Source organism: Myxocyprinus asiaticus, chromosome 18 (assembly GCF_019703515.2).
Source record: "Myxocyprinus asiaticus isolate MX2 ecotype Aquarium Trade chromosome 18, UBuf_Myxa_2, whole genome shotgun sequence".
Lineage (NCBI taxonomy): Eukaryota > Metazoa > Chordata > Actinopteri > Cypriniformes > Catostomidae > Myxocyprinus > Myxocyprinus asiaticus.
Window position 1 is genome coordinate 5,957,937 of NC_059361.1, and position 144,179 is coordinate 6,102,115.

General features: G+C 38.6%; 1 pseudogene; it reads left to right on the forward strand.

Annotated features, from left to right (window-relative positions):
* Positions 1-22,496: 22,496 nt before the first annotated feature.
* Positions 22,497-88,832, forward strand: LOC127455872 (zinc finger B-box domain-containing protein 1-like; annotated as a pseudogene).
* The last annotated feature ends 55,347 nt before the right edge of the window (positions 88,833-144,179 follow it).

The following is a 144,179-nucleotide window of genomic DNA, read 5'->3' on the forward strand; positions in this document are numbered from 1 at the left end:
TGGACAGATCTTCATGAAAACACTGTGTATTTGCAAGAAAGAGACTGAAACAGTGAAGATTTGCATAAAAAAGCAATTTATTGAGACAATGTATTTTTTTGACATTTGTTCTAATGTGAACATTTTGGGAAAATAGATATAACCCAGCAAGACCAGAGCTGATCACACGCACATTGTTGCCCTGTGTTTATTCCACCATTCCACAGATTGCTGGGAACGCTTAACTGTCAGCTGATATTGAGATCCTGTACCTGCTACAAATGGTAGAAAAAGACTCTCTCTGTTTTATATATCTAGCCAAAAGCTTCCCTGCTTTGTCCCCCGACTCAAAGTATGACTGTCTTGCCCTGAATAGCCAAAACTCCACTTTCCGTGATAAAATAGTATTATATCTGTATTTCAATCGGGTCAGTTCTCTGAGGCCATCAGATGACATTCTGCCCTTCAGCTCTGCCTCTGCACTTTTAATATTCCCTTCCAGCTCCACGAGTTCTCGTGATTTGGATTTTTTGGTGAATGAGGCATACTGTATGATCCGACCCCTAAGGAATGCCATGCCCACAGAGGATACGGATGACCAGTTGGTCTCCATATAAACATTTATTTCAGTCTTTTAACATTAGTTGGAAATCAGGATTTTGCAAAAGGGATACATTAAAGCGCCAACTAAATGATTTTTTTTTCTCAATACGTGGCAAGACCTCTAAACTCACCAGGGTGTGATCTGAGACTAAAATGTTTACAATTGAGCAATCAACAACAGATGAAATGAGGGACTTAGATATAAAAAAAATAAATAAAATAAAAATCTATTCTAGACTAAATCTTATGGACTGATGAAAACAATGTATAGTCCCTACCAGATGGGTTCAAAAGTCGCCAAATATCTGCAAGACCAAGAATTTTACACATCCTGTGAAGCGTTAATGTTGCTCTAGGGGGCTTACACACTTTTGCTTCACTATGATCAAGGACTGAGTCCATCAAAAAATTAAAGTCTCCTCCCAATATTATATCATGAGGGGTGCCAGCGGCTTGCAACATCCCTTCAAGATCTATAAAAAAGCCCTGATCATCAGCATTAGGTGCGTAAATATTAGCCAAAATCAAACTTTGCCCATGAATTTCTCCTGAAACAATAATGACTCTTCCTAATTTAACTTTAATCTGTTTGAGAAATTTGAATTGTAGATGTTTATTTATCACTATAATGACTCCCCTGCTCTTACTTGAGCCAGCACTAAAGAAAATATGTCCACCCCATATCTTCCCAAATTGTTCCGCTTCCTGCGAGGAGAGATGCGTTTCTTGAAGAAACAGTATATCATATTTCTTACGTTAAAGATAAGAAATAACCTTCCTTCTTTTTATGGTGTGCCCCAACCCATTCACATTCCATGTGGAGAGAGATAAACTACTCATAATTACATTTGACATTTTGATATAATAGAAAAAATAAACTGTGTGCCAAAAATAAGATTAAACAGACCACATTCCCCATTAGTGCAACAATAAAAACCTGAACAAAACAAACAGAAAAAAGAAAAATGTGCACATTAACCCCGCGCACGACAGCGCCAACCGGCATCAATCACTCTAAACTCAAAAGGTCCATGTACGCCTACAAGAACCCCCTTGACAACTTTGCCATCGTATTTCTCATGTCCAGTGCTTCTGCACAAATGTTGTGAGGCAAAATTACATAACAGAAGATACTTTGTAAAACAGACCCCAGCCAACAGGCAGAATAAACACAAAGAACACGTAGATTCATTCACAGAACTGTCTCAAAGGTGTGGTCCTCCACAAAACCACTTCCAGCTGGTATAAAGCCATTCAGTTTCCTCGGACAAACAAACAAGTGTTCAGTGAGCTGGCTTTTATGATTGCAGCAGATGACGTAATCATTCTAATGTCCCTTAAAAATATTCCACAAAAACAAGCTCCAGCCAACAGGAGGCGCAAGCACAAAGACAGATTCATCCACAACTGTCCCGAAGCAGTGTTATTCCACAAAACAAACTCCAGCCGCTAGGCAGAACCAGCACAAAAAGAAACAAAATAGGTTCCTCGGATGATCAAGAGTCAAATTCACTCGGAGGCCACGTAGAAAAAAAAACACCATGACTTACTCAGTCCGTCAACTTTATACAGGACATCCTTTATGTGAGCATGTAGATATTTTGCGGTCATCCATAGTGACCATTCTCAAAAGTTTCTTGAAGGAGTCATGCCATAAAACAAACTCCAGCCGCTAGGCGGAGCCAACGCAAAAAGAAACAAAAATGGCACCCAACTTCCTTAGATAGTCGAGTCACTGAACAGCGAGTCAGTCCACTCACATAAGAAACGCCCAATGGTTTTACTCGCCCATAGTTTCTATGTAGGCCAGTGCCTTTTTGAGGCATAAAAATACTTTGCTGCCGTCCTTGGTGTCTATTCTCAGTTTGGCCAGAAACTTCAGTGCAAAAGCAATCTTCCGTTGATGTAAGAGTTTCTTACATTCCTTGAACCGATCGCATTTCTCTCGTCGAATTCGCAAAGTCCGGGAACAAGAAAATATTGTGATTCTTCCAAGAAAGATTTCCTTTGCTCATCGCCTGGCGCAACACGAGATCTTTGTCAGATGATCTCAGAAATTTGGCCAGAATTGATCGGGGCTTGTCTCCCTCAGCAGATCTCCGAGCTGGGACTCTATGAGCTTGCTCGATTTCCAGCTTATGGCCTGTTATGTCAAGCAGACTCGGGAAGAGCTCATCTATGAATTTCCCCATATCTCTGCCTTTTTCATGCTCAGGAATTCCAACAATACGTATGTTATTCCTTCGGCTCATATTTTTGAGATATTCCAGTTTTTCCAAAATGTGTTGCAGGTGTATTTTGGATGCAGGCGGATTATTGGATAATTCCCTTTCCGATGATTCCAAATAATCGATCTGTTTTCAACATCTGCCACTCTTGTAACCAACTCAGAGAATTTTGTTTCCATCGCCATAATCGATCGACGTATTACAGCAAGATCCTCCAAATCAGCAACAACCATCGTCAGCATCTCTGAGATGTTGGACAGTTGACGCTGAATTTCATCTCCCGATGTGCTTTCCAAATCGAGTCCCTGGCTCGCAGGCCCATCAGAGGTTTCAGCTAGAGCACGTAAGTGTCTTTTGATGTCTCCAGAGTCTGAGTATTTTGACTTCTTTGCCATGTTTACCTCAAAGAGCAAATATGTAACTGGGTGTATCGAATCTCACCGGATTATAACATGAAAATAATTACAAAACTAGCAAAGTGCGCACAGCTTTGTCACTCACACGTCTGCCTCTCGCATGGCGTCACATGACCTCCCTGACATTTCGCTTTCTTAAAATAAAGTAGTGATCCTAACTGACCTAAGACAGGGAATGTTTTCTACGATTAAATGTCAGGAATTGTGAAAATTTTAGTTTAATGTATTTGGCTAAAGTGTCTATAAACTTCTGACTTGAAATGTAAATCAAATAAATCTATAAAAATATAAAGTATTTTTTGAGGGTAGGTTATGCTTATTTAAATAAAATAATTGGTAACACTTTACAATAAAGTTCTATATGATACCATTAGTAAATGCATTAGGCATCATCATGAACTAAACATTGAACAATATTTTTACAGCATTTATTGATTGTCACAATTAAGTAGCACACAGAAGATTGTTGAACCCAAATGCAGGGATATTTATTAACCGAAGCTCAAAAAATATCAGGAACAGAAGAAAACAATGGTAAATAGCACTGACAAAACTAGCACACATTAAACAAAAGTCTCTCGCAAAGGCTGGTGAGATCTTGAGCTTGCCAATGATGAGACTAGACAATGAAGTGAGGAGGAGAGGAGTATATATATTTAGCATCCTGGTGATGAGATGATTGAGAACAGGTGTAACTGAGTGATAAGGTTCAGAAGACCGGGGAGTTAGATCGTGTGACAGCAGAGGAAGGAGAGGCTGATGGGGGCGTGACAGAACCCCCCCCCCCCTCCACAGACCGTTCTAGAGGTCCGGAACCCTCAATTCTGAGGTCAACCCCATCCACGAGGAGCAGGATGATCTGGGTGGTCCCGATGGAAGTCTGTGAGAAGTCTTGGTGGAGGATGTCATCTCGAGGGACCCACGATTGTTCCTCCAGGCTGTACCCCTCCCAGTCAACGATGTACTCCAGCTTTCCCCGTCAAAGTCAGGAGTCCACAATAGTCTGAACCGTGTAGGCTCTAGGAGCAGTGGTGGAAGCGGAGCACGATCCTCATCAGTCTCTGGGGAAGAAAGAGAGAGCAAATAAGGCTTGAGTAAGGAAACATGAAATGTAGGTGTAATGCGGTACTGTGGGAGAAGTTGGAGGCGGTAGGTGACTGAGTTAATTTGTTGTGTCATGGTGAAGGGCCCAATGTATCATGGACTTAGCTTTTTTTAAGGGAGTCATAGCCAAATGTCCCTGGTGAAGAGCCACACCTTCTGGTGAGGTTGGTAAGCAGGTGGATCAGAACGTCGAATGTCAGCCTGCTCCTTTTGACAATGAACTGCTCAATGAAGATGCATTCCACCTCTGCTGGCTAGTTCTGAACCAATGGTTGACTCCGGAGACCTCTGAGGGCTCTCCGGACAAGGGGAACAAAAGGGGTTGAGAACCAAAAATACACTGAAAGGAGATGAGTCCAGTGGAAGGATGGCATAAGTAATTACATGCATATTCTGCCCAGGGGAGAAAGCGACTCCACTTCTGCTGATTCTTACTACAGTAGGTCCTGTGGATCCGACCTATCTCCTGGATCTTATGTTCAGTCAGCCCTATTGTCTGGGTGTGGTAACCTGAGGAGAGGCTGATGAAGATGCCCAGGAGGTTGAAGAAAGCCATCCATACTCGTGATGTACTGGGGACCTCTGTCAGACACTATGTCCTCCGGGAGACCATAGTTATGACATGTTGGTAAAGTGTCTCTGTGGTTTCTAGTGTGGTGGGGAGCCCTTTAAGAGGAACCAGGTGACAGGCCTTGGAGAATCGATCCACCACCACTAGAATGCAAGTATGGTCCCTGGAAGGGGGAAGGTCAGTGATAAAATCCACCCCATGGTCTTTGGGGCTGAAGTTTACCGGCTGGGAGAATTTAGACCTTGCTCAGTCTGGGCAAGCATGCACGTAGGTGTTGACATCACAAATGAGATGGGGCCACCAATAGTGGTTACAGACTACAGCGATTGTCTGTGATGGGCCTGGGTGCCCTGATGCAGAAGTGGAGTGAAGCCAGTCAAGCAGTTTGTGGCATAGGGAAGAGGGATAATAGATCTGTCATGGTAGGCAGGCGGCAGGAGCAGGTTCAGTGAAGGTAGCTTGGGCAATTTGCTTGTCCAGATCCCACTGTATGGGACTCACCAGAATTGAGGGAGGGAGGATGGGTTCAGGTGATGAGGAGGAGTTGTGATCTGGTGCATTGAGTCAGGAAAGGGCATTGGCTTTAAGGTTTTTGGTGCCAGGTCAATAGGTGACATGAACTGGAAATGGGTGAAGAACAGGGACCAACGTGCTTGACTTGGGTTCAGACGATTAGCTGAGTGTAGATATTCCAAGTTTCGATGGTCGATAATAACCTGGAATGGGTATCTGGCTCCCTCTAGCCAGTGCCACCATTCTTCTAATGCCATCTTGTTCGCCAGCAGTTCCCTATTCCCTATATCATAAGTTTGCTCGGCTGGAAACAGTTTCTTTGAAAGGAACAAGGGTGGAGCTTGGGAGGACTGCCTTGTCTCTGGGACAGCACGGCCCCGATGCCGGTGGTGGAAGCATCTACTTCCACTATAAAGGAAGTTCAGGATCAGGGTGCTTCAGGTTGGGGGCACTGGTGAAAGCTGTCTTGAGTTACTGGAAGGCCTTCATGGCTTCAGAAGACCAGGGAAGAGTTTTGGGCTTGTCTTTGAGGAGGCTAGTAAGGGGAGTGACCACCATGCTAAAATTCCTAATGAACATCCAATAGAAGGTAGCGAAGCCCAGGAAGTGTTGTAACTCCATGATGTTAGTAGGTTGTGGCCAGGATGTGATGGCCTGTACCTTGGGATTATCCATCTGCATGCCAAGGGAACTGATGACATACCCTATATAGGTAATGGAGGTCTGATGGAAAAGACACTTTTCTGCCTTAAGGTACAGATGTTGTTCATGTAGATGCTGTAGTACTAGTCTTACATGATGGATGTAATCTTGAAGAAAAGAGGAATAAATGACAATATCATCAATATATACAATGACAAAACGGTGCAAGTACTCAAGCAGAAATGTAAGACTGGAAGATGGAGGGGGCGTTGAACAGACCATACGGCATAACACAGTACTCATAGTGGCCACTGGAGGTGATAAAGGCTGTCTTCCATTCATCACCCTCACGAATGCAAATGAGTTTGTACATCCAGTTTCGAGAAGATGGTGGCGCCTCTCAGGAGTTTGAGTGTGGATGGTACAAGGGCTAGAGGATATTTGAATTTCACAGTAATGTCATTCAAAGCCCAGTAGTCAATACATGGTCGAAGTCCCCCTTCCTTCTTGGCTACAAAGAAGAAGCTGGAGGCCACTGGGGAAGTGGATGGACGAATGTAACCCTGATTCAGGGCCTTTCTGATTTAATCCTCCATAGCTTGTTGTTCAGGAAGTGATAGAGGATACACTCGTCTGTGAGGAAGTGGAGCACCAGGCAGCAAATCGATATCACAGTCCCAGGACATATGTGGAGGTAATTGGGATGCCCTCTGGGGACCGAAAATGTTTATAAAATCCTGATATTTGGGCAATATGGAGATGGACTGAGCAATGGTAGGGCTCTCAATGGAGGTGGTATTACATGAAAGTAACAACTCACTGACAGCAGGTTTATCGAGGGGAGATAGTACAGTGAGGAATGGTGAGACAGTCAGTAAAGCATAAATCGCTCCAGGCACATAGCTCTCCGCTGGACCAAGAGATGATGGGGTTGTGATGCAAAAGCCAGGGTAATCCCAGGACAAATGTCCACAGTGGAGTCATCAAGGATGAGTAGAGTAATTGATTCAGAGTGAAGGGCACCGTCATGAAGAGTAATGGGTTCAGTCTGCTGGGTGATGAATCCAGAGCCGATGGGTCTTCCCACTACGGAGTGGATCAGTAGAGGTGCGAAGCATGGTTTTCCCTGAGTTGGAGTTTGGGGAAGAACAAACAAGTGATGAAGTTCTTGGCTGATCCAGAATTCAGTAGGGCATTGACAGAAATTGAATGGTGAGTATTGGAGATTATAATTTTCAGCAGGAGAGATTTATTGTTTACAGTCATACAGTGGACTGAGCTTACTGCTAAACGAGGTGGGCGGACTGGGCAGGAGGATAGAAGGTGTTCAGCTGCTCCACAATACAGACAAAGGTGTTGTTTCTGTTTCCACTTCTGTTCCGCCAGTGACAGCCAAGTGGAGCTGAGCTGCATGGGTTCCTCGTTAGTCAGAGAGGATGGGGAAATAAATGAGCTGGAGGATGGCAACATTCCTCGAGAGTCTGCACATGCACGGGAGAATTGTTCCGTGAGGCACGAGTGAAATATTAATAATAATAATACTAAAAATAATAAAATGATATATATATATATATATATATATATATATATATATATATATATATATATATATATATACACACTACCAGTCAAAAGTTTTGAAACACTTACTCATTCTTTATTATAATTTTTTTCACATTTTAGAATAATAGTAAAGTCATCAAAACTATGGAATAATGTAAATGGAACTATGGGAATTATGTTGTGACTAAACAAAATCCAAAATAAATCAAAATTGTGTTATATTTTAGCATCTTCAAAGTAGTCACCCTTTGCCTAGAATTTTCTCAACCAACTTCTTGAGGTATCACCCTGGGATGCTTTTTAAACAGTATTGAATGAGTTCCCATCTATGTTGGGCACTTATTGGCTGCTTTTCTTTTATATTTGGTCCAAGTCATCAATTTCAAAAACTTTTTTTTTTTAATTACATTTTAGTTTTATAATGAAATAAATTAATATGGTGGCAAAATTATATTTTTATCTACAAACCTAATTTCAAACATTTAAGCATAGCCTTCAGATCAAAACATTTTTAAGATCATGAGAAACATTTCAGTCAAGTGTTTCAAAACTTTTGACCGGTAGTGTGTATATATATATATATATATATATATATATACAGCGCATACTACTAGTGTATACTACCGGAAAGTATTCACAGCGCTTCACTTTTTCCACATTTTGTTATGTTACAGCCTTATTCCAAAATGGATTAAATCCATTATTTTCCTCAAAATTCTACAAACAATTCCCCATAATTACAACTTGAAAAGAAGTTTGTTTGAAATCTTTGCAAATTTATTAAAAATAAAAAACGAAAAAAATCACATGTACATAAGAATTCACAGCCTTTGCCGTGACACTCAAAATTGAGCTCAGGTGCATCCTGTTTCCACTGATCATCCTTGAGATGTTTCTACAACTTGATTGGAGTCCACCTGTGGTAAATTCAGTCAATTGGACATGATTTGGAAAAGCACACACCTGTCTATATAAGGTCCCACAGTTAACAGTGCATGTCAGAGCACAAACCAAGCCATGAAGTCCAAGGAATTGTCTGTAGACCTCCGAGACAGGATTGTATCGAGGCACAGATCTGGGGAAGGGTACAGAAAACTTTATGCAGCATTGAAGGTCCCAATGAGCACAGTGGCCTCCATCATCTGTAAATGGAAGAAGTTTGGAACCACCAGGTCTCTTCCTAGAGCTGGCCGCCCGGCCAAACTGAGCGATTGGGGGAGAAGGGCCTTAGTCAGGGAGGTGACCAAGAACCCGATGGTCACTCTGACAGAGCTCCAGCATTTCTCTGTGGAGAGAGGAGAACCTTCCAGAAGAACAACCATCTCTGCAGCACTCCACCAATCAGGACTGTATGGTAGAGTGGCCAGACGGAAGCCACTCCTCAGAAAATGGCACATGACAGCCCGCCTGGAGTTTGCCAAAAGGAACCTGAAGGACTCTCAGACCATGAGAAACAAAGATTGAACTCTTTGGCCAGAATGGCAAGCGTCATGTCTGGAGGAAACCAGGCACTGCTCATCACCTGGCCAATACCATCCCTACAGTGAAGCATGGTGGTGGCAGCATCATGCTGTGGGGATGTTTTTCAATGGCAGGAACTGGGAGACTAGTCAGGATCGAGGGAAAGATGAATGCAGCAATGTATAGAGACATCCTTGATGAAAACCTGTTCCAGAGCGCTCTGGACCTCAGACTGGGGTGAAGATTCATCTTCCAACAGGACAACGACCCTAAGCGCACAGCCAAGATAACAAAGGAGTGGCTCTGGGACAACTCTGTGAATGTCATTGAGTGGCCCAGCCAGAGCCCAGTCTTGAACCCGATTGAACATCTCTGTAGAGATCTGAAAATGGCTGTGCACCGACACTCCCCATCCAACCTGATGGATTTTGAGAGGTCCTGCAAAGAAGAATGGGAGAAACAGCCCAAAAATAGGTGTGCCAAGCTTGTAGCATCATACTCAAAAAGACTTGAGGCTGTAATTGGCCTAAGGTGCTTCAACAAAGTATTGAGCAAAGACTGAATACTTATGTACAAGTGATTTTTTTTTTTTTTTTCGTTTTTTATTTTAATTTAATTTTATTTTGCAAAGATTTCAAACAAACTTCTTTCACGTTGTCATTATGGGGTATTGTTTGTAGAATTTTGAGGAAAATAATGATATTAATCCATTTTGGAATAAGGCTGTAACATAACAAAATGTGGAAAAGTGAGGCGCTGTGAATACTTTCCGTATGCACTGTATATATATATATATATATTGTATAAATAATTGTCATGAAAACAATGGCAATATATATATATATACACCGATCAGCCACAACATTAAAATCACCTGCCTAATATTGTGTAGGTCCCCCTTGTGCCACCAAAACAGCGCCAACCTGCACCTCAGAATAGCCTTCTGAGATGATATTCTTCTCACCACAGTTGTACAGAGCGGTTATCTGAGTTACTGTAGACTTTGTCAGTTTGAACCAGTCTGGCCAATCACTGTTGACCTCTCTCATCAACAAGGTGTTTCCGTCTGCAGAACTGCCGCTCACTGGATGTTTTTTGTTTTTGGCACCATTCTGAGTAAATTCTAGAGACTGTTGTTTGTGAAAATCCCAGGAGATCAGCAGTTACAGAAATACTCAAACCATCCTGTCTAACACCAACAATCTCAACAAAGTCTAAGGTAACTCAGTGTGGCATACAAGCCTCTCATTCGTCCGTAAAGGAGGAAGCAGGAACCGAACTGACACTGAACAAGACTTTAATTACAGCTTAAAACACTGAACTGGAACATAATAATATGACTACACACACACACAGCTCTGTGTGTCTCTCTCTCTCTCTCCAGCACTCTTGACTCCTCTTATCTCTCTCCCACTGATTGGGCCACTCATCACCAGGTGCACACACTCGCAGCCCGGCCACGCCCTTCTCCTCATCACATACCCCCACTGCCCAATTGAGGCTGGGGAAAGCTCCGGACTGACTTACTCCCCCTCCCCTCCCTTCCATCCTGGAGGGGAGGAGTTGCCCCTTCGGCCATGTCGCCGGCATGGGACGAGGGGAGCAGAGAGGAAAAGGGGGCGGGAGAGACAGAGAGAGAGAGGGAGGAAAAAAAACTCTAGTTCCCAACCATGCCACCATTTAGTCTTCGGCCAGCTGGGTAGCGTCCTCTGTGATGCCGGGCGATGGCACTGGACCTCACCTCCTGGCGGACGGCAGCTAGCTCCTCTACCTCCCGGCAGCTAGCTCCTCTACCTCCCAGCAGATGTCAGCGGTTGCTCCACCTCCTGGCAGATGGAGGCGAGCTCCCCCACCTCCTGGTGGACAATAGTGGCTCCTCTGCCCTCTAGCGACCGGCAGCAGCTCCTCTGCTTCCTGGCAAATGGCAGAGAGCTCCCCTGGCGAATGACAGCGGCTCCTTCGTCTCCTGGTGGACGGCAGCGGGCTCCTCCGTCTTTGGGCGAACCGCTCCAGTACCTCTGTCATGGCGAGGGCCCTCTGATGGCGCGTCTTCCTCCAGTCCCGGGTTTCGACACCAGTGTGGCAGACAAGCGTCTTGTTTGTCGGTAAAGGAGGAAGCAGGAACCGGATTGACACTCAATAAGACTTTAATTACAACTTAAAATACTGAACTGGAACAAAATAACATGACGACACACACAGCTCCATGCATGTCTCCTCTCTCTCACCAGTACTCCCGACTCCTCCTCTTATCTCTCTACCGCTGATTGGACCACTCAGCACCAGGCGCGCACACTCACAGCCTGGCCACGCCTTCCTCCTCGTCACACTCAGATAACCACTCTGTACAATTGTGGTGAAAAGAATAGCATCTCAGATTGTTATACTGAGATGCGAGTTGGCGCTGTTTTGGCGGCACGAGGGGGACCTACACAATATTAGGCAGGTGTTTTTAATGTTGTGGCTGATTGGTGTATATATATATATATATATATATATATATATATATATATATATATATATATATATATATATATACTGTATGTACACTATATGGCCAAAAGTTTGTGGACACCATATGTGCTTGATGAACATTTGATTTCAAAACCTTAGGCATCAATTTCCCCCTTTGCTGTAATAACGGCTTCCACTCTTTTGGGAAGGCTTTCCACTATACTGTATGTAATAACATGCAGGGATTTGCACTCATTCAGACACAAGGCTATCAGTGAGGTCAGGAACTGATGTTGGTCGATGGGGCCTGACTTACAGTTGCTGTTCCAGTTCACCCCAAAAGTGATCAGTGGGGTTCAGGTCTGGGCTTTGTACAGGCCAGTCAATTTCTTCCATGCCAGACACAGTAAACCATTTCTTTATAGACCTCACTTTGTTCACAGGGGCATTGTCATGCTGGAACAGAGAAGGGCTATCCCCAAACAGTTGCCACAAATTTGGAAGCACACAAAGCCCAAGCCATTAAATAAATAAACATTAAGATTTTTCTTTACTGGATTTAATGGAGTAACCAAATTCGTTAGTTAGAAGGGGGTGTCCACAAACTTTTGGCCATATAGTGTATATATACAGTATATACAGTATATATATATATATATATATATATATATATCAGTCATATATATATATATATGCACACACACTTACTCAGTCAAAAGTTTATGATACACTTACTCACTTTTTTTTTTTTTTTTTTTCACATTTTAGAATAATACTAAAGTCATTAAAACTATGGAATAACATAAATGGAACTATGGGAATTATGTTGTGACTAAAAATCCAAAATAAATCAAAACTGTGTTATATTTTAGCATCTTCAAAGTAGTCACCCTTTGCCTAGAATTTACAGACATGTACTCTTGACATTTTCTCAACCAACTTCTTGAGGTATCACCCTGGGATGCTTTTTAAACAGTATTGAAGGAGTTCTCATCTATGTTGGGCACTTATTGGCTGCTTTTCTTTATTATTTGGTCCAAGTCATCAATTTCAAAAACTTTTTTTTATTTTTTATTACATATTAGTTTTATAATGAAATAAATGAATATGGTGGCACAATTATATTTGTATCTACAAATCTAATTTCAAACATTTAAGCATACGCCTTCAGCTTTAAGATCATGAGAAACATTTCAGTCAAGTGTTTCAAAACTTTTGACCGGTAGTGTACATATATTACAGTAATGAACATGATTACTATTTAGAGTGCATAATTGTCATAAACAATGCCAAAATGCCTAAAATCTGAATGGTCTTAAAGCTGGCTTAATTGTCTTTCTGGAAATATAATTTATCTTTTTTTCCCCTTTTTTCATGATTTTGTGGTGAAATTTGACCTGGGCATGATCTGGACATAAAATGTGACCTTAAAATGATTCATTTCAATTTATTTGTATAACACTTTTCACAATACATCTTGTTCCAAAGCAGTTTAACAAGTGCCTTATAGGGTTGTCACAATACCAGATTTCAGTAGCTGACACCAATAGATCGATACCAATGAAAACAAATACTTACTACTAAAATAAACATTGTCTTCAGTTCTCAAGCAATTATCTGAGACAAATTAAGTTCACAAATTAAGACTTTATTTTTTTAAACAGAAGAAGATAAATTGTCACGAATAGGATGGGATTCATTCATGGGTCTCAATCTCTTTGGTCCTCATGCGGGGTCAGTCTCATGCAGGAAGGTGAGGGTCAGATAAGGGAAAGCAAAATCTATAAGCAGCCTTCATCTGTGTTGCCAGGAGAAAGGGAGGGAAAAGCTTGCCCTGCCTCTGCTTTCGTCTCTGTTCAGAGAGAGGCAGGGAAACGGGAGGGGAAGAGGAACAGAGGGGCAAGACCAGATCTGGAAGAGTACCTTTGCAATAGCAGATCTGAAAGTTTGTACTCCGACTGAATATAAATGAGGACTGGCTGTGTTGTAATGATTGAAATTCTCTCAACTGAGGGACACATCCACACACACGGCAAGATACTGCAAAAGCAAGACACACAATCAGGGCTTGAAGAGTGTGTTGGGGTGACCAAACATCTTTATAAAATTTTAATTATTTTTAATAAACTTTCAAAGATGACTAATGTATCTTTATGTGGCTTTTCTGGCAACCATTTAATTTTATATAATTAAAGGGTTTGTTCACCCCTAATGTAAATTCTTCCATCATTTTATTTATTCACACTCATAAATACCATAGTGTAAATACCATAGCACATGAATATGGGAGCCATTCAGGTAGAGTATATGCCATGAATGGTAGCCTATATATCACAGTACCAAGGTATTACCATCTGGTATTTCCATTTATCGAATTTAATTGAATATACTGTATGAATATTCAAAGATATAAGAGGTATCATACAAACAAAGAAAAGTTAATGTATGACACTGAAATGGCTGACACAGGCAGAACTAATTTTTGTAGACTAATTTTGACATAAGGTGCTGATGCATTAATGACGGTTCTTATGACTGCAATCAAAACATCCGCATGAAATTTGATTTTAGTGCTGAAATGATTTTAATTAGGGAAATCAAGCTGTCCATAATTACAGGAGCCACTGAGGTCTCGCTCCTCTCTGTCAAGAAACCACAAGATGCTTGATTTACGTCAGGACTTTATTAGTATGAAGAAAACAGTAAAATTCTGCAGTTCCCCTCACACAATTTAAGCGCACACCTTAGGCAAAAAAAAAAAAAGAAAGAAAAAAAAAGTCCTGTGCTTTTGCTTTAAGTCAGTCCTTGTGCTATGTGAAACAGATATTTATGGTTTTGTGGTTTATGGGGAAGGCAAGTATTTATGGATATAAAAGGAGAATAAAAAACACATACGTTTGTCAAATTGTATTTAGTTTTATTACCATTTTGAATAAATTTGATATATTTTTATAACAGTTTATATTATTTCATTTATATATAAACAACATGCTTATATAATATTTATATAACATGCAATATAAATAATAATGATAACATTTCACAGTAATGTTGTATTTGTTAACATTGGCAAACACATTAGGTATTATAAACTAACAAACAAAACATTATCTTGGTTAATGTTGAATTTTACATATACTAATGTATTTTTTCATTAAAAGTTGAAAACGTTAATATAAGTTAATCAATATGAACTAACTAACTAATGCAAAAATCATTGTTCATTCATTGTTAGTTCATGATACCTAATGAATGAATGTTACCAGTAATAATAATAGTTATAATAATTATATAATTATTAAAATATAAACATGATCTTTTATGTTTATATTTATATTATATTGTGTTAATAAAATATAAATATATTATTTTTTTCTGTGATTTAATTCATTAAGTCAAAGGTGCACTCATTAACTTTTGTCTGTGTCATCCTGGACTTCCACAACCTATGTTTTCATCCAAGGATTTTTTGCAAAAAAGTTTTAGCGCATCAAAATAAAGCTGATGGAATGCAAATTATCACAAAAAGTTTTACAAAATATTTTTCCGTTTAACTCTAGCGCATAAACTCTATGTCGATACTTCAAATGTTGCGAAAAACTGTTTTGGAAACACTTTTTGTCGAGAAAATTGGCATTAACCTAAACAGGTAGTGTCACATGACAGAATTTACCCCAATTGTTAGCCTGTGTTAATCATGATGATGGTATAAATCCTTGAAAGCCAATTTATTGTACGTGATTATGGATTGATCTTAACGGCATATAGATGCGATGCTGCAAACATGACATTTCCAGGAGTGCCAACACAAATATCTTGTATCATGCACATCGCCAAGTGCACGGAGAACAAATTAATGGCCACTGTTTGCGATTAATTTAATCGTGGTAGCCATCCGTTTATTTATTAAAGTTGCTTTTCCACACCATTCAAAATAATACACAGCAGTCATGGAATTAGCCCATAATGCAAAAAAACATATAATTTTTGTGCACAAAGATGTTTTAAATAAATATATTAAATTAAATATATTAAAAAAAGAAACACACAATACTGTTAGAAAAGCTTCAGTGTGCTTTTTTGGAACACTACCATATTGCCCAATTCTATAAAATTATTGTTTAGCTTACTTTTGAAAAAATGCCGTCAAAATTCCCTGTATTAAATAAAATAAATTACTAAACAAAACAAAAAAAGCATTAAATTAAAAAAAGAAATTACCAAACGAAAAAATAATAATATGGTTAGGCCTATACAGTATACTTGCCTTTTCTTTACACAAACTCAAATTAGCCTTACCCTGTTCTGTAGATGAAAAAAGTCGGCTGAATGACATTCTCAGAATGTTCTACACTTTTTTTTCAAGTCTATAAACTATCAGAACTATTTGTCCAATGCTGAGTTCACTTTCAGAAAACTAGCTTTTGAACATTTTAAAACTTTTAAATAGTTTAAATCTAACCCTGTTTACCTCGGATCACATTTGCTGAGCATCTTCAGAAAATGTCAGTTGCATTATGACACTAAAGTTAATTTTAGATGACAATCAAGTTCAGCTGGTCGTTAAAAGCTGCTGGACAATTTTGCGGGACATAATGCAGTTGAGATGGCAATACTTTAGTTGATTGTTCAAAATAGCCTATTGAAAATCAGGAATGTATCATATGGAAACCCTGATATTACACCGCATCAATTTTCTTTAATAGCTGTGCACACCGCATATACACATTGATGGATGGTCTATATGCTAATACTGCAAGTTTCCCCCACTACTTGGTGCAGGTTGCCAGCTTGAACAGGGCCATGACGATTCGCTTTCGGGTTGGAACAGGTGCCAACCTGTGATAGGTGCAACATCAGGACCAATAAAACAGTCCTATCAGAAGGGCAACTGTTCCCTTTTGATTGCAATTCTGTCTTCTGATTGCATTTATATGTGAAATTAAAATGACAGTAAACTGGCTAATTTCAATAAATTGTCTCAATACTCTCCCCATTTTACCAAAACTTCCGAGGAAAAAAAAAAAATAGGGACATCTGGGAGGCGAAAGGTACACAGTTAGCGATAAACACACATTTCTGTATGGAAATGGCTTAAGGGCAGATTTCTTTTGCGATAAAAAGTGGGTTTTTTTTAGGCATGATGTCATCATGCACACCATTTATATTGATAAAAGTCAATTTGAATGGAAACCGGCAGAAGACGGCAAATTTCCCAAACTTTTTTTTACGCATTTTCACTTTGTCGATAACAAAATAGCGCGAAAAGTGGATGGAAACTAGGCTACAGACACCTAGCCGCTTGGATGCAGAATAATTTAAAATCAATAATTTTCAGTTTCAGATCCCATTATAAAATTTTAGTATTCACAGTCAGCCATGATTACTTTAATTCCTACCTGCCAACATCGGATCTTGAAAAATAGGGAGATTTTTAATTTTTTATTTATGGGTACGTGGTTCATATGTGTGAGGAACGGCAGCAGGTGCAGTTTCTGGTGCCCTCCTAGGGTAAGATGGTGCCCTCGTAGGGAATAGGTGCATGTGCAATACGAAGACTTCGTAATATACGTATAGGGAGCGGCATTAACGGTCAGTAATACCACATTGAAGATGAATAATACCAAGAAATGTATTCAGAAAGTCCCTTACCACATCCTTGACAGTTTTAGCAATAAATGCTTTTTTAATTATTAATAATAAAAAGTGTATATCCTTTCTTATATGCTGAGAACTTTCCTCACCCATGACTTATAAAAATAAAATTATTTTTATTTCTTTAATTATTTGTCTTCTTTATCTTATTTATGTATACATCTGTGTTGGTTTATATTTTTTATTTATTTTAATTATTATAATTTTTCCTTCACCTGTACTTCTTGTCTTTATGAGTGATTGTATTCATACATTGTTGGATCTGTGTAATTTTGTACATCTTATTGAACATTTAACCTTCTGTCTTTTATAAAAATATCCACCATTTTAGCACAATGTGTGGATTTTTCTGACAGTCCATTACCCACCACATGAAAAATTTCCAATTTACTGTATATCAGTATTAAATTAACAATCTAGAACAATTTCGCCTTGACGCCATCTGACCAGCTTTACGGAACAAACCGTGTCCCTAATTGATTTGATACAGGACGCATCATATCAAATTTAAATATGGAGGTCTAATACATTCTCATGAGCAAAGTGTGGATGTGGAAAATCGTGAGTTTATCGGGAGTGTTGGCAGGTAAGCTTTAATCAATGAGTGAAAGTGTCAAATAACAGGACAGTTACTGAGATTAAGCGAGTAGTATTCGGCTGGTCATGTGAATCTAATATGGCAGCCCCAATTTGCGGACCCTCTCCATGTAGAATAAAACAGCTTTTATAAGGTTACTGATATGACTGGAATCTTCATTTTAATGTGAGTGATCATGATTTCCTACATATATTGCAAAATTACATTCATGTCTTTAGGAGTTAAACTTTTTTAATGAGGAAAAAAAAAAATACTGAGTGCACCTTTAATTCAGTTCATTTCATGATTTAATCTAATTTCTTATAAACCATTTCAAGAATGTAAACAAAAACAAAGGAATTAGAACGGTCCAAACGCACTTCCAGATCCTTTCAACAAAGTCTCTTTTTCAAGGTAAGTCAGTACACTCGGCGGCTGTCTTTGGAACGCTCTTGGGCAGTTTGGGCAGCTATTTTTCTATATAAACCAGTGTCATTAAAGTGCAGCTCCTGTCTACTTGAATGGGGAAAGACCGAAATCTTAAAAACGGTTGGTCAAGATTATGATAAAAGAACATATTTCAAATAAGAAGTAAAGTCTCACAACACTGTGTGGATGGGTGAGCAAGAGATGGACACAGTGGGTGTGGAAAAAACATTTTCCACTCTAGATCCCCCGCCCCCATTAATCACCTGTTCTTTTACAATCCAGCCCAATAGCTACTTAGGGTGTGGATTCACCCGAGTGGTCCGGCTTCCCTGGGCCTCGGCACTTGAGGGGAATAGCGGGCCGGCATCCTGGCTCTTCAGCCGTGATGCGTGCTCCAATCCGCTTCCGGGGTGCGGGTCCGGTGATGCATCTAATTCGCACCGGACACTCCCTGCTCCATTCCTGGACCTGTGAAGATGCCAGCAGGTAGAGACCTGTCTCCTGAGGAGAGGTGCGCTCGATGTTTAAAGGCAACGATGATTATGCTCTTCAGTGGGTTCAGGTGAGCCCCAGCACTTGGCGCCAAATGGGAAAAGTCACCGCGGGCAACAATAGGCTCATTTGAGATGCTAAACACCTCGCCTTGAAAGTAGACAAGAGTAGGCAGCTGCAGTCAGAGAAGAAGTGAAATAAGTGCTGTCAAGTTGGACAGTTCTCACTTCTCACTCACTAGTGGATCATACGCTACGAGATAAAAGGTAGATATCACGGGATTCATGTTCATGTGCTTTGTTGTTAATAAGGGTGGATGCAATTTAAATTCTGTTGCTATTAAATTAAAATAAGTATGATGAACAAGACCCTCAATGTACCTGTTATTTCATTCCCCCCATAAGATGTGTCTTTCCATTAATTGTTAGTTTAATAAAGACACATATTTGAGATATTTCAGAAATATGATACCAATCACATATCCCATACAGAGATCGCACTGTCAGAGTGTTGGGAATATTCACATATAATTTACATTAAACATGATATTAGAGATAAATAATCAAACATTTTAGAAGAGAATGAAACATGCTTTAGTTGCTTTAGTCAGTGAACATCAAGCTGTGTCATCAGCAAGTCACTGTCATTGTGACTGCAGTTCGCGCAGCTTGGAAAAACCAACTGCGTAGCTTGCCAGCTACAACTGTGGCCTCCTCACACTCGCGGGACAATTTTTGACTTACAGTACGTCGTCATGACATCACAGCAAGTCGGACAGATTTATAACCGGCATGCACCCACCGGTGGTCGGTTCTGTGCAGAACTTGCTCATGTTAAATAAGCCTGATGATCCAGGGGAGGGGTGTGTCGTTCGAGTCACAACTGGTATAATAAATTCTGTCTTTAACTTAGATTACACTAAAAATGCATTTTTACCATCTTGTATAGCTAATGAGCATGCACGTTCTCACGCTGATTGACAGGCAATTTCTGTATCTAAAATGTGATTGGCTATTTTACCTCTAAGGTGGGACTTCCTTTCTACATCCGTTGACCGTTGGCTGCCGTTGGGCATTCCAATTTCTCACATTCATTTTAATAGAAGTGGCCTGTCTCTGCTAAATAGTCTCTGTTTTGACAAGCAGGAAATGTCCATGAAACAATAACGTCACCAACGAACAGTCATTAGTAACAAACCCTTGTGTCTCAATCAGCTCCCTAGATCCCTATGTCATGAATCAGTATATCGTGAACACGAATTCGGGCACTGGTAAGGGTACTGATCAACTGAACATTGGGACACTTATGACTCTATCACCTGCAACACGTTAACGAGCTCGTGCATTCAAACGCAGGTGTTATTAATCAGCACCATCGCTGTATAAATGACACTATCGTTTATTTTCCTTGAAGATATTCAAACGTACAGTGTTATTATAACAGATAAATGGCATAAATAAAGAAATGGAAATATATAGGAGTCTATTTTAAACCTTTTAACTACTCAAATATTTAAAAGATTGTTTCACTTTCATGGTAATTATGAATGAAAGACATTACAAACAACATCTCTTTTAAAGAGAAAATAAGGCTTGGACTTTAGTAGTAGTAGTAGTAGTTTTATACTTGTGGTCATTATCTAACAACTTGAGAGACTTCAGAAGACATGACGGCGTATCCGGTAATGGAACATCGTGAGCAACGATGTTCCCTGGTTTTTATGGTGCATTGTGAGCTTTTTAGGGAGCGAACGTTTCAGTGCACTGGAATGATTTTGCGATTGAGACAGCCATAAAAATGGCTGACTTCCTGATCAGTGCCCTGACTACTGAAATAGGGAGCTGATTGAGACGCACCCAAAGTCTTTCTAGAAAATCAGTCCACTGTCGGCAGGGTTGGGGAGTAAAATATAGTATCTGTATTCCACTATAGTTACAATTTAAATCATTGGTAATTAGAATACAGTTACATTCAAAAAGTATTTTGATTACTGAAGAGATTACTTTGCATTTTATTGTCATTTGTTTCATTTAATATTTAGTCCTTTCAGATGAAAAACATTTATACATATAAATGATGCGATCCAAAGTGCATTTGAACAGCGGTGAAACACTTTCTTATGATGTGTTACATTCATACGAGCAGACAGAGAAGTATGTTTGAAGTAAGTTTGGAGCAGAAGAAATAGAAATAAACCTTGTGTAAATTGTCAGCTTTACGCTAAGCTAAAATGCTATTTCTAGCCATTTTACATGCACGTTACCAAGCACGATCATATTTTTTTTATCAAGAAAATTCACGTTAGATCATAGTTTCTTTTTTCTAGTAAGACCTTTGATATTAGGGCAAAAAATGTATTCTTGATAATAATGCTTGTATTATTTTCCTGTACAAATATCTAAAAATCCTTAAAACAAGATCAATTTGATTTAACTTGTTTTAGAAGGGTTGCCACGTGTCCAGTAAAATACGGGATCATCCCGTATTTAAAGATATGCCTATGGTGGGTAAGGGACCGTCTGAAAAGTTCACAAATGGTGTTAAAACTGTGGAGTTTTTTCTATATAAATGTTCAATAAGATCAAACGTATGAATACAGGTGAAGGATAAAAATAAACAAATAAAATAAATAAAAATTATTAAAAAAAATAAAAAATATGTATCAATCATCCAAAATGTATACATAAATTAGATAAAGAAGAAAAATAATTAAAATAAATATATTTTTTACATATAAATGAAGTCATGGGTCAGGAAAGTTCTCATTTTAGCATATAAGAAAGGATATACAAATTTTATTAATAACGCATATTAACTCAACGCATTTATTTCTAAAATTGTGGTGGATGTGGTTAGGGGCCGTGATTACCCCATCAAATTTGATAATATTGGAACCAAAAAATGTTCCCAAATTTCCCAGCTAATGCACATGCGCGTTGGTGATTTGATTGACAGGCGATGTCTGTATCTAAAAAGTGATCGTCTCTTTTACCAGTAAGGCATGACTTCCTTTCTACACCCGTTGACCGTTCCAATTTCTCCCATTCATTTAAATACAAGTGGCCCGTCTCTGCTAAATAGTCTCTGTTGGTAAATTGGCCAGTTGGCCAGTTGGCAGATGTAATCAAGAGTCATGCTCGTGCCCACGCTGAATGCGAATACAACCGCTCTATCGCGAGAACAAACGTTTTCATAGCAACAGACGTACACAGTTTCCACAAGCGGCTATAAAACATTTGACATTTTAATAAAGCAGTGTTGGTAAATTATGTTTTAGCTCAGACATTTTGACACATTTGCTGTTTCAAAACAGCCCATTTTAACAGCTATCAACGTTTGTTTTGAATAATTCTGATCCCCAAATGAGCAAACAGCAAAACAGAGAATTAATGTTCCAGCTTTATTTGTTTTATCAGGTCTCTCTCTTATGGTATATAGTTAACTAACAAAAAAGTACCATGGTAGTACTATGTTATTGCTGTGTTACCTTGGTTATACCATGTTTTATGGACATGTAACATGGTATTTCATGAATAAACCAACTAAGTACCATGGTACATGTATATAGTAATCATCCAGTACCATGTTATATATCAAAGAACCATGGTATAACCATCTGATGCCATGGGACCACCACAGTAATTTTGCTTCATTTCACATGTACTATTGAAATGTTATGAAGATAGACTCTTTCTAGCTGAATTCAATTACATTGTGTGTAGTGTTTTTGTCTCTCATAACTCTATTTTCTCAAGTATCTACAGTGGAACTTACATCCTGTGAAGCTTACAGTCCGATCAGAGAGTGCCATGAATTTAAACAACTTTGTGGTTCTTCCCTGCAAGCCCAAGTCAATGAAGTAAAATGTCAGGTTTGCACAGAACCTTGCCTTCAGTTTTGTTTTTTTCACTCCTCAGATTTGTCAAATTACTAGCATACTAGATATTGCCTTTGCAAATGGATGAGCTCGAAATGTGTATTTTGTGAAATACAGTATGTGAATTTCTTTTCAGAACTCTAATTCTGTATTTTATTTATTTTATATTTTTTATTTTTGGAATAGTTGGCCCAGATAAATATAAGATTTTTTGGTCTCTACATAATTTACATACTTCTATTTGTGTTATTTAATAGTTTTGATGACTTTACCATTATTTTGAAAAATAGTAATAATCAAGAATGAGTAGTTGTGTCCAAACCTTTAGTGTATTGTAGTGTATCTAGGTATCATGAATGATTGGTATCATGGTTTAAGAACCTGGTTCTTATATGTGACATTTGTGTATATTTTCAAAGGAATGTCCGGGAACTGCGCATGGAAATGGTGCAGCTGGATCAGTAGACCAAGGACATGGAGAACCGACTGGATGAGCTCAGAGAGCACATGAGCCAGGAGAAAGAGGAGCGAGAGTGAGTGAGACAGCTTGTTGAATTAATGAATGAGTGAGTAGATGAATGAGTTAGTGAGCCAAACAATGACTGATACAGAGCGGGATGAGATAAAACAGGAAATGTAAACAATGAAACGGTGATTAATTGAATGAAAAACAATGAAACACAGGAAGAGATAGCAAATGAAAGAGAGAAGAGACATTAGGTGTGGAGGCAGAGATAGAGGAGTAGAAGCTCAAACAAGAGCTTCCTTAAAGGAATATTCTGGGCTAAGTACAACTTAAAGAAATAGATCACCCAAAAATGTAATCACACAGCTCATAAAAGGACTATAAAAGTTGTCCATACGATTTGTGTACTATATTCCAAGTCTTTCAAAGCTTTATGATGTCTTTGTGTGAGGAACAGACCAAAATTTGTGGTTATTCACAAAAAATACCACCGTAACTTTCAAATCAAATCAGTTGAATCAAACCCATGAACTTTCCTGAGCAACCACTGGGAGGCACCATGATGATTCTAACTGCCTGTTTTCTATTTCTGGTTTCAAGACGCAATGTAAAACTAACTGAAACGAGCAATACAGATGGAGAACAACAACCATTTAGGGGTTATTTGGAGTAAAAATGAATTTCACACTCAACTTGTGCAGTTGTTGGCTGTCATAACAACTCAAAGTAGTTCATGATATCAATGTAACTAACCTCTGACCATCGCTTCATGTCATATACTCAGATGAGGCACTGTGTAAAAAAAAAAAAAAAAACGGAATCTTGATTCTGTGAAGTATCGGAGCTATAGAGTCACATGTTTTTTGACGACTTCTACAAATGTAATACTTCACCTGCTAAGATTAAACGCTGAAGCTGTTGAAAACACTGGAGACCGGAAATTGAAAACAGGCAAACCGTGGAACACTTTCGCATTCAGGAAAAAGGTGGAGATGAAAAATAGCTGCATGAAAATTCTTCCACGGACAAAATAACAACATACACCTTTTGGACTAAATGAAAATGGGAGTCGTTCTGGTTTCTTCTGGTTATATGCAGCGTTGGGGAGGCTGTTTTGAAAGCTGTTTGAGGAAGACTCTCTAAAATTAGATACCCCCATTACCTTAGATGAGCTTAAGGAGGCTGCTTCTGATATGTGTAGCAGTAAATCCCCTGGAATGGATGGAATTCCCTCAGAATTTTATACAGCCTTCTGGGACAGTCTGGGCCCTCTACTTTTTGATATGATTCAAGCCGCTGTTGAAAGAGGGTCCTTCTCTAGAGATGTGAATATTGCAGTTATTTCGCTTTTGCTCAAAAAGGACAAGGACCCTAATGATTGTTCAAGTTATAGGCTTTTGTCCCTTCTAAATGCTGAGCTGAAAATCTACGCTAAATTGCTTGCGCGAAGGCTTCAGCCAGTCATGAATAAGCTTGTCAACTGTGACCAGACAGGCTTCATTAGAACTAGGTTAGCATCTGATAATGTTAGAAGATTACTCCATATAATACACAGCACATCTTCGTTGACTCTTCCTACCACTGTCCTTTCCCTAGATGCTATGAAAGCCTTTGATCGTCTGGAATGGCCATATCTGTGGACTGTGTTGAAGGTCATGGCTCAGGGGTCCTCTTACATTTGTATGATCAAGGTGTTGTATGCAAACCCCACAGCCATGGTGCTGACAGGTAGAACTTGTTCTTCATTGTTTGACATAGCCAGAGGTTCTCGACAGGGCTGCCCACTAAGCCCGTTTCTTTTTGCACTTTCGCTTGAGCCACTGGCACAGACAATACGCATAGATAAAGATATCACCCCAGTCACAATATGTGGAACCAGTCATCATATTTCGTTGTATGCAGACGATGTCCTTCTTTATTTAGGTAATCCGTTGCAGTCCATACCTAACATCTTAACTATCTTTGGCAGCTTCAGTGAGATTTCCGAATATAGAATAAACTGGACAAAGTCAGTACTTCTTCCACTGAACGACGCAATGAGAAACACAGCACTACCCTCAGGTATACCAGTGATTAAACAATTTAAGTATTTGGGTATTATGATTGGTGCTACATTGCAGTATATAATTAAGACCAACTATGAGGGTATCCTGTCTAAAATTTCATGTAACCTGGATAAATGGTCATCACTCCCAAATTCTCTTAGATCACGTGTATCGATTATCAAAATGAATGCACTCCCTCAAATTAACTTTGTGAGTTCTATGCTGCCCTTGCCTCCCAGTTCTTGTTTTTGGGACAGGTTACAGAGCATAATTACCAAATTTGTCTGGAATGGCAAACAGCCATGTCTTAAACTTTCCACGATGCAACGAGATAGATTCGCTGGTGGACTTTCACTTCCCAGTTTTAAGTTATATCACTGGGCTTTTACACTACGTCCCCTGTTAACTGGTATGATGATAACATTTATGTTTCTTGGCGTACCCTGGAGGAAAATCTGGTTCTTCCTCTGAATGAAGTTTTATTTGCTAATATCCCTTTAAATAAGTGTAAACTCTGTTTCGGTCCTTTAGTGTCACACATTCTGTCGGTCTGGAGAGCAGCAGAAAAAGTTTGTGATATCCGCTCTAATTGGAATCCCTACTCTCCTATCTTTAATAATGATGGTTTGCTCATTGGTAAGCACCCTATTAAGTTTGGCCAGTGTCGACAGTGGTACGACAAAGGGATTCACTCCTTGGGTGATTTAATGGGTGACAAGGGCCTTACACCTTTGAAGAACTTTCTATTCAATTCAACCTGCAGAGCTCCACCTTTTTTTTTTACTTACAGTTGAGAGCAGCCATGAAGGCCTATGAGGTCCCTTGGATGGCTCCTCTTAAAGACCACCCTTTACTGAAAGTATTACGTGAGACCCAGGGAATTTAGTTTCTAAATGATGTGTTTTTTTTTCTGGAAAAAATGTATCCTCCTCTGACAATAGACTCTTCCTGGTGGACAGATATTCCGGACCTTTCCCCCAGTTTTGATTGGGATGGTGTCTGGGTTATGGTAATGCATGCTTCTAGGAATCCGGATCATCAACAAATCCATTTTAATTTTATTAATAGGACTTATATGACTTCACGTAAACTCTATAATATGAAGCTTAAACCTGATCCTAATTGTACCCTCTGCCATACAGGGGAAATTGGTACTTTTTATCACATGATTTGGGAATGCCATGGGGTTGCTAACTTTTGGAATATGGTTAAAGAAAACTTGTCCACTATATTAAATGTTTCGGTCCCTTTGTCCCCATCTGTTTTTATTTTAAATGATCTCTCTGATATCCAACTTAACAAAATTCAGAAACGAGTGTTTTTAGCTGGCTTGACAGCTGCCAAGAAATTAGTAGCAACGAGATGGAAACCTCCACATTCTCTTAATAAGCAATATTGGGTTCTCACATTTATAGATGTGGTGTATCTTGAATTGTCCACTGCACGCATTCACTGTGCAAGAGAGGACACCATTACACTCTGGGCCCAAACTTTGGAGAAGCTCAAAGGTCTACTGATTTGAATTAAGGAGATCCCCCCCCCCCCCCACACACACACACACTCTCTCTGGTCTTATGGCTTGGTTTTTTTTTTTTCTCTTTGGTTCTTTTCTTTATATTTCATTATTATTTTTATACACTTACAGTTGTATTTACAGTTCCCTGTTTTGGTTATAATTGTCTCTTCTCTAACTGTCGTAGACTTCTTTCAGCGCTGTTCCATGGGTTTGAATGTCAAGATTTTTGTATGGATATATTTTTTTTACATAATCTGTAGTACATGTATAGTCTTGTGTATATTTTGAAGCATATTATGTCTCAAATATTTGTTTTCTGTATCTCTGTCATTTACTCTTCAGTGTAACTGACCAGTTTTAATTATTTTTATTATAATTTTTTATATATATTTTATTTTATTATTATATCTATATATTTTTATTTATTTATTTATTTTTTATTTAATATTTTTTCACTGTTATTTTGATTTTTACTTACTGTTGTAATGGCTGATTGTTTGTCTTTGTCATTTTGTATGTTAAAACAATATCAAAACAACAATTATAAAGGAAAAAAAAATTATTAAAAAAAATAAAATAAAGTGTGAGCGACAGGGTAAATTAAAGGGGGTCGCACACCGGACATGTCTGGCATACGACACAGAGCGTTCTAAAATTAGAAACAATTATTTATTTTCTACAAGATTTACACTTACACTATAACACTCAGCGTCAACATTCTGAAGTGCCATGGAGTGCAACTCGCATAGTTTTCCATTAAATTCAACCCAAATCATTATCAAAGGTTATTTACTCTAGCCATCAATGGATGATCTATTGTGAACATGTATCTTTCATATAGCCTACACAATGTATTTTCAGTTACAAGTGTGTCGTTTTGTGGTTATACAGCTTGAATGAAAGACTTATTCAAGGTTAAATACAGAGAAATTGCATAATAAACATAGCCATTTCTAATCGTTCAGTTTGTGCTGTTATAACCCAGTCAGCAAATTTCCTTTGGCACAGCCTTAGCCCAAATAAACAGCTGAAATGTGGCCCAGCTCAGAAAGTGAATGATGGCCCAAATCTGGTACAGATATTTTTTTTGCCAGAACTGAACCAAAACAGTCCCATAACTCAACCAGTAAAGCTTATGTGGCCCATACATGGGCTTTATATGTAATTCTTGTTTGGCTGAGCTCTGTTAAGGCCTGACGGCCCTTATGTGGTCCATATGTGGCTGATAGACTAAATGCCAGTATTCTCCCAGAATTTAACCAGAAGAACACCAAACCTACCAAATACTTTAATTTACTGCACAATGAATCAAACATTAACCACAAAATTAAATCACAATCTTTTTGTATTTGAAGTAAAAATAACATATTAAACATTACAGAAGTGTGTTGATGTTGGTAGTAACATTGAAAGTAGTTAGAATTGTCTAATGCATGATGTGAGCATACTTACAATCATTTTTATTTTTCATTTAAGATAATGTTAAACATAACACATGAAAAGTGTATTAAAGTTGGTAGTCATAGTAGAATAATCTCACCCATAGGCAATATCTTTTTCATTCACAACTTGTTAGTAAAAAATAGAATTAGATAGAATTAGTCACATATAAGAAACTTTTTAGAACTTGAAAAACACTACTTACATCATCTACACCTTACACTTTTGGTCCTAAGCTAAAAAAAAAATTAAAAAAAATAAAAATAGATAATTATTATTATTTATTTATTTTTTTTACATTTTCTGAATATATCAGTAATAGGATTTTAAAATGCCAAAACTTCACTTACTTAAAGCTACTTAAGAGTGTGTCAGGATACGGCAGTTGTGAGGAGAGAAAAGAGTGGAAAAATGGCCACTGTCCAGTATTTAAGTTCCTGCTGCAGTGACAGTTTCACTCCTCCACCAATAGGAATTGAAAGAAGATGCTACAACAACGAGACCAACCAATGGCATTGTTGAACGGGCTGAGGTGTGGACTCCCACACCTGCCTACATGTGTTTTCCCAAGTATAAACCAAATGTTAACCACAAGTTAACATTTTCCATGGCCTGCCATAACCAAGCCACACATGGCTCTCAGCTATGTGTTGTCATCTGGGCCATATACCTCAGTGCCAGTTGTGACCCAAGAGAAAATTCCCTTCAATTTTAAAGCTTAGGCAAAACATAAATGGTGAAAGTTTGGCCTACATGTGTTTAGCGATGCTAGATCTAGGCCAGATGTGACAGCTAACTTCCACATTTGGCCCAAAGGTTCTTGGTATCTGGGAACAGTTTCACTAACCTGCATCAACGTCACTTTGTTCATTCTTGAAGAGCACCAAAACTTTTGTAACTTCCGAGACTACCATCTCCTGTGCCACTTCAGCTTGTCCTGTGTTTGTGTGTGTGCTTCGGTAAATGTTATATTGCACTCTTTTGGTCTCCCAACACTATTATGCCAGACTGTTAAACAGAGGCCAACTGAGTGTATTGGAAGGCACGCAAATTGGGCTTCTAATTTAAATGTCGGCTAATTTTTATATATCGATGCCTCAGAAATATATCGATAAAATAATGTGCCGATAAGTATTGAATATATCAATATTTTATGACATCCCTAATAGTTACCCCAGTGGCGAATTCTCAGGGCCAGCAAAGTAAATTTTTTTCATCCTTTCATTCTCATTCACCTTTTTGCCTAGGTATTTTTAATCACTTTCCACTCCTAATTAATCTACAAACAAAAAGGGAAAAACTAAAAGTTTATCCAGTCAGAATTTATTCCTTGATGCTTACAAACGAAGCATGACGGATTTTCACAAATTGCACGCCGAAGCAGCGCGTGAGTCTGAGCTCCTCCCCGTCAGGCCTTCTCTGACAAGTCGGCTGTCATCACTGCCGCTATCACCATTGAGAAAGAGATCCTCATGTATTTAAAAACACGAGATGTTCTGCATGACCACGTGATTGGTTAATTTATTAAACAGGAAAGGAGGGCTGACCAATTTCACTTCAAGTAAACTGGTAAGTTCTTTTTGCATTGTTATAGAAACATCAGGAGTTTTCTAAGTAAATTAGACTTGCTTAAAAAATGTAAATTGGAATTATTAGTTGGCTGAGACATAATATATGATGTCCATAGGCATATGTTGTCTTATTCATTGTGAAACGGTGTTTTCTTAATGGCATGAATCACACTGAAGCCTAGACTTAAAATGTACAGGCTGCCATTGATAACGCCACACCCCTTTCATGTTTACCAAGCAAAAGTTACTGGATTTACTTTTTAGCTGGTCATGACATGAGCTTAAGTTGTATGTAACACAAAATTTAATATAAAAGTGATCTTAAAGACACTTAGTATATGAGGGGAATGTAAATGGAATGCATGCATGCATGTAAATGTAACAAAAGCACTTGTGTGTCACATGGAGTACGTGGCTCCTGATCTGCTCTGGAGGTAATCTGGGGTGATGGTGTGACTTCAGAGCAATCTTCTGTGATGGAATCAGCATAGTCATAGAGACAAAGGAAATTGAGTCATCTCAGCTTCAGCGGCTCCACTCTCCCCACACGGCCATGCTTGTCTTCCCATTTCTCCCAAACAAATTAAGATTAAGTGAGACCCTATGCCAAAATGAGGAAGGCAGAAAATTAGTTTTCTGTCAAAATAAAAGAATAGGGAAAAAATAACATCAGTAGTTATTAATGTGACGACTCTCTACTCTCAGCCAAGCTCCTTTCCTCTAGAACTTCATTAATAATGCTAAAATGTGACCTGTGTAGGTCCACCTCATGAATTTATAGTGGCGACCATTTATGGGGAATGTATCAGGGTTTGCAAGCTCATAACTCAACAAGAAAGGGAAACACCCAGATAATGGGGTGCAGCGAATATATTATATTCCCAAACACTTCCAATCAAATGCAAACACACACGTAATCGGGCATAATTATGTTGAGCAGAATTAACTTTACTCGCTCATGTGTTTGCGTGCAGCAGTGTTGGAATAACTAACTAAAAGTAGCTACTCTACTAATTTAATGACATTTTTCAGTAGCATGACAGTAGTTCAGCTGTTCAACTTTTTCCAACAATTATCGTTGAAGTTTTACAACCAAGCAATCTGAGGCAATAATCTAACATGCACTCGTAAACGATGTTCTTTCTTGGAATGTTAAACTTCACACAGTTTTTTTTTTTTTTTTGTCATAAATTTTGTCTTTTGATGAAAATGTGGCTTTCATACATCTTATTCGTTCATTTTTTCCAAAAAAATGTCATGGTTACTTGCGTAACCACCGTTCCCTGATGGAGGGAACGAGACGTTGTGTCGATGTAGTGACAGTAGGGGTCACTCTTGGGAGACCGAGACACCTCTGGTCTTTGATAAAAGGCCATTGAAAATTGGCGAGTGGAATTTGCATGCCACTCCTCCGAACATACGGGTATAAAAGGAGCTGGCATGCAACCACTCATTCAGGTTTTATGCTGAAGAGCCGAGACAAGGTCCGGCCATTTCAGGGGGTAGTTCAGCGTTGTGGCAGGAGGGACAAAATGTCTCATTCCCTCCATCAAGGAACGGAGGTTATGCAAGTAACCATGAGGTTCCCTATCTGTCACTTACTCGACATTGTGTCGATGTAGTGACACTAGGGGTCCCTATACAAAACGCCGCAACTGGCTGAACTGTGTTACGTGAACTGGCAGTGTGTGACGGGCATACAACTGTGTGCCTCGTAGCCAGCGCACCAGGCCAACACGTAACCTCCCCCAACATAGTTATGAGTGTTGAACGGCCCTTTGGGGACAAGTCGACTACCCAAAAGATAGAGACAGGCTAGCCCAGACGTGGCCTCTTTTCCCCTTCTTTTTTTTCACTCCCTAAAAAAAAAGGGGATTATACGACTGGGCCGACCAGGTCTAGTCAGGGGGTGTCCCTCCCAAGGGGAGGACACAGCGGAGACCACACCTCGCCCAAAGAGAGGGGGGATATTTAAGTGGAAAATACATCACATGGTCTTGCCGACCATGTGGAGAGTCTCATGGTAGATCCTACCCAACGGGGGAGGAGTTACTACAAACATGGAGACTGTGGCAGAGGGGGCTCTGCCCAAGGAAGATGCAGTTTTCCAACAGGGAAACAAATTAGCAGAAGATATACATCGCATGGGGTTACCTTACAGGGAACCGCCACATGCGGAGCACATACCCCAGAACAGGGCTCTTAGTTAGCACATGTACTGGGCCGGCAGCGAGTCTCTCCGAAAACTCGACTGCCTCAGGGCTCGGATGAAGTCAACCAGGGAACAAAGTTTGTGAACACTACTGGGAATTAATAGCGCACGTCTTCAGCTCAGAGGAGGTGAAAGGTGCTATGTGCAAGCGATACACCCGACCGGCTATCCCGGGCTTATCCGCTTGTATTGCGTGCCACTACCCGGGACGAAACCGGTTCTACCCGGAGGTTGTAGAACCTCACAAAGGTGTTGGGTGTTGCCCAGCCCGCTGCTCTGCAAATGTCTATTAGAGAGGCACCCCTGGCCAGGGCCCAGGAGGCCGCTACACCCCTGGTAGAATGGGTTCGTAGCCCTACCGGGGGCGGCACATCCTGGGCGTGTTAAGCCATAGCTATGGCGTCAATGAGCCAGTGGGCGATCCTCTGCTTGGCAACAGCGCTTCCTTTCCGCTGTGCACCAAAGCAGACAAAGAGCTGCTCAGAGATCCTAAAGCACTGTGTGCGATCCAAATAGATGCGTAAAACGCGCACCGGACACAGCAACGACAGGGCTAGGTCTGCCTCCTCCTGGGGCAGCACTCGCAGGTTCACCACCTGGTCCCTAAAAGGGGTCGTGGGAACCTTGGGCACATAGCCCAGTCAGGGTCTCAAGATCACATGAGAGTAGCCCAGACCGAACCCGAGCGTGAGGTCCAAGAACCACATCTGGATGGGCCAGTAGGGTGCTACCAGGACGACGTGCTCCTCGTCCTCCCTGACCAGGCTCACTGGGGGAAACGCATACTTGCGCAGGCCAGGGGGCCAGCTGTGTGCCAGCGTGTCTATGCTGAGAGGTGCCTCGGTCAGGGCGTACCAGAGCGGGCAGTGGGAGGATTCTTGGGAAGCGAACAGGTCTACCTGTGCCTGTCCAAATCGACTCCAGATAAGCTGGACCACCTGCAGTGTTGAGGTTGCCCAGGATGTAAGTGGCTTGCAGCGACTTGAGGTGCTGCTGACTCCAGAGTAGGAGATGGCGGGCGAGTTGTGACATACAACGAGAGTGCAGACCGCCTTGACGGTTGTCATATGCTAACTTTGCCATGTTGTATGTCCGAACTAACACGTGCTTGCCCTGGATCAACAGCCAGAACCTCCGTGAGCAGAATTGCCAGCAACTCGAGGCAGTTGATGTGCCAACACAGCCGCTGGCCCGTCCATAAGCCGGCGGCTGCATGCCCGTTGCAAACAGTGCCCCAGCCCGTTTTGGAGGCATTTGTCGTGACCACGATGCGCCTGGAGACCTGCTCTAGGGGAACACCTGCCCGTAGAAACGTGAGGTCGCTCCAAGGGCTGAAGAGATGGTGACAGACCGGCGTGATGACCACGCGATGTGTCCCGTGGCGCCATGCCCATCTCAGGACTCGAGTCTGAAGCCAGTGCTGAAGCGGTCTCATATGCATCAACCCGAGTGGAGTGGCCACTGCTGAGGATGCCATATGCCCCAGGAGCCTCTGAAAGAGTTTCAGTGGAACCGCTGTTTTCTGTTTGAATGCCTTCAAACAGATCAGCACTGACTGTGTGCGCTCGTTCGTGAGGCGCGCTGTCTAACTCCAAACCGAGAAAAGAGATGCTCTGAACCGGGAGGAGCTTGCTCTTTTCCCAGTTGACCCGAAGCCCTAATCGGCTGAGGTGCGAGAGCACCAAGTCCCTGTGTGCACATAACATTTCCCGAGAGTGAGCTAGGATTAGCCAATCGTCGAGATAGTTGAGAATGCGAATGCCCACCTCCCTTAACAAGGCAAGAGCTGCCTCTGCGACCTTCGTGAAGATGCGAGGGGACAAGGACAGACCAAAAGGGAGGACCTTGTACCGATACGCCTGACCCTCGAATGCAAACCGGAGGAATGGTCTGTGTCAAGGTAGAATCGAGACTTGAAAGTACGTGTACTTCAGAACCAATCTTGATGCCGGACGCTTGCTAGAGTGCATCTTTGAGTCAGCATCTTGGATGGGAGTCTGTGTAAAGCCTGGTTCAGTACTAGCAGGTCCAAGATTGGCCGCAACCCACTGCCTTTTTCGGTACAGTGAAGTAGGGGCTGTAAAACCCCTTCTTCATCTTGGCCGCAGGGACAATCTCGTCAGACATACCGGCGGGTGGGGCCTCGCGGCGGGGTGGAGCCTGAGGTACCACACCATGTCATGGCCGTGCTGAGTTCAGGGACATCGAAGTACTTACCTGGCTCCTTGTGACCACCCCTGGGACAGCCTGGGACGGGGGAGGAAAAGGCCTGTCATCATGACCCGTGGAGACTGTCACATCGGGGGCGGATTTGTGCCACAGCTGGACGCTCAGGGGCGGGGAGACCGCCGCTGGAGCGCCAAACCTGCCAAATAGAGTGGTGGACAGTGGTCGTGATGATGGCCGTGCACACCAGATATGTGATGCAGGGAACAAGGAAACCGCTCTTGCTGAACTCTTGGTTACTGCAGCCACTTGGGCATGCAGTGCAATTAAATGTAAAGGTAACAAAAGATTCTCCTCCTGGCCCTCGACCGGGGGATGGAGTGGTCTGCTTACCAGCTCTAGAGCAGCGGGTTTCGTCATCCCTGGCTCGCCGTCTCAGGGGCGCTTTGAAGCCTTTCGCGAGACGGTTGGCGTCTACTTCCTGTGGTGGGCTCCACGCCGGGGCCGGGCCTCAGAGGCGGGCTGCGGCAGAGCCGGTGCAGTCACCGCAGACGGGGTGTGGGATCTTGAGCTGCACCGGGGCAGGATGTGCCAGATAACCTCCGTCTGCTGCTTCACCGCTGAGAACTGCTGGGCAAAGTCCTCGGTGTCGCCGGACTGGCCAACATGGGAAATGGGGGCAGCAAGGAACCGTGCCTTGTTGGCCTCTCCCATCTCGACCAGGTTGAGCCAAAGGTGGCGCTCCTGGACCACCAAGGAGGACATCGCCCACCCAAGATACCGCGCTGTGACCTTCGTCACCCAGAGAGCGAGGTCGGTCACCGAGCGCAGCTCCTGCATCAATCCCGGGGTGGAACTACCCTCGTGCAGTTTCTTTAGCGCCTTGGCGGACTTGCAGGAGAGCCATGGCACGCAGGGCAGAGGTGGCTTGTCCAGTGGCATCGTAGGCCTTGGCCGTCAGAGATGACGTAAACCTACAGGCCTTGGAAGGGAGCTTTGGGTGTCCGCGCCAGGTGGCGGTGCTCTGCAGGCATAGGTGCACTGCGAGCGCCTTTATCCACCAGGGGGATTGCCGAATAGCCCTTGGCCGTCCCACCATCGAGGATAGTGAGGGCAGGGAAGCTGAAAGATCAGGACAGGGCAGTAAAAAGCGCCTCCCACGACCTTGTCAGCTCTTCATGCACTTCCGGGAAGAAAGGAACAGGGGCGGGGCGTGGCTTTGAGCGGCGCCGCGAGCCCAGGAACCAATCATCGAGGAACCAATCATCGAGCCGCGAGGGTTCAGGGGAGAGCGGAGGGTTCCACTCTAGCCCGACGCTCGCAGCTGCCCGGGAAAGCATGTCGTCATCTCCGCGTCAGCCTGTGACTGGGCGACCACACCCGAAGGGAGGAGCCCAGCTGAGGCTTCCACTTCCGACTGGATGCTCTCCGATGCTGTGCTTGAGAGCTCATCACTTTCACGGGCTCTGAATAAGAGGTCAAACTCGCCGTGAGATGAGCCGGTGGACTCATCCGGAAGCCCAATCGGGGCAGATGAGTGTGCTGGAGGGATACCCAGCGGAGGTGGTCCCATTGGGGTCCCCAAATCGCCCCCAGTGCTAGCCGCGCTGGCCTCATACCCGTGGGTAGAAGGGCCAAGGCGGGGAGCCTCTGGGGTGGCTTGCTTTCTTACGAAGGTAAGCTGCGACCGCATTGTTGCCATGGACATGTTCTCACAATGAGCACATGACCCATCCACAAAAGCTGTCTCCGCGTGAGCAGTGCCCAGACACGAAAGAGAGTGATCATGACTGTCAGAAGGCAAGAGGTAACGAGCGCAACCAGGAATAACACACAAAGGAAAGGCATCCTTAAAAAGACACATCTTTAAAAAGATGTTCCGTGTGTGCCGCTCTTTTAGAGATATATACTCTTTTAGAGAAATATACTCTTTTATTTCTGCCGAAGCGCCCAGGGGCATTCTCTGCAGTGCACCAGTGCAGAGGAGGGAGAAGCCGCTGAAATGCGCCGTCAGATCCAGCAGAGGTGAATGAACAGTCGTGGGAATTCAGCTCAGTGAGCATGACCGTTCGGCTCTGAAGAGAAAATCTGAACGAGTGGTTGCATACCAGCTCCTTTTATACCCGTATGTTCGGGGGAGTGGCATGCAAATACCAGAGGTGTCTTGGGCTCCCAAGAGTGACCTGTGATCATGCTTCACTGATTCACGAGTCACTGCGCAGCATTTTAGGTCCTCTTTTTATAGCATTATACTTAATGTTATTTTATTGCAATGTTTTCAATTTAGTTATATAAATTAAGAACTATCAGTTTGTGCGACTAATGGAAGACGGGGTAGTGTTCAGGAAACCACTTTGAAAAATTAGGTCACAATTCTATTTGGTGAGCAGTTTAGCTTCGATGTAGTTAGCTGCAGTACTTGTTAGTAGCTTGTAGCTGTCTACTCTTTCAAAAGAGTAGTTTGATTGTAGCTTAACACATTTTTTACGTTTAAAATTATGAGTAGCTTTTAGTTTGGCAAAGCTACATTTTAGCATTAAGCTACAAGTATCTTCACCAAGACTGGTGTGCATAAACATCAGTGAGGCAGAAAGCAAACAGGAGACAATAAGAATAAAGCTTTTCCTCTGAGTTCATTACAGGGATGGAAATGTCAATTAAACCCTTATATATCAATAACACATGGCAGCACTTCGTGATATTTAGATAAATACAGCGGAACGCAGCTGTTTGTGTTGTCTAGAGATCTGAGACCTAATTTCTTTTATTGTGTACCGAAACTGTCATATTAAGGGATGTTAGTGGTACCATATCTAAATTATGGTTGCCTCCATACAGAAGTTTTTAAATAAAACTGTTTTAGATTAGCTCTTATCGGCGGTCATTAATCAAAGCAGAAGTTATGTTGCGGGCGCTGTGCTGGGAATGGTTGATGTAATCCTCCTCTGCTCTTTGTTTATCGCAGCGCAGGCAGAGCACTAAAGGGCCACAGGTGAATTTATACGAGCAGATGAGAGCTGACAGAATCTGTCCTTTTGCTCAGTTGAATGTCTGAGCTGTGTTCGCAAAGTGGACTTGTAAACTTGCAGTGTTGTTTCTTTTCATATTTTGTTGTTGTATTTTCCTGCTGAAAAGACAAGCAATTGTTAGTTCTGATCCAAAACCTGAGCTGCCTTGCTGCGAACGTAGGCGTCTAATTTTTAACAGTTTGTTATTTTTAATTTGACACATTGTCTAAAAATATGTGCCACTCCTGCGCGAGATGCTGAAATAAACAGCAAGACATGTGCTTTGGTGTGAACAGACCTTTACTCACTAAGCTCATTTAGACTTTGCCTTTCAAAAATTTTATGTAACACAAGGTTAAGTGTGCAGTAATGTAACTTCTCGGCTGTCCCATTGCTGCCACACATTGGGTACGAGAACTCTCTGTGAGCTTGACAGAAGATAAGTGTTTGCCTTGTTGGTTGGCAATCAGTGTGTGTGCGTGATGCTAATCCGCCAGTTGTTAGCACAACTGCCACGTTGCTTGTTCATTTTTGCATAGTGCTGACAGGCAGGCAGGCTTGAGCGTGGTTAATCCCCATCCCAAACGCCCATCTCCATCACACTGATAAAGGCCAGCACATAAACAGCCCATAATGAGAGTAGACAACATGCAGAGCAAGTGTCCTCTCTTCATGTTGGGCCCTCCCAAATTCTGCCTGTAGGTGGCTGATATAAAATGTATGTGCATTTTCCAATATTTTGCATGCATGTGTATTTGTTTGCATGATTGTTCCTAATTAATTCATTCTGAACATGTACAGTGGCCCCCAAAAGTATTTGAACTCTGTGACGTTATGCAATTGTATTTATGTTTTTTATTTTTATTTTCAGATTTATTGTTGTTCAAAAATCCATTAAAAATGCAATACAAAAAACAAAACAAAACAAAAAAATGTTTTATATATATATATATTACCTTGAAAAACTTTTTGAATTTTTTGACTTGACATTTTAGAAATCATTAAATAATGTTTTTATTTATTTATTTTATTTTATTTATTTTTTTTAAATGCTCTAAAGGTTTTTAAAAAATGATTAAAGCCCAAGTGGACACAAATATTTGACACAAACTTGATGTGTTTTAAACTAGATTTTTAAAGGATTTCCAATGTTTTTATCACCTCGGACAAGCTTATTTGTCAATGACCCAGATACAGTATGTGATGCTACATGTACAGAGTTATTAGTTAATGTTTTTTAATTTAGTTTTTATTTCTATTTTATATTCAATTTGTCATTCCAGTTTAGTTTTTGTTAGTTTTCACACTTTGTCTGTTAGTTTTAATTCAGTTTTTTTTTTTTTTTTTTTTTAATTCTCAGTGTATTCTAGTTTCAGTTTAGTACATTTTTATTTTAGTTTTAGCATTTAATGTCTGCCATAGCTAAGGCATTTACTGGTGTCATTTAATGATATGCAATGATGAGCAATGATGAATTGCTCAGGGCAGTCTTGTGTTACCTACAGTATATCTAGTGACATTTTCATCTTTAATGAAGGTGTATTGTAAATGTTTCAAATGCTATAAAATGCTGTGTATCAAAAACTAAAATTATTTCAAGGTCATTTTTATTATATTTTAGTTAGTTTTGGAGTAACCAAATTTAGTTTCAGTTTCATTTTTTTTTTTTTTTTTTTACAGTTATGTTAGTTTTTATTTGTATTTCTGTAAACAAAAATGTTTTAATTTAGTTTTTGTTAGGGATAATAACACTTGTGTGAACAGGTTAAAGCGGCCACTGTATAAACTAGAGTTGAGGGTGGTGTAGCCTAGTACATCTGGGTCGGTAACTGAAAGGTTAAAAGTTCCACGAATCATCACCATTGTGCCCTTGATGAAGGCACTTCAGAAGACATTCTTATAATTAGTGCACTATAACTTTAACTGTAACTTTGGATAAAAGCATCACTGAATGACAAATAAGTAATTAGGAGAGAGCTCACATGAGTGCCTAACCTGCCATAATGGTGCTGAATGTCACATGATCTGTCTCCAAGTACAGTACAGACCTCTGGGATTTGACTATGAAAATAGTGTCACCTCGGATCTGAATTTTTGAAACTGCTGCCCCACAAAAACTGTTTCATGACCCTGGAGTGGCACCAATTTAAGTGGAAGAGACATTTCAAGAGCAGTTACCATCTCTTGCAAAATTATAGTCTACATTTAGCAGACACAAATTACATACATTTCCATCCTTTGAACATACTTGGGCTCACGGCTGTATGCCAACATGTCAGCCCACCCTAAACAAACGGCCTTGAATTATTTAGACTGTTGATTTGATGTGGCAACCAAAACAACAAATCAGAAAACAGATGGAGTCTACCTTATCTGTTTATGTGTATTAATTATGTAGGGCAAATGCTTTAATGTGCTGTTTGTGTTTGTCTTCCTCTGCGTGATATATTCTTAATTAAACGTTATCAATCAGCACTTTCCCCTTTTGAGTTTATTATCAGTAGTGTTCTGATGTTAATGCTTGTTGCTGTGTGGTTGCTAGGGTATTCTGGCTGGTTGCTAAAGGGTTATGGCTGGTTGCTAGGCGGTTACTTACTGGCAAAATCAAACAAACCCACCCTCAAGTCTCTATGATATTCTTGCTCCTAGATATGGCTTGGAATCTGAGGTAGTCTGATGTGGTATCTAGCAGTTCAAATGTGGTCTGAAGTGGTTTCTTTGAGGTCTGATGAGGTTTAAGTAAGTCTGATGTGATCTAAAGGGATCTGAAGTGGTCTGATGAGGTCTCTATGGGTTCTAATGTTGTCTAATGTGGTCTGCAGTGTTTTTTTTTTTTTTTTAGGTTTGATGAGGTTGAATGGGGTCTGATGCGATCTAATGGGGTCAGAAGTCGTCTGATGTGTTTTTTTTTTTTGGAGGTCTGATGAGGTCTAAGGGGGCCTGATGTGGTTTCTGGAAGGTCTGACGAGTCTAATGGGTTTTGTTTGTTGATTTATGTAATTAAAGTTATGTTGACAGTTTTGCCGGTTCCCGCCTTCTCCTTGCCCATCCGAGAACCCTGTTTGGAGCAGTGGTGGCTCAGTGGTTGAGGCTCTGGGTTAGTGACCAGAAGGTCAGGTGTTCAAGCCCCAGCACCACCAAAATGCCGCTGTTGGGCCCTTGAGCAAGGCCCTTGACCATATGAGCTCTGGGGGTACTGTATCATGGTTGATGGCAGAGGCAACAGGTTGAGTAGCAGGAGGGGGGTTGCAGGAGGTGTTTGTGTTTGTGTGAAGTGAAGGTCAGAGTGGGTGTGGGGTGTGAGATTGGGCCTTTCAAATCTACAGTAAAACACATTCAGGTCGTCAGCCAGTTGTTGGTCCACCACAGGGTTGGGGGCAGGAGTCCTGTAATTTGTAAGTTGTTTCATGCCACTCCACACTGATGCAGGGTCATTAGCTGAAAACTTGTTTTTCAGCTTCTCAGAATATCTTCTTTTAGCCACTCTGATTCCCTTATTCAGTGTGTTCCTGGCCTGATTGTACAAGACTTTATCCCAAACTCTGTAAGCATCCTCTTTGGCCTGACAAAGCTGCCTGAGTTCCGCTGTAAACCATGGTTTGTCGTTGTTAAGTGTTAAATAAGTCCTAGTAGGAATGCACATATCCTCACAAAAACTGTTATGTGATGTAACAGTATCTGTGAGCTCGTCCAGATTGGTGCCTGAAGCCTCAAAAACACTCCAATCAGTGCAGTCAAAGCAGGCTTGTAGTTCCAGCTCTGCTTCGTTGGTCCATCTCTTTACAGTCCTTAATACAGGCTTAGCAGATTTTAATTTCTGTCTGTAGGTTGGAAGAAGATGAACCAGACAGTGATCAGATAGTCCCAAAGCTGCTCTAGGGACAGAGAGATATGCATCCTTTATTGTTGTGTAACAGTGATCCAGTATTTTTCTGTCTCTGGTTGGGCATGTAATGTGCTGTTTGTATTTGGTCAGTTCACGTGTGAGTTTGCTTTGTTAAAATTCCCAAGAATAATAATAACTGAGTCCAGGTATTGTTGTTCCATGTCTGTGATTTGATCAGTCAGCTGTTGCAGCGTGGCATTCAAACACGCGTTTGGCGCGATATACACACTCACCAGAATAAACGAGGAAAACTCCCGTGGCGAGTAGAAAGGCTTACAGCTAATAAAGAGCGCTTCCAAATTAGGACAGCACATCTTCTTTAATGTTGTTACATCTGTACACCAACTTTCATTGATATAAAAGCATGTTCCACTGCCTCTCGTTTTCCCCGTTAACTCCGTGATGCGATCCGCTCTGTACAGCTGAAAGCCCGGCAGATGTTACGCGCTGTCCGGAATGGTTTCACTCAGCCAGGTTTCTGTGAAGCACAAGGCAGCAGAGTTTGAAAAGTCCTTGTTTGTGCGGGTGAGGAGATGTAGTTCGTCCGTTTTGTTGGGGAGAGAGCGGAGATTCGCTAGATGAATGCTCGGCAGCGTTGTTCGAAAGCCCCATCAACGGAGTTTGACCAGCGTGCCTGCTCGTCTCCCTCGCCTGCGTCTCATAGCGCGTTTAAACAACACAGCTGCACCTCCGACTAAAATGTCAAACAAAATGTCCGAATATTCAAAATCCGGGAAAAGATTGACTGGTGTATGCTGTTGAATGTTCAGCAGTTCGTCTCTGGTAAAACTGACTGAAAAAAGATTACTAAACACAGGACAAACAAACAAAAATAACAAAACAATAGAAGCCCTCCACACCAAGGCGGCCATCCGCGGCGCCATCATGATGTTTCTAATGTGGTCTTTTGGGATTTTGAAAGGGTCTGATGTGGTTTGTTGGGGGTCTGATGAGGTCTAATGGGGTCTGATGTGGTCTTATGAAGTCAGATGTGGTCTAATGAAGTCTGATGAGGTCTGGTGTGGTTTCTTATGTGTGTAATGTAGTTTAACAAGGTCTAGTGTGGTTTTATAGGGTCTGTTGTTGTCTAATGGGGTCTGATATGGTCTAATGTTGTCTTTCTGAGTTTTTATCGGTCTGTCCAACATTCTTATCTGACTGGAAGGCTTGTAAAACCTTAAAAATTCAAGCTTTTAAAACTTTAAACTTTCAGACAAGGCTTTGCCAAGCCAACGTCAAAGTTTATCTCTACAGTTTGTTTTATCTTCTGTACGTCTGATCGCTTAGAAAAGTAATAGCACACCTCTACTCAGTAAAATGCACAATTTGAAGTATCATTCATGTCTGTAGCACAAACAGTGCCAAACGAGTTACATGCTAAAGTTTAATACTTATTCATAAGGGCTTTGTTTAAATTCCTAACCCTTAGTGTGAACAATAGTAAAAGTAATTCTAGCTATACTAAACATGACTTTTACAGCCTGTTCCAGTTCTGTCCTTAACAGCATCTTTCTCTGATGTTTCCACACAGGAAGTCGGGTGCCTCTCATTGGCATTCTGCACAGTCTGGGGGTCTTGCCCCTGGATTTTTGAGTGCCAAGACGATCAAGGAGAATGCACCTTGCAAAGTGAGTCACTCTAATACTTCATCAGACATCATCTTTTCTTGCCGGCAAAGTAATAAAGTCTGTCTCACTTCCTGTCTATCTGTCTAAGATATCAGGCTGACTACTTCCAAAACCTTGAAAACGGCATCTAAAATAAAGTGCAAAAATTATTCCCCAGTGGTTTGGTAATAATGTGGTGTTTGAAATATGTTGTTTGGGGCAGCACTCTCCAGGCAAGATGAAGATTAGAGTGTTGAAGGATAAGCTGATACCAGGTGGGTGGACTGGAATCTCAGATGTGTTTTGCTTGGCTCTTGTTGAAGCCATTTTTTCCCCCTCAAATGTATTAATTGAAAACTATAGTAGAGTGCCCTACAAAACCAAAATGCAGTTACTGTCACCAGTGAAACTGAAAAAATGCTTAAGTTTTTTGGTTGTCCAGCCGAATATGGACTATAAAAGAGTCACATTGGTTATTTCTGAATTTGAGCATAGTTAAAACAAACCTGTCCGTCACAGGACAGTTCATAATCTTAGAGACCCAGTTTCGGTTATAATGCAATTTTGACAAAATAGTTACTGCATTTTGCCTTGCTGGCAGTCTTAAGTAGCAGTCCAAAATCTAGTAAGCCTCCTACCTAGACAGCATTTTAAGGCATCACAGGTAATGATAGGCTGTAGGGGCTGTTCACACCGAACCGTTTTCGTCCATCTGTGCTGATTTTCAATTGTTTTTAAATCTAAACTTGTGCTAGGTAAACATTTTTGACTGAATTCTCGAGACGTTCCTGCATTCTTTTAGCACAAGAAAGTGTTCGTTCTGAATGGACCCTTTTTCTGCCAAATTCTAACGTAGTATGTATCCTTCACAGATAAGGCCATACCATTTGCATTTTACATGATGCACATAACTGACCGTTGAGAGAGTTGGTGCCTATGTAGATTATAGATGAAAAGGCAGCTCACTAAGTTTTGGAACAGAATGTATGTGTAGTACTCTGAATTGTGTGTTTATTTGTGTATAAATGCAGTTGTAGAGAAGCCAGTGGTTGTGGAACCAGCCAACAAGGCACAGAGTGCTAACAGGAAACTCTGACTGAGGGGTAAAATGTGCGGACAGTGTTAAGTTCAACTGGCCGGACTGGTGAGTCCTCATCCATTTCATCCTATGAAGCATCCTTGATAACCCCAGACAATCCATTCATCTGATTGGCTAACTTGACGGAATTTAATGTGGTTATTGTGCAGAAGTTTTTCTAAGTATGGCAAAAAAACAAAGTTGTTACAAAGCTGCTACAATGAGCTCTTCTGAGGAAGAACAAATCACTGCTTAAGTTTTCCAGGTTCATGATATTTAATCTTTTAAAGATATTCAGAGTTTTGTTTGAGGCACTTTATATTTATATTCTGCTTTGTTTTCAGAGCTATATCCATGAAATAATTGATACTTAATCTGGATATATTGAAATACTGCTTCATTATTTGAATGGGCCACCTGTTTACCCTCTAATAGGGTGCAAGAGGCTGGTTCCAGAAGGAAAAATTCCATTAATTTTCTCCATTGGCGAATTGTTGATTTTTTTTTTTCTCCCAATTTGGAATGTCCAATTCCCAATGCACACACTAAGTCCTTGTGATGGCGTAGTGACTCACCTCAGTCCGGGTGGCAGAGGATGGATCCCACTGCGTGTGGAGGCTTTATGCCATACACCACTATGGCGAGTGGATAGTGCCATGATTACCTACCGAAGGAGAGAGTCGTGTACTTTTACATGAGAGAAGGATACGTCGCCTCAATAGACGTGTGACTCCAACTTCGTGGATAAGTACGTCGCCTCAATAGACATGTGACTCCAACGTCTTGTAAAAGTACGTCGCCTCAATAGACGTGTGACTCCAACGTCGTGGTTAAGTACGTCGCCGCTATAGAAAGTCGTTGATAGGTACATCAACCTAATGCAAAGCTAGTGTCAGAGCTTTCTACCAAAGGGTTTAGGTGAGGTTGTAAAAAGAGTGACAAAACTCAGAAAGTGTAAATTTATTGACAGCTGAATGGGTCATGGACTTTTATTTCATTCAGGAGGCTGGAGTTCCTGTCTTATTTGTAGCCAGGACTTATTGACATTTTATTTTCAGTTTTCAGTCACAATTTGGTTAGTTTTAGATACTAGACCCTTTCACAATTTCAACCACGTGTTAGAAAGTCTTTCTGCTAGAAAGTCCTAAAGGCAAACTGATGTGCTATTGTCACATCTGGTAAATACATAGTCACAGGTGACATTGCGAATTATACATCTTCAGCAGAGCTGTAATTTTACTAAGTAATATACAGCTATTAAAATGAGCCCACCATTACTAGCAACAACTCTAAAGATGAACACATAAATTCAATAATTATAATCCAATAATATATAATATTCTGGAATGTGCCATTCTGAACTTTTACTCTTGATGTTTTAAGTATATGATGCTAATACTTTTGTACTTTTACTTAAAAGGATAGTTCACACAAACAAGAAGATTCTGTCATCATTTACTCCTCTTCATGTCGTTCCAAACCTGTGTGACTTTCTTTCTTCTGTGGAACATATATTTTAAGACTTATTATACAAGATTTTCCATGTTTCTCAAAGATATCATTTTTGGCTTCCTTATGATAAACACAATGGCTAATTTCATTGATTTTTAGGAAACTATCAAAACCATTAATATTTATAATACATAATCATATATTTAACAATTTTCAACCTCTACCATGTCAAATTTATTTGTTCATCTATTTTATTGTGTATTTTTTCCCCCAATTCTAATTTATTCTTGTTGACTCAGTATTTTGCTGTTTTTAAATGTCATCACTTTAAGGCACTGTTTGTACACTTCTTGCTCAATTTCAGGAATAAAGTTAAGAATTAAAATAATGAATGATTCTTTTTGCTATTTTAACTGTAAAAAGTGGTATATAAACTGCTGCTGCTGTACTTCCACATTCCTTTGATGAGGGTTTATTCAATGAATAATGCATTCAGTGAACATGTATGAGTAGGTTTAGCATGCATTTAGGGAAAATAGTTTTACAAAATCTTTACTCTTGTAAAAGACTACCTTCAGATTTCAAAATCCAAAAGTAATTCTCCTTATTACAAGAAAAAAAAAAAAAAAAAGCATCTTGCCTTTAAGTGAAATGATTTTAAAATACTCATTTAGGCTTTCTCTAAGTGCAACTTGAAATACATGTTGGCTGTGTTACAGTATATTTGTTTCAAGTATGACCATGTTACCATGTCCTTTAAATACTGGTCTTTTTTTGAACAGCTGATGCATTGTTAGCTGCTTTTTTCCAATTTAAAGGAGGCAGATTGCAAAAGAAAGGGACTGCTGATTTTCTTTCTTCAATTATTTCAAGTTGCACTAAGAGAAAGCCAGAAGTCAATGAGAATACACTTCAAAAGTCCACAAAGAGACCATATAGATTCCAAGGGTGGTCTTGCGCTTAGAGGTTAGGGCTTCATCATGGGAAACATCCTAAAAAAAAAAGGTCAAATACAAAAAGAAAATTAACAACAGACCAGGGGTGAAAGGGGGAGTTTGTTTTAGGGAAACATACAATTTTAATTTAAATAACGTACCATGTACTCCTTCACGAGTTTTGAGGAGTCTTCAATCAGGTAAGCAGCATGTGTTCTCTAGATGCATTCACATTTTCTTTTTGATGGTGGCATTATGGAAATGTGACAAATGAGCAGTGTTCAGCAGAATTAATACACAAGTTAGCATTTTGATTTTCAGAATTGTTCCTGTACCTCTAACACTTTCTTTAAATTGCATCACACAGAATATCCCACTGCGTTATTTCTACAAGAGTCAAGTTTGTCAGTCTATTTATTGGCTGAAATTAATTCTACATCAGCATCTGTGAGGGCCCCAAAATACCAGGAACCAGTACAAGAAAACAAACAAATCATCTTAAACCAGAAGCTTTGCTACAGGAAAGCTACAAAATAATCTTGGATGTCACAGTTGTGCCTACTGCATAAATGACAACTCTGATGCTTCTGAGAAATGCGGTAAAGTTACGAACAAGCCCTGAAATTAAAATGGAACGAATCATGTGAATATTAACATTCCAGAGCATATAAACCAAGGTTTAAAGGGATAGTTCACCCAAAAATGAAAAGTTCAGTCATTATTTACTCAACCTCATGTTGTTCAAACCCCTTATGTTTATTTTCTTTCTGAACTCAAAAGGTTAATTTTGGCCAGTTTGTCCTGCTGGTTTCTGTCCATACAATGACATTCAGTGGTGCCCGTATCTTCTGAAGCTTCAAAAGCATCATCAAATAATTCCATGTGACTCCTCTATAATCTGACATATGATTAGGTTTGGTGAGAAACAAACAGAACACTCTTCTGTGCCCCTGTTCCTCCTTTGTTTTTGGAAATTCTGAGGAACTGGGTTGAGAAATGATCAAGCTGATCCATATATTTGGACACCAAAGGGATTGTTGTAATTGTACTGAATTCCACAGATACCAAGTAACATTTTAAAATGACAAATCAATTTGGTTGCTGACAAATTTGTTACAATATTATCATATACCGCAGAATCTTTCTTTACCCAACACATGGATGAAATACAAAATTGTTACAGATGAGCAAACCTGAATTACATCCAAAGGACTTCAATTCAGAATTTGGATTTACATACAACAACCAGTAAAGGTTACAGGTTACATACATCTTGCTCAGTAAAGAGTGCTGGTCATCTGTTCTTAAATTCCACGAGGAAAGGCAGACCTCATGCCTCCTGTGTGCAAATGCAGACTAGTACAATTATGAATGATCTAACCTACAAGTTAAGTAAGCAAGATGCCATCTTATTCAAGAGTCCAATGTATTTATTGTGATATGTGTATTTAGAGATGCCAAAGTTGGAGAGTTAACATTTGATATTAAATAAAATGCTCAATGCCATTATTAGTATGCACTATTGCCACTTGTTGGGAAATAACTAAATAAAAGCTATAGCCTATAACAAATACATCTACTAATGCAAACTTCACACACACAAAACACACTGACGTAGCTACCTAGAGACAACTTTTTTTTTTTTTTTTTTTTTTTTTACCTGGAGAGGACGTGTGTGTCAGACGTGTTTTAAGGCGACGTACCTGAGACGACATGTGTGTGTCAGATGTGTTTTAAGGCGACGTACTTAGTACACGTATAATTTTTTTATACATTTCTGATAAATGCCGCCGGTAGATGTTCCTTACGTGCAGTTGCCGTGACGTCGCCTCTGCTCTTATGTCACCAGTCCCAATCAATCCCATTCAAAACTTGACATGGCCTGATGGTGATGGAAGGGTAGACTGCTCCTTCTCCTTCCCCCAGGAAGCCTTTAAGGTGGCACTATCCACTTGCCATACACCACAACAACCACGCCCAACTCACCATGCACCCCAACAAGAGAAAACCACCTTATAGTGATCATGAGGAGGTTACCCTCTTTAAATCTACCCTCCCTAGCAACCAGACCAATTTGGTTGCTTAGGAGACCTGGCTGGAGTCACTCAGCATGCCCTGGGATTTGAACCAGCAAACTCCAGGGGTGGTTGCCAATGTCTTTACCACTGAGCTACCCAGGTCCGCTGGTGAATTGATTTTTAACAATAACTTATAAACCTTTAAAGACAGACCTACGGTGAGCTCTGAGGTTGTTAATCGTTGGTATATGCTTCTGGTGAAACCATCAGTTCATGTTATTTCAGCATTTTAGAATTTCTGGTTGAGGCCTACACTACCAGCGATTATCAGAGAATTAAGAATTGAGTCACTCACAAACTGCTTGGATATATGTATATTAGGGCTAGGTGATAAACAATATTTATTTTTATCGAAAAAAATAATCATTTTCGATATCGATGATAAACTTTTGAGTAATTTTTTATATTTAGCCTATGTTCTACATCTAGACGATCAGATAAGGCACGTGTTGCTAAAAACATGAGCGGTTTGGCAAAGTTATACATACAACTAGCTAATTGAATCACAGTCATGAAATTAGTCTGTTAGAAACAGGCAACCCTGCTGTCATGGAAACCGCCAATGAGGCTCGGTAGCCACTAGCTAGCAGCTAGCTATCTGGCTAAAATTATATCATTGTGTACCAAACAGGACAGCACTGACAATGCAATACAGCTATCGACTGAACATAGCAACAACTCTGTCATTACCACCATTGCTGTTTATTTATGTACTATTTAGTTAAACGTTTTTTCATGATCCATAGCGCTGTCACGGGCAAGAAAGTATTTCTTCTTCTTGTGATGGTTATTGCCAATTGGCAATCCAGCCTTTGGTGCATTACCGCCACCTACTGGGCTGTAGTGTAGCGTGTCACACGAAAGTCTTTCAGTGGAGTCAAACCTCAGCTGAATTAGCAAAATGCTATCTAAAAGAGTTCACACACATTATGTAGGATTAAATCCTAAATTAAGTACACTTTAAATGTATCTCACCCTCTGGAGTTTATTTGTAAACAAACAAGTTATGTTTAATCCATTCTTGAGGTCCAGCAAACATGTGGAATACAGTTCCACCCCTATTAATTGTATGAAAAAATATTGTGAAAATTATTTTGCCACCCATAATGTATATGCCTGAATATTTTGCAATAAACTTAAAATATACTGATTCTATCTTTAAAACAACCACTTTAAATCAATAGTTTTATATTTTTCCATAGTTTTTATTTTGATTTCATCATTCACAGTGCTTCATGAGATTGTAGTTCATTTCCTCATTAAAGGCATTAAGGACACAGTCTTTTGTCTGTTTTTAAAATACGTTTTGCTTCAAATCAAAGTTTGTAATATTGTGATTCACCTCAGAGCTGGTTGATTTGGTTCATGGCTTAGAACTCTTATGAATTATTGTATGAAATCCCAATGTCAAAAATGAATGGGAAAAGACCGAAATCTCCAAAACAATTGATCAAGATTACGAGAACATATTTCAAATCACCAGTTAAATCTGACAACAATAGTATCATCAGGGCTTGACATTAACTTTTTGGCTCACCAGCCACTCAGCATCATCACTAACTAAAATCCCCCATCCCTCAAAAAGTGACAACTGGAGACTGTAACTGCATGCATTTGTTTGGACATTTTATTTGAATGAGAACAATATAAAGTTCAGCAGGACACAAGCCTAATGATTTAAGTCATCTCTTAGAATATCTGAAGGCAAACATGGCCAGAAAGAACAGGAATAGGATAGAAAAGAGGAAAACTTTGTCAATAATTTGTCCATGGAAGTCCATATTTGAACCCCTTTAACTTTTCTAACTTGTACTTGCCTTGATGAAAGTTTACCATTGTTCTTCCATTTTTTTACAGTGGCATTTGTAATAATAAATAATAATAAGTATATTTATTTATCACACATTATACATATACAGTGAAATTCTTTTTTTCACATATCCCAGCTAAGCTGGGGTCAGAGTGCAGGGTCAGCCATGATACAGTGCCCCTGGAGCAGATAGGGTCAAGGGCCTTGCTCAAGGGCCCAACAGTGGCATCTTGGCAGTGCTGGGGCTTGAACCCCTGACCTTCTGATCAGTAACCCAGAGCCTTAACCGCTGAGCCACCACTGCCCACATAACCACAGGTCAGACCATGAATGGCTCCACAATACTGTGGTTATAGATATGCTAATGTAGATAGTCTTTCTAAAAAATAAACTATAGGCTAGTTTTTGATATGAAAAACAAGAAAGTCCTATGGGTTTGGATCAAAATAAAGATAAAAATGAATGAATGATAACAGAATAATTATTAATAATAAAAATTAAGTCTTATAGACTTGCCCTTATCAAGTTAATATGCATCTACCAGATACCAGTTAGTGTTGCTGCAGTAAACACTTAAGTTTGGATGTCGATGTTGATGCATTTCACACTGTTGTCTCTTTAACTTGTCTGTGCTGTTAATATTAGGGCTGTTTAGCAATTTGAGAGGTTCAAATTCCTCCATAGAGCTTTATACTAGAACGTTCTCTTCAGAATTTAAATGGGTCACATACGTTTTATGGTCTCCTCTGGCCGCCGCGATAGCGAGTGAAGCCCGACTGAATCACACAAGTTTTGCTCTGCACTGTCCCAGAGCTCTTGTTCTATCTCTGGTGCATGCTGATGTGCACTGTGGTGGTTCGCGCGAAAGCACGCTTCATTCACCCCGCACAGATGCACGTGTCAGTTATGAGAAGAATATTTACTGCTTATAAAGTGTTGAACACGAGATGAATACAGTTAAATTTACTTCGGCTACGGCCACCCACCAAATTGGCTAGTAAGAGTGACGGAGTTACCTGCCACTGCCGATTTCTACCTGCAATTGGTGGGTGGATGGGTGTTAATGTCAAGCCCTGAGTATCATAAATTGTGCTTCTTTATCTCAGATGACTCTAAAAACAAGTTTTTTTCCAGAATGGTCTAGCTAATGCGTATGCACGTTCTCTAGTTGACTGACAGGCAATGTCTTTATCTAAAAGGCGACTGACTCTTTAAGGCGAGACTTCCTTTTCTACATCCACCATATTGGGTGTTCCAGTTTCTCTCATGCGTGTTAACAAATGCTCCATCTCTGGATAAATAATGTAGTTTCTGATGTAAATCCAGTAGCACACGTTTACCTGTGCATCAGCAGTATTTCTCAGCATCGGTGGTGTGAACTGCAGGTTCTGTAGCCTGGAAGCCCTCTCTCAGATCTCTCGGTCTCAGAAGCGGAGGCAACTGAGACTTGTCCTCTGCCACCCGGATTGAGGTGAGTAACCACGCCACCACAAGGACCTACTAAGTAGTGGGAATTGGGCATTCTAAATTGAGTGAAAAGGGGATAAAAAAAAAAAAAACAGTGGCGGGTTGAAATGAGACCTTTTTTATGTGGCCATTAAAGGAGCCTGTGATGGGCACAGCTGTAGATCTACAGAGCAGCATTGTATTTACCCTTCTCTTTATTCAATGTACGTGTGTTTGTGTGGCCGTATTAAGGGAGATCCTGTCACCCATGGGGGATTTGGGGTTTTCATGCACTTCTTTAGTGTTTGTAGGAAGGGATAACTCCTGGGTGTTTTGAGACAGACAGTCTTGAGCAGAAATGTACCTTTGGAATTTTCATGGTGGCATTTGGCTGTTAAGGACAGTGTGTGTTAAAGTTAATCTTTGTGTGTGTGTGTATGTGTGTGTGTGTGTGTGTTTCATTGTATTTATGGATAGGTAGAGCCAAGGGCTCTTAACCCTTTAAGCTCGAATTGGCTGCTGGCGGGCCTGCCGAGAAAAAGATAATTATCAAAATATTAATAACTACAGTCTTGACCAACACAAAATAGGTATTGTTTTAAAGCATAGAAGCTGTACTTACATGTCGGCATTATGACAAAAACTGAAAAAATGCTTTGATATTTGCAGACAAATCAGACGTGTTTCATTTTGATAGTTTATTAATAATTTTGCACTGCACATATTGTAAACAGTGAAACCATCAGACTGATCAAATACCCATATGCTCTCAAAGAGTAGAATACAACCAGCCTATTTGTTTTACTCACAGACAAGCTAAGTATATATCTTTGACATACATGTTATATGTAAACATGTGTTGCTTATAAGCCGCATTTTCGCTTATAACTTCAAGAAAAATAAACAGAACATATAAAAACACATACCATTACTTAGAAGAGTGGATTCCCATTAAAATAAGCCCACACAACATAATCAGATGAATACAGTGCCTATAAAAAGTAATCACCCCCTTGGATGTTTTTAGGTTATATTGTTTTTAAATATTGAATCATAACTTAATTTGGCTTTTTCTTTCTTTTTTTTTTTTTTACACTAATTAACAGAAAAGGACTCTTTCATATCAAAGTCAAAACACATTTATACCAATTAGTCTAAATTTATAGCAATTGTTAAACACAAAATAACACATAAATCATCGCTGTGCAACCACCTGGTTTTTGAATTCTCTCAATTAATTAAATGGAGATCACCTGTGCACAATCATGGTGTTTCTTCATCAGTCACATCTTTCTGAGAGTTTGAAAAAAAAAAAAAAAAAAAAAAAAAGAACTATATGAAATATTGGCTAGAGTTTGCCAGAAGGCATGCCAGAAGGCATGCAAGTTCTATGGTCTGATGAGACCAAAATTGAGCTTTTTGGCCATCAAACCAGACGCTATGTTTGGCGTGAACCAAACACAGCACATAATCAAATATACACCATCCCCACCTGTGGATGGACTTGAAAAAGGCTGTGCACTCAAGATCCCCACGCAACCTGACAGAGCTTGAGCAGTTTTGCAAATAAGAATGGGGAAAAAATTGCAATGTCTGGATGTGCAAAGTTGATAGAGACCTATCCACATAGGCTCAAGGCTGTAATTGTTGCCAAAGGTGCATCTACTAAATACTGACTTGAAGGGGTGAATACTTATGCAGCCAAGTATTTTGTGTTTAATATTTGTTATAAATTTAAATTAATTGGTAGAAATGTGTTTTGACTTTGATATGAAAGAGACTTTTTCTGTTGATCAGTGTAAAAAAAAAAAAAAGCCAAATTAATTACACTACGATTTAATATTTAAAAACAATAAAATATAAAAAAACATCCAAGGGGGGTGAATACATTTTATAGGCACTGTAGATCTGTAGCTTCGCTTTGTCGCCATGTGATTCGGCGGGAACGTTCGCTCCAGGTGAGAATGGCTCATTAGCTGGATTAGGAGGGTTACTTTTGAAATGGATTCCACTACAGATTACAGAATACATGCTGTAAAATGTAATTTGTAACATATTGCATAGATTACTCAAGGTCAGTAACGTATTCTAAATACTTTGGATTACTTCTAGATTTTTTTACTTGTTTTGACTATAAAAACTCTGCCAGTACAGTAAGACAAAATACACGTTAAAAATACATTCTCTTTAAAACCTAAATCTCTTATGCAGTGTTGTTTCTAAAACAAGATAAATCAAACTGATTTTGTTTTAAGGATTTTTAGATATTTTTACAGTAAAACAATAAAAACATTATCATCAAGAATACGATTTTTGCCCTAATACCAAAGGTTTTACTAGAAAAAAAGAAATTATGATCCAACGTGAATTTTCTTTATAAAAAAATATGATTGTGTCTGGTATCATGTGCATGTAAAATGGCTAGAAACAGCAATTTATCTTAGCGTAAAGCTGAAAATTTACACAAGGTTTATTTCTATTTCTTCTGCTACAAACTTACTGCAAACTTACTTCTCTGTCTGCTCGTATGACTGTAACACATCATAAGAAAATGTTTCACTGCTGTTCAAATGCACTTTGTATCGCATCATTTGTATGTATAAATGTTTTCCATCTGAAAGGACTAAATATTAAATTAAACAAATGACAATAAAATGCAAAGTAATCTCTTCAGTAATCAAATTACTTTTTGAATGTAACTGTATTCTAATTACCAATGATTTCAATTGTAACTGTAGTGGAATACAGTTACTTATATTTTGTATTTTAAATACGTATTCCCATTACATGTATTCCATTACTCCTCAACACTGCTCATTAGGAATCCATTGTTTTGGTTCAAAATGTTGATCATGGTGAGAAATTGTGCCAAACATTTGCGTTTGGTGTGCAAAGACCTTACAAGAACTTCCTACAGGAACTTATCTTGTACTGAAAGCTCTGGCTATGTTCAGAATGGAATACTAGTGTACTACTTATTGCATACTGTGCAGTATACACTGAATACTAAATACTCTTTTTTTAAATAGTATGTAAAAATTATGCATTATGCAACAATACAGCGCAAGACTGCCTGCCCACGTATTCCAGTTATCTTGGTTTTTGATCCTTAAAACAAGATACATTTTGAAATTTTGGCATTGAAATACAATTATTATTAACCAAAAACAAAAAAAACAATTATACATTTTTTGTTTTTCAGAAAATTCATCTTAAAATGTTACATTTGATGTATTATGCAAAAATAAATATTTAAACATTAGTATACAGAATTTTTGTTACATGACCATATTACTGTAAGTTTATCAATTGGCATTTTTAATTTTGCAAGTGGCATCCAGGTATTTTGTGTAAAAACGTCAGTCTGATCAAATGCTTAAATCCCACCTAATATTGCTTCTGGTTCATTTGGTCCTGAGAAACTCAAACTCTTCCAAGTACCATACCAATCTCTTACACCATTCATTTCTTAAGTCAAGGTGATGTATCATCACACACAGAGAGAGGGTATGTCGACGTTCAGCCTGGCTTAGTCCATCAAGTCCTATAGTTCAGACTGAATTAAATAAAACAGCATTGAAGGGTGGATTAATTAACAAGTGGCTCTTTGGTTCTGTTTGATCATCATGACCTTTCTTTAAATTCCTGCGCTGTTATGCCGTCTGTCTTTCTACCTGTCTGCCCATCAAACGGGCTCTCCTATCACCCTTCGAGCTCATTAACAATTGGTAACAAAATAATGAGCTCCCTAAAGATAGCGGCAACTCCTCTCTCTCCATTTTAATATGTATCGTGTTGAGTTTAAGTTTAAAGGATGTAAAATGTGCAAGTTATTTAAATATATATGGCTGATATTAAAGTTTTTGTAAATATACCTGTTGCTGTAAGTATTCAGAGTTCATGTAATTGTTTTTAAAGGAATATCCCGGGTTCAATACAAGTTGAGCTCAATCAACAGCTTTTGTGGCATAATCTTGGTTACAGGAAGGCACTTACAATGGAATAAGCGCTTAAATACACATTGTTTCAAAAGTAGAGCCACAAGATGTAAACATTTTACATGTTAACTTGATTTTAGTTTGATAAAATCGCTTACTAACCTTATCTGTCTAAAGTTATATCCAAAACTGGTTTTGTTGTAATGTAATATTGGATACATTTATACAGATATAAATTGTATCACACTAACATCATGTTAACATGCATATTGTTTGCATCTTGTGGCTATAATTTTCTGTGTATTTTAGCATTTATGGTCTGGCCCCATTCACTTCCATTGTAAGTGCCTCTCTGTAACCATGATTTTTGCTTTTTGGAGGGACTAGCTAAAAAAATTATACATATTTTTTTTTTTTAAATCAACATCATGCCATAAATGGTGTAGATTGAACTTAACTTGTATTGAACAGGAATATTCCTTAGACAGTGGTGTCCAAATGTTTGAGGCCACATTGCTGGGAAACAAAGTCTAATTTAAAGCTGGAAATAAATAAAAAAATACAGAAAATAAATAAAAAACATTACAATGTAATGCCAGTAATCATATAAGTACATCTGTGTCATTTTTGGAGATCATGTCAGCTCAAGTGCATGTTATCATTAAAGCAAAAGGGTGGAACACCAAGCTACATTGTTAATTTTTTCGATTCAACTTTTCACTAAACTTGTTCTGCAGATAGTAGAATTTGTAATGACACAAAAACAGTATTAAATTAGAAAAATGCAAATTAGAAGCATTTCACTCAGACTTTTTGAACCTCACTATTTGCTTCAGATGTGTTCAGAATGTTGAGAGGACTACTGTGTCGGCTGCTTCATCAGATTCCACCAGAAGGGGGCACTAAAGCACCGTAGATCACTGTACAGGTGAGGAGGTGTTCTGACATCCCCCGTCCATCCCACGCAAACATACACACACCTACGCACCCTGCAGCAGCAACAGAGAGGAACCGTCGCCACACGCCACCAAACAGATTCCGACTCCCTCTTCAAATCATTTTCTCGGAACACAGAGTGGCTGGTCACCATTAGTAGGCAATCTGCTCACTTTAAACCAACTCTGATTACACACACCTGTCCTAGGTTAGAGATCAGCCACACAAACACACACTCACACATGCCAGGAGGACAACAGATGTGTGTTCAAACCCACACGCTCGCCCCCATCATCTGGAGTTTGTTTTGGAGACTCAAGCAGCCCGTGGTGAGGTGTTTGAAGCCGGTCAATACATCCATCATTTTGCCTGATCAGACCATCAGTGATTGAGACAGGGGGGCTGTAGGGAGCTTAATAGTCCTTTGAACAAACAGACGCATACTGCACAGTTTTTATATCATCTTGTGCTGATAAAACCAACTTAGACAAGCATGAATTTTATTACAATGAAAGTGTTCCATGAAAGAAAGAAAGTCATACTAGTTTGGAACGAAATAAAGATGAGTAAATGGCAGAATTTTCATTTTGGGTTTACCATCCCTTGGTTATAATAAGCTTACGATCATTACTAAGGGTTTTCTTAAAGGTGAAGTGTGTAATTTCTGTGCCACTTGCATTAACAAAAGGATTTGCAAAAATAATCCACCATCTGCCATTGTTCAAATAAACAGATAGTCCTGTCCCAAACTCATGCCATGAGCCAAAATTGCTATATTGAGACCAAAGTATGAGCAATAGTAATAGAGATACTTGCCTTAGCAAGTACCACAAATAAGCATATTTTTTTCCTTTACATTTCTCTGTTTACACAGCTGAACACAATTCTCATTAAATCACTTTTACATGCATGTGATTTTCATTTTATAGTATTGTTTAGTTCATTCTGAACAAAAGGCACATACTTAAAGTTTAAAGCTAATTTTGTGAACACTGCTCAACTACGTACAACCGAAATGGCCTGCTTGATCTCATGGAAATTCTGTGACTATGGTGCCATTTTTGCAAAGTGCTATTACATGTTTCCTAACATGTATCGTGGCAGTTCCGAGGTGAAATGTAAACTGTGTGGCGCTAAAAGCAAGTTACATTTTCTCCCAAACAGATGAGGTTTTTAAGGTTAATGCTCAATCGAGTTTTAAATCAATTAAACCTACCTCCCTACCCTTAACCTTAAACCTAAACCTAACCGAAAGTGTCAGAAAAAGCAAATGTAGAATGAAAAACGCAATTGCTGAAGCATCTATGTCCTTTTGTGTCATTTACACTTTCAGCTCACGTGTTGACTTGCGTGCTTTTCAGGAGTCATACGCTGGTCCTTTGCATCGCATCAAGTGCAGTGATCTATCAGTTGAACTTATCCACAATTTGATCACACATGAACAAGCTTTTAAATGTAGTTGATTATGTAATGCAAATGTTAAAATGTATCACCTGACAAGTCATGCGCAATAGTAAAAGTGTTTAGATGTCATAAGATAGCATTGTGGGAGGAACAGAGCAAAAAGTATGTTTTTAAGAACTGATAATCTGCTGTTTTACTCGTGATTTTTGCGAAAGTGAATAAGTCGTTGTTGTAGCACCTCTAGTGTTTTCACCAGGAAACTCCAGTGATACGTTCAATCCACCACGTAAAAATAATTTTGCAAAAATGTATGTGTGTATGTATGTAACATGTTTCTATGAGACCAGGTTGGAAATAGCATGAATCCTATAGCTGTAATTGGTTTATTTCCCCAAAGAAAAGATCACCCCAACAGTCTAATTAGCATTAGTGCATAGGTCTCTTTTGCATAGCTGTGCATGTCCGTGCTAACTTCAACCTTAGGGTCAGTCAGACTGTGTTGAAACCACTGAGAGATATCGGCTATGACCTTCATTGCAAGCTCAGCACCAACCCCTGGGCATACAGAAAACATACACCTCGCCATGACCCTATGGTCAATACCACTCCACATATGTGTAGAAATGTGTTTGTATATTAGTGTGTGTGTGTGTGTGTGTGTGTGTGTGTGTCGTTAATGTGGACCAGAGTGTGTAAGCTCACTCCAATAGTTGCACACTACAAGTATCCTGGCATGGTGTGGAGATTGCCTCATCCTGAGAGAAGATGACCTTGTGGGAGACCTACATAAGCCCCTCACATCCGTCCTCATGTTTATATCCAGTTACGTGGCATTAGGCAGCACATGTGCACCCCGGAGCTTCGTTCTCAGCCCTGCGTGATGCTCAGCACTGCTGAATGCTGGAAGACGTTAAAGTAGTTACTCAGACTCAAGCAAACAAGCACAGATGGAGGAGAAATAATAAAAAAAAAAAAACAAGGATCTGTTAGCTCTGTTCTAAAACCTAGTGAGCTGCCTCTCTGCCTAGTGCCTACAGGCAGCTGCCATCCAAGGGGCCATTCACACCGAATGTGTCTCACAGAACAGACACTGTCATCGCACATGAGGTGCGGCACAACAGCCAAAGATATCCGTCAATGTTTAAATAAAAATCTTTTTTAAAACAGCGCAGACAGGCACTGACATGAGTTCAGTGTGAATGCCCCCCTACTCTTGCTTTGTCTTTTTCTTCTCCCCATCTGCTTTGATTCACTCTCTTTTGTCTCTCTTTTAAAAATGCACAACTTCATCTACTTTAATAATTTCCTATTGTTTTCTATTTGATTTGAAATGCCCTACATAGGCAGAAACTTTGTACATCACACAAATAGTGCTACTAATGCGAAATGCACAGGACACTCACAATTGATTCCAATCAAATTTGTATTTCTTCTTTTGAACTGGCTTTTTTAATGATTTGGTTGATTCGTAAAGGGTTTTTATATCACTTGACTGAATTGGATGACTTTGTTTAGGAGTAAAACTGTGCGATGGGTACAATATTGGTAATACTTAATATTATTACACAGCTCTCTGAAATACTCTATTCTGACTGTTCAATCGTGCCATCCAGTGGTCTAATTTTTCTGAATAATGACGCACATCCGGGGATAAAATTATATTTCACCGGTCATTCAGGAATTGTGAGTGTCACTCTGCGATTACTACAAGTAAGCGAATAAATCATTTCAATCTGAATCAGTATTTCCATTTATTTATTTATTTGGCAAGTAGTTGTGTAATAAGCACAATAATGAGCAGTCATACGGTCATTTTCACAATATAAACACCAACAGCCGTTTCTGGAGACTCTGCGATCTCTTTGTCACATAATAACAAAATTTCAACTCAAATCATTATTTAATGTTCATTATATTTTCTATTAAATGTCAGCCGGTCATTACTGCAAAACTAAACCTCTTTAGGGTGATAACAAACCCCTCTGCTCCACGTCTGTACATTATCCCTTACTTATTAATAATAATTATGATTAATGTTGGGAACACTAAAGTTAATGATGTTTTTAACCCTTTAAACTCTCCAAAGGGTTAAAGGGGGGCACTATATCACGAAAATTGAGAAGTGGGGGAAAGATTTTATGAAAGAATTGTCCGTTAGCTTTGTGTTGCCTGTTACCTGTTGTACGGCCAAGAATAAATTTCAGAAAAGTATAACGACTGCACTCGTTCATTAACAGTGATTGTTACAGTAATATAGTAGCCTATGTTATATTACAAGGTGACATTATGCATGTAATAAAAAAGAAAAAAAAAGAAAAAACGTTTGCTGAAACCTGCTCAAACTCGATTTTCAGAACACCCACACTGTGTATTAAGTAAAGTCTATTTGTCTGTGCCAATGCTATGTGCAGCCCTTAAAAACTCATGTACATAGGGTGACTAGACGTCCCGATAAAATCGCCTTTTGTCCCAATAATCAGTCTTAGCCAAAAATTTTATGAAAATGATTATTGCTGTGCTTTGTGCTTTTTCTTTATTGAAAAACTTGTAAGGAATAATGAGTGAATTGTTCATTCCAGAAGTCTCAGTATCAGCGGTGAATTTTTTCTGCTGTGCTGAACTTTCCCCATTAATTATCACCCCCTCCCACCTCTGATGTTGTCTTTCAGCCCATAAGAAAAGTTTACTCGTGCTTGAAGCCAAAAACCGGGGAGGGAGAGATGATAATAGCACAGGTCAAGGTAATCAAATAGCTAAAAATAAAAAAAAAAATAAAAAAAATGCGTCCCCATCCTAATATACATCCTCTGACATGCCATCAGTAAAATCGCAACCCTGTATCAATGAGCCTTGTGATGTCATAAACCACTATATGGACAGGATTCGTTTTATGTGGAGCTGATTATGATTGCCAGAGCTTCTCATTGATTTTAATCCCATTCAAAATGAGCATATCAGTATTTTTTCTGGACTTTTTCTAGGAATGCGCACAACAATAAAGATTACAGTGTTTTTATCTTCTATAAAATGCCCTAAAATAACCCAGGTAAAGGTGGCCCACTGCAAATTGACATGCTGGTAAAAAGCCAGTGAATATGTGCTGTCTGTGAGCACTTTTGTTTCTGAAGTTCTCTGTGTCTAAAGTCATTGATCAAAGAAACCAGAAAATGAAAAGACGTGCTTCACATCCTCAAATAAACGCTTAAGAAAAACATGCATCAACCCATGTATGCAACAGCCAGCTTTAACTATTTAAAGAGAAAGAAAGGATCATATTTTATTTTGGTTAGGAAAAGTGTAGCCCCACATTTTGGGATATATTCCAGAAGTAGGCTAAAATAAAATTACATAACTTGATTGTATTGTTCCGATTTTTTGTCTTGGTCATCTGGTCACTTTACATGTATATGCAAAAATGCACCACCCACTACAGCACTCCCAACATAAATCATCTTCCCATGGCCCTGCCTTAGGGAGTTTTCTAAAAAATGAGCCATTTTTTTTACATGTCTGTGAGCTTCCTTGGCTGAATAATCCAGTGTTATAGCTTAGATGTCCAGAACAAAATATGCCATCCAGAAGGAGAAGCATGCAAAACAAATCATAACAAAGGGGAGGATCTCAGCTTTCTAATGACACCTAGATTGAGCTTCTAATCCATTCAGAGGCTAAAATATTCAATGAAACAACAAGGGTGATGCATGAACTGAAAATTAGACTGAATGTCTATGGACGAGAACATCTGTGAGGGCTAAAATGTGTTAGAGCGCCACCTACATTTCAGATCTGTATATTGTGATGGAATGTGATAGAAAATAATGTTTTTCTAGTGCTTGCTACCATCTAGTGCAGGGGTATTTGGTTATAGTTCCAAGAGTTCTGGTCTTGACATTTCCTTTCCAGCAAAGGTCCGGACTATAATAACTTACACGGTGTCAGTAGTCAGTACGGCTAAGATATAATACAAGAAATGCAATTGTTTTTTTTGTTTTTTATAGTTATAATACATTTCCAAGTTGGCAGCAATAGTACTGTGTAAAGGTAGAAGTAGAGAAAAATCATAAACAGTCAAAATAGTCTCTTCATAACTGGGCAAGGACAGGGTCCGAAATTAACTTTTTAGCCCACCAGTCAGAGTGACTGGTAAATGAAAAAAATTAAGTACACACAACACAGTAGCAATTCTTGGTTTACTTGGAGTGAGTCAATTAATTCACTCAGCTCCAAAGGATTCATAAAACTTTTTGATTCACTAAAAAGAGCCGGCTCAAAATAGTAATTTCTTTGGGATTCAGTCTGCTGGTAGTGCTTTATGTCTCGTCTCGTCTCACGCTGTAGATTCAGTAGCAGTGTTGCTGTGGCACTTAATAGTAATACAGGAAAGACTGAGTATTTTAGTCCGGTTTTCTGTTCGCATCACCGAACTGTTAACAAAACCGAATATCATGAAAATAATTTGTTTTTTATTATAATGCAATCATTACTGGATAATTTGTATGTGTGGTAGTGGGTAATTAAAACTTACTTGCACATCCACTGTAAATCCAAGAGTGGTCTTCCCTTCATCCCGAATCCAGGTGGCATGAACGCTCCTGTTCATACTTTCATCTTGCTTCGAGATGTACTGCTAACGGTACTTGCCCTCTGGTGTGGAAGAAATCCGCTCAACCCCACTCACTGCACCAGAGAACTGCATCTTTAGGATGAGTTTGTAATACACAAAGCCAGTGTGTACTTTCTACTATTAGCTTTCAGTACACGAGCAATGATGTCATCTTAAACATGCACGATTACAGTTGGAAAAATGGCAATATCATTTTCAAATGCCCAAAGTATACAAACAGTGTTGATTTTTAAACGTTTATTTACCCAGCCACAGAACTGCCACAAAAAATGCATGCAATCATCATTTGAAGTCTGGATTAAAAGCACTGAATCCACCTTCGCTCACCTCGCGCCAGCAGACACATAGCGTTTGAGATTGTTGATAAGCAGCGGGACTATGTGCTAATAAGAGCCGTTCTATGTATACACCTGTGATACTGACTGTTCTATAGGCCTACAGAGCCCCCTTGAGGACAAAACAAGAACATGTGAAACTATTTTACAAGCTGCCATAAACTGATAGAATGCAAAAACCACCCGCCAGAATGTCCTGTTATGTTGCGAAATTCACCGGCCAAAATTTACCCGCATTTGGCCCTTGGTGGGTGTTAATTTCGGACCCTGGGCAAGGATGAGGACATTGGGGTCCCAGAGACTGCCAAAGTAGTGGGGTATGGGGGATATTCTTCCAAAAAATACAATAGGTCAGGGTTCATCAATCGAGTGCCCTTTGATATAATTATTAGGAGATAAGATAAACTGTTCGTTTTGAAGCTGAGTGATAGCAGTCCAGTATTTGTGTTTGAATATTTTTATATTCAGAATATATATATATATATATCTTTATTGTAAAGGGTTTAAACAATGTTTTCCATGCCTGTTCAATGAACCATAAACAATTAATGAACATGCACCTGTGGAACGGTCGTTAAGACACTAACAGTTTACAGAGGGTAGACAATTAAGGTCACAGTTATAAAAACTTAGGACACTAAAGAGACCTTTCTACTGACTCTGAAATCTGTGTGAATGTGCCTTAGGCATGCTGCATGGAGGCATGAGGACTGCAGATGTGGTCAGGGCAATAAATTGCAATGTCCGTTCTGTGAGACACCTAAGACAGCGCAACAGGGAGACAGGAAGGACAGCTGATTGTCCTCGCAGTGGCAGACCACGTGTAACAACACCTGCACAGGATCGGTACATCCGAATATCACACCTGCGGGACAGGTAAAGGATGACAACAACAACTGCCTGAGTTACACCAGGAACACACAATCCCTCCATCAATGCTCAGACTGTATGCTATAGGCTGAGAGAGGCTGGACTGAGGGCTTGTAGGCCTGCTCACATGCCCATTGTAGGCACTTTTGGTGGTGGACAGGGGTCAGCATGGGCACTCTGACTGGTCTGCGGCTACGCAGCCCCATACACAGCAAGCACTGTGTGTTCTGATGCCTTTCTATCATGGCCAGCATTACGTTTTTCAGCAATTTGTGCTACAGTAGCTCTTCTGTGGGATTGGACCAGACGGGCTAGCCTTCGCTCCTCATGCGCATCAGTGAGCTTTGTGCACCCATGACCCTGTCACCGGTTCACCGGTTGTCCTTCCTTGGACAACTTTTGGTAGTTACTAACCACTGCATACCGGGAACACCTCACAAGACCTGCCGTTTTGGAGATGCTCTGACTCAGTCGTCTAACCATCACAATGTGGCCCATGTCAAAGTTGCTCAGATCCTTACGCTTGCCCATTTTTCCTGCTTCAAACACATGAAATTCAAGAACTGACTGTTCACTTGCTGCCTAATATATCCCACCCCTTGACAGGTGCTATTGTAATGAGGTAATAAATGTTATTCACTTCACCTGACAGTGTTTTTTATGTTGTGGCTGATCAGTGTATATACAGTATATATAAAATTTTCCTCAAAGTGAGAACCAACAACAAACAAACAATGCACTTCACAACAGTGAAGATTAAAAATTCTAACTGCTGTAGTTAAGAATGGGCTGACTATCAAATAATGTAAACATTCTCATCATAAGCAGAGAACTTGTAATTTCAAAGTTTTGGTTGTCTTTCCTTGCCATCCATGCCAGAGAAGGTGAAATATCTTATTAATTTTCACAAAATTAAAACAAAAATATTATTATGAAAGGCTCGTAACATGTTTATTATTCAAGCTAATTTTAGATGGGGGAAAAAAAAACATTTTAGTCTAAAGGCACTCTGAAACCACATTAAATGAATGTCATGTCACAAACCTGGCTTAGCTGAACTGTCGGAGTCATAGACACATGAAGATGAATTCTCATTCTTTTCTGCGTATTTTAGCAAAAGATGCCAGTATCCATCAATATTGCTGCTTTCTATATGTCTCCGCCACGGTCTACTGTCATTAAAATAACCGCGTCTGCAGATCTACTTTGCGGCGCCTCATGTCTACTCACATTAATGCAGGGCAGAGTGGCAACGTGCGCTGAGCGGGAAGGGGTATAAATACTGCTTATCTTTTTGCTTGTTCATATGATTTTGTTGCAGACATTTAACACACTAGTTTAAAGGGCCATTCACACCAAGGCTTTATACACGTATGCTTACATAATCACTTAGCCCGGTGTCAGATAACTAGCACAGAGATCTTGATCTCGGTCCAGATTGAGTTGTCCTTCAGTCCGAATGCGGACCAGAGTCCGCCTATTGAGTACCCCTGATCTAGTGGAATAAAATGAAACTCAAAGTGAGGTAGAGTGAACAGAACCAGAATTACATGTTTACAAAATTAGGACAACAATTTTTTTTTTTACTTTGTTTATGAGAATGTTAGGAGTTTGTGCAGGGAAGAGGTGAGAGCATGAGGATCCAATTGCAGTATTTTGATAATGAACAAAAGAAGCACATACAATGAAGGTGGTGAACATACGAAGAAGGTAACTTAAACTCCACAGCAGTATGCTGCTAGTAACACTACGTGCAGACATACGAACAAGAACCCAAGAACCAAGGAAGACTAAGGCTGTGTCTCGTTTGGAAGGCTGCATCCTCCGGATGTCGCATTTGTCAGCCGCATTTGTCATCAAGGCTGTCTCATTTCAGAAAAGCGAGTAGGACACTTCAAATGCAGCCTTCGAATGCGACCCTCTTTCACGGGAATTTGGAGGATGCATGAGATGTATCCTTCGTGGGCACTCACAACCCACAATTCTTTGCTTCAATAGAAATGTATAAAATAATGTGAATTTGCCGTAAATATGATGTTCAAACGCAAGTAATGTTAATTCCCAAGTTGAAGTACCTCAGTAGATGGGTGCAGAGTATATAATATGTATAAGTATATTAATATATAATTAAAATAAAGTATTAGACTAAAACTACACCTGTAAAATGTATTTTCTTTTCTCTTTACATCATTATAGCTCTCCTAAAATGTACCTCATACATTCCCTTCCAAAGGGACTTTGTTCCCTTCTCACTCAAAGCACTCACGCTTGTTAAAGAGTGGCGTGCTCTCATAGCAACCATGTTACGTTACGTTTCCTATGAAGGCCGTCTTGTTTAAACGAGACTTGTTTAAAAAACCCTCTGGGGTCTGAGGGTGTTTTGAGCCCTGGAGAAGTTTTGACATGCCTTGACATTTGTGCTTTTTTCAGTTGCTTAAAAACATATTAATGGCTAAAGATAACATTGTATTCAGCACAAACTGGGCTACAATAATATGTGAACAACATGTATGTACATGTTTGTATTTTTGAGAAAATAAGTTTATGCATGGTTTTTGAGAAAACAAAAATTGTAAGTCACTGAAATAAGGCCATATAACACATACTAAATATTTGTTCACAAGACTTTTGAGAACTGGATCATGTAGCCTAGATTTTTTGCTACAAAATGATGTGAAAACCATCCTGATCACTCATTCATACAAAACAATATAGTAATTTAACTTTTGTAAGACACTTTTAGTGTTAGAAAGGCCATATGCGAGGAGGTGTGGATGATCAAGAATATTGATGTGATTCACACCTGAGGAGACAAAGACCCCTCCCCTGAGAGAGAATGAATGTGAGGAGACTTAATGATTGAATGTATTATCTGACAATACATTTTCTTTACATAAAGACTTTACTTAAAAACTTTAGACCTACACTACCGTTTAAAAGTTTATTGATCTGTAAGATTTGTTAATGTTTTTAAAAGAAGTCTCTTCTGCTCACCAAGGCTGCATTTATTTGATCCAAAATACAGCAAAAACAGTGATTTTGTCAAATATTTTTACAATTTAAAATAACTGTTTTCTATTTGAATATACTGTCAAATGCATTTATTCCTGTGATCAAAGCTGAATTTTCAGCATCATTACTGCAGTCTTCAGTGTCACATGATCTTCAGAAATCATTCTAATATGCTGATTTTCTAATATGGGCATATTTACAGCACATTTTACACATTTACACCCGAACAGATATTTGCAAGCACAAGCTTCGTTGATGATAATGAGACAGCATAAACACTAGTTAACATATAATCTAAATATGCATATTATTTTTATATTATATTACATGTCATATTTATATCATACAGCATACAATTTAAATGCCTGCTTTAGCCGAAACAACATTTAAATGTAACTAAAACTTGCCTATTAGGACATATTTCAAATTTCAATACACTGAATCCTGGCTGGCAAGCATGGAAATAGTCCAGCTAGTAAAATATGTACGTGTTTACATAAAATAGCATGTCAACTAATGTAAGTAAAGATTACTCATCCAAAATTGTATCCTCGGCTGGATCAAGACACTCTTCAAAATGCAAACGTTCATCGTCGGAGTCCCGCTCTTTTTCTGAGGAAAATGTGAACTCTTCCTCACTATCCAGGACCATCTGTAGATCTTCCTCACCTGTGTAGCGTGCCATCTTCCAAACGCACAGGAAAGTGAATGAATCTGATGATGAAACTTGATGTTTTTTAAGGCATTGTTGTGGGGGCGTTTACCATTTGCATTGATCGCCATTGATCGCACATTACCGTTTGAATAGCGCGCTCTGTTGGTGGGTGTGATCACATTAGGGATAATTAGCTGAGCCAGGAGAAACTGTACATCGCTTTGTTTCATACAGATTACATTGCAGGAGAATATTTGTTTTAAATTTGAATTGTTTTATTTAAAAGTAGACATTTTAAGCTTTCTTTAGACATATGTTTCATGTTTGTGTGATAAGTATTCGCGGAGTTTCAGTTCTTTATTGTGATGTGTTTCAGAAAGATGCTCGTGGAGACAGAGGCGGCTAAAAGCGCACCCTGTTTAATTTCTTTATTTTACAAAATCACAAGGTTTTGTTGTTATTGTGAGTGTACACAAATAAAAGTAGACCCTTTATAGTTTCTAATGATGTCTTACACTTATCTGTATGCCCAAAAATGACGGAGTATTTTAAGTTGTTTCTGCTGTTATGCGGAAAAAATCCAGCAGGACGGGCCGGCGCGTCTGTCGACCCCAGAGGGTTAAAGGAGGACGCTCGGTATACTGCAGCCTTCAAAGGACGCGTCCTACCTAGCATGCAGCCTTCAAAATGAGACACAGCCTAAGTGAAACATGAAGACTAATGATTAAACGAGTGACAGTTGGAAGCAATGAGGGATGAAATCAGGAACACAGGCTTGACGAGGAAGACCAAAATACATTTCAACATAAGAGTCCTTGGAACATTTCAACATAAGAGTCCTTGGACACGGAAAGACGACAAAAAAGGGTTCACACTGTGACAGATAAGATTATAAACACAATATTATATATGAATAATTGGAGTCTTTTTTATTTTATTTGGGGTTTCTCTGAAAAATGAGACTATTTTTTTCAATTAGATTGTGTTTAAATGGTGAGCTTTTAAATTTGAGTGAAAAATTGCGGGCAGCAGCCCCAAAATGCACCAGAGTATATGTGGTTAACGATATTGTTGTGAACAATAGGCTAATGTTGGAACAACACAATATTTGGAACAATTTGTTCAATCTATTAATGACTACTACCAAAATTTAACGTAAAAAGCCACGTGGGGAGTTCCAGGAAAACCTTTGTGTGGTCACTCGGTTGTGAATAATTTTTTTAACCGAATCATTTAACCATTCAGACGTACGGTTTCACAAAGATGTGTCACAATTCCCAATGCTAGTTAACACCAATTAACATGGTGCTAAGTTAATGACGCAGTACTCTAATGAGCGTGAGTTTACATAATGCACAAAATTGGGTTAAAGTATTTTTTTCAGTGTAATAAACTTTTTTTTTTAGATACATTTCAGTATTGATTACATTATAAGTGTATATATAATCAACATTTATTTTGCTGCGTCCACCATCTTTGGTTTATTTTTTTTTTCATTTAGCGCATCACAAAGCATTATGCATCTCTGCGAAGGATACAAGCAAAGCTTTTAAATTTGGCAAAAATGGGCTATCTTAGGAAATGGCATAATTATGCCGCCTACCTTTTGGAACAGCCTTTGCATCGGAAGCACACCTTTAATGCTTTAAAATACTGCCTGTGGAGGCAGCTCGCTTGGTTTTGGAACAGAGTGAAAGAGGGAGAAAAAAGCAAAAAGGATTAGACAAAACTTTGCACTCTACTTAGAGGAAGTACTCAGTCTTGGCAGAAAAACGAGAATTGCATTTGAAAGACGCTCAGCTCTGATGCAGCTCTGCGCATTGTAATCCTGTTTAATTTGCCTCCATGTGGGATAAGGGGAACAAATATTCATATTATTGTCCTCGAGTTGTTCTTGATTTATTTATGTTTTTGTCTCTCCTTCTGCTTTTATTCACTAGCTTTCATTTGTCTTTTAAAAATGTACACAACTACTTCCCCTTTAATAGTTTCCTATTTTTATCTATTGTCTGCAAACATTAGCTGTCGATAAGCAGCAATAAACTAATTAATTTAGCTAATGTTGCATCTAGTTGGAGCATGTAATAAAAATGTATTCACAAAGATAGTACAGGCCTTATCTGGTGATATCAGGAGCGTCTCAACATTATTCAGCAGTCATTTCCACCGTAAAGGTGAACAGCAATGTTATCTTAAGGACATGATGTCATAAAGAAGAATTAGTCGACCGGCTACCGGTTATTGGGTGAATTGCGTGATTTAATCAAGCTTTTCTTCAGAGGTATTATTAATTTACACTTTTTATTTATTTATTTTTTAACAGAGAGCTTTGATGATGTTTGTGCAATCAGTAATAAAAAGAACAATTACCTGGTGTGAATGTGATAAAATGAAAGCTCCCTTAACGCTACCTGTGAGTTCTCTATTTTCTGGTTTAAATTTTAAGGAATTTCTCTGGTTCAAAATAAGTTAAGCTCTGTGGACAACATCTATGATATGCTGTCGATTACCACAGAAAATAATTTTGATTTGTCTCAGAAAAAATCTAGTTTACAGTAGAATTCCATCAATGCCATAAGTTTGCTTTGGTACAATATATATATATATAAAATAAAAAAAATAAAAAATAAAAATGGTTACATTTAATAAAATACCCCAATGTACATTACTGATTTAAAAAAAAGAAGACACATAGATATTTCAATAAAATATAATCAAAAGCGACCCAATTATTGTTTTTCACCGTAATTTTAACAATTATTAACTGTATTGTCTTGTTAATCTAAATTTTCACTGTTAACTATAAGGTAAATCATATTTTTTTTACTTCTAAAACACACACACACACACACACACACACACACACACACACACATACACACACACACACACACACACACACACATGTTGGTGCAGCTATCATTATGAGGACTCTCCATAGACATAATGATTTTTATACATTACGAACAATAGATTCTATCCCCTAACCCTACCCCTAAACCTAACCCTCACAATAAACTGTCTGCATTTTTACATTTTCAATAAAACATCGTTTAGTATGTTTTTCAAGTGATTTGAATTATGGGGACACTAGAAATGTCCTCATTAACCACATTTATAGCATAATACCCTTGTAATTACCAGTTTATAACCTAAAAAAAAGTCCTCATAAACCACTTAAACCTGTCCACACACACACACACACACACATTAAAATATTTAAACATATATTGTAAATAATATTTCAGGATATTTTTGTGAAATTGCATGTATTGTCTTGCACGTATTCTTCAAAGTTCCAGTTAACCAATTAACAGTTTTTTTTTATTTTTATTTTTTTATTCCTGTTACTACAGTACCTTTTCTGTACCAGTATAATGCGCAAACCTAGATTACAGTAATGTGCTTACATTAGAGTTAATGGGCAATTATGAATGGTTTATAAGCAGAAAGGTGCAGCTTATATTTTTAAGTGCTTTTATTAATTTTTCCATACAAAAATTTGCTATTTGAGTTATAATGTTATCTAAATAATCCTTTTAAGTGGTGTTTTATAATGTTTCCATGCTTGCCATCTATACATGGTTATTACAGGAGTTGAAAGATTTTATACAACTTTGCAAAGACAAGTTTGGCAAGCAATTTTTTATTTTTATTTGTGGCTATACGTTCGAAGCAGTGTGTATTTTTTTATCGTTTATCCTAGTGCAATGTCTTGCCCCACAGACTTCCATTGTAAGTGCATTACAGTACTGTAAACACGATTTTTGCTTGTTTTTAAAAACAGAGGGAGAATCGAGATCTGTGGTAACCGACAGCATGGCACAGATGCTGTACATAGAGCTTCTAACATGTTCTGAACCCAGAACATTACTTTAAAGATTGGTATGAATGCTTGAAGACACATAGAGTGTGCATTCATTCTATAACACCATTAAATTAGCCAGATCATTAACAGGATAAATGTGGCACCTTGAATGGAATGGTGTGATTGAAATCTATCCTCCCTGTGCTGTAAACAGGCAGAGCTCCAGATCCCTATCAGCACTCGGGATGTGTTGGGTAGCCTCCAGCAACAGGCAACAGACGAAGAGAGCCAACCCACTCAAGGTGCTGCCCCCAAATCTGCTGATGAAAGAGAGGCCACGGAGCAGAGACCTGCGGCCAAAAACATACAGCCCATGTCTGATAACCAAACGCACCACACACAAGTGAGTCACTCATGTAGAGTGGTAGATCAAAGTCCTTTTTAAAGCAAGGCAGTCCATTTGGTGCCCATATTGGTAGCTATTTCCAGTCATGCAAGTTTACAGTAGCTCCTATCTCCTTAAATTCTAAAAAAAAAAAAAGAAAAAAAAGAAATTGTTTGTCAAACTTAAAATGAATTTCTTTTCTTTTCTTTTTTTTTTCAAAACTGAAATTCTGTCATCATTAACCCTGATGTTGTTTCAAACATATATGACTTTTTTATTCCATGCAAAAAGCAGAAATATTGCAGAATGTCCTTTGTGCTCTTTTACATAATAGGGACTGGGGCTTTCATGCTCCATAAATGAAAAAGCACCACAAAAGTGCCATAAAAGTAGTCCATGAAACGTATGCATTTTATTTCAAGTCTTCTGAATCCATCCTATAGTTTTATGTGAGAAACAGACAGAAATGTACAAATCTTCCTCTTTGCCGTAGTTTCATATCTAATTTGTGCTTATGTTTAAGAACTCATTTTTTACTGTATGTCATTTATGGAGCGTAGCAGCCTCACTCCCCAAAAAAGTGGGTTGGACATTCTATAGCATAACTTCTTTAATGTTTACATGGGGGTGAGTAAATGATAAAAGAATATACATTTGTTGGGTGAACTATCCCTTTAATTCAAAGGTGGGACTTTCCCTTTCTTATTCATTATTCAACAAGTATCCAGTCTATTCCTTACACTGTCTTTATTAGGTTTGTTTTGAGTTTTGCTGGGAGGAAGGAAGTAAAGATAACAAAGATGTGATACTCAACTTTCCTTACAGAGTGGCATCTTGAAACTTGGACATGTACTAAATTTAATTTAGTCTCTTTCTCTCATTCTTTCTGGGACTCTCATTCTGTTCTCTGTGTCATCACCTCAGGTGTTGTTTGTAAATGACGGTGTTGACGTGGAGGATGAGGAGGGTACTGAGAAAGAAGACAGTTCTCTGCTAAGAGGATGTTTTGATGAAGAAGAATCAGCTAGTTCATTTCAAGAGGCGCTGCAGGAGTGGAGAGACAGAAGGCAGGCAGGAGATGCATTCACTGGCAGACCAACAACAGCTCGTCCAGGTACCCAGTGATAGGGAGTAACATACTAATATATATATGTCATTATTTACTTACCCTTATATTGTTCCAAACCCATATGACTTTCTGTCTTCTGTGGAGCACAAAAGGAGATATCAAGCAGAATGATAGTCTCAATTACCATTCACTTTTCATTGCACTTAATGTTAGAAAGTCTGATTCGTTGTAGTGTTCATGTAAATCTATAACAGGTTATAATAAAGAAACACTTCACAGATTCAAATCTCTGCAGAAGTACATGTACGGCATTTTTTTAATAGCAAAGTATTTAATTATATGCTGCTGTTCATCAATATGTTTTTGATGCAGTTATATTTCAGCTTTGTTTAGTGTAATTGTATCTGTTTTATCCCACATCAAGATTCTTTCATTCCAAAATCTTTTTTGTTTTTGTGCCAGACGAATACTGCTCTGATGAAATTATAAATTATTAGGGCTGTCAATCGATAAAAAAAATGTCATCGAATTAATTGCATATATTAATATTTGCAGTGAAAGCCCCTCAAATAACAATAATTCAATATATAATGATGAAATAATTATAAATAGTTATATTTAAATAATTACCATATATATATATATATATATATATATATATATATATATATATATATATATATATATATATATATATATATATATATTCAGATAATTAAATTGCATCACATTATTGTTGCAGACTACTAAAGCATTGATAAGACAATACAAAAAGTGGCTTTATAATGCATTCTATTGTTTATTTGCATATTATTGAACATAAGCCAATCATTGGCCTACAATTCACAGCAATCCATTTTGCTCATCATCAGTTTGAGATTTATTATAAGGGCTTGCCTAAGGCTTGCCTAAGGACCTGTCAATGTACACCTGCATCAGACAGATGCTTTGTGTGTCTCACTTTGGTCATCTACATACCATTTTTAGGTCGCTGTGTCAAGTTAAACTTAGTTTAATACTTAGAAAAACACATCTTGAGATCCCCAAGTTCGGATTTGCGCTCCATAAAGCTTTGAAGTCGCTAGTGGGCGTTCCTACTTCTGTTGCTCTTACATTAACATGTGTGTACGCTGCTTAAGCTGTGCGTTGCCTATATAGCTGAAGTTTCGCTTACTGCCCACTGGAGAAAACAGGTGGTTCTTCAATGATTTGCTGTGTTCATTTTTTAACACGTTATTTTTTATATAATTAATCGCACTGAATTAACATGTTAAATCGACAGCCCTATAAATGATATAATCTTACATTTATATATTTTAAAAGTTATCATCCTCTAATATAACTTTAATGTAGTTGACTAGTTAGTAGCTTGTAGTTCAGTTAAATCTGAAGTGTGTAATTGCAAAAATAATCAATGCTTTCAAACAGAATCCAGAAAACATCTTTCCATCTTCCAATGGTTGCTCAGACAGATAGTCCTGCCTCAAACTCACACCACTGGTTTTAAAAAAGCATCACAGTGTTACACTTTTAGGTGAAATCAACATACAAATGGCTTACTCTGCATATTGAGCTGCAATACAAAAAATTTTTTCTCCAGCACTGCTGGAAAACACACACATATGCCGAGTGCAAGGAAATAGTGTCAGTTTCATGAGAACTGTCACGCTTATTTCCATGGCAAGCTGTCAGAACACACACAAAGACTTGCACTAAATGTGTACTCGTATGTGGTATTGACGGAAATAACACACACTGCGAGTGTGACAGACTCGATGATTGGTTGCCAGGTAACTACATATATGCATGACAAACATCCTCAGTGACTGCGTGTGTGTTCTCAGGTGCTGTTCGCAGTTTGCAGTAGTGCCTACGTGATGTGACAACAGAAAAGGAATTCAATCTATTAGGGATATTAATAAAGCACATATGGATTCAAAGGAATGATTTGTTGGTAAATGAGAGCAGACGTGAAATGTACATGCAGCTGGCTCTCCGGTCTCCTTTAGTCGCTACACCTCATGAAAGAAGTCTTCTGCTTTGTTGCCTACTGCATACTGTGCAGTATATACTGTGTACTGCCTAGAAATAGTACTGTATTTGAAATAGTAGGCATTATGCAAACTGTTGTTTGGACCTTTACTAGAGCAGAAAATTGAAGACCAGACCTTTCTTTACTTTAATTAATGGTATAGTTCACCCTAAATTAATCCTCATGATGTTCCCAGTCCCAACTCATATATGACTTTCTGTCTTCTGAAACAACTGTGACAGGCACTTTATCTCTGTTTATGTCTCTCTCTCTCTTTCTGTCTGTATTTGGCTCTTGGCTTGTAGGAGTTACGTGCGTCTGTGGCACTGCATGGCTTGTGCGTACTGTGATAATGACTGCTGTGTTTAGGGGGTTTCAAATGCGCTGAAGTCTAACCACCCTTTATACTCTCACAATATACAGAAAGAACACACAACAAAGACAGAATTATGTCAATAGGAAAGCTTGAGCTCTGTACTAAACCTTTTTGTTCTTTCGTTTAGTTGTGTGCATCTATGTTCAATATAAATGCTTTAGTAGTTTGCTTAAATCTGCTTAAATCTCGAAAGTAATGCAGTTAGAGTGACTAAAACAACAAGTGTGATGTGTAAAGTTTTTTTTTTTTTTTTTGGATGCATGGAAAAACATGAATATTAATTTGGGATTTGTGAAGATAATGTCAAATACTCTTTACTCTTTTGAAAAGTAGCCATTCTTGATGTCCAATTTAAGCGCTCCAATATATATTTCACATAATTAATTTGATAACTTGATCCATACATCTAGCACTGTCAGTATACTTGGATGTTGTTAGGCAGTGGATAAATACATGGATCAGTACGATTTTAGCCAGAATGACTGATTGGCCTCATGGTAAAGTTTGACTAGTACAAGGAGTTGCGGGTTCTAAGCTGCCCTAATATAACTTTTTCATTAAATAAACGAAGATTGCATCTGAACGTAAGTGGATGTATATCATGAGCGGGGACAAATCTGTTTGCCTTTTGCTTTGTAATTTAACTGGAAAGGAGCGCGAACTGCGGAACAAGAAGGGCGCGCATCTGGATGCACGAGAGAACATCTCCGCCCGCTGTTACTCAACGCCACTGATGACAGCCACAACGAGCACTCTTCATAAAATTAAAAATAACAAACTCCAGCGCTGGATCGCCACATATTATAACGCACACAAACAAAATGGAAACTCCTGCTCAAGATCTGGAGATGTTTCTTCTACATTAGACACTTACCTGACGAAAAATGTTTCAAAAAGTGGTGGGGACAAAATTGGAAAAGGCAAAAATTGGTAGGGACATGTCCCATCCATTCCATATGTAAATGACGCCTACGATAATGCGGATAATAAACGTGTGTGTAAGGGGTTTATCTTAACTTTTTACTAGACCTTCATCACTTGTCTTTGGTACTTTTTAAATTCCTTTTATGTTTAGATTTGACTATTTAAGCCTTTCCCCTGACCCAAACTTTCAGTATTACACAATGTAAATCCATTATAACAACACAAATCATTACAGGTTTAAAACTATGACAATCCAACCAAAGAGTGAAATAAAAATAAACCATACAATATTTATTGTATGAACAAAATTTTTTATACATTTTTCTTACAGTTGTGGCATCATTTCCGTCACAGCAATACATTTTACCCTAATAATTTTTTTTTTTTTGTTTTTGTTTTTTTGTTTTGTTTTGTGTGTGTGTGTGTGTGTTCTTGTTAACCAATACCAAATTAACTTTTTTATGCAAAAAGTGTTATGGAAATGACACTGTGGTGGGAATTTACATGACTTTCAGAAAAAAAAAAAATTACATAAATCTCCTGTGATGCATGTACATTCGCTTTTGGACTTTGTTAGTTGACAAAATAAAAAGTGGGAGTGTTAAAAATGTTCTAACGAGACTACTCTCTAGAAGTCCACAGTGCTAAATGTTCCCGAAATTAAAAAAAAACAAAAACAAAAAAACCCACCCATATATATAATACAACACTTAATATAAACATAGAATAATAATACAAATCATGAAAATAACCACAATATACTGTATTTACTACTAAAACACTGAAATAAATCCTCATAATCAGGGTGGGACATTAACATGCTGGAATGCTTTTTCTTTTTTTTTATTATTGTATTTTATATATTTATTTTTGTCTTATCTACCAGTCACTATGGCAGGTGACCTGACTTGGTTTGGTCCTTGACAAGAAAGTCTGTTATTTAGAAACAATGTCACACTCTTGTTGTAGTGAAAAGTTTTTTTTTTTTTCACGTATAACACAAGTCCACTTACAAGACAAGGGACAGTATAAATGCAAGGAGAACTGATTTAGCTTTCACTCAGTTCACTTTTTGGTCTACATTTAGTTATTTTATAGAGAAAGTCTCAAATGTGACAAAAACAAAGAGATAACCACTGTTGGTTTTTAATGCAACAGTTACATTTTACATATATAGTGATCTTGCATATTTGCAATAAAAAAATAAAAAATTCAAACAAATTCAAAAATGTTTATGGGATTCTGTTTTTCTCTCTTTTATAGCATCTGTGTTGGGTACTCAGACAGAGAGACTATTCCAGTATCACTTCTATGTGGAGTTCAAGGAGGACATGCTAAGCTACATGAAGAAACTCCTTTTGAAAAAACAGGTTAACACTTGACAATTTATAACCAAACACACATTGAATTAAAGCATTATGCAAGCCTCATTTACCTTCCCAGGCCCCAATTAAAGTCCATTAAAGATCAGTTAATGACTTATGGTTGCTAATTACAAAAGCCTTACCTTTAAGTTGTGCCACAGCAGATTAGCTTGAATTTATTTAGGTAATCAGCTCCAAGGCATTGTTTTAAGCTTTGAAAAATGTTCGTTAAACACACTTTTTGCTCTGTTCCAAAAACTAATCAGCTCCCTACCTAGACAGCAGTTTAAAGCATCATAAGCACACAAACTATGTGAAGACTCTACCAAAATGTAGGCTACTGCTTCCTTCTAAAATATCATATTTTGGCCTAGCAGACAAAACAACAGGCAAGTTGATTATAAATATAATTCATTTAACTCATTCAGTACATAAAAGTATCACTAAAAATAAAATCTAATTTAAAAATAGACTATTTTACCCAATATACATGTGTACTATGTATTTTTATGCTTATTAGAGTATCACATTGTTAGCTTAGCAACATGCTAACGCTAAACTCTATTAAAATCAATTGTGAGTCAAGTCTCCTGCATTTTACATGAACTATTTGTATAGCGTGGAATTGCTGCCTATGTAAAGCGGCAAATCAGTCACACATAAGGGAATCATTTTACTTCAGAAGCTGCCTAAGAAGGCAACTGCCTATGTAGGCAGCAGACAGCAAGGCAGTTAATTTGTTTTCGGAACTGAGCCATTGACACAGTTGTTCAGTTTGCAAAATATTGCAGTGCTCGCCTACGAAATGAAAAAGCCTTAACAAAAGTGAGCAAAACACACACAAAAACCCCTGCAAAGTCCTTTGAACTGCATCTCAGGCTTCATGAATGTTATGGTATCCATGACAGCGATGGTATTTAGGTCGGCTATTCAAAAAGGGTCTAATTGTGAATCCGTCAAATTGCCTTCTTTTGAAACAGGTGTGTGGAAAATCACCGAACAGGAAGCTGGATTTTAGAGCGTGTGTTTGTTTGTGTTTGTGTTTGTGGGAGGAGGGCAGACATGAGGCCCAAGGCTGCAGCTCACACTTGAGAGGAAAGGAGTGTGTTATAGGGGTGTCTAATCCTTTCACACACACACACACACACACACACACACACACACACACACAAAATGATGAAAAGGGGTTTGCCTGCTGAGGCAGCAAGTGCTGGCTTCAGGGAGGGAAACGAGCTAAATGAAAAAGAGAGAGGAAGGGTTTGTTTTTGGGTAGACAGTGCAAAGACAGACAGATTTTCTGCTAATGCACTTGTATGGTAAATCATTGGTAAAGAGAGGAAAACGGTTTAAAGGACTAAACCTGCAGGTCAGGGAATCTAGCTAAGCTGAAACTTCCTTTGACACAGGAAGTAGTCTGGGTCATCCAGTCCATTCAGCCTCTTTTGTTTTCTATTGACTGGAAATTATGTTGCTTTTCCTCCATATATTGACAAATTAATACAGCAATGCATGCACCAGCCTTAAAGACAACATGAAATGGCTTCGCAATTTAACTTCTAAAATGAGACATATTTCTGAGAGAAACTGGACATTTGAGAAAAAATTAAGAAATGTAGGGTGAAATTTTGATGTTTTTTATTCATATTCACAAGATGCCATTTTTTCTACCTGGTCTCATAGAATCACGTTACTATACCTACATTTTGCAAAGTGAATTTTACATGGCTCATTTTATATATTGTGGCAGTTTCCTGTTGAAATGGACACTAGAGGTGCTAAACAACTTTTATTCACTTTCACACAAATTACGTAAATAACGAGGTTGCTTCAGCAATTGTGTTTTTCATCTCACATTTGCTTTTTATGACACTAATGGTTAGGTTTAGGTTTAAGGTTTAGGGTAGGAAGGTAGTTTTTTTTTTTTTTTTAATTTAAAATTCCATAGAGAATTAACTTTAAAAACCAAAACTGTTTGGGAGAATATTTAACTCACTTTTAGCACCACACAGTGGACATTTCACCCCGGAACTGCCGTGATACGTGTTAGGAGCCACGTAATATCATTTTGCAAAAATGTCGCCACATTCACATAATGTTCATGAGATCAGTCTCCATATTCTGTACTTTAAAGAGACAATATTCCGCATTTTTGTAGCATTTATGTTTTTCCCCTGAAGTCCACATAAAATGTTTGTCAAGGTTTCTTGCACCAAAACAATTATAATTTAGTTTTACATGACCATTAGACACCGTCTTTCTAATCCCTTAGAATTAAACAGGTGGTTTTTGTAATGTTTCCATAATGTTATCTATTTCTGAGTGAAAAATTATATTGATGAGAAATAATTTATTTTATTTTATATGACATGTGGTTTGTGGTTGGAGGGGCTGAACAATAAGAGGACTTCCTCTTGAGAAGGAAAAGTTGTTTCAAAGGTAATGCAAGTCATTACATTTTGATGAAAGATTACTAAAACAAACAATGTTTTTTTTTTTTTTTTTTTTTTTTTTTTTCATTTGGAATAACATGCACCAATGAATCAGTCAAAATAACACCACAAACATACACTACCAGTTAAAAGTTTTGAAACACTCTCATTCTTTATTATATATATATATATATTTTTTTTTACATTTTAGAATACTAGTAAAGTCATCAAAACTATGGAATAACATAAATGGAAATATGGGAATTATGTTGTGACTTAAAATAATCCAAAATAAATAAAAACTATGTTATATTTAAGCATCTTCAAAGTAGTCACCCTTTGCCTAGAATTTACAGACATGTACTCTTGACATTTTCTCAACCAACTTCTTGAGGTATCACCCTGGGATGCTTTTTAAACAGTATTGAAGGAGTTCCCATCTATGTTGGGCACTTATTGGCTGCTTTTCTTTATTATTTGGTCCAAGTCATCAATTTCAAAAACTATTTTTTTTTTTTTAATTACATTTTAGTTTTATAATGAAATAAATTAATATGGTGGCACAATTATATTTTTGTCTACAAAACTCATTTCAAACATTTAAGCATACTCCTTCAGATCAAAAGATTTTTAAGATCATGAGAAACATTTCAGTCAAGTGTTTCAAAACTTTTGACCGGTAGTGTATATTAAGAAAGTAAATACTGTAGGGTAAATTTAGATTTCATGTTGGTTTTAAAATGTACAGGTATGTACAGTATATATGTATGTATGTATGTAAGTGTGTTTCTTCAACTTTGGGTGCTTTTAGCACTGTGGATGTCTAGAAAGTATTTTTTTTTTTTTTTTTTTTTTAAGTGTGTCTAGAAAGTAAAGTGATGTCTAGAAAGTATTTTTTTTTTTAAGTGTGTCTACTAACAATGTCCTACAGTGTAAATACATGCATCACAGGAGATTATGTCATTTTTATCATTTTTTTTTTTTAAAGTTATGAAAATTCCCACCACAGTGTCATTTCCAGCACATCTCATATTCTGCATTGTGTTTAATAGAATTCTGTGGTGGAAATAATGCTGATAGAAATTACATTTTTAACGTTTTGAATAAATTGTCAGACTCCTTTGTCTTGCTAAATCTAATTTCATAGCTAACATTCTACATTGCATTCAGAAAGTATTCAGTCCCTTTTTTTTCTTTTTTTTTTTCACATTTTGTTATGTTGCAGCCTTATGCTAAAAGGCTTTTAATTATTTTTTTTTCTCACATCAGTCTACACTCCATACCCCATAACGACAAAGTGAAAAACAGATTTTTTATAACTTTGCAAATTTATTAATAAGAAAAAACTTAAATATCACACTGACATAAGTATTCAGACCTTTTGCTATGACACTTGAAATTTGGCTCAGCTGCATCCCATTTCTCTGGATCATCTTTGAGATGTTTCTGCACTTTAATTGGAGTCCACCTGTGGCAAATTCAATTTATTGGACATGATTTGGAAAGGCACACACCTGTCTATATAAGGTCTCACAGCTGAAAATGCATATCAGAGCAAAAACCAAGCCATGAGGTCAAAGGAACCGCATGCAGAGGTCAGAGAGAGGATTGTGTTGAGGCACAGATCTGGGGAAGGCTACAAAAAACTTCAGCTGCATTGAAGGTTCCCAAGAGCACAGTGGCCTCCATAATTATTTAATGGACGAAGTTTTGAACAACCAAGACTCTTCCTAGAGCTGGCCGCCCAGCCAAATTGAGCAATCGGGGGAGAAGAGCCTTGATAAGAGAGGTGACAAAGAACACGATGGTCACTCTGGTTGAGCTCCAGAGATTATGTGTGGAGACGGTAGAAACTTGCAGAAGGATAACCATAACTGCAACACTCCACCGATCTGGGCTTTATGGCAGAGTGGCCAGACGGAAACCTCTCCTCAGTGCAAGACACACAAAAAAAGCACCTAAATGACTCTCAGACTGCGAAAAACAAGATTCTCTGGTCTGATGAAATGAAGATTGAACTGTTTGGCCTCAATTCCAAGTGTCGTGTCTGAGGAAACCAGACACTGTTCATCACCTGCGCAATACCATTCCAACGGTGAAACATGGTGGTGGTAGCATCTGAGTCCAGAGCGCTCAAAACCTCAGACTGGGCTGAAGGTTCACATTCCAACAGGACAATGACCCTAAGCACACAGCCAAGACAATGCAAGAGTGGCTTAGGGACAACTCTGTGAATGTCCTTGAGTGGCCCAGACAGAGCTCAGACTTGAACCCAATCGAACATCTCTGGAGAGACCTGAAAATGGCTGTCCACCGACGGTCCCCATCCAACCTGAAAGAGCTTGAGAGGATCTGCAGAGAAGAATGGCAGAAAATCCCCAAATCCAGGTGTGTAAAGCTTGTCGCATCATACCCAAAAAGACTGTAATCGCTGCCAAAGGTGCTTCAACTAAGTACTGAGTTAAGGGCCTGTAACAGGGTATGAAATTTACTTTTTTGCCTACCAGCCACAGTGGCGGGTGAATGCACAATTTTACCAGCCCCTTTGATTATTTACCAGCCACTTTGAGATATATATATAATTTTAATGTTATTTTAGAAAAGAACATATAACAATATAACATAACACCATAGGCTATTATTATTATCATAATGATGATTTTGCAACATACAAATGGAGGTTAAAGTGTAGACAAGCACAGAAGAGAAACTTCTTGTTCAAGAACCATTTTTGAGGCTGTACTGAATTATGATGACACACATGACAATTGTCATTTGCATATGTATTCTGAGATGGTCTGAGATCATATAGCATTCGGAGACAACACTATTCTCGTAAACTGTTCCGAGATGACTGACATAGAATAAACAGTGAGAACTCGTCAAAGTGCCAATGACCTTCTGAATACACATCGAATCAGACACGCGAATTGACGGCTTTTCTTTCGTCTGTTCTTCAAAATATCATCAAGTATGTTTCTTCAAGATTTGCAACATAGCAAAATGTGAAAAAAATGAAGGGGTCTGAATACTTGAGCACTGTATGTATCCTAAATATACATTATTAAATAATATTTTCACACTTTACAGCTTGATTGGAAACGACAAGTGATATTTGCCTTGATTTTTCATTGTTTTCTTCAAACATCACTTGTCTCATATAATTTCATCTCAAGTATGCTCTGCATTGACATTTTGTTGACTTATTAAAAAAACCTTGTTAGGGGCAACATTTTTGGTGTGGTGGAAATGGTGTATTTAAAAAAAAATACATTATATTTTTAAATCACATAATAGTGTATCTTTTTAATGGATTTTCATAGTTTAATACTGAAAGTCTGGGTCTGGGACAAGGCTAAAACAGTCAAATCTATAAGTTTCCAATTATGTTTTAATGAGACATGCAGTATATATATATATATATATATATATATATATATATATATATATATATATATATATATATATGAAATATATATTTTTTTTTTAGAAAAATCAACCCCTGGGATATAAAAGTGCCCGAAGTTGAAGAAGCACCCACATACAGTATCATACAATTGGGGATAGTGAAGAATACTTGCTAACAAATAGCACACTCAATCAATTTGAATAGACCTGTATAAAGATAATACACAGATAGTGAGGGCTAAATACATTAAAAGCACATAGAAAAATGTATCTAAATATGTATTTGAAAACAAAGTAAATGGGGTAAATTTGGATTTTTCAAAACCCTAAAGCTCTTTATTTCCAGTTTTGACTTTGAATCCCAGATTTTCAATGTGGGCTCAGACTTTTGAACTCCACTGACTGTACATGCCAGATGGTGTGACTCACAAAGACCCACACATGTGCACTCATTTCAACTCAAGTTGTAGAATTGAGTTGTGTGAGTCAGCGCTGAGAGCAGCTCTCGTCTCTCAGCCGGCGGCTCTGATCCATCACCGTGTCCCTGACAGGGAATCCAACAGCTCTCATTACTCTAGGGGGATGATCGCCTGACGGAGCACCTGACAGCTGATTGAGAGAAGAGCTGTTGAGCACAGTTGTCAAAGTACTGACCACCTTCAGTCTTTCTGAAACAGCCCGTCTCTCTTCATCTGTCCCCGCCCGAACTTGTGTCGCCCAGACCATCAGCACCTGAACTCTGACTCTGCCTACATTTCAGTCAGACAAATTGAATGTCGGCTTTCTGAGGTTTCATCTGATTTGGGTTCTACTGGCTGGTGATTACTTGTAGTTGTTCAGCCTTTTACTCAAAGTCGACAGCTTGTCTTGGCCTATCTTCCATTTAAAGACATAAAACGAATAGCATTTGTGAAACATTTAACTTCTGTAAAGTGGAATATTTCCACTTGGAAACAGAATATTTAGTGGGAAATAATGTACAAGAGTTTATGTGGTATCACTTTACAATAAGGTTGTATTCGGTAACAAAACTTATCTACACTAGTTAACATAAATTAACAGGGTTTCTACGCATCTTTGAAATCCTGGAAAACCTGGAATTTTGCAAAGCAGTTTTCCAGTCATGGAAAAGTCATGGAAAATGAGAAAAATACCTAAATGTTCAGAAAAATAATTCTTTGTCCTGGAAGATATTTTAGGATAATAAAACATTTTGATTGTGTTGCTGGCAAGGTTTTTGTACAAATTGATATAGTAACATTTTTTCCCATTCCAACACTGCTGTTTTAGTTATCTCAACTCAAGATTGATATTGAAAGTTTATTGAGTAAACTTTAGACAATGATGACGGTCAGACCACAGATTTAAAAAAAACTAAATGAATTCACATCCTGAGGTGGTAGTGTGGTGATGCGGCCATTACACATTGGTATGTAAATTAATTTTCAATAATTCAGTGATCGGAGTCTGCTTATACTGCCGTTACCACATGTAGGGCCCTATGATTTCCACGATGTGGAAAACAAATAAAATCGCTGAATCCAGTCATAAAAATTGCATTAGCTGTTAAATGCATAATGTCATGGAATTTGACATATTTGGGATGAAAATTAATGTTTGAATACACAATTAATCTAATAAAAATCTCGATATGTCCCAAGTGTGATTATTAAACCGCAAAAGGCTGTGATTTAATAAAAAAAAAAACATATATATATATATATATATATATATATATATATATATATATATATAATTTACATGTGCTGCATGAGCCGTCCGCCTGTACGCTTACACCTTATCATGGTATTACACACACTCTGTGTGTGTATGTGTTTATTAGATCAGTGTTTCTCAACCGGGGGTCCGCGGACCCCTAGTGGTCCGAGGTGTAATTGCAGGGGATCCATAGAATCATTCAAAATATATTTGAAAATCGCGTTGTTGGGAGAGAGTAGAAAAACACAGATAAGTCACATCTGTGTATAAGTCGCAATGACAGAGTTTGTATACATGTAACTGGTCCTGCTCGACCCGCTCTGAGCAGGATTCAAACCGGGGTCTCTAGCATGGGAGGTGGGTGCGCTAACGAGGAGGCTAAAGACTATAGCCTCTAGCGACAGTCACTAGTGCGCCTCTTGAGGCCAGGGGAGCTGTCTACCATTACATACAGAAGGCATTAGGACCCGGAAGCAGCTGTCTGACGTCCCTTTAGCCACTCAGAATCAAATGTTAAAATGCGCTCCATGACGATTATCTCAACATACTATAAATCATATCATGGTGCATTAGGGCTTGTTTTTATCAGGAGAATTTGCTTTAAGTAATGATGTGTAACAGTTTTTCATATTCTGTTTGTTTCATGATAAAAAAAAAAACCCACGACATGTAACCCACATCTGTATATGTAACTCTACGCTGTATACAAAAATACAGCTTTTAGTCTGTGAGTAAAACAGTATGATTATTGTATTCTGTTAATACATTAATGTTAGTGACTGTCTTTGTGGATATTTCTGTTATTTGCAACCCATTCCGCTATGTATTAATTATCCAGTACACTACCTGAATGTTTTTACTATACAATGAAACGTCATTTGTGGGCATGCGAGGAGTTGCGTTTGTCAGTAGCTAGAGTTTGTTGGTACAAAAATATTATGATGGACGGAATATTTAAACTAATTGCATAATATATTCTATAAAAGCAAAATAGCCTACTCTGAATTGGCTACTTTAAAATGCTACCATCTCTATGTGTTTTGGTGAGCAGCCATTGATGTGTGAGCCGCGTGTTTGACCAGCTGACATCAATTACAATACGCATCATGTAAATAAGTAGGACCTTTAGGAAATTAGGATGATGAAAAAATTTAATAAACGTGACATATACCAGAAAATACGGTAGATAGATAGATAGAGGATCCAGGGGTCCTTAGATATGATAGGGGTCCAGTACTCAAAAAAGGTTGAGAACCACTGTATACGCAGTATGTCACAGATGACAGTGAGCAGAGCGCTCTGAAGCGTGTAGCACATACAGACTATATATTTATTTTAATGGGGTTTAATAATCACACTGGGACAAGTAGCAAACTACTTAACTGAAAGTGAGAAACTACCGTCAAAAACACACAGAAACGCCAAAATAAAACCTCAATTTAAATGGACATGTGAAATTTTAAAAAGATCATGTTTAATGCAATTAAATAATAATATAAATAATTATAATGTAATAAATTAATATCTCACATTCGTGATGTTCTGTTGTGCAGCACTTCATTTGACAAAAATATCTCCAGTGTTGAGACTGCGCTCTGAAGATTTTGTAGGAAAGCACTTCATTTGATAAAAATAATGCAATGTTATGTTGAAAAATTTTATTACTTAAAATAATTACATTTTTATTTGATTAAAGTTTTAACAAATGAATTTGATTAGACACCATTTCTTTTATGAAATGTAATTAAATTGTTGAAAAAAATAAATAAATAAAAACAACAACAACTCTCCAATAACCATTATTTTAATGACCTTTTATGTGTTTTTGCTTAAATATTACAACTGTGTGACACATAAAATGTCCTGGAAATGTCCTGGAAAATTGTGCCTTGAAAAGAGTGGGAACCCTGATTAATATTGAACAATACTTTTACAGCTCTTATTAATATTTGGTAATGTTGATTTCAACATACTACATTTTATTTCAAATTAAAAGTTGTATATGTTAACATTAGGTAGCAAATGCATTATGAACTAACATGAACTAACAATGAACAATATTTAATAGTATTTAGTAATCTTGGTAAATGTTAATTTCTACAGAAATCTGCTAATACATTTTGTACATTAAAAGTCGTATGTATACAGTGTATGTTCAGGCCTGCGAGAAAATAATATATCAATAATATCAATAACTTTGATCAACACAAAATAGGTATTGTTTTAAAGCTTAGAAGCTGTACTATACAATGCATGTTGGCATTATGACCAAAACTGAACAAGTGCTTTGAGATTTGCAGACAAATCAGAAGTTTTCTGTTTTGATAATGTATTAATAATTTTGCACTGTACATAATGTAATCATTAAAAACATCAAACTGATCAAATAGCCATGTGTCATACAGCTCTGGAAATAAATTAAGAAACCACTGCAAAATTATCAGTTTCTCTGGATTTACAATTTATAGGTATGTGTTTGAGTAAAATGAACATTTTTGTTTTATTCTATAAAGTACTGACAACATTTCTCCCAAATTCCAAATAAAAATATTGTCACTTAGAGCATTTATTTGCAGAAAATGACAACTGGTCAAAATAACAAAAAACAAGTTAATATATTAATTTTTAAAAAACACAATACTAATATTTTAACTTAGGAAGAGTTCAGAAACCAATATTTGGTGGAATAACCCTGATTTTCAATCACCGCTTTCATGCATCTTGGCATACTCTCTACCAGTCTTTCACATTGCTGTTGGGCGACTTTATGTCACTCCTGATGCAAAAATTCAAGCATCTCGGCTTTGTCTGATGGCTTGTGGCCATCCATCTTCCTCTTGATCACATTCCAGAGGTTTTCAGTGGGGTTCAGGTCTGGAGATTGGGCTGGCCATGACAGGGTCTTGATCCGGTGGTCCTCCATCCACACCTCGATTGACCTGGCTGTGTGGCATGGAGCATTATCCTGCTGGAAAAACCAATCCTCAGAGTTGGGGAACATTGTCAGAGCAGAAGGAAGCAAGTTTTCTTCCAGGATAACCTTGTACGTGGCTTGATTCATGCATCCTTCACAAAGACGAATCTGCCCAAATTCAGCCTTGCTGAAGCACCCCCAGATCATCACCGATCCTCCACCTGGTGATCTAATGTTTAGACGGAGACCTGGAGAGGCCTTCAAGCCACAGTGTCTCACACCCACTGTGAAATTTGGTGGAGGATCGGTGATGATCTAGGGGTGCTTCAGGCTGGAATCGGGCAGATTCGGCTTTGTGAAGGACGCATGAATCAAACCACGTACAAGGTTATCCTGGACTTGCTTCCTTCTGCTCTGACAATGTTCCCCAACTCTGAGGATTGGTTTGAAGATTTTGTTTTGATTCTGACCAGTTGGTTAAAAGTAATTGCAAAAATGATTTTGAAAAGCAAATTTAGTTTTGAGGAAGGTTTATTATCATTTGGTTGAAAGTGCCACTTGCTTTGATATTTTTTTTATTTAATGCAATGACATTCATACATTTTTAAGTGACTTAAGCATCAAAATTCTTTTTCCACTATTTTTTTCTACATTTCTAACTTCCTCATGGTATATTCTGCAGGTAAGGTGTATATGTTAAATATACATTCAATTATCTTAAATTATTAAATGAATCTTCGTGAAGCGCCATGTGTTTTTAGTTGGAGATCTGTCACTCCGTTTTGATTCTAAAATATTTGATCATAATTGTTGAAATTTCTGTGCTGCCTTATCTTAAAAATTGTATATGAGTAAAGAGACATATTTACAGCAGTAAGGCATTGCTGATCATTGTGCCGATATGTTTCAGTGTTTCACTCGGATCATAAATCTATAATGCTGCCTCTTAGATTATGACTCATTCACTCATTGGTGTCTCTGATTTGCAGCTGAGCAGATGGAGTTAAGTAAGTACTTTGCTTCTCTCTTCACGATCACTCCCGCTGAAGATGCTGGGAGAGTGGACTGCCCTTCAGAATCCTGTCTAAGTATCGTTGATTTAGATGAGGTAATTGTGAACCCCATCACCCCAGTCTCTGTAAAGGACTTCTGAACTACAGCCAGTGAATGACTCCTAAATCCTGTATTTGCTTGCAGTTTTAGCATTCTGCCTTGTCCTTCATTTCTCTTGTGTCACATTGTATTGTTTGTTTGTTTTTTGGTATTGAGTTTCTTTTTTTTTTCTTCTTTTTTTTGTCACTTCAATTTTTGCAGATGATTGGAACGCACAGATCCTCCAGGGTCGAGCCAGAAAATTAAAGCAAAATGTAAAAGATTCAAGGCAAGAACCAAGATGCAACATAAATGTTAACATTAGGAATGCAATCTTAAAATCAATTAGAATTAAAGTGGCTCTTTTTCTCAAATAAATACAATGTTATGTTGACATTTACATTTGCATCAGCCACAACAAGACTTACTATAAGGTGTTTAACAGGGGCAGTAGGGTTCAGAGTTGGTATGCTAGATATCATGTTTGTTTTCTTCCAAAAATGACAGAAGAGGAAAATGGTGAAGGAGAATTTGGATGTCCAGTCGTTATTTCCACAGTGTCCTTGTCTGAGCTGACCAGATGATCATGCTGTAAACATAATTCTTCAAACAACCTTCTGCCACCATCATCTCCTTCCTCCCTGAGAACCAAGTTGAATCCAGACCTTCAAGACTGTGATTCCACTATTGTCCTCTCTCCTTGCAGTCTACCATCTCCCAAGTCTTCTCAATGTCAACTGCCAGCATTTCTCATCCCTAAACAAAGTTCAAAACCTCCAAGCTCTCCATCCCCAAGGTCTAGATTGGCTTCCTCCCCAGTGAACAGAAGACCTGGTGATTTAAAACAATAATATGAACTGAAATTAACTCAACCATCACCAGAATGTTCCATCATCTCTCCATGCACTGCAGTTCCATCATCAAGGTCTTTATCTAGAGGACCATCACATACTGGATCACTCTCAGATAGTACTCCACCTACCAAGCCTGTTCATGGCTCCATCAGGTCCCCTATAGCCCTAGGAATCAAGTCTTCTCATACTGATGGGTACAATTCACCATCGTCATCAAAATGGTTAAAGGGCACACAGAGGTCAACAAAAACGACAACACTTTCCCTACAACTGAGCTTTTTAGGTGGGTGGACTTCTACTGGCAAAAGTTAAAGTTAGCTGAACATTATAAATAACAATCTGATTGCAAGTTTGTTCCACTTCCATGATTTTCTAGAGCCAAAGGCATTATAATTCTTTACTACCCTGGAAAAGACAGTTTGCAAACAACAAAGTTTGTTTTCTTCATGTTTTGATTGGCAATTGGTGATTTAAACAAATATTTATAAAAGCAATCAGTATGCAGTCATACAGTAGGTCGTTGTGAAGTCTCAAATGTTCATTAATCTGTATTTTACATCAGAATTTAGTGTCAGAACTATCAAGTATATAATAATCATAGTAAGGATTTAATGACTTATTAAATGGCACTCTGGAAAACTCAGTTCTAATTGGTCAAAATTGGCATGCTGCAATAATTGTGTATAATGACCACTAAACTTTACTTTTATGTTTCTTGACAAAAGTTTCTTACATAGCTGTCCTAGTTTCATGTCTCTCATATCGCATTTCTCTTTCTTTTCATAATATAAAATAGAGTAAATCAAGTGAAATCAATATTTCTTGTCCATTTATTTGGTAAACAGACATATAATAAGAGGCAGAATGTTCAGTCAGCCATTATCCTTTACATACTGAAGCAATAAAGTATTATTTCACCAAGTAATATAGTCTGAATCAATTTGGCACAAAAGTAGGTGATTGACGAATAAGGTCATCAGGGATTATAAAAATGTGAAATCTTTTAAAAATCTAGTTTACTTTTGTAAAAATGTAGTCTTTGTGACCATGTTAGTTTCCAAGTGTTTAAAAAAAAAAAAAAAAAAAGATTTAATGACTTTTAAAATGTCAAGTGTAACCAGCAAGCAAAAGCTATTCAAATACTTTCCTTGCACTTTGAATATACATGAGTGTACACAATTTAATAATTAATTTCAAAAATGTTCCAAGCATATTTCAAGGTATATATATTTTTTTAGCAAATAGCATACATTTTTGAGTCACAAATATGAAGAAGTTTTCTCAGGTTTGCTCCATTTGACCTAATCAAAAGTAACTTTTTCACCTTTTCTTTTTTTTTTTTTTTTTTTTACTTCACAGGGGTCTAAGGGAGTGTTCTCAATTTTATGCTTTTTTTTTTTTTTTTTTTTTGTCTCATGACAACAGAATTTTTTCAAATATTAATAATGATCTAAAACAAAATGTTTGCGATGTTTATTTTATTATTTTTATAAATATTAATAATAGATTATTCCAAACTACTTATGCCAACATTTCTTTTTTCAAGGATTTCAGATTTTAATGAGAATTTGATTTGATTAATTAATTTATTTATTTACTCTGTCCAACCGGTTACACTGTTTATACATTTTTGAATCTAAGAAAAATATAAAAATGACATTGAACTCAGTTATTGAAAACATGTTCATCACAGTAGGGGTGTATTTAAGTAATTGTTTTGTGTGAAATGCATCACGTCATTAACCATAATATAGAATTAAATTGATGTGCGCTGAAAGGTGTGTTTACCCAATCATATTTTAGAACTATTTGTTTTATAATTGGATTTTAAGAGACTAGGAAGTAATTATACATTGAGAAACACCCTCAAAATGACAATAACCTAATCTCTATCATCCCTTGAGGTCCTGCACATCTGCATCAGAGAGTGCTGATGGAACTCGCATGCACACACACACACACACACACACACACACACACACACACACACACACACACTGGACTTATAGACATTACCCTTTATTCACACAGCGGTTGTTTCTGCAGTATGTGCTGACTAGCAAAATGATAAAAACTTCAAGCTGTGTAGGATAAGCATTATTAATGCAGCAGGCAGCAGAGAGAAAGCAGGGGAGAGAAAGAGTAACCGAGAAGCGCTGCTAAAACATGTCCATGCGGCTCGCTGTGAGCCGTTAGATAAGGCACATGTTTGCATCCTCCCTGCCAAACCCCTCTCTGCCTCAAATTTTGCTCTCCTGTCCTCATGTTCTCTTCTTTTTCACTCTGTGTTTGTCACTACTCAGATTCAGATTCCTGAAAAAAATTTTACAATGTAAAAAAACCTTAATGGTCCTAAATGTAGGCTTCATTATATTTATGCAAAATATAATTTCATGCTTTTTTGTATTGGAAATCTGGAAATCTCATTCGCACAATAAAAATTCTTGTCTTGACCTGGACATATTCTTTACAGATTCCGTTAGATCCACCCAGTCAAGTGTAAATTCAAAAATGTAAAGCAATAAGTTAAGGCAGGTTCACTGTATGATTTTGATTATGGATTAATTGCCTTTGCGATGAATCTTAGCCTCCGATAAAGTTCTGGCAGTGTCCAAAATTGCAGTGCCATGGCTTCAACCCAAGATCTCACTGGGATCATATAGTGCTGACAAGTAACAATCATAAAGGACCATAAAAATCGTACTGTGTGCACCCGGCTTTACTTCCAAAAAGTAATCTGATTACAGTATGCATTACCCCAATACTGCTTAGAATTAGTGATTTTGAGTCATCATGGCTGCTTTGATGGGCATTTTAGCACATTTGTTGCCAGCAGGAAATGAGGCATCGATATGTTGATAGAAATGAGAGCTTTCCCTGCCTCTCTGATTGAAATTATACAGAATAGAGTGCAAAGAGAATGAGAGAACTAGAAAAAAGACAATTATGTGGTTCAAATTTAATAGCCTTATGGGAAACTCTACTAAAGACCTGATCAATTAGATATTACTCGTATCTAATTTAACTGCAGATTTCATGCTGTGTAAGAGCTAATAGCAGAAAAAAGGACAGACTGGCCTCAACACACAGCTCATGAGGGGCAATTGAAAACAGAGCTTTCGTTTAGTCACAAATGGACTTTTAGAGTTTAATGGTGTTACAGAGAGAGAGAAAGTGAGAAGAAAATGAACTATATTACATACCTGAAATTAAATGTTTGATCAGTGACAGTTTGATTATCTCAGCTCTTTTGTCTGGCTATCAGAAAATTGGGTTCTTAATTATCATTTTTTTATTCCCTGCCTCATTTTCCATTTCCACACCAGCCATGAGACAATCAAAACATAACTGTTTCTCATTTCCTTTCAGGGTTAGAAATATGTAATTTCTTCTTCTTCAAAAAAAAAAAAAAAAGTCTGCATATTCAGCGTACAAATTTGCCATTTTAAATTTGACCTCAATAATTTAACATGCATAAGAAAAAAGGCACCAGTGCTCATCAGAACTTGGGTCAATTGCAAATAATAATGTCCGATGATGAAAAAAAAAAAAAAAAAAAAAAAAAATATATATATATATATATATATATATATATATTTTAACAATGTTTAAAATGGATGTGTAAAGTTCTTAGAAATGTTTCTCTGATGTCATTTCCTATTTTATGGTTTTCAACAATAAAATAGCTTTCTGCATGTTGGTTAATGTTTTTTTTTTTTTTTTTTTTCAAACAATAATAATATTTTAAAACAACATTATTACACTATTCTACCTATGAATGTCTTTCTTTTAGTTGCACATTAAACTGGGATAAGAGAAAATATTTTAAGATAAAAATAATAACACTACAGGTTTTTTTTTTTTTTTTTTTTAAGAATTTGAACCTTTAAATAAAAGTTTCTCAGAATGGTTTATCCACCTTGACATTTTTACCTTTTAGCCTGACAAAACATGTCAATAATATTTTTTCAATACAGAAGTTGAAAACATGTTCATTATAGAAGAGACTGAACGAATGAATGAATGTTACATTTATATAGCACTTTTCGACACTACACTCAAAGCGCTTTACACAGTGAACAAGGGGACTCTCCTTAACCACCACCAGTGTGCAGCATCCACCTGGATGATGCGACGGCAGCCATAGTGCGCCAGTACGCTCACCACACACCAGCTATTGGTGGAGAGGAGAGAGTAGAGAGATATAGCCAAGTAATGGATGGGGATTATTAGGAAGCCATGATTGATAAGGGCCAATGGGGGGAATTTGGCCAGGACACCAGGGATACACCCCTTCTGACATATTGACATATTGTCATAGAGTCATTAGGCATCGTTCATGAAACGTTCTCATCCATGAAACACAAGCAGAACTAATTGTTTGGTAAATCGTGTACACCAATACACATGGTTGGGAGCAGGTGTACATTTTGTTCGTATATCAACTAACATTTTGAAAATACGAAAACCTTAATGAATCTGAGAATTTACATCAGAGCAGCTTTACGAACAATTTACGCAAAAATTTGTTATGCTCATGTTTGATGAATAAGGCCCATTATCTTTATCAATTGCATTTTTATATATTTTTGAGTGAATTCATAGATCCATACAAAAAATTGACTAGAGTGATAGTCTTTCTGACTTTTTTCTTACCCCCTGCAGACCCTCTGTTCTGTAGCCCAGCGTCAGCACATCCATCTGGGGCATGACCAAGGTCTGAAGGGGTTCCTCACCCTGGGACTGGAGCCTGAAGCCCTGCAGTCCAGCTTAACTCCAGTTCCAACCCCTAGAGAAGGACAAAACCACATGGAGTGTTCTCTAGGTGCGTACACATACAAGATAAGGATTCTGTTCTGGCTAAATAAAGACATATACTGTATATTTCTGATTGCTGAGGATTAGGGTGAACGATTACATTGGTTGGCCTAAAGGTTTGCCACAAGTTATACATGATTGTAAGTGTTTGGTGAAATCTATTTTTGCTCCTCACAAAGGACCTGTTGTTTACAGACAACATTTTTTAATTCTCTCATAATTTACTAACCTTTATGCCATATCAAACTCAAATCACTTTCTTTTCTCTGCGGAATACAAACTAAGATATTTTAATGGAGATATGATGTGAATATGTCCAAACTTTCAAGCTCCAAAAAGGACATAAAGGCATCATGAAGGTAATCCATATGACTAGTGGTTTAATCCATGTCTTCTGAAGTGATATGATCGGTTTTAGGTGAGAAACAGACCAAAATGTTACTCATTTTTCACAATAAATCTTGACATCTACAGTCCCCTTTCTGTGATTAGAGTGCGTGTGCACCGCTCAGTGCATACGTCAAGCACGAGGAAGTGTAATCAAGCCTGAAGTGTAATCAAAGCTCTTTTGAGTTAAGCTACCTCATCGTGTGGCATAGACCAGAGGTTTGGCCTAACAACATCACACTGAATCTTTCATCATAACTATTGCCCTAAGCAGATAAACTCTTTAAAAACATTTCCACACTCAAATTCATACAGTACCTACTGTCAGTTAAAACCATAGTATGTAATAACACATCCATTATGCTTTAATTTTATGCCTTAAGCTCTTCCAACATAAATATATAATCACGCGTTAATGAAAACCACAGACAGCTCTTTTAACAGGACATTTGTGCAGCTTGTGTTTTTTAGATACCTAATTATTCCATACTTAGACAGTTTGGCCATTGAAGAGAGCTGCTCGCTCAAGGATGAGTGTAAATTATGTCTTATACATTCATTTAATTTCTGGCATTATCCTATAGCTCTTCAGCTTTAATGTGCTACCTTGGAGAGGCCATTGGCCTAGGTGTAAACACTAATATTTCTCTTTAAACAGCTCTGTTTAAAGCCTTTATCTGAATATGCGGAATCTGAACACGAGGCGCTTGTTACAAAAGTAATATACCGTAAAATATCTAGGGTCTCTTTGGTACTTTGGGCTTCAAGGTTAATGAAAACGGAGGACAAAATGTCTTGATGACAAATCGTCTCTTTATCAATTTCCCACAAAGTTCTTTCTTTTTCCACTTTTCTTCGTCTGCACATCACATATGTTTTTATGGGCCTGTCTCTGTATCTGTAATCCCTGACGTGCACTGACAGTGGCCAGAAAAGGCTTAGTGACAGCGGGTGGTTATGATGCAGATGGAAGCCACACGTTTAACCTTGAAACAGTCACTGTCTGTGTGTGTGACTGCTTGCATGCCTTGATTTTGGGCTATCGGTTGTGTGTTGGGCTGGTGTGGTGTTCTGGCTAAAGTTCAGGCCTGGTAACCAATAGGATGCTTTTTCAAACCCCATAACCCTAGGTTGCTCCAAGGGGATTTTCCCTGTAATAAGTGAAAGTCTTTCTGGATAACACATCTGCTAAAATTATTTCTTACTGTTGGAGTTTCTTTACCTGATTCTTGCTTATTACCTTTGTGTGTCCATTGCTTTGATAATCCTTGCTTTTTCTGCCAATATCTAATGTCAAGATACTCACTAGGCAGCCTGTATGAAGTCCAGTCCGGTCATCAGGTCCGTAAACCTACATAGTTATGAGCAGTGCAAGGTGGATTACTTCTGATTTGTAATCTGGTACTGATAAAATTTCAATAATAAATAATGTAATTGTTTGGATTACATTTTTATGGTAATCTAATCTGATTTATTTTGGATTACATTTAACCTAATTCTAGTTTATTTGATGTCACATGTATTTGAGTAGGATAAATTTGTACCGTTTTGATAGTATGTTGCTTAAATGCAGTAAAGTAAACTAACTTAAAGGGTCACTCAGTAATTTTATTCCTCATTTAAAAAGTTTTACTTCTAAAGAAATTAATAATTTTTAAACAGATGTATAAAATCATGACCACTCATGAGAGATGAAGAGTTCATTCATATCCATAACCTTATAAAAGCTCTTTTAAGATGGCTCTACACTAGCAGACTCAAAACAACTTGTTTTGACCGAGGGTGTCACACATGCAGACTGTTTAGCTGAGATCTCGCTCTCTTCATTCAGAGGTACAGTATGACACACTTGCAGATTAAAAATGGTGGAGGGGTGATACACATAACGACTCACCACAACTCTCTCTCGGATCCCTGTCACGTGGAGCTCGCCAAAATAACAACATGAGTAAAATTGCAATTGCAATAGAGTGATTTGGTTCGTTTTCAGACTTGTAGCTTGCTTGATTGTTCTGAAACAGGGGCTAAAATCGTTACAATGTTGCATTTTCTTCATGGTTCAGTTGGCATTCACAAGGTTATATTTAAAAAAATTAAAAAAACACCAAAACTGTAAAATGTCCGTCAAGGTTATTTTTATCCATCATTGGTTGCTTTTGCTTTATTTCGGCAGAATGACAGAATCACTATGGATTTTAACTGAGTGTTTGTGATGATATGCAGCTGAGTGTAACAATGACTCAGGCTGAGTGGGATCCATGTGCGTTTTATTTAATACAGCAAGTTCAGAGTACAGACAAGCATGGGTCAAATAACCAGGGCAATCAACAATATCAGAGGTAGAGGAGTAATCCAAGGCAGAGTCATACACGTGTAGAACAACACAGGAAATAATAATGCTCAGAAATGTAGCTGGGACAAACAAGACTTCGCAACGAGTGAACAAACACCCAGGGCTTAAATAGTCTGAGTGATGTGGAACAGGTACGCAGTAATCAGTCCAGGTATGTGGGTACTTGGGAAATGTAGTCCAATGTTAATACTCGGGTGAGGAAGACCTCCGGTGGCCAATTGAGGAATCTTCACTGGTGTTCGTGACACTGAGTGTGCTAAAAAAAAAAAAAAAAAGTTCCGATCAGCTTGTCTTCTCAGTGACAGAATTATTTTTTCAAACAAAACAGATGGTTTTTTCAATGCTTGAAGCCATTAACTCAGCAGGGAGTCCTAAGGGTCAATTAATAACACTTCTTGAGAGGTGCTAATGGGTGCTCTGTCTCCTCCTGCCTGGCCGGTGATTATGTTAATGGAGCTAACACCTGAAAATCATTGGAAAAACCAGCTAGTGTAGAGCTAGCTTTATTCTACATGGGGCAGGGGAGCCTCATGGGGGCAGCCATGTTTGCATCACATGACCAGCTGAATACTACTCACTTAATCTTAGTAAGTGCCCTGTTATTGGGCACTTTCCTTCATGGATGAAATTTATACTGGCTTACCGTGCATAGTGACTTTCTACAATGACATTGGTAACTGAAAACTACTGTATTTGAACGATGCTGCATCCATGCCACTAGGTGTTAGTGTAAGCCAATGTAAGCTACTATGACATACTTCAAAAAATTACTGAGTGCACCTTTAATGGATGCAAATATGAGAATACATTTTTTTGTGTGTGTGTGTTTACTCACTATTAGTCTGTCTCTGAGTGAAATAAAATAAGGCAATTAAAAATGTTCTTACTCCGAGAATTTTGGCATTATAAATGCCATCCATGTGTGATAACAAATCAAACTAGTTACTTGTGAATCAATGTCACAGAAGTCTCAAAAGTGCACTTATGTACATTTTTTAAGCCGAGTACAAAAGCAATTTGTGAAACTAAAACTAACTTTACCACACTATTGCAATCAGGTCAGCAGAACTTTGCAGTAAACTGCCAATAATTGAAATGGTGATGTTCATAATTGACACTTTAAGAAATGGAAAACCACTACATGTTGAGTGTTTGGTGGCTCAGAGATACACACACAGTTACTAGCAATCTGACGTAACACATTCATTTCAGCTTTCATAATTGGATATTTTGCCAGTGGTAAGAAATTTAACAGTTTGAGTAGTTTGAGCCTCTTTTGGAGCAACAATTTAGACACCACAAACACTGACATTGCATTTGAAATGAAACTGTCCCTAAATGTGTTGCGCAGCAACTTTATTTATATTTTGCATTTAGCATCTGTTGCGGCTTGAATGTGGCCCTCTTGGCTTTTGAAGTAGCTCTGATCTAAGGTCTGTTTTCAGCCTACTGGGTAGTTGTTGAAATTTTACACTTTCTGTCTGAATGTTTGGAACTGTAATGTACAATAACTCATAGACCTTCTAGTAAACAGTATGTTAGCTCTAATAGTGCTTTTCCACTGTGTGGAGCACTCACTAAACATCTGTCTTTGCTTCTGTTTATTGTCTCTCTCTCTTTGACCCAGCAGCAGTCTTTACCATCATGCAGATGAAGAGCAGGTCACTGCGGTGGTGAACAGTCAATCAATCAGTAGCACCCCTCGTCCAGTCACACCATGCCATGGCACAGTCAAATCAAATCAAATCAAAATCAAATCACTTTATTGTCACACAGCCATATACACAAGTGCAATGGTGTGTGAAATTCTTGGGTGCAGTTCCGATCAACATAGCAGTCGTGACAATGATGAGGCATATACCAATTTACAATAACATCAAATTAACACAACACAATTTAAACATCTGATATACACATAATTACACACAACACAATATACAAATAATAACATACACTGTACAGTATACAATACTCACTATATAGATACACATTATTCAATAAAAATAAAAAATAAAAATATATAAAAAAGTATATATATATAGAATGTACAGTATTGTACTGTATTGACATTCAGGCTGTCGGTTGATAGTCAGTTGTTAAGAGAGAACATAATATAATAATAATAATATAATTTATGACAGTCCGGTGTGAGATATAAGAGTAAGAGTAATAAAGTGCAGTGCTGATGTATTTTGATCGTGGGAGATCAAGAGTTCAGAAGTCTGATTGCTTGGAGAAGCTATCATGGAGTCGGCTGGTGCGGGTCCTGATGCTGCGATACTGCCTACCTGATGGTAGCAGTGAGAACAGCCCATGGCTCGGGTGGCTGGAGTCTCTGATGATCCTCCAAGCTTTTTTCACACACCGCCTTGTATATATTTCCTGGAGGGAGGGAAGCTCACCTCCGATGATGTGTCTGGCAGTTCGCACCACCCTTTGCAGTGCTTTGCGGTTGTGGGTGGTGCTATTGCCGTACCAGGAGGAGATGCAGCCAGTCAGGATGCTCTCTACAGTGCAGGTGTAGAACCGTGTGAGGATGTGGCGGTTCATTCCAAACTTCCTCAGCCGTCTCAGGAAGAAGAGGCGCTGATGAGCCTTCTTCACAACGACTTCAGTGTGGATGGACCATGTGAGTTCCTCAGTGATGTGGACACCCAGGAACTTGAAGCTGCTGACTCTCTCCACTGGTGCTCCATTGATGGTGATGGGACTGTGTTCTCTGTCTTTTCTTCTGAAGTCCACCACAAGCTCCTTTGTCTTACTGATGTTGAGGGAGAGGTTGTGCTCCTGACTCCAGTGTGTCAGAGTGTGTACCTCCTCTCTGTAGGCTGTTTCATCATTGTCAGTGATCAGACCTACCACCGTCGTGTCATCAGCAAACTTAATGATGGCATTGGAGCTGTGTGTTGCCACACAGTCATGTGTGTACAAGGAATACAGTAGTGGGCTGAGAACACAGCCCTGCGGTGCTCCAGTGTTGAGGGTCAGTGATGAGGAGATGTTGCTGCCTATTCTAACCACCTGGCGTCTGCTTGACAGGAAGTCCAGGATCCAGCTGCACAGCGAGCTGTTTAAGCCCAGAGCCAGGAGTTTCTCATCTAGCTTGGAGGGCACTATGGTGTTGAATGCTGAGCTGTAGTCTACAAACAGCATTCTCACATAAGTGTTCCTTTTTTCCAGGTGGGAGAGAGCAGTGTGTATTGTAGATGCAATGGCATCATCAGTGGAGCGGTTGTTGCGGTAAGCAAACTGCAACGGTTCAAGAGAGAGTGGCAATACAGAGCAGATGTAATCTCTGATTAGTCTCTCAAAACATTTGCTGATGATGGGGGTCAGAGCAACAGGACGCCAGTCATTTAAACAAGTTATTTTTTATTGTTTTGGAACAGGCACAATGGTGGATGTTTTAAAGCATGTGGGGACTACAGACAAAGAGAGGGAAAGGTTGAAAATGTCCGTAAAAACACCAGCCAGCTGGTTCGCGCACGCTCTGATGACGCGGCCTGGAATGCCGTCTGGGCCCGCGGCTTTGCGGATATTAACCCATCGGAAGGATCGGGTTACATCCTCTACAGAGACGGAGAGTGAACTAACCTCTGTAGCTTCAGCCGCGAGAGCTCTCTCCACGAGGGCGGTGTTATTTCCCTCGAAACGAGCATAAAAAGTATTTAGCTCATCCGGTAGAGAGGCAGCGGTGTTCATGGCAGAGTTTTTATTCCCTTTAAAGTCCGTGATGATGTTAATTCCCTGCCACATGCTTCTAGAGTTGGTGGTGTTAAACTGTCCTTCAATCTTACTCCTGTACTGGCGTTTTGCAGTTCTGATTCGGAGGGCATAACTGGCTTGTTTATGCTCCTCCACGTTCCCGGAATTAAAAGCGGAGGTCCGCACATTAAGTGCCGCGCGAACATCGCTGTTGATCCAAGGTTTCTGATTCGGATAGATTCGTACAGTTCTGGTCGGAACGACGTCCTCTACGCACGTTCTGATGAAACACATTACGCTATTAAAGCTTGATGTCGTCATCAGAGGCGGACCGGAACATCTCCCAGTCCGTGTGATCAAAACAGTCTTGTAGCGTAGAGTCTGACTGGTCCGAACAGCACTGGATCGTTCTGAGGGTGGGTGCTTCCTGTTTCAATTTCTGCCTGTAAGCGGGCAGAAGCAGAATGGAAGAGTGGTCCGATTTGCCAAATGGTGGGCTGGGGAGGGATTTGTAGCCATCCCGGAATGGAGAGTAGCAATGGTCCAAAACCCGGTCCCCTCGTGTGTTGAAACTAATGTGCTGGTGATATTTTGGTGCGACTGATTTTAAACTAGCTTTATTAAAGTCCCCGGTCACAATGAACGTGGCCTCAGGGTGCGCGGTTTCCTGCTCACTTATAATCCCGTACAGTTCCTTGAGTGCCCAGTCTGTGTCGGATTGTGGTGGGATGTACACAGCAGTGATAATGACCGCTGTGAATTCCCTCGGTAGCCAGAATGGTCGACACAGAAGCATAAGAAATTCCAGATCAGGAGAGCAGAAAGGCTTGATAGAATGTATGTTCCTCTGATCACACCAGGATTTGTTGATCATAAAACATACACCACCTCCTCTGCTTTTACCTGAGAGGTCTTTCGCTCTGTCCGCTCGGTGCACGGAGAACACCGCGGGTTCAATGGCTGAGTCTGTAATCTCTGCAGACATCCAAGTTTCCATAAGGCAGATAATGCAGCAGTCCCTTGTATCTCGTTGGAAAGAGATCCGCGCTTTCAGCTCGCAGAGCTTGTTATCCAGAGACTGAACATTTGCCAGTAGAATAGTGGGTAGCGGGGGTCGATTTGCGCGGCGTCTTACTCTGATGAGAACGCCGGCTCTGTTTCCCCTTTTCCTCCTGCGTTTCCGCGGCCGTGCTGCCCAGACAAAGGGCTCCGCTTGCGTGTTTGTAAACAGCGGGTCGGCATTGAGGAATGTGAAGTCCGGTTTACGGTGTGAGATTGCTGAACCAATGTCCAAAAGTGTTTGTCTGTCGTAGACAATAAGGCAGACAACATCCAAGACAAAAAACATAAGAATTGTTAACAAAACAAACATAACATTACTATGTTGTGTAGGAGCTCGCAACGCAGCAGCCATACTCGGCGCCATCTTGAGTCCTAACAGAGGCTGTGTTTCTCAGGTAATCAATATAATTAAACGGAAAGCTTTTATTTGCCTTTTATCTTTTGTACATCAGTAGACAGTAGACATTATTTAATAAAAAAATAAAGAAAAAAATAAAAACAAAGCTGTGAGGAATTATGGCTGGATAATAAATGATTTTCCGATAAATTGCGATCTTTATATGAACGATCCTGATATTGATTCATAAAATCACAAGATCGATCTTTTACTCTATGTCAGGAGAGTTAAAATAACGAGAATCCTTAAGACCACTTTACTCATTTCTGTACGTACACCCTGCTTGACTGACTGACAGGAAGCTTATGTGCGCATGTGCTCTGAGAGGCCTAAACAGTAAAATACACTTCAAAATTCCTAAAAAAGTGCCTGTCTTGGTGAGGTATTAATGTAAACACAGCCATTTATGTCTAAAGTGAACGTAAAAAGTGGATTTGTACCAGAATATTGCTTAAAGTATAAATTCAGCCTAATAGAACCTGCACAGATAGCAAGGTGACATTGATACAATGTTGATTTTTTTGTCCACACCATCATTTTGGTTGAGATTGAAATTTCAGTGTTTAAAGTATGTTGGATCAACAGCACACATGGGTGATAACAGTGACATTGAACTAACATTGATTTGTAGTTGCAGACCACAAGACCATGTGCTTCTCACTACTCTAATTGTTGCTTCCTCGTTAATGAGAAAACACAGGTGCATCCTATACAGAAGTTTTACCCAGATAGCAAGATGCCATTAGATACAGTGTTGATTTTTCAGTTTGGTTGAGACTGAAAATTCAATCTTAAAACATATGTTAGATCAACATTGAAATTTTGATGAAAGCCACCGCACACATGGGTGATGACAGTGACATTGAACTAACATTGATTTGTATTTGCTGACCATGAGGCAACTTGTACTTCTCAATACTCTAATTGTTGCTTTTTCGTAAGTGAGGAAATACAGGTGCATCCTATTCAGAAGTCTTGTTTGTTGAAACACCTGATGCGCTCACATAAATTCTCTGGCACAATTTCCAACAATGGCGTTCATCTATCTTATGTTTGTCCTTTTGCTTTACTGGTTGTAAAATATTTAGGGATATCAAGGATTCCTGGATCATAGGGAATTAACACAATGGGGTGTCCATTTGCATAATTTATTACATGACCAATACACACCAAATACACCATACTCCAGTGAATTATTGCAGATGTCATAACAGATTGGTAGTATGGTTTATGGTGTTGTTGTGATATTGTTTTATTATTAACACACAAGACACCCAGCCCAAGCTGCATGAACAAGAGCTGCTGCCATGCACAACAAACAAACCTCACATTCACTTTCAAAGGCTGCCATCTCATTAGCGGCTATGAGTTGCAGCGGTTGATAGTGGGCAGAGCTGCAGTTAGAACAGAGTCAACATGATTTTCTACGTGGCTTATTTTTTGTTTGTTTTTTTGGTCTTGGATTCTATTACTACTGACAGTTGTTAAATACATTCATTTTAAAAGGTGTGTAAATATTTGAAGAAACATATCCACATAAATGATTTCCACATGCCACTAAAAAGTGCATCTTGTTTCATCAAGATGTATTAGAAATGTCTTCATTAAGAAAAAAATCTAATGTTATGGTAGATCACTTAAAGTACAGTGGTACTGCATTCTGTGCAAAATCATCAGAGATTGACGTCACTCAGAATTGACACTTGAGAGAGCAAGGATATTCCATTTTACACGTGTATTACTTTGATTTTGCACTTGCATTGCAACTGTTCTGTCTAACTCTGCTGCAATTCCAGGCTCATCCAATATTCTGCTACAATTACAGACTCAGACAGCTGGAGCTCATTGTGGATTTCTAGTACCCATGCCTATAAATAGGTGGAGACTTTGGGTGGGCGGAGCTTTCACTTTGTTTTGTGATTGTGCTGTTAAAGTGCCTCATTCTATTTTTTTTAAATATTATTATTATTATTATTTGATACACTTTTTCCTTAGAAATTTTCTTTATGAAGAAAATATAAAGATACACATTTAAAAAAAATAAAAATAAGAAGCACCCCATGATGGTGTGATTATAAAAATATACTGATGTGTTGTCAACTGGGATCTGGAAATGACCAACATGGACTGAATTTGCATTACAATGTTTCAGTGATGGATTGTGGTAAACTGATTATTAGTGAATGGTTTAAAACAGTTTGTTTTGTGAATTAATGTAAAATAAAGATGTGGTGACTAGGTGCTAAAGCTAGGTGAACTAGCCAACTTTAAGTGAATTTTTTTGTTCCTCATAATTTGTATCCCCATAATTTTCAACACCCTGACTTTCATTTAGAGCTGCAAATAATGATTATTTTGATAACTGATTAATAATTAGGAAGAACATTCAACTTTTGGGTAATTAATACAACTTTTAATCAACAGCTCTTACAAAAAACATAGGGTGAATAGAATGAGGCAGAAAATATATTAGAGACAGTTAAATGAATCTAGAGAAACCATATATTTGCATAATAGTCTGTTACCACAGACTGCACATTTTGGATGTTTTTCTTTTCTGACACTAATTCAGGTCATGGAGCCTCTACTTACGAGATGAGTGGAGTCAGGTGTGTTCAACAAAGGAGACATTCAAAATGTGCAGGACTTTGGGTCACTAAGACTGGACTAGCCTACCAGATTGATTGTAAAAAGTGTCACTACTGGACTGTACAAACCAAATTTCCATTTCTGTTTCAGTTATCTCAAACTTACTGTTTTTTCCTCTTTGGTCTATTCTGTTTTAGATGCCTTGATTCAGCAAATGAGTGTGGGAGCAGTTCCTCTTGTACCTCCAGCAACAATTTTTTTGTTTGTTTTTTTTTTTTTTACTGTTATTACATATTATATGAAGATAAATAAACTCAACAGACTATGTGAAAGTTGTTTTTATTTATATAATTGTTTTTCACCAAATGTCCTGAATCTTTGTTGATACTGTAATGTCGTTTCAACCCTAATGCAGGATGCAAAAGTGATCACATTCTAACACTGATTTTACATTGAAATGTTAATATTGTTTCAACATTAACTGAAGGTGCAGAATCAGACTGCTATGTTGATTCAATGACAAATACTGATTTTTGGGTAATTTCCATGTCGTTTTAGCAAAAGTGATGTAAAATCAACAGAAAATTGATTCATTGATATTAACATTGATTTATGGTTGGAATTTCAACATTGATTCAACAGTAGAGATGTAGAATCAACATTGCACTGTAACATTGATTCAGTGACATTGACATTGATTTTTGGTTAATTTCCACATTGTTTCAACATTAACTGAGGGTGCAAAAGTGACGTTGAACCATCATCACCTTGTAACGTTAATTCAAGCCATTAACATTGACACATCAACATCGACTTCACATTGTTTCAATGGTTGTTTGCTATCAGGGTGCTGCTGTCTATTATGACGTTAATTTTAATCAAACAGCAATAACAAGAAAATGAGAAAACCACTCAATGCTCTTTGCTGGATAACTTTAGTAGCTTTAAAATGTGTAATGATATTATAATCATACAGTCAAGACCAGTAAATTAAGTAGTTTTATATTAAATGACATAACTTTTTTCATTTTCTGCATGCTGACTTATGATTCATACTGCTCTTAAAAACATAAAGCACTGATTTCTTAATCTGTATCTTTGTTTAATTGTCTTTATTTGTTCTTTTGCTTTTTGTTTCTTTGTTCTTAATTTTATTACTGACTGTTTTTTTATTTTTATTCTTATTTTTTTTAATAATTAGACTACATAAGAACTATGTTTACTTAAATTAGCATTTTGTTGTGGTGTCGAAATTGAGAATCATCAAATTGCTTTCATAGGTACTGAAAGCTAAATGGACATTTTAACTAATATATACCCCAATTAATTGGAATTGAATGGAATTGGGAAATCTGTATCGATACCAAACATTGAGGTTTTGGGTTTGGAGCAGAACAAGAGGGTGCTAAAATTATGACAATTAATTTTTTTTGGGGTGAACCATCCCTTTAAATACATTACTGTATGCACCTACCCTAAATAAGGTGTATACTTCAGAGAAAGTCCTTGCTAACCTCTCAGACTAATTACCCTTCTAAGGTATTTTCAGCACTTCTAGGCCCTTGTTAGACATTTGAAAAAGTTGTAAAATTTTAGTCTTAATAAAATAAAACCTTCAACTCTCCTTCTACCTTTCCTTCTGTGTGCATTTCAAAGCAAATAGACTAAATCCAGATTTATAAGGCTAAATCTGTCAACATTTGCCCCATTAAGCCTGTCCGATGTCATATCTTTGGCGTGACTAAACGATCATTTACCTAGAGTCTCCACCAAACGCTGTACATGGCGTTACGTCCAAGACATCAATAACATGTCTGTAGAGGAGTCATGCTAATGTTGGGCTGTGGCATGATTTATTGACTCTGGCCCATAATTAAAGCCGAGCTGATTCCCGAGCGTTCTGTGCCAGCACACGCGCCAGCAGAGGTTTCATAAAGAGATTACTGTGTGTTGTCACGTGCGGGAGTGCGGGCAACAGCACAAGCACACTCCTCAATCTCTCAGCTCGGATCAGCTCAGCTAGCTCGCTTGCTTTATCAGTCTCTCTCTTTCTCTACCTCTCAGCATCTCTTCTTCGCGTCTCTCCGGTCATCACACGCAGGTCTACAGAGGAGGGAAAAATAATCTGTTTAACAGCATGACAGCTCTGATTTCTGCTGGTGCAAATTGTCAGATATCCCTCCATGCTGTCTATCCTCTCTGTCTTTCTCTATCATTCATTCTCTCTATATCTCATGGATCCGTGTCGGGTTAGACTTGCTAGATTGAACCCTGTGTCTCTGGGGGATTCGTAAAGCCATCAGCCCCTGAGCCCAAACCTTGAGAAGCGATATCAGCTTATATGTGATCACTGCTGCTATGTCACATCTGCTAAACACTAGAGGTCTTTCGGTAGCAAAAGGCTCTGGACAAATTCACTACACAGTTGCGCCACTTTTGTGTGCGGTATTTCTAACTTAAAGGATTAGTTCACCCAAAAATGGAAATTCAATCATTGTTTACTCATCCCTGTGTTGTTATAACCCTATATGACTTTCTTTTTCTTAACACAATGGGAGAAATTGTGAAAAAAATTTGTGCTCAGTGATGTCTTATAATTGCAGTTTATGGCGACTACATCTTCAAGCTTCAAAAGAACGCAAAAGCATAATTCAGAAATCTAATAAATGATTCCACGAGACACATGATTTTTATGAAAGCATACAATAAGGTTTGGTAACAAACCGAAATCGAATGTATTATTTATTGAAAATGTTCACTGTTGATCTACTGTGCGTGCTCATGATAGGACATAAGAGCAACAGTTCACGCAGCGCCCTCGCCACATTGGGGCGTTCAAGTGAAGAAACGTTTGGTTTATCTTAAAACAGGTCCTCAACAGTGATAGTGACAACAAAACACAACACAGCTGCACACAAAACAGAGAACAGAACTTACTAAACATGTTTGAAGAGTTTGTGGTCGAAGAATTGATGCATTTCTATGCCCAGCCTTATTTATTTTAATTTTTAATTTTTTTGGACCGGTGCTAGTTCACAGCAGACCGAGTTACCCACACGATGCAGAAAATAGTAAACAAGCGATCAATAGAATGTACCATTGCTCGTCACTGCTGGTTAGAACAAAAACTCTGATTATCATAGAAAAGATAACTTTTATCGCGTGTTGTTTGCCGTCAGTTTAGGACACGGTGTGATTGTGGCTGCCTGTAGCCTCCTCTATGTTTGATTTCTGAGTACTCTGTTCAAAAAAATATGGCTGGGCATAGAAATGCATCAATTATTCGACTACAAACTATTCAAACTTGTTCAGTAAGTTCTGTTCTGTTCTCTGCTTTGTGTGCAGCTGTCTTCTGCCCTGTTGTTGCTATTGCTGTGGCAGACATATTTTTAGATAAGCAAAACAAGTTTTCGCTTGAACGCCACAATGTCACGATGGGGCTGCGTGAACTGTTGCTCTTGTGCGCTATCATGAACGTGCACAGGAGATCAATGGTCAGTGAACATTTTCACTAAATAATACATTAGCTTTTGGTTTGTTTCTCACCAAACCTTATTGTATGCTTTCATAACAATCATGAGTCTCATGGAATAATTTATGATAATTCAATTATACTGTCACTGAATACAACATTTTTTCACAATTTCTCCCTTTGTGTTAAGAAAAAGAAAGTCATATAGGGTTATAACAACACAGGGGTGAGTAAACAATGATTGAATTTTCAGTTTTGATTGAACTATCCCTTTAAGCCTTAAGCTTCCTCTCCCCCTCCATCTCTGGTTTTAATAGTGCTAAGGCAAACATCACTATTGCTATCACTCATACTTAGGGTTAGGGGTTTTGCCAAGTGCCTTGGAATTCAGATTTGGTGTGTAACTTGTCCCGACCATTTGTGCTACGCACATGAATTATATCTCAAATCGGATAGGCATATGTGCATTGGTATGTGATCAGACTAGAAGGAGACCATTATAACATAGAGACTTGGAGGTGGACTCTTTTGACTGGGCCAGTAAGTAACCACCTAGTAATCGCCCAGAACATGATAGCAACATCCATTCAGGACACCTTAGAAACCACATTTGCATCACTGTAAACACAACTCGGAACACCTTAGCAACTGCAACCATCTAGCAACATGCTACCAAACAGGGTTGTGGACTCGAGTCGCCTGACTTGGACTTGACTTGTGATTCGACTCAACATGATCAAAGATGACTTGCGAATCGACTTAGACTTTGACAACAATGACTTGACTTGGACTTGAACCCTCTGACTTGGAAAGACTGGTTTTCTAAAACCAAAGATTAGAGTTGTACATTTAAAAATATGCAGCAAATCAACAATTAATTTCCCCAATAAACAATTGGTTTGATTTTCAAATCTGCATTTCCACGCTCCACATTAAACCAATCGGAGGACCAACCAATCAACTTCTAAAGGAATAGGACCAAGTTTGAAGATTGCGCATTAAAGGATGACACAGACAGAATGATACCAAAGGTAATTTCATTTGGATATAAAGAATACTATATCAAAGGCAACAAAAGGATTGCAATATGTAGAATCTGTGGTTCAAAAATTACAGATGCTTCATCAACAACGTCCAATTGTGTGAAGCATCTGAAAACCCACAGACAGAGGTAAGTTGAGATTGTTAACTGTTACACGTCAGCTGTGGTTCAGTAGCATTTAACTTTTCGTGTTAGCTGGGTTAGCTATCTAGCTATTTAGTTCCACAGAGCTCAGTGCACTGCAGCAACAGTTTTGGCATGAATTATGTTGCATGCTTCATTGCTTAAACCAGCTAAAAGATGCACTATGGACCAACAAAGGTAGGGTTGCCAACCGTCCCGTAAAATACGGGATCGTACCGTATTTAAAGTTGAAATGATGCGTCTCGTATCGAATCAGTATGGGATGCGCTTTGTCCTGTATTTAAGCTGGTCAGATGGTGTCACAGTGAAATCGTTCCAGATCGTTAATTTAACATTAAGTAGGAAATGTTACCTACGGTGGGTAAGGGACCATCTGAAAAGTCCACACATTGTGCTAAAACATGCTAATACTGTGGAGGGTTTAATTACTATAGTAACAATTACTCGGACACTAATCTGGGCAAAGAGCAATAATGACTTGTTTAAGACTTGACGCTTAAAGTTGAGGACTTGGGACTTGACTTGGATTAGCCTGTCTTGACTTAGGACTTAACTTGAGACTTGAATGCAAAGACTTGAGACTTACTTGTGACTTGCAAAACAATGACTTGGTCCCACCTCTGCTAACAACCATTTAGAACACCTTAGAATCCGCATTGCAATGCCTTGACACAAGCCAGAACACCCTAGCAACTGCATAGCAACATGCTAACAACCACTCAGAACACCTCAGCAACCGCAACACAACGCCTTGCAACCAACCAGAATACCCTAGCAACCAGCATATTGCAATATGTGCTAACAACCACCTAGAACAACTTAACAACAGCACAGCAATGTGCAGGCAACCACCCAGAACACCCTAGAAATTGCATAGAAACATACTAACAACCACTCAGATTACCCTAGTAACCACATGGTGATGTATGAACAGCCACTCAGAACACCCTAGCAACTACATTACAATGCCTTGCAACCACCCTAGCAACCGCACAGCAAAGTGATAATCACTCAGAACACCATAGCAACTGCATAACAATGTGCAAAAAAAAAAAAAAAAAAAATCTTCTCATTTTTTCTCTCTCACACACATCAGCTTGTATTCTCGCCCAACTCTCATCCTTTTCTCATTCTTTTTTTAGACCTTTTAAGCAGAGGTTCCCCAAGCTCCTCTCATGTCCCGAGTGCTGGGAGTCATTGTCACCACCCACTACCTCATGCTGCCCACGAGATCTGTGAGATCCAGACAGTGGAGCAGCCTGAACCTGTGAACTCTGATTAGGATGAGGAGGATTGTCTGGCTCTGGCCCGCCTGGAGGAAGAGTTCAGAAATATGAGCATTACACTGGTTAAACGGGGTGAGGACTGACACAAGACCCAGACCCAAGTGAATTAAATTAGTCTGCACTGCAATTCCATCAACGATTTTGATTTGATTTTTTTCAGACCACATAGTTTAACATAATATAAGTTAATGCTTTTATAACTCAGGAGATCTAGAGGTTAAGAAGGACCATAAAACAACAACAATATTAGTTTTTAAAATCCAGATTTATTTAAAAAAAATAAATGTTTCTTTTATTTTTGTCTATGCATTATTTGTGGAAGTGTCTCTAATTATTCAGGGTTATCAATGCCTCATGCAAAAATAAATACGTACAGATATATAAAACCATACATATATAAAATGATTGTTGTCTGTTATTGAGTAATAACAACATATTTGTTCTCATATCCATATAACTGCATTATAAAATGCTGAAAAGAAATACATTGACAGAGACTGTTTTGCCCTGAGACTTGAATTAAAATGAATAGGAGGAATTTGAACACCCAATATGGTGGAGGTTAGAAAAGTCCTGCCTTGCAGGTAAAAGAGCCAATCGCCTTTTAGATACAAACATCACCTGTTGGTTTACTCAAAAACGTGCATGTGCCTTTGCTGGACCAGCCTGAAAATGTTTGCTTTTTAGCATGATCTGAGCTAAAGAAGCACAATTTATGACATTATTGTTGTCAGATTTTAATGCTAATTTTAAAATAGTTTTTTTTATCATAATCTTGACCAACCATTTTGGAGATTTCGTTTTTTCCCCATTCAAGCAGATGGAAGCTGTACTTTTATGCCACTTGTACCCATAGAAAATAGCTGCCTGTTTATGTACATCACAACTGCAGATCTGATAAGCATCATATTAAATATTAAATATAATATGCATTAAATATAAAATGTAAACTAATGTTAAAGGGATTGTTCACCTGATAATGAAAATTCTCTCATCATAACACGCCCTCATGCCATCTCAGATGTGTATGACTTTCTTTCTTCTACTGAACACAGGCAAAGATTTTTAGAAGAATATTTCAGCTCTGTAGGTCTGTACAATGCAAGTGAATGGGTACCAAACTTTTCAAGCTCCAAAAAGCACATAAATGCAGCATAAAATAATCCACACGACTCCAGTGGTTAAATCTATATCTTCAGAAGCGATATGATAGTTGTGGGTGAGAAAAAGATCAATATCAATTGTCCTTTTTTACTATAAATCCTCCCCCCTCCCCAGTAGGTGGTGATATGCACAAAGAATGCAAATCGCCAAAAACAAAAGAACAAGAATGTGGAAATGATAGTAAAAAATGACTTAAATATTGATCTGTTTCTCATCCAAACCTATCATATCGCTTCTAAAGATATGGATTTAACCACTGGAGTCATATTACTTTTATGCTGTTGGAGCTTCAAAATGTTGTACAAATCAGCATCCAGGGCCGGAACCACCCATTTAATAATGTTTTTTTTAATGTCTTATTTATGAAAATATTATAAAGTTCTACCTATATTTTTAATTCTTCTACTAAATATTAATACCATAATGTTTTCTTCTCAGAACAGCCCTAGCACACACCTTTGTTCCAGAGTTTCCCCATCTGTTTGAGTAGAAGGGCACGTGGCCAGCAAAACAACACATGCCACACACTGGGTACCTGCTACCGTGGCAGCTCGCTCATTAGATCCCCATATTAAAGTGAGCTCATTAGCGTTCAGTCTGCACACTCATTAAAAAAGCCTCTCTATCCCAGCACACATGCCCACCCATGATTAATTTGCTTATTTCAGCATATTCACACACATCGTCTTAGCGAACAAGCATACACACGCACTGACCGAACCCACCACAGTGCTCCTACACGCACACACACAATCCAGCAAAATCCTAACAGATCTGATTTTCTCATTCGAGATTACCCCTGCTGTCTGTATATTATGTTTCTGAGTTTTTAAAAAGATATTCAGCAATTTAGTAATGAGATACAGAGAGCAAGAAACTTTGGACATCTTCTCACAGTCTGTCTCTCTCTTTTTCTGTTCGAATACCTAATGAGCTGTTATGGTGTCTACAACCTACATAGCCAGCTGCCTTCTAAAGGCCCATTTATACTTTTGCACCGAACCTAAGCCATAGCCTGACGTGCACCTCTCCAAACATGTAACTAAGCGTCACGTCTACGCAGACCACAACAACTGTTGGTCCACTTTGTAACCAGAGACCATTCACCAAGATGATAAAAAAGATATCTGAGGAAGTATCACATTTCCTACAAGATTATCTAAAGACTTATGCATTGTAAAAACATTTGTTGTTTTTATATTACGTTTATGTTTTGCAAGATTACAAGCGAAAATGCGACAAAAACAGCTTCCTATAACCGATTGTGTGAGTCTTATTATGTGTGCATTTTTAGTTGCTGATGATACACATTGGTCCCTCGGCAGTGTTGCTTTACCTTTGCTGACAACATAATGTGTGTCATGAAATATAAGTATGTCTAAAGGCTTTGGCATATTTTTTGGAAAGCTTTTTTTTTATTTTTTATTTCCTATGTGGGTTTAGAGTATCCTGCAAAACGGCCTTATCTCTGTGTATTTGTGAGCGCTAAATGTGCATATACTGTATGTGTTTGTACACGATTAGGTAGACAAATCTCTGCTGGAGGCTGACTGCTGCTTGCTTTTGTAGCGTAGTGTGCTGTATGGTGCTTAAGCGGGATTATAAAGGCTACAGAATATGGAGGATATGTATCAAATTTATTTTCCATCAACAGACTTTCAGATTGGCCCCACAGCTGTAAACTCAACATACTGTATATGCTGCCAAACAAAACACTTCTTTACCGTTACATCTCAAATTCGGTCTCTCTTTCTCTATAGATTTTTCAGAAACATAAATATTAATATCTATGTCACTCTGCAGCTTATGTTTTTATTCATGTCAGGGCAGCCAAGAGCATGTGACACACACATGATGAATCTCACAAAAACTGTCGAGAAATGTCCGGTCATATTTCACCCGAAAATCTAAAGAAAATTTCAAAATTATATTTTGTATAAAGTAAGTGAAGCCTATTTTTAGGACTATAAAGATTTTATGACAATTAAAGCTAAAGGGGTGTAATTTCTACACCACCTGGGTCACTAAACAATTATTAAATATTACAAAAATAAACAATTTTCAAACAACAATGATGTCCAGATTCTTATTTTATTTATTTATATTTTATTAATATTATATATATATATATATATATATATATATATATATATATATATATATATATATATATATATATATTTTTTTTATTTTTTTTTTTTTTTTTTTGTTATTTTTTTTTTTGTTTTTTTTTTTATTTGTTTTTTAACACACAAGTTTTTTTTTTTTTTTTTTTTCTACTGACAGTGTCCAACAGTGTACTGTATGTACATGCATCCAGGAGATTTATGTAATTTTATCTGAAAGTCATGAAAATTCCTGCCATAGTGTAAAATTCTGTATTGTGTTTAATAAAATGAGTTGGTAGAAATTAATTTTTTTTTTACATTTTTGAAATAAAATGTCAGACTCTTTTGACTTTCTAAGCCTAATTTCATAGCATAATTTCATAAACAAATTGTATACTAAATACACATGATTAAATAATATTTTCTTTTTCATTTTGGCTAAATTCCAGCTTCGCCCTTATAAAAATATTCTGATTTTTAACTTTGAATTAATTTTTTTTCTTCAGACATCACGTCTCATATTTTATCGCAAACATGCTCTTCACTGACACTTTTATCCACTTGATTAACAGGTACTGTACACTAACTTTTGAAAAAACTTTATTAGGGGTAAAATTGTTTGATGTGGTGGAAATGATGCCACTACTGTGGTACAGTCGTTTGGAAAAATAAATATGATAGAAATAATTTTCCCACAATGAATATTTAAATGGTTTATGTTTAGATTAGGGCTGTCGATTTAATGTGTTAATTCAGTGTGATTAATTCTATAAATTATAATGCGTAAAATAAATAAATAAATAAATAAATAAATAAAAAAAAAAAAATGAACACAATTAATAATGTCTCCAGACTGTAATAAGGAATATTCCTTCCATATGAGCAATTCAAGCATGTAGTACTGTTTTCTCCAGGGTGCAGTAAGCGAAACTCCAGCTGTACAGGCAATGCACAGCTCAGACAGAGAACAAACCACACTTTTTTTTTTATGCTTTTATTTCAAACACAAAGACAGTACAGGGGATCGAGAGCAGAAAACACTAGATGAGAACATGTTCTTGTGTACAAACACAGCTGGATGGAGCGCAAATCCAAAGGCAGGGATCTCAAGATGTGTTTTTCTAAGTTTCAAACTAAGTTTAACTTGACACAGCAAGCTAAAAACGGTATGTTTATGGTGCAATGCATGCGTCTGACGCAGGTGTACATTGACACTTCCTTAGACAAGCCCTTATAATAAATCTCTGACTGGTTGTCAAATTCAATTTCAAAATGGATTGCTGTGAACTGTAGGCCAATGACAGGCTATATATATATATATAAACAAACAAAAACAAAAAACAATACTGTATATTGCATTCTAAAGCCACTTTTTGTATTGTCTTTTTTAATGCTTAACTGTGTGCCTAAATAATGTAATACATTTTTATTATCTGTATTATATATATATATATTATTTATAATTATTTAAATATAACTTTATAATTATTAAATCATTGTATATTGAATTATTTTCATTTGAGGGGCTTTCTCAGCAAATATTTATGTATGCGATTAATTAATTCGATTAATTAGTCAGCATACTATGTGATTAATTCGATTACAAATTTTAATCGATTGACAGCCCTAATTTAGATGCTTAGATGTTTAGAAAAAAACAATCTGTTCCTTTTCTGAAAAATGAACCCCTCAGACATTAAATTGATTGAAGTTGAAGAAACACCTGTATGCGTGTGTGTGTGTGTGTGTGTGTGTGTGTGTGTGTGTGCATGAGGGATCGTGGTAAATGCTTCCAGGAGTTGGACTCAATGCATGATTACTGATAGGCTCACACAGCTATAGAGGAGATCTTCATCAAGATATTAAGCATTCTGTTATATCTTCTGTCCAAACACTAACGCTCTTGCATCTCATGGTACTTCTGATGACCCAAGACTAAGATTTCCCGGCCCTGATTAAAGCACTACATCACTCTCCTCCTTTAATTTGCCTAGTCAAAAACATCCTTACCGTACAGGTGATTATATGTGCAGTGATGATGCAGTGTTTTGTTTATGAGCTGTGTTATTGCAAAGAGTCTCACTAGAGCCTGTTTGCATCAGTTTGTTTTTTATAGAACCTCATTTTGGTGAAGCTTGTTGTTAGTTGTGGTTGCTAACACAAGCATGACTACTACTATTGCACATATATATAGGTTTAGAGATTCGAACAAACACCTAAGGCCAAGCATTAAACTTCAGCTCATAATGTAACTACACTAATGATGCCTCAAATCATGAAACTTGTTGAGCAAAAATGTGTTAAAAACACTGACCCTGTTGTGACTTTTGCACAGGCAAGCACCACTCACATTTTCTAGAGAACATGTAAAAATCCAGTCCAGCTAACCATTTTCAGATATTAACAGACTGGTAAACAACAGATCTGGACTATACTAAAGTCCTTCGATCACCTCTGTGGCCTTGAGATGGATTCTTATCCCCTGACTGTTCAAGGGGATCTTTCCCTGTAATAAGTACTGCAAGACATTTTGGCCACTTGAGGAAGTATCCAAGTACTATTTTAACTCTTCTAATTAGCTGCTAATGGCATGACAGGGTTCATGAGAGTTCTGGAGGATGAGAGAAGATGAAAGAGTTGAGGACTTCACAAAGTCACAGGGTGCAAGGGACAAATTAAGGGATGGAAAGCAGAGGATTTCCCTTACAGGGGAGAGAGAAAAAAAAAGACACAAAAAGTAGACAGACAGCCATTAGCACCAACATAAGTGGTCCCACTGGATCAAGAAACACAGAGTATAAGGAAGCCTCATTTAGTGGGACATTACACTAGCAGAAAAGAGACAGTACTTTCTATTTTGTTTCAGTTCAGTTTAACCATATTCAATACGGTATAGACAGCAGCCCACTTTTTCAGACCGGGGCTTTATATGTGGGTTTCAAACACCTAGTTCAAAACCTTAAATTAGAATATTTTTGGTGAATCCTACTCTCCAAAGTAAATTTTATGCAATCATATTTTTGTTATAGCTCTTGGGTAAGCAAGCGAACATAATCAAACCACACTGGCATACATTAAGGCAATGTTCAGCTATGTTGTGAAGGAAGATTTATACCGAAAGGTCGGGCAAAGATATTTTAGGTCAAGTCAAGTGATTTTTATTTGTATAGCGCAACAACATACATAGTTTCAAAGCAGCTTTACAGAAAATCATGCATTAACAAAAACTGAAACTGTAATATCTATGAAGTCTTAGAGTCATCATTGTGTAGTTTGATTAAAAATGATTGTAAATTTTGTATAAAAATAAATAAATAATAACTGTATTTAGAACCCCCATTTTACATGAAAATTTGGTTGGGGCATGTTGTCACACGTGCTTTAAATCTCATAAATTTGTAGAATCTACAATATTATTAAAATTAAAACAAACTGCAATATTTTTGGACAAAACAATGTTTTGCTATTTTTGTATACCTTTTCCATTGTTGTTTTCTCATGAATCGTTTGGAGTCTCATAATTGTTTTACTTTTTAGATTTAGCGGAAAAGCCTATAATAGGTGATTAAATGCAGGTGTAGATTTTGTTTCGGTGGTGTGAATGTTCACATGAATCCTACGCCACTAGTTTAATGGCAGGTTCGATTGTGACAACTTACCCCATATAGTGTGACAACATGCCACGCTATTAGGGCAAGTTGTCACAGAAGGTCAACGTGTGTTCAATGAACTATATCTTTTTTCCTGGGCAACGTGAAAATGTTCAATATTTTTTATTTTTCTATTTATTTTTGTTTTTGTAGCCAAGACTTAAATGACTTAAAGAAATTTACTTTAAAAAAAATAAAAATAAATACAAATTTCCAGTGGAAATTCTGAAAATTCTGAAAAAGAGATGAATCACAGCATTACCACATGGTTCAAAGCAAAACGTTTAAAAATCTTCTCAAAAATCTCATTTGCAATTTAAATTCTGCATATTCAATCTGTCACATTGCATTCAGTTTTAAGTGTCTTGGTGCACCATAATTAAATATATACGCAAATGCAAATGAGGTTTGAGAACTATGGCGGAGGGCAACATTTTAATTAAAAAAATGACTTTTGGTCTTTTCTTCACACAAAACTATTGTATGGCTTCAGAATATAGTGCAGCGTGAACATTCTTCAAAACATCTACTTTTGTGTTCCACGGAAGGAAGTCATATGGGTTGACATGAAGGTGAGTAAATGATGACTGAACTTTTTTTTTCTGATTAACTTTGATATTTGATTGTTTTTAACAGTGTTGGGTAAGTTACTCTAAAAAAGTAATTAATTACTAACTACTAATTACATCTTCTACAGTGTAATTAGATTACTAATTACTCTGTCTGAAAAGTAATTGCATTACTTATTACTAATTACTTTCTAAAACCCTTATCAACATCGACCAGATAAAAAATACAAGGATAGACATGAAACTGTTCTTTTAATTCTTTCAAATAAATGATATAAAATCAAATAAATTATTAATGAACTGGCCAAAGAATTTAGGGTGGCAGCATTAAATTAGAAAACATATATTTTAATATTATACATTAAATTTCGATTTTAAATTCACTATTGTTTTATATTGAATTGTTCTATAGTCTATACAGTATTTAACACAATTACATCAGAAATAACTGTAATTAAATTACTGAAAAATTAAGAGTAATCCCTTCTGCAAAAAATTTCCACAGCTCTGCCTGCAACTTCTCTGATTATTGGATCTTCTTTCAGGATTGTAGGCAATGTAGTGGACTGCAAAAAAAAAAGTATATATATATATATATATATATATATATATAGACAAGCCTAGGCTAGCTAGGTAACGTGGTATTTTCTGCCCAGAATATACCTTAAAAACTAGTGTTGGGTGTAATGCATTACTAAGTAATTAATTACTGTAATTAAATTACTTTTTCTTTGAAAAAAGTAAAGGGATTACTCATAATTTTTCAGTAATTTATTTACTAAAAACTTTAAAAACTTCTTCCTTCCGTGGTGAGATTAGGTTCTCTTTCAAGTCGTTCACTTCGACACTGTGTCAATTGCAGACATTATGGGAAGCTCCATCCAGGATTGATTATTTCTGAAACCCTTTAAAATCATGACAGTTTATTGGCAGATGGCGCTTTGCTCTCTGCCCCCGATGTGCGTGTCACCGCAAGCATATAAACCGGAGCACAACTCAATTTCATCAGAATTTTCTCCTTTAGGGTCGCAATATCATCTCTTATCGATGCCCGAATCTTAAAATAAACTTGTTTTCCCTTTGGCCCCATTTCCACCTAGTATTAAGATGTGTTCTGATCACATGTGGTTAGGTGAGACACATGGCTGTTTACACCTGGTCACTTAAATGCGTCTCCTGTGACCACTTGTGTTCGGATTTGGAGTGGAAGTTCTCTGTTTCATGACGACATACATCAATCACTATGTCAGTGTGTTACTGCATGATAATGAAGCACAACAAAGCCCTATTCAGACGGCAATCGTTTCTCAGGGTGACATCTGTAATAGTAAATTTTCGTGGCTCCTCTGTGATAAATCTCATGTGTTCGGATGACAATTAAATCACTGGGGATGAGCGAGACTTTTTATCGATCACATGATTGCAGTTGCGCTTGTTATATGGAAAATTCATCAATCCACAAACTGCGTCCTCTGTATTTGCATTTAAATATGTTTGGAATTAAGCTAAAGTGAAAATAATTTTTTTAAAGCATGAGGGAACCGTGCTGCAAAGCGCTGTGGACATTTACAGTGTACAAAATTCTTGCGAAGAGCAATTAAACAAATCATGAAACTGTAGCAACAAGACTGTTTATCAAAATAAATCCACTGTCGCAGCCAAATAAATCTGTCAATGGAGGTACACATGTTTTGTCACCTGCATCACCTCAGTTGCACCACTTGCGCATTCTCTCTTAAGTGCATGCAAGTAGATATAGAAGCCGCACATATCAAGGACAGTAAAGATAGTTAAAATGATTTTATTTATCAAAATGACGGAAATCATTTGGAATTATATGTCAGTGTTTAAAAAGTGGAGGTGGAAATTAAACATTTGAAATAAGATAGACATTAACCTAGCAACTTTTCTGGGACTACTCGACCCGTATAAATGAGTAGTCATGCAAGCCCTATGTATAAATGTATAAATGTATTTAGTAATTGTTTCTACATGCAAATGTGATATCTTACAATTTTATTACATTGCTGCCATAATAATGGCTCTTGTTTTTCTTTCCCTTCTACTTAAAAGTTCCCACTCACTGTGGTGGAGCGGCGACGTAATTTTATTATTGTGAATTATTTCAAAAATTTCTGTTACACAATCCTCCAACATTCATAACTGTCCATTAACACCAGAGCTGTTACCACGTGTAGTGCAAATGTACGGCACTTAGCTTTTGGTACATTTTGGATTGGGACAGCAATAAAATCACTGACTACCCCCGCAAATGCTGAAATTACCTTACGTCCCCATGTAAAATAACTGACATCCAAATAGGGCTAAAGTCAGTAAAGACAAAGAAAGTGCAAAATTTTAAATGCCATTGAACTTTTATCTAAGCACAAACGCAACATATCAAGAAGAATTATCCATTATTTTAGTGGATTACCTGTTTTAAAGGAGCTTCAGGCATTCGTGCTTGTCGTCTGTATTGATATCAGACACACTGAAGAAGATCCGAGATTGGATGCTTATTTCCTTTTAAAGCCGCTCCTAAACAGCAAAGTTTAAACTCTTGCTTTAGCGCAGCAGTTGATTGACAGGTGAGGGGCAATGCTTCACTGCTGCCGGGATGCGTACAGGATGGATTAGCGTTTACACCTCAAATGCATTTTGATCAGATTCGTATGTGGTTTCTGTGATCCGATCACAAAATGTTTTAGACATGTTTTTTAATCAGATCACCTGAAACGCGTGTTAATACCAGGTGAAAACGGAGTCTTTGAAACAAGTTTTTTTTTTTTTTTTAAAAACCTCTTAGGAAAATACACTGTAAACCTTAATGTTGTCATAGCTCGAAAAAATCAAGTTGTCTTAATTAAACATTACTTGAAATGTCAAGTTTTGGGCTCATAACTCAAATATCTATGTTCCTTGAACTTATTTTTCTTAAAAATCCATAGATTTAAGATTTTAAGTGTTAACGACTCAAACGATTGAGTACAAAACTGAGGCTATGGGGAATACCCACAATAATCGTTACTAAATTATTTTAGATTTCTCTGAAAACAAGACAAAATATGCTATATCATTTTGCTTCTCAAGTAAATCTATCTTGTTTTAAGAATGTTTAGATATTTTTACTGGAAAACACGACAAAAATAATCAATAAGAAAATTATTATTATTATTATTATTATATTGTACTTATATGGGAATCCTAAAGTTACTTTTAAACAAACGTATTAATAGTTTATACAGAAGCATTTGCCTGGGAGCTAATAGCACACTTGGTCTCTTTGGACAGGTACATTCGTTATCACTAAAAATTGAATGGCATTTTTACTTCTGGAACCCTGTTGCGCTCTATTACATAAGTAGAAAAGCTAAAAGTACCATAAAAGAGATGATAATAACATTTGGTAGTTTGGAATGATCAAAGTTTACTCTTTCTTTCTTTCTTTCTTTCTTTCTTTCTTTCTTTCTTTCTTTCTCACAACCAACTTCCATCATAACTGGTGAAAGTGTGAATTGACTTGGTCAATGTGCTTCATGGACAGCTAGTTCCTGCAGCCTTCATTTTGAGTTCTCAGAAAAATAATGCCTTTCATAGTTCTCACCCTTCGCCGTGTCTGTTTTCTCAGAGCAGACACAGGAGATGTGGCCCATGAACCAATCCATTGATTCCTATCAGAGACGGGCTTGCAGAGGCAGAGTTTGAAAGTTCCTGTTGTGAGAGATACATGCTATTACATTTTTTAAATGCCTCTGTTTTCTTTTTTTGCTGCAGTCTCACTTTACACTTCTCATTGCATTGTGGGAAATAGCTTTTGAGGGTTTAACACTCATATAAGCTCTGGCCCAGGAGACACACACACACACACACACACACACACACACACACACACACACACACCATATAGACTATTTTTAACACCACATGCCCTATCTACAAAGCTGTAGAACAATGAGCAGATTACTCAAAATTTTCAAATATGTGACCTACATCATTTTTAGTCACTTTGTCCCAGAGACAATTTTGGGTTTTATGTACTACAGTAAAAGCAAAGCATTTAAATAGTTATATCTGGACAATGGTTTGGAGTAGAAACATAATAATTATATAATTAGAAAGCTTAGACTTTCTTTATTTTTAGTGCATAAAACTCATAATGTGTTTCTGGGTCAAAGTGACTAAAAAGTATATATTGACTAAACCTTTATATTGACTTTTATAACCAATATTTAATCAAAGGATGTCCTGATAAACCCAGAATATTGTTTTACTGTACAACATGTTATCAATAGCAGTTTTCCTGCAGAAGTGCAACAATTTTTATTTCTCTGTCATCTTCATAAACAAACAGAGAAGAGAGACAGATACTGCTGCAAAGGAAGCATTTATAAACCAATGTATGCCGTCTCTGGTCTTGATACAGTTGTGCTCAAAAGTTTGCATACCTTTGGATAATTGGATATATCTACAGGTGCATCTCAATAAATTAGAATGTCGTGGAAAAGTTCATTTATTTCAGTAATTCAACTCAAATTATAAAACTCGTGTATTAAATAAATTCAATGCACACAGACTGAAGTAGTTTAAGTCTTTGGTTCTTTTAATTGTGATGATTTTGGCTCACATTTAACAAAAACCCACCAATTCACTATCTCAAAAAATTAGAATATGGTGACATGCCAATCAGCTAATCAACTCAAAACACCTGCAAAGGTTTCCTGAGCCTTCAAAATGGTCTCTTAGTTTGGTTCACTAGGCTACACAATCATGGGGAAGACTGCTGATCTGACAGTTGTCCAGAAGACAATCATTGACACCCTTCACAAGGAGGGTAAGCCACAAACATTCATTGCCAAAGAAGCTGGCTGTTCACAGAGTGCTGTATCCAAGCATGTTAACAGAAAGTTGAGTGGAAGGAAAAAGTGTGGAAGAAAAAGATGCACAACCAACCGAGAGAACCGCAGCCTTATGAGGATTGTCAAGCAAAATCTATTCAAGAATTTGGGTGAACTTCACAAGGAATGGACTGAGACTGGGGTCAAGGCATCAAGAGCCACCACACACAGACGTGTCAAGGAATTTGGCTACAGTTGTCGTATTCCTCTTGTTAAGCCACTCCTGGCGTCTTACCTGGGCTAAGGAGAAGAAGAACTGGACTGCTGCCCAGTGGTCCAAAGTCCTCTTTTCAGATGAGAGCAAGTTTTGTATTTCATTTGGAAACCAAGGTCCTAGAGTCTGGAGGAAGGGTGGAGAAGCTCATAGCCCAAGTTGCTTGAAGTCCAGTGTTAAGTTTCCACAGTCTGTGATGATTTGGGGTGCAGTGTCATCTGCTGGTGTTGGTCCATTGTGTTTTTTGAAAACCAAAGTCACTGCACCCGTTTACCAAGAAATTTTGGAGCACTTCATGCTTCCTTCTGCTGACCAGCTTTTTAAAGATGCTGATTTCATTTTCCAGCAGGATTTGGCACCTGCCCACACTTCCAAAAGCACCAAAAGTTGGTTAAATGACCATGGTGTTGGTGTGCTTGACTGGCCAGCAAACTCACCAGACCTGAACCCCATAGAGAATCTATGGGGTATTGTCAAGAGGAAAATGAGAAACAAGAGACCAAAAAATGCAGATGAGCTGAAGGCCACTGTCAAAGAAACCTGGGCTTCCATACCACCTCAGCAGTGCCACAAACTGATCACCTCCATGCCACGCCGAATTGAGGCAGTAATTAAAGCAAAAGGAGCCCCTACCAAGTATTGAGTACATATACAGTAAATGAACATAATTTCCAGAAGGCCAACAATTCACTATAAATGTTTTTTTTTATTGGTCTTATGATGTATTCTAATTTTTTGAGATAGTGAAATGTGAGCCAAAATCATCACAATTAAAAGGACCAAAGACTTAAACTACTTCAGTCTGTGTGCATTGAATTTATTTAATACACAAGTTTCACAATTTGAGTTGAATTACTGAAATAAATGAACTTTTCCACGACATTCTAATTTATTGAGATGCACCTGTATACCATTTTTAAAGAAAACATGAGTGAGCAGGCAAAACACATTTCTTTTATTTCTTATGGGATTCATATTCAACTGTAGGTTATAACAGAATGGCACAATCATAAAACTAAACATGGCAACAAAGAAAAAAATGAAATGACCCAATAGTCAATAGTCAATAGTTCAATAGTCTGCATAACCTTAGTTCTTAATACTGTGTATTGCCACCTTTAGCATCAATGACAGCGTGCAGTCTTTTGTAATAGTTGTCTATGAGGCCCCAAATTCTTGCAGGTGGTATAGCTGCCCATTCGTCTTGGCAAAATGCCCCCAGGTCATGCAAAGTCTTTGGTTGTCTTGCATGAACTGCACGTCTGAGATCTCCCCAGAGTGGCTCTATGATATTAAGGTCAGGAGACTGTGATGGCCACTCCAGAACCTTCACCTTTTTCTGCTGTAACCACTGGACGGTCAACTTGGCCTTGTGCTTAGGGTCATTGACGTGCTGGAAAGTCCAAGAGTGTCCCATGCGCAGCTTTCATGCAGAAGAATGCAAATTGTCTGCCAGTATTTTCTGATAAAATGCTGCATTCATCTTACCATCAATTTTCACAAGATTCCCCATGCCTTTAGAGCTCATACCCCCCCAAAACATCAGTGAGCCACCACCATGCTTCACAGTGGAGATGGTATTCTTTTCACAATAGGCCTTGTTGACCCCTCTCCAAACATAGCGCTTATGGCTGTACACATAAAGCTCTATTTTGGTCTCGTCACTCCAAACTACAGTGTGCCAGAAGCTGTGAGGCGTGTCAAGGTGTTGTCGGGCATATTGTTACCGGGCTTTTTTGTGGCATTGGCTTCTTTCTGGCAACTCGACCATTCAGCTCATTTTTGTTCAAGTATCGTCGTATTGTGCTCCTTGAAACAACCACACCATCTTTTTCCAGAGCAACCTGTATTTCTCCTGAGGTTACCTTTGGGTTTTTCTTTGTATCCCGAACAATTCATCTGGCAGTTGTGGCTGGAATCTTTCTTGGTCTACCTGACCTTGGCTTGGTATCAAGAGAGCCCTGAATTTTCCACTTCTTAATAAGTGATTGAACAGTACTGACTGGCATTTTCAAGGCTTTGGATATCTTTTTATATCCTTTTCCATCTTTATAAAGTTCCATTACCTTGTTACGCAGGTCTTTTGACAGTTCTTTTCTGCTCCCCATGGCTCAGTATCTAGCCTGCTCATTGCATCCACGTGAGAGCTAACAAACTCATTGACTATTTATACACAGACACTAATTGCAATTTAAAAAGCCACAGGTGTGGGAAATTAACCTTTAATTGCCATTTAAACCTGTGTGTGTCACCTTGTGTGTCTGTAACAAGGCCAAACATTCAAGGGTATGTAAACTTTTGATCAGGGCTATTTGGGTGATTTCTGTTATCATTATGATTTAAAAAGGAGCCAAACAACTATGTGATAATAAATGGCTTCATATGATCACTATCCTTAAATAAAAGACAGTTTTTTCAAAATCAATGCCAAAATTTCACAATTTCTGCCAGGGTATGCAAACGTTTGAGCACAACTGTACCAGTACATTTGAGTTAGTTATTTGCTGTGTGAATGAAAGTGTGGTTTCTGTGCACAGATGTATGTTTATGTGCTATACCGGTCCAGGGCTGATCTATCATTCTGGTGCCAGGTCTCTAAGCTGGACACACACCACCAGCATGCATTAATCATGGATTCACTCAAGCCATTACACGTCATATAGGTTTTGTTTTTGTATATGTTTACATGAAGGAATGGCACATTATGCATTGGTTACATATTTATGTGTTCATCCACTCATATTTGTGTGTGTATAAGTGCATGTTTGTATGTGTTTGCATGTGTCAAAATCTAATGCAAAACAGAGTGCAGTAAATCCAAGTGTGGTGTTTAGTTCCATAATACAATCCACAATTTGGATTAGAAAGAAGCAGTTGTCAATCAGGGACAAACTGCATGAACAGAAATACATAAGCAGAAATCTAGATGGCAAGGACACAGATTAGACATGTACTGTAGTAAACATACAGAAAAAAGAAAGAACACTCCATAAAGACATAACAGTGTTCGTTATATGCTGAACTAACTGTAGACTAAATGTTTTGTTCTGTTTTTTGCAGGAATTTAAAAAATTGAGTGTGATTCGGAGGTTGTATTTTTTCCCTCTAACATTAAATTGTTTCTCCACTGATGGTTAGGTTTAGGTTTGGGGTTTGAGTTGGGGAGTACAGTTTATCAAATATGTATTTCTCTTCACTGTATTACAGCTTGTACAGCTCAAAACAACTAGCATTTGGTGCCCCTCCGTGGAGATTTTAACCCAAAAATGGAGCTCACATGTGCCCATATGTCCAACAACACTTACCACTTTGGCCACTGGGGGCAATGTTTTGAATTTTGGTAAACACAGACCGATTTTACCTAAAAGTCAACCTATTGTTTTCGATTTCACTGTGAGATCTGTCTGAGGGTGTGAAATATCAGTTGCAGTGTTGCCAGATCTTGTGAGATAAACAAGCTACCAAGTCTGGGTCCTCTGTTCTCATTCATCCACACGCCTTTCCACTGCTGTCTTTACCTCTTTTCCCACACAAAACTTATTTTCCACCCTGGATGTAAACACTGCCACTGACACACTAATCTCTACTTTAACAACCTGTCTAGACAGCATCTGTCCTCTCACCTCTAGGCCAGCATGTATGACACCTCCCACCCCCTGTCTCTCTGACATTCTTCGTGAACATCAGACTGACCTCAGGGCTGCTGAGAGGAGATGGAAGAAATCTAAAGATCCAGCAGATCTTGGTAAGTAACAGTCTCTGCTTGCATCCTTTTCAGATAATGTTAAATCTGCAAAAAATTCCTATTACCAGGACAAGATCAGCAGCACCACAGACACTCACTGCTTTTTTAGAACATTCAACACACTTCTCAGTCCTCCACCTCCGCCGCCTGACACCTGAGAATCATGTTGACAGAGCCCTAATAATTGGTGATTCTATTGTAAGGAACGTGGAAATAGAGACTCCAGCCAACATTGTTAAATGCATTTTGGGGGTTCGGGCATCTAACATCAGATCAAATTTAGAAGTGCTGGCTAATTCTAAACATAGATTTTATAAAATTGTTATTCATATCGGCACTAATGATGTCTGACTTCGCCAGTTGACTGACTTCGCCAGTAGGAGATCACTAGAGATAATGTTAAAGAGGTGTGTGAACTTGCAAAAATTATGTCAGACACTGTAATATGCTCGGGCCCACTCCCTACCCATCGTGGGGATGAGGTCTATAGTAGATTAGTGTCACTGCATGGCTGGATGTCTGAGTTGTGTCTGGAGAATAGTATAGGATTTATAGACAATTGGTAGAGTTTTTGGGGTAGACCTGACCTGCTAAAGATAGAGCTCTCGTCTCTAGTAATTTGGCTCATAGTCTTAATAATGATAGTATTTGACCAACTAGGGCCCAGGTCAGGAAGCAGACAAACTGGTTAATCCGAATGTCTACTAGCTACCTTAAGATCTCACATAGGTCACATAAACTACAACACATAGAGATGTATCACCTAGATATCATATAGAGACTGTCAGTTCCCTGAACTACCAAACACAAAACTCTCACTAAATCATTTAGAACTGGGTTAAAATATTAGTTTAAATTAGTCTACTCCCTCAGGGTATTGTTATAAACATGAGCCTCATCTGAAGGGTCAAGGAGGAGGTGTTGCTACAATTTCAGTGAAGTTTTTGGTATTACTCAGAGGACAGGATATAAGTTTAAGTCTTTTGAACTAATAATGCTTATTATGGCACCATCAGTTATAAATAAAAAAATCTCCGTCGTCTTTTGCCCTTGCTACATACTTGTATATAGATCACCCGGACCTTACTCTGGTTTCCTTGGTGAATCTGCAAATTTTCTATCTGATCTAGTAGTTAATGTAGATAGAGCTTTAATTGTTGGTGACTTCAACATTCACATAGATAATGAAAATGACACATTGGGATTAGCATTTATTGATATTCTCAACTCTCTTGGAGTCAGACAAAATGTGGCAGGACCAACTCATCGCCATAATCAAACGCTAGATTTAATTCTGTTATATGCAGTTGATGTTGATACAATAGAAATTCTACCACAGAGCGATGACATCTCAGATAATTACCTCGTCTTTTGTTTGTTGCGATCAGTTAATGTCACTCAATCTACACCACGCTATCATTCAGGTAGAACTATTATTTCAATCACTAAAGATAGCTTCACTAATAATCTTCCAGAATTGTCTCACATATTCAGTAAGCCAAAAAGTCTAGAAGAACTTGATGAAATAACAGAAAATATAAATACAGTCTTCTCTAGCACTCTTGATAGTGTCGGCCCCCTTCATTTAAAGAAAATTAAAGAAAAAAGCCTCGCACCATGGTACAATGATCACACTCATGCACTCAAGAGAGCAGCTCGGAAAATGGAGCGCAAGTGGAAGAATACAAAGTAGAGGTATTCCGTGGTGCATGGAAGGATAGTGTCTCTAGCTACAAACAGGCACTAAAAGCTGCCAGGTCAGCATATTTGAGCAAACTCCGAAAATAACCACAACAATCCTAGGTGTTTATTCAGTACTGTGGCTAAATTGGTTAGGAATAAAGCATCGACTGAACCAGATATTCCATCGCAGCACAATAGTAATGACTTCATGAATTTCATTACTGATAAAATTAAAATAATCCGAAATAAAATTGGAACTATGCAATCAACTGTCACAGCACCTCAGAAAACAGTGTCTAATAATTTTGCTCATGAGAAACTTCAGTCATTTGCTGTTACAGCTCATGAAGAGCTAACAAAACATATCAAAAAATCAAAAGCCAAAACATGTATGTTAGATCCAATACCAACTAAGCTCTTAAAAGAGGTATCCCCAATAATCTCAGAACCTCTTCTTATTATTATCTCCTCGCTATCCTTAGGACATGTCCCAAGAAACTTTAAAATGGCAGTTATCAAACCACTTATTAAGAAGCCACAGCTTTATCCTAGAGAATTGGCTAATTATAGACCAATTTTAAATCTACCATTTATGTCAAAAATACTAGAAAATGTAGTGTCCTCCCAACTATGTTCATTTCTACAGAGAAATGGAATATATGAACAATTTAAGTCAGGATTTAGACCTCATCACATTACAGAGACTGTACTTATCAGAGTTACAAATTACTTGCTCTTATCATCTGATCGTGGCTGCATTTCTCGTCTAGTGCTTTTAGATCTTAGTGCTGCCTTCGACATGATAGATCATGACATTCTCTTGAATAGGCTGGAGAATTATGTTGGCATTAGTGGACTTACATTAGCATGGTTTAGGTCCTATTCATCAGACTGCTACCTCTTTGTATGTGTAAATGAGGAATTGTCAAATCAAACAAAAGTTACGTATGGAGTGCCACTGGGATCAGTGTTAGGACCTCTGCTTTTCTCCTTATATATGCTTCCCCTGGGAAATATTATCAGGAATCATGGAATAAGTTTCCTTTTTTATGCCAACGATACCCAACTTTATATTTCTTCTAAACCCAATGAAAATTCACAATTTTCCAAACTAGCAGACTGTATCAATGAAATCAAAGATTGGATGGCCAGAAATTTCCTTCTACCCAATTCCGACAAAATAGAGGCACGAATGATTGGACCAAAAACCTTTAAAAATAAGCTGCAAAAATATAATTTGTCTCTCGATGGATGTACTGTTACGTCTTCTTCTTCTGCAAAGAACTTAGGTATTATATTTGATACCAATCTGTCCTTTGAAAATCAAATTTCCAATGTTTGTAGAACAGCATTCTTCCACCTGAGAAATATTGCTAAATTACGACACATGCTCTTTGTTGCTGATGCTGAAAAAAGAATTCATGCGTTCATGACCTCAAGACTAGATTATTGTAATGCATTACTGGGAGGATGTCCAGCAAGTTCAATAAATACACTTCAATTGGTTCAAAATGCAGCTGCCAGAGTGCTGACTAGAACTAAGGAATATTATCAAATTAGCCCAATTTTATTTTCATTACATTGGCTTCCTGTTAAATTTCGTATTAATTTTAAAATTCTGTTAACTACATACAAAGCTTTAAATGGTCTAGCTCCACAGTAATTATGTGACCTTCTGACATGCTATATTCCGTCACATTCAATACGATCACAAAATTCTGGCTTGTGAATAATTCCAAGAATATCTAAATCAACAAAAGGAGGTAGATCCTTTTCAAACTTGGCTCCTAAACTATGGAATAGTCTCCCTAACATTGTTCGGGATGCAGTTACACTCACTCAGTTTAAGTCTAGACTAAAAACTAATCTATTTAACCAGGCATACACCAAATGTATCCTTCAACTCATAATTAGGCTGCTTTAGTTAGGTCTGCCAGAACCAGAACAATCCATCATGATCTATAACTCTGCATCAAATTGAATGGCATCTATGCTAATATTATTCTATTTGTTTCCATGTCGGGATTCATATCCCGAGGTTACCAGAGCCTGCCAGATCCAGCTCCATTCCTGATTGGTGTCGGACTCCACTGCTATGTGTCGCTGAGAGATGACGACAAACTACAGCCGGTGCTAGCCACATATCACTTCAGTTTTTTGACTTCAAGTCAAGTCATTTTTAATTGTATAGTGCCTTTCACAACACACATTGTTCTAAATACAATTATTATTTAATTGTTTAATTTCTATACACATTTTACAATCATATTTAATCAAACTACACAATGATCACTGTAAGACGTTATAGATATTACAATTTCATTTTTTGTTTTTGTTTTTTGTTAATGCATGATTTCCGGTAAAGCTGCTTTGAAATGATGTGCGTTGTGAAAAGCATTATACAAATAAAAACGACTTTACTTGACACCTTACTGACAGCAGATGTCTTCGCCACATTTTTTACTAATAAGTTTACAGCCTTCAGAAATACATTCTCAGCACCACACCCTCTCAAACACCCGCTTCCTGTATGCAGCTCTTCTGTCTCTATATTCTCTCCTCTGACTGACACTGGGGTCTCTAAACTCCTCCTCTCCAACCACCCCACCACCTTTTCCCTTGACCCCATTCCTTCCCACATTCTCCAAGCCATCTCTCCGTCCATCCTACCTGCAATTACACAAAATTAACACATCTCTACTTACAGGCATTTTTCCCACTACATTTAAGCAGGCTCGAGTAACCCCGCTGCTTAAAAAACCTGCACTTAACCCCACACAAGTAGAACAAATCTCTGCCTATCTCTCACAGAACAAGCTGCTGGATGACAATCAGTCAGGCTTCAAAAGTGGACACTCCACCAAGACAGCCCTGCTGTCTGCCCTGAGTCACTGAGACAGGTGAGAGCTGGATTCAGAACATCCATCCTGATTCTACTAGACCTGTCTGCAGCCTTTGACACAGTCAACCATCAGATTCTACTCTCCACCCTCTCCACTTTGGGCATCACAGGAACTGTGCTTGACTGGTTTAATTCTTATCTCTCAGGTAGGTCCTTCAAGGTAGCCTGGAGAGGTGAGGTGTCCAAGTCACATCAGCTACTTATTGGGGTACCTCAGGGCTCAGTGCTTGGGCCACCTCTCTTCTCTATATACACAACATCACTGGGACCCATCATTCAGGCACATGGTTTCTCTTACCACTGCTATGCCGATGACACACAGCTCTATCTTTTCTTTAGTCTTTCCAGCCCAACGACACCATGGTGACTGCTCGAATCTCGGACTGTTTGGCAGACATCTCAGCCTGGATGAAGGAACACCACCTGCAACTTAACCCAGTGAAGACTGAGCTTCTCGTCTTTCCAGCCAACCCTGCTGTTGAACAAAACATCACATCTCAAAGACAGCATGATCATGTAGATTTACACTCTACAATATCAGTAAAATAAGACCTTTCCTCTCCGAACATGCCACACAACTTCTTGTTCAGTCACTTGTCATAACTAGACTGGACTACTGTAATGCTCTCATTGCAGGCCTCCCTGCATGCACAATTAGGCCCCTGAAAATGATCCAGAATGCTGCAGCATGCCTGGTCTTTAATGAACCAAACAGAGTGCATGTTACACCACTCCTTGTCTCTCTTCACTGGCTGCTGGTTGATGCACGTATCAAATTCAAGGCTCTGATGCTGGCATAGAGAACAGTCACTGGGTCTGCTCCAGCATACCTAAAATCATTTCTGCAGAGCTACGTTCCCATCAGAAGCCTGCAGTCGGCTAATGAGTGGCGCCTTGTTGTACCAACACAAAGAAGCACCAAAACACTTTCCCGGACTTTCGGTTTTACTGTACCACATTGGTGGCATGAACTTCCCAACTCCATCCGTGAAGCAGACTCACTCTCTGTCTTCAAAATATGGCTAAAAACACATCTTTTTCATAAAGCACTTAACCATTAACTCATAAAAAATATATATATATATATTATATATATATTCTTGTTGCACTCTAATCTGTCTTGGATACTACTATTCTGATGCTAGTGAAACGTTGTAATGCAGCACTTTTTGTACCACTCCTTACGTACTCATACTCGCCACCTTAAGATAAATTGCTTATGATGTATTATTCCTCTTTTGTAAGTCACTTTGGATAAAAGCGTCTGCCAAATGAATAAATGTAAATGCATTATAGAAGTCTAAATAAAAATGATATCTTTTCAATAAATGTATCCATAATATTACATTTATACCCAAACATATTTTAAATATTTCAAATATACAACTGGGCATCTAAAATCCATTAATAAATCTGCACACACACACACACACACACACACACACACACACACACACACACACACACACACACACAATAATATTATTTTATTTTTATTTATTTTTTGCATTCCCTCGCAATAGTTTTGTGTTCCCTTCCTATACATTTACCATGTTTTTACTACAGTAACCATAATTTAACCATGATGTTTGGAGTGAAAACATATTGATAATACAGGAAAATGCTATTGTAATAAAAATAATAATTTTGTGGTTATTATGGGCTTACAAATACCATACTTTAACTATGGGTTTACTATAGTAATATTGTAGAATGTAGTAACCAGTTTTGCCAGAAATCATGGCTTTACTGTAGTAATATTGTAGTAACCATGACTGTTGTAGGCTAACCATGCTAACCAATTTTTATTTTTTTTATTCTTTTTTTTTTTTTGGCAGAAACAATGGTTCTACTATAGTAATATTTTAGTAACTTGTGAGGGAACAAAAACCTATTGTGAGGACACACAAAACTTATTACGAGGGCACACAAACTATTGTGAGGGAATGCAAAACTTATTGCGAGGTTAATGCAAACTATTGTAAGGGAATGCAAAAATCATTGTGAGGGAACACAAACTATTTTGAGGACATGAAAACTTATTGTGAGGGAACGCAAAACTTATTGCAAGGGCAAGCAAACTATTGCGAGGGAATGCAAAACTTATTGCGAGGTTAATGCAAACTATTGTAAGGGAAAGCAAAAATCATTGTGAGGGAACACAAACTATTTTGAGGACATGAAAACTTATTGTGAGGGAATGCAAAACTTATTGCAAGGGCAAGCAAACTATTGCGAGGGAACGCAAAACTTATTGTGAGGTTAATGCAAACTATTGTAAGGGAAAGCAAAAATCATTGTGAGGGAACACAAACTATTGTGAGGACACGCAAAACTTATTGTGAGGGAATGCAAAACTATTGCAAGCGCACATAAAACGTATTGCAAGGGAATACAAAACTTATAGCGAGGGAAAGTATTGTGATGGAATGCAATTTTTTTGCGAGGGAATGCAAAACTTATTGCAAGGGAATGCAAACTGTTGCAAGGGGATGCAAAACTTATTGCGAGGGAATGCAAAACTATTGCGAGGTAGCACAAAACTTATTGAGAGGGAATGCAAAACTATTGCGAAGGCACGCAAAACTTATTGTGAGGGCACGCAAAACTTATTGCAAGGGAATGCAAAACCATTGTGAAGGCACGCAAAACTTATTGCGAGGGAACGCAAATTGTTGCGAGGGGATGCAAAACTTATTGCGAAGGAATGCAAAACTATTGCGAAGGCACGAAAAACGTATTGAGAGAGCACGCAAACTACTGTGAGGGAATGTAAAACTTATTGTGAGGGAATGTAAAACTTATTGCGAGGGCACGCAAAACTTATTGTGAGGGCACGCAAAATGTATTGCAAGGGAATGCAAAACTATTGCGAAGGCATGCAAAACTTATTGCAAGGGCACACAAATTATTGTGAGGGAATGCAAACTTATTGTAAGGGAATGCAAAACTTACTGTGAGGGCATGCAAACTATTGCGAGGGAACGCAAAACTTTCATCTAATTCAAAACTAATTTCATCACAGCCCCCCTAAAAATCTATGAATTTGCAATCAGCACATAAATGTGTAATTGCCCGTTGTGATCTCTTTAAACTGTAGCAGCAGTGAACTACATTCAAGTGTGAGAGTGCTTTGGTGGTTTTCCCACCTGTAAAGACTGACTATGGCACGAGTCAATAGCATTCAAGTGTGGGCTGTGATGGAGCATATCATTGGTTTCACACACTATACATCCCTTCACTGAATTAGTCAGTCACTTGAGTTCCAATGAGACAATTCGATACCAAGCGAGGATCAGTGTCTGTTGACTGACTGAAGGAGAGCAGGAATGTTGTTCATTTAGTTCAGTAATCTCATTTAATAAGGAAAGGGGCTGAATAAATTATGAGTAAAAGTGACATTATTATGACATCAGTACGTAATTCTTTTTTTAATAATATGTCTTTTTATAGCTTTATAGCATGCACAGCAGTTTACAAAATTATAGATTTGCTTTGTTGTCATTTGTGGGGAAAACAGTCTTAACAGTCTTAGAAATCAATTTGTAGACATGCACATTTAAAAAAAGTATAGTTAGACTTGGACTTGTTTCGGTCATGCATCACTCTGTGCTTCATCAATGGTTTAATGACTCACTCAAAACACATAAAATACATTAATTTGTTGCCAGTTGGTGTAAAAAGTGTTCCCTATCTGTCACTCACTCGACATTGTGTCGATGAAGTGACACTAGGGGTCACTCTTGGGAGCCCGAGACACCTCTGGTCTTTGATAAAAGGCCAATGAAAATTGGTGAGTGGTATTTGCATGCCACTCCCCTGGACATACGGGTATAAAAGGAGCTCATTGCGAGGACATGTCCATGGCAACGATGCGGTCACGGCTTGCCTTCATAAGAAAGCAAGCCAACCCAGAGGCTCCCCACCTCGGTCCTTTTACCCACGGGTATGAGGCCAGTGCGGCTAGCACTGGGGGCGATTTGGGGACCCCAATGGGACTGCCTCCGCCGGGTATCCCCCCGCAGACCTCCCATTCCCCAGCACACTCCTCTGCCCCGATCGGGCTTTCGGACATGTTGTGTGCACACAGAGACTTGGTGCTCTCACACCTCAGCCAACTAGGGCTTCAGGCCAACTGGGAAAAGAGCAAGCTCCTCCCGGTTCAGAGCATCTCTTTCCTTGGTTTGGAGTTGGACTCAATCTCTTTGACAGCGTGCCTCATGAATGAGCGCGCCCAGTCAGTGCTGGCCTGTTTGAAGGCATTCAAACAGAAAACAGCGGTTCCACTGAAATTCTTTCAGAGGCTCCTGGGGCATATGGCGTCCTCAGCGGTGGCCACACCACTCAGGTTGATGCAAATGAGACCGCTTCAGCACTGGCTTCAGACTCGAGTCCCGAGATGGGCATGGCACCGCGGGACACATCGCGTGGTCATCACGCCGGTCTGTCACCGTCTTTTCAGCCCTTGGACCGACCTCTCGTTTCTATTTGGCAAGTGTTCCCCTAGAACTGGTCTCCAGGCGCATCGTGGTCACGACGGACACCTCCAAAACAGGCTGGGGCGCTGTTTGCAAGGGGCATGCTGCCGCCGACTTGTGGATGGGCCCGCAACTGCATTGGCACATCAACTGCTTCGAGTTGTTGGCAATTCTGCTCGCCCTGTGGAGGTTTCGGCCGTTGATCCAGGGCAAGCACGTGTTAGTTCAGACAGACAACACAGCAACAGTAGCATATGTCAACCGCCAAGGTGGTCTGCGCTCTCGTTGTATGTCACAACTCGCCCGCCATCTCCTCCTCTGGAGTCAGCAGCACTTCAAGTTGCTGCGAGCCACTCACATCCTGGGCAACCTCAACACTACAGCGGACACCCTGTCACGGCAGGTTACCCTCAGGGGAGAGTGGAGACTCCACCCTCAGGTGGTCCAGCTGATTTGAAGTCGATTCGGAAAGGCACAGGTGCACCTGTTCGCCTCCCAAGAATCCTCCCACTGCCCGCTCTGGCACGCCCTGACCGAGACCCCCCTCGGCATAGACATGCTGGCACACAGCTGGCCCCCTGGCCTGCGCAAATATGTGTTTCCCCCAGTGAGCCTACTTGCACAGACTCTGTGCAAGGTCAGGGAGGACGAGGAGCATGTTGTCCTTTTAGCACCCTACTGGCCCACCCAGACGTGGTTCTCGGACCTCACGCTCCTCGCGACGGCCCCCCCCGGCAAATTCCCCTGAGGAAGGACCTTCTTTCTCAGGGACAGGGTACCACTTGGCACCCGTGACCAGACCTCTGGAATCTCCATGTCTGGCCCCTGGATGGGACGTGGAAGACCTAAGCAGTCAACCACCTGTGGTGGTATACACGATCACTCAGGCTAGGGCCCCCTCTATGAGCTGAAGACGTGCGCCATTAATTCCCAGTAGTGTTCACAATCTATGTTCCCTGGCTGACTTCCTCTGAGCCCTGCCGGCCCAGTACATGTGCTAACTAAGAGCCCTGTTCTGGGGTAGGTGCTCTGCATGTGGTGGTTCCATGTAAGGTAAAACCCCATGTGATGTATATCTTCCACTAATTCATTTCCCTGTTGGCAAACTGCGTCTTCCTTGGGCAGAGCCCCTCTGCCCCAGTCTCCATGTTTGTAGTAACTCCTCCCCCGTTGGGTAGGATCTACCTTGAAGACTCTCCACATGGTCAGCAAGACCATGTGACATATTTTTCCACTTAAATATCCCCCCCTCTCTTTGGGCGAGGTGTGATCTCCGCAGTGTCCTCCCCTTGGGAGGGACACCCCCCGAATAGACCTGGTGGCCCAGTCAGATAACTCCCCTTCTTTTTTAAGGAGTGGAAAAAAAGAAGGGGAAAAGAGGCCACAACTGGGTTAGCCTGTCTCTATCTTTTGGGTAGTCGACTTGTCCCCAAAGGGCCGTTCGACACTCATAACTATGTTGGGGGAGGTTACGTGTCGACCTGGTGTGCTGGCTACGAGGCACACTGTGGTCTGCCTATCACACACCGCCAGTTCACGTAACACAGTTCAGCCAGTTGTGGCGTTTCGTATAGGGACCCTTAGTGTCACTTCATCGACATAACGTCAAGTGAGTGACAGATAGGGAACGTCATGGTTACTTGCGTAACCTCTGTTCCCTGATGGAGGGAATGAGACGTTGTGTCCCTCCTGCCATAATGCTGAACTACCCGCTGAAATGGCCGGACCTTGTCTTGGCTCTTCAGCATAAAACCTGAATGAGTGGTTGCATACCAGCTCCTTTTATACCCGTATGTCCAGGGGAGTGGCATGCAAATACCACTCGCCAAATTTCATTGGCCTTTTATCAAAGACCAGAGGTGTCTCGGGCTCCCAAGAGTGACCCCTAGTGTCACTTCATCGACACAACGTCTCGTTCCCTCCATCAGGGAATGGAGGTTATGCAAGTAACCATGACGTTTTTTTCTAAAAGTTACTAGTTACTGAACGAATTATGCCAAAAAGAACAAATGGGAACTAATATTTTAAACGGATTCAAAAGACTTTAGTCACGTGATAAGGACAAACAGAGAAACATATCTGGAGTTAATTCACTCCACTAAATAATGACTAAGCTACAGTAAATGTGACATTTATTGTAATAAAATGTTTTTGCAGTGTTTGATATAACTTTAGAAGTTGCGAAATTGATTCATGTTCTATCATTTTTGTTAATTAATGGACAACAAACAAAGGAAGTATTAGGACAGACAAAACATGTTGCCAATAATTAGACAATTACGATAATATATTCTTTGCCTATGGTTCTTCATGCAGTTTCAATTATTTTTTATAATTTTATGTGTGTTTATTATATAAAAAAAATACAACATTCTGAATGAATTTAAGCTGGCTAGATTGAATGATGTAAACACAGTTTAAAAAAACAAAACACTATTCAGTAACAGAGTGGAATACATAAAATGTGCAAATATTATAGTGTAATTTGGGGCTGAGACCCCCTAAGATTGAAATCCTAGAATTGCCTCTGTTGCAAGGGCACGCAAACTATTGGGAGGGAATGCAAAACGTATTGCGAGAGCACGCAAACTATTGGGAGGGAATGCAAAACTTGTTTCGAGGGAATACAAACTATTGCGAGGGAACGCAAAACTTATTGCGAGGGAATGCAAAACTATTTCAGAAAAAGAAATTCCTGCCCTGTCCTCTAACGGGCTCCATACAATAATGTATTGGTGGAGTGATTCCAAAAAGAAAAAAAATGTGATAAACGCTTTGGTCTGTATTAACATGCTGCTGCGCAGATAGACATTGCAAACAATCCAAAATCATTTAGCAAAAATGTTGGTATAGAAATGTGATTCTATGAGACCAGGTTGCAGCCTGGTCTGACTGCAGAAGTTAAGAAAGCCTGATTAAAAATATATTTGACAAATATTGAGCCAACCAGCTACAGCAAGAACAAGTTCATTCTATTCTTGTTTAGGCTGCGCTTGTAAAGTCTAATCAGAACTGTCTAATTTGTAAAGGTGTGTAAAAATAATCCACTTTTAAAAACAGAAAAATAAACAAAAGGAAAAAGCAAGAAGAGGGCAAAGAAATGTGTTGACGTCCTTCAAAATGGCCAGCAAGACAAATGAACACAATTTTAAGAGGAACTTCGAAGAAGTTATAACAAGATTAAATGTGTAATTGATGTACGCTGAAACTTTTGTTATGACTAGGAGCAAAGCATATACATAGGTAAAATTGTTAGTTTTTGCCCAAATATGCCAGAAAATTTCATATACTTTCACCTTGTATGCCTTTAGCAAACTCGGATTACATTAGAACAGGAGGGAAGTTGCCGAGGAATCTACTTATGCTGCAAAAACTAGTTTTGTCATGTGAACAAGCCAACCATGCATTAATCTGTGGGCCAGTCATACCACTCGTTGTTCTTTCATTAGACCGAACGCATTTACCGGAAGGTCACGTAGGCTATTATTTGTCTGAGTTGTTTGTCATCAAGAGTCTCATTGTTCTCCAATTAGGTGTGCCGGGAAGGCTGAGCTGATGGACGGGGAGTATGATGTGGGGTATTTTCAGTAGGGTGAGAGAACTGAAGCAGAGCATCGTAATGGACCCTGAAGACAGAGGGTAGCGAACAGGTGCCTCTCATTAACGAAGAAAAGAATAAGATGGAAACGATTGAGGGGCCAAACAAAAAGTGCTTTATTAGTGATTGCTTGTCTGGTGTGTGGTCAGCACATACCTGCTGTAATTTGTTTATTAAAAAAATAAAAATAAATAAATAACACAGGGCATTATGTTTACAGTGTGTATGCATAAGATACCATGATTCTTTAATCCCATTTCTTCAAAACATGATCCTAAGGTATATATACTCGATATCAATTTATTTATCATGACAATTATTGCTTCATAAGATTCAAAATGGAAAAAAATGTAAATAGTTCCATACGACTGGATCAATTTCTCCTTCTGCTCATTTTAACACACAGGAATACTGAACCAAACAAGCACTTGCGAAACTTACAGCGCTCGTTTGTTATAAATTTATTCAAACTAAAATCTGTTAAAAGAATATTCCATGTTCAATACAAGTTTAGCTTATTTGACAGCATTTGTGGCATGATGTTGATTACTGCAAAACTAAATTTGACTCGTCCTTCCTTTCTTTAAAAAAAAAACAAAAATCTGGGTTACATTGAAGAAATTACAGGGGAACTGAATAGGGGCCAGTCTGTAAACGTTAAAATACTCACTGTTTCAAAAGTATAGCCACAAGATGTAAACAATGTGTATGTGTTAACATGATTTTAGTGTGATAAAATCGCTTTCTAACCTTTTATGTGAAAAGTTATATCCAAGTTTACAACTTTGTTGGCATGACAACTTTATGGCGTAAACCCTAAAACCCTCAAATGACCTAAAAAATTACAATTTCAACAACTTTACAGCTCAAATAATATACAGATTTTAACCAAAAAAATTGAATGTTTATTTGTATTTTTTTATTATAAGCTTCACAGTTCTGCCTTTAAACCCTCCAAAGATTGGCCCCCATTCACTTTCATTGTAAATGCCTCACTGTATCCTCGATTTTTGCTTTTTTTATAGAAAAGGAGGGACAAGTGGGAATAATTTTTTGTTGCAATCGACATTATGCCACAAATGCTGTCAACTGAGCTTAACTTGTATTAAACCCGGATTATTCCTTTAAAAGTTTGAAAATGTTCTCTTGTTGTTAATAAACGATAAACAAAAACTGATGTCTGTTAAAAAAAAAAAAAAAGAAGTCTGGTTTGCCTATACATTAAAATAAAGGCTAAATTTAGGCCTATAAATAATAATAATAAAAATAATATTACTTTTAAATATAACATGAAGTTAAATGACTAAAATTACCCATTTTATCCTCAGAAATCGCCCCCAAAAATATATTTAATAGAGATATCGGTATTGATATGGGCAATACTGGTCTTCATAGTATGTGGTAGGAGTGTACAGTGAAGCCGTTATCTGTATCTGTATCTGTTGTAATGACAAAAGTTTCCGTGTCTGTATTCAGATATATCCGGATGTGGGCGGGGCTTAATCCAGAAATGTCAATTTTTTACATAACTCCATACAGCAAATATGCCTTGTATAATTCATAAAATAATTTCTTTTTTTATTATTATTTTTTATGATTATGATTATTATTATTATTATTATTAATTGCCAGAAAAATCATTGTGATGATATCCCAGCCCTATGCAGCCTTACACAACAGTCCATCTATGTTATTTGCAGGTGACCTGTGTTTGCTTTGTTTAAGAATGAAATCACTTCACCCCTTCCTCACCTCACACACTGCATGCTGTCTGCTTGAAGAGCGAGTAAGATACAGATGCATGTTCTCATATATCTTGCTCAAAAGGTTTTAAATATTAAATTGGACATTTCATGGACAAGTGTAAAATGTGTATGATATAGTATCTTAGGTACTGTTACTCTTGACAAGCTCAGGTTTCTGAGACATGCACAGTAAACGGAGACTGCAACACGGACATCTGATTTAAACTTGAGTTCACACCAAGTGCATTTTCAGTCATGAAATTTACATTTTATTCATATTAAATTCACAGACTCATCATTGCATTGTACATTTAGATATGTTTATTTAAAATATCATTCTATCCTTGTGATTGTTGCTGGATACTTAGTCTAACTTATTTTTTTTCTATTATTCTATTATTTATATTATACATTCCTCTTCACTGTATTACTGCCTGTACAGCTAAAAACAGCTCACTTCACAAATCACATTTGGGGCCCATCCGAGGACATTACACCCAAAAAAACTTCTCAGTTACTGATGTAACCTCCGTTCCCTGATGGAGGGAACAAGACGTTGTGTCGATGTAGTGACACTAGGGGTTCACTCTTGAGAGCCCAAATCACCTTTGATTTATTCAGAAAAGGCCAATGAGAATTGGCGAGTGGAATTTGCATGCCGCTCTCCGCCCCGGACATAATGGTATTAAATCAGATGGTGTGCACCACTCATTCAGATTTGTGCTGAGGAGCCGAGAGAGAGTCCTGGCCATGTCAGCGGTCAGTTCAGCACTGTGGCAGGAGGGACACAACGTCTCGTTCCCTCCATCAGGGAACGGAGGTTACATCAGTAACTGAGTCGTTCCCTGTCTGACGTTGTGTCAATGTAGTGACACTAGGGGTCCCAATAATAAACGCCACAGGTGCTGAATCGTGTCACAAGGTACGGTGGAGCGGACATGGGCAAGCTGTTGCATTCCTCACAGCGAGCGCTCGACCACGTCGTGACCTTCCAGCGTGTCGGGTAAGGTGCCTCCCTTGTCTCGTTAAGTGTGGGAGGAGAGCACTTACCAGAGGAGGCTACAGGCGGTGGCCTTTCCTGATTTCTGTATTAAGCAATTTCCCGCTGAGCACCTAAAAGAATAGCGCTGGGGAAGTGCTCTTCCCTCTCCAGGAGGGAAAGCACTATGGAGACCACATCCTACCGGAGGGAGATTAACATGTGGAGAATATCTCACATGGATTTATCGACCGGGAAGTTCGCATATGGAATGAAAACCCTGGGGAGGACCCTATCTATGGAGAGGGTAAACAGCCACAGTGGCTGAGGCAGAGCGAAGCTCTGCCGAGGGGAAGACACAGGGTTCAGGGAAACCAAACAGTGGAGATACATCATACGGGATTACTGAGGGGTTAATCACCACGTATGGAGCACTAAGCCCAAGTATATGGGCTCACCTGAAAAGGGCCATATCACGAGTACCGGGCCTGGTGGCGTTACTCCTCCAATGAGTTTGTCACCGGACAGTGCTTAAGAAATCGAGAAGGCATCCAGTGTTCACCAGTGGGGAACTCTAATGGACAAGACAGCACACATTATCACCTCGAGAGGGGAAAGGCGCTAATGCAAGTCATACACCCAACCGGCTGCCTGACCTTTACCTGTTGGTACCCAGTAGAGCCAAAACCGGTTCTATGTTGAGGTTGTAGAACCTTGCAAAGGTATTGGGTGTAGCCCAACCTGCTGCTCTGCATATGTCTGTTAGAGAGGCGCCATTTGCCAGTGCCCAGGAGGACGCAACACCTCTGGTGGAGTGCGCCCAGACTCCCAAGGGGCACGGGAGGTCTTGCGATTGGTAAGCCAAAGATATGGCATCCAAAATCCAATGGGCCAGCCTCTGTTTGGAGACAGCCTTCCCCTTCTGCTGTCCTCCAAAACAGACAAAGAGCTGCTCCGAGCATCTAAAGCTCTGTGTGCAGTCCACATAGATGTGCAGGGCACGAACTAGACACAACAATAATAAGGTCGGGTCTTCCTCCTCTGAAGGGAGCACTTGCAGGTTCATCACCTGATTCTGAAAGGGAGTGGTGTGAATTTTGGGCACGTAACTGAGCCGGGATCTCAAGAACATGTGAGAGTGTCCCGGTCCGAACTCCAGGCATTCGCTGGTGACAGAGAGCACCTGCAGGTCCCTAACCCTCTTGATAGAGGTGAGCGCTACCAGGAGGGCCATCTTCTGCGACAGAGTGCTGAGTTCGGCCTGCTCCAGGGGCTCAAATGGGGCTCTCTATAAGGCCGATAGGACCACAGAGAGCTCTCAAGAGGGAATTAGGTGCGGTCTAGGAGGATTCAACCTCCTCGTGCCCTTGAGGAACCTGATGATCAGGTCGTGCTGCCGCGAGGATCTTCCATCCAGTGTATCGTGATATGCTGCTATAGCAGCCACGTACACTTTGAGGGTGGAGGGAGACAGCCGTCTCTTCAGCCCCTCCTGTAAGAAGGACAACACAGACCCGACTGCGCACCTTTGTGCCAGTTCACAAAAAGACGCCACTTCAGAGTGTACAGCCACCTCATGGAGGGGGCTCTGGCCTGAGTGATCGTGTCTATCACCGCTGGCAAAAGGCCTGTTAGGTCTTCCGTGTCCTGTCCAGGAGCCAGACGTGGAGGTTCCAGAGGTCTGGCCATGGGTGCCGGAGCGTGCCCTGCCCTTGAGTGAGAAGGTCCCGCCTCGGGAATATGCCAGGGAGGGGCTACTGCCAGGA